A 144,179-nucleotide genomic window follows, 5' to 3' on the forward strand; every position below is an offset into this window, starting at 1 on the left:
TGTTACACTTGGTCTCGTAATTTTGCTATATCATGTTGCATTTATTCCTCTTCTTCATGAGTCATGCTAGAGCTTTCAGGTTGCTTACTAGGTGTTTGCATTTTTTTCCTTAGGGTATCAATTACCGATAATAATGCTTTACTATGCCCTTTGAATTCCTTCAAACTAATTTTTCAAACCAAGCTTATGCAAAAATTTAAAAAAAAACTACACACCTTTTTTCACTTTGTGGGAGCTTGATATTGAATCTGACGTATCTCTGTAATTTCAGATCATCCAGTTTTGAAATTGCGACTTGCGGTAGCCCTCTGCGTCCTCTTTCCAATTCCACCAGTCTGATCCAAATTGGATTCTCCAGGGAAGATGGCAGATCATCTAAGTATACAGATATGAAGATTTTTAGGCTTCGTTTGTCTTTAATACACAAAGATCCAAGGTTTTATGTGATGCAAAGTTTCTACGACATATATGATGCAAGTCTTTGTGATTATGACACAAGTTTCTATGACATATGATGTGAGTTTCAGTAATGATGACATAAGTTTATATGATATATATATGATGTGAGATTTTGTGATGATGATGCAAATTTATGTGGCGTACCTCTCTATGAAGATGTGAGTTGCTATGTATATATTTATCTATACTAATATGAGTTCTTGTGGCACCAATCCTGTATTGAAGCAAGCTTTCAATGGCACCTATATCTTTGTCATGTGGCAGGCATGTATAAGCAAATGGGTTGATTATCTTGTGGACAAAGCATGGAGGAGTTTGGAGGATTGACTTGGCACTTGGATTACTGGTTAATTTGACTTGGATTTCTCTTGCTGACGAAGAATATATAAGGAAATGATTGACGAGTTTTCCCCATGTGGGTTTCCCTAGCCTCTGGCCTAATATCTGGCATCTCTTATCTCTTCTGCATTTTCTTGTATTCGAATGGTAATTTCCTGATAAATAATAAATAAAAACTAATAAGAACACTAAACATCTGCACAAGTAATTATTATGACTAGAAATTCATTATTTCAATCGAATTTCAACAGTTACTGTGCAAATCTTAAACTTTTGACGCATTTTTTTGGCTCCTCCCATGTGCTTTTTTTGGTGTCTCAAACAATGGAGACCCTTCCAATCAAGAATGTTGAAAATAGAGTTTGTATGAAAATATTATGGCCCAAGTGGTTGACACTCCAACTGGGCTCCTCTCAACTACACTTTATTTCACCACCTCAACACCTAACGTTAACATTTTTTAGACCTTGGGGTTTATTCCTCTTATATTTGTTGGAATTATGATAACATGCAATTTCATATTCTTGTTGTGGAGCTTTTATGAATGATCACATCAAATGCATCTCTTTTTATAGATAGTTACCATGGTTCTAGCTATTGTATATGTATTGTTTTTTTGCGATATTTTTAATGATAGAATTTGAAGTCAATATAAATTTATTTTCAATATTGTGTCATTCATTTCATTCTCAAACCAATATGGATCAGTAACATCAAGAAATATCCTCTTTATGGTTTTTTGTGCATGCGTCGTACAAGGTCAAGGTACAAGAAGGTGGGCCTGAAGCTAACTAATTATTCATAAATTGTTCCTCACTAACCCAAACAACCTAAAATGATGGACAAAAATACAGGTAACAAAGAAAGAAATAAAATAAGTTCTTGCTCCAATAATTCCTCAAGCAAATAAAAAAAAAATGATATGTTGGACCATTTCACCCAAATCTTGTTGTGACTCCCTATAGCTATGAAATCACCTTAGGCAAGCGATCATTTCGAGGAAAGACACCTTTAAAGGCACAAGTTGGCATTTATATCTCTTTGCTTGATGGGATAATAGATGCAGAAACTTTGGAGAGTTGATTATACCGATTAGAAGGGTATTTCTTTGTTCATAACTTTCCAATAATGATAATATTATCTTCACATTCTTGCAACACCTTCCCCATCTGAAACATGGTTGGAATACATAATGTCCACAAAATATTGGATAAGATTTTAGAGTGTATGAGTTAGAGCCACTTGGGGGAAGGGATTTAACAATGTCTTGAAAAACACTACCACATAATTTAGAAACCATGATAACTAATACACAAGATGGACAACCTTGGGCTCGCAAGGTAAAGCCCATACTATGCAAGAGTTCACTAAAGCCTTCCATACCCTACATACAAAACTTGGTATCAAGGAATTTGAAGGGAACATGGTTCTCAGATACCACAATATCCTACACAAGTACATCCAAATAAAAATTTGGTCTTTGGGCATTTCTTTGTTGGGAGCAACTTTTGCTATATCATCAAGATTCAATAGATTTTTCTACAAAATAGTAAGAAAGAGTTTGATGTTGACAATCAACCATGGAAAAAGAATGGTAAATGCAAACTTAAATATAAAAACAAAGCATGGAAAAAAACAAGCAATCAAAGTTGTATGCAAAAAACAAGAATAAGAAATCAAAGCACAAAGGAAAGTGACACAACAATGATGAATGTGAGGCTAGATACTGTATATTGGAAAAAATGTAAGAATTAAACTCTAATTCAGCCCTAACGGCACTCAAGACCATGGATAAGGGAAAACGAATCAATGACACAGAACCAAGTGTTATCATTGCCACTACAAAGATCCATCCAAAGGAGCCTAATGAGGGATAACACCTCTTCTCTTTGCAGATGCAAGTGAAGGGGATTCCATTGCATTTCACTATTGATAATGATAGCAAAAACTAACCTAATATTAATAGACATGATCAATAATATGATGCCATAAATGACATTGCATTGTCATTTATACACCATCAATTTGTTGAGCTAGAGATGAGACATCCTTGTGACTCTGTAAATAATGCTTCCTAAATACAACATCAAGTTAGCCCCTTTAAATATGAGATAACATGTGATGTTTCCTCGCTTGAAGTTTCTTTTGTTCTTTTAACACTGATATATGTGGAAGTATCATGTTTATTACTCTTCATAGTATCGTTGGGACCCTAGGAGGCCAAATCTAAATTTTACCAAAGATTGCTCCAACTAATCTCATTTATCACAACTACATAGTGCAAGAAGTTAATCCTTTGGACAGACTTGTTCCCTTTATGCATTAGTCGGAAGGAGTAAAGAAAATCATTTTGACCATCAATACCTTTGTAAGGTGTCCCTCAATGTTGCTTCTTTGTTCAACAACCCCGTTTATAGACACTCCATTCTGGAGAATGATAAGAAAATACCAAATTCAAATTTAATACAAAAGGGTCGCACTAAACCTAGTGTCCCACTTTACAAGAGCCCTATTGTAATGGTTTATAAGGATGTGACATGGAAATTCCATCGTGAATTTGACTATGAAGCCTTTAACCAAATCACAATAAAGAACCAACAACCCATCCCCTTGATAAATAATTTTCTTAGTCAATTTAAAGGTTTGAAGTTCTTTAAGAAGATTGATCTCAAGTTTGGGTATCCCTAGGGGCCAATCAAGCTAGATAATGCGTGGAAGACAACCTTCAAGTCCAAAAAATGTCTCTTTGAATGGTTCGTCTTGTTGCTCAACTTAACTAATGTGCCAAAAACATTCATGAGTATCATGGATGGTGTTATGTGGTCATTCACAAACTCTCTTGTGATCATTACCTTAAACAACATCCTCATCTTCAATAGAACATAGGAAAGGGAAATTTAAGCACATACCACTAGTGTTGAATGCCATGAAATAATACATTTTATATGCCAACCTACAGAAGATCTCATTTAGCATAGAGGGGATTCAATATGTGGCACACCTTGAATGAGCATAGTGTGCATGCGGATCCAGTGAAGTTGTGAGCGATTTGCAATTAGTCAACACTAAATACACTAATAGAGCTCCAAAACATCTCAAACTCCACCACATGTTACCACATTTTAATATTAGCGTTATCTCATATTGCTTGGACCCTAAACTAAGCTACCAAGGGTGGATCCAAGGCCAAGTTTTTTCGATTCAAGGCACATTGATATAAAGCATTCAAGGAGTTGAATTATCACCTTTTCCCTATGTCAATGCTCATATCATTTGATCTACAACAATGGTTCAAAATCAAGAGATACACCTCAAATTATGCATCAATGTAATCCTCACTCAACATGGACATCTATTGACCTCTCACAGCAAGACACTTTTCAACACAATTCATACATATGTCACCTATCCCAAGGTGTTTTAATCCATTATCCTATGTTGTAAAAAATGGAATCATTATATTATAACAAAGGAAATATTCATCCACACTAACTACTAGCCTCTACAATATATGAAAACTCCAAGAAAGTTAGAAAATCACTACCATCAAAAGTGGTCCAAATACCATTTCCATAGTTCCTTTTGAACATCAAGTGTAAGTGCAACATGAATTGAGTTGGAAACAACCTCAATGGACCTTTGATTGTTGCATTCACCATATCTCTCAACTCTTGTGGACACAATACTTTGAAATGACCTTGGTTGTATCATAGTGATCTCAACTTCATTGTTACATAGCAAATACTAGTCGTACATAAAGAAGTTTCGTGATTTTCACCTCAATGATGAAATTTTATGTCATCTAAACCATATATACATTCCTTTAGGGAAGCGTGAGAAGGTTATTTAGGAGGCACACCACAATGGGGAGGCAAGGTACACTGGCATGGAGAAGACACGCAACACTACATTAGTACCTCTATAAGCCAAAGGTCCAACATGATGTTCGAAGATACATTAGATTGTGCATCCCATGTGCCTTTGTCAAATCCTCAATCAATAAGCAAATATTATGCACCCCTTTTTCCACTCTAAAAATGCATTGGGAGTTAATCTACAAGTGACTTTATATCGGGTTTACCATTTTTGGCACCTTACAAGAAGAGAACACGAGATAAGGCATTAAAGCTCTTCTTTAAGTATGTTTGGTTTCATTATGAGTTACCAAAGACACTTTTTTTATATGAACAATAAATTCCTAAATATCTTCTAGTTTAATATCAACTATCTTCCAACCCCAAACCAATAAACAAAGAAAGGTAGCCAACAAGGTGATTATGCATATCCTCTAGATTTACGTCTCCAAACATCCATATACATGGGATGAAAAATTTCCTTATGTTTAACACAACTACAATAAAGCTCTTCACAATTATATTATCCATGTCTTTTTTCAAGTGTCCTTGGGGTTCTATTCAGGGCCCCTAATTGACATAGCCCTACCTATTTCATCATCATATGAAAAGTCCTTGCATGCTCAAAAGGAGCTAAATAATGCTACCAAAATTGTTGAATGATTATAGCACCTCCAAAAGTATATGCTTCAAATTATATAGAAAATTGATGCGAACTGTAAGCAACACCAAGTTCCACATCAATACAAGGTCAATGATAAGTGTGATTACACTTGCAGGAGTGACTTGCAAACCCTAACAAGGAACTCAAACCATTCTGCTATGAGTCTTATACCATCATTATGGCAATGGATAATAAATCTTATGAACATAACCTACATCCTCTCTTTGGTTTACACGTGTTTAATGTGGTGTTGCTTCGGCAATACTTCACACCTTTGTTGGACATATTAGAGGTGGTTGAGTAGTTGATCACTACAAATTTGAACTATGTTCACATCAAACAAGCTACAACATGTAGGATCATAGACACCAAAATGAAGAGCATTCATCAACAACAACAACAAAAAAAACTCTATCAAGTCCTCAAGTAACACAGCTTCTTTACTGGGACAAGTGGTTAATAGGGAACCAAATCTAGAAAAAGTTGCCCCCACTAATACAAAAAACATGATGCAATGGAACCATTACTTTAAAAAGGAGAAACTTTGACCTAGGTGGTCATTCAAGCGTCTATGCAATCAATGTCTAGGATATACCACCTTCTGATAAATAGTCTTCAATTTTTCGATTTGGAAACAATGAAATTTCTAATGCATTTGTCAAGTCTTTTCCATGCATTTTTTGTTTTACAAATGATCAAGGCCCTTTCTTGGCTCAAGCCTACCACACTTGTAAAGCTCAAAAATAGCTTTCTATGAAACCAGTAAGGCCCCAAAATCTAGTTTGTATGTAAAAGTTATGGCCTCAAAAATTGGTGTTTCAACTAAGTTCCTTGGGTCGTATGTTTCTTTCTCCACCTTAACACCTAGGGTCAAGGTTTTTAGATCATATGGCTTTCTCCTTAAAAATTTTGGCATTGTGATCAAATGTAATTTCAACCTCTTATTATAGGCTTTTTCAAATGGATGAAATAGCATGTATGTCACTTCTTCGCACATTGTACTATAAATCAATAAATATGTTATTAAGTGTGACCCAAAATGTCAAGTCTATACCCCCATTATACTATATAAAATGGTTTTGTATCACATTTTTATATACCACAAATTTCTATTGAATATAATTTGCATATCATATATTTGTGTCTATAAATGTTTAATTATTATTTCTAATAAGGCGCAAATTTCAACCTAAGCTTGGTGGTGGTGTTCAACTCTCTCTAGTTTAATGGACAAAGGTCTCTCACCATGAGACAAAATATAGGGTAAAACAAAATACCCCTTTAAAGGACCCAAAATATAGGGTAAAACAAAATCCCTTTTCCCCACTAAGGGATTTTGGTTCTACCCTCTATTTTTTCTCATGGTGAGAAGTCTTTGTCATTTATGTTATTTCAAATGCACCCTATACCCTATATAGTTAGTATACCGAAATCATGAAGCATATTTCAAAAAACATATATAAATATAAGTGTTAGCCTATACGAACCCCAAGGGTTACTTGATTGATAGATGCTCTTATGCAAAAATTTCATGGAGGCCTCAGGATCAAAAATCATTAAGCCCCTTGGGATTAACAACAGGAATTCCCACTACCAGTTTGGATCCATCTTAACTATGGATATATCAAGCGCCAAGAGGGATCAAATTTCTTAAGTTTGCACTCAAAAAAGAGGTTTGCGCCTTAAGAGATTTGACGCCTCTAGGTGCTTGATAGATCCGAAGTTAAGATGGATCTAGGCTGATTATAATAATATTCTTATTAATGTCATTATAATATTATTTACCAATTATATTTCACTTTCAATATAATTAATATAAAGAATATAATTGATAAGATATTGACATTACCATATATAATTTTAATATTTTCAAAATTTTGTTACAATACTTTATTAATTAATTAAAAAATTAATAACAATAATATTATCAGTTAATAGATTATGATCAATCGGAAATTAGCGCCGAAGATGAACCCTACAGCCGCCGTCGCCTCAATGCCCTTGGCCGCCGCTTGGCCTCGGCTCTCTGCCGATGAAAGGGAAGTTCGATTCCAGAACAGAAGGCCGGAGCATACCCTAATACCTGATAAGCAGGCATTGAGCGGAGAATCGGAGCCGAAGCCGAACCCTAGCTGCGAAGCTGCCGCCGCCGTCGCCTCCTTGTCCTCGGCCGCCGCTTGGCCTCTGCGCGGCCATGCCGCTGAAAGGGAAGCTCGATTTAGGGTCTTTCCATTCGCTCCCCTGCTCCCTTTCCGACTCTCCTCAGCAGATCGACTCGGCTTTCCTGGGCAAAACAACGAGGAGAAGGGCGAACCCGAGATGAAGCTCCATGCGGATGTTGAGCCGAAGAAAGCTGCGAACCTCCATGCGGTGTGCACAGGCGCGCATAGCCATGGCAGCTCAGGCCCCTCCACTGATCAATGGCCTCTCTACAGATCTGTTGCCCTTCCCTTTGCAGCGGATCTGAGTTGGAGCGAAAGCTACCTAAGGCAGAAGATTTTCTCTCCCCTTCAGCCTCCCTTGCGTCAAGAGATGGGAGACCCAAAAGACTCAAGCCCTGTGCTGCTCCAGAAATCTCTTGAAAATTCCTCTGCCCCCTTTCAGGTTCAAATCGCACAGATCTCTGGCAAGACCATTCTGCAATGGGTATACCCATCAGATCTGGTGCAGAACCTCAAAGAAAATCTGGAACACCGACTTGGGATCCCCTCAGCCCTACAGAGACTTATTTTCCAAGGTAAACAACTCAATGATCCTCTTCCTCTCTCTTTTTACAGCATAAAAAACAATAGCTCTTTAGTGTTTTCCTTTCGCTTGAGAGGTGGAGCTGCAGGTCAATCATGTTCTGCTCCTCCATACTCCTACAAAGCTGCAGTCCGCTCTGAGATACCCATTTCCCCTGAACCTCCCAAACCCAAGCCTTTTTTGGTTGACAAGTTGGAAGAGGTTCCCTCTGTTGAGATCTCCCACTCTGACCTTGCAGACGACATTCAAAAATTCGCTGAAAGGGCCATCATCTGCAGATTCAATGGGCTCTGGCCTCGCTCAAAGGATCTTTATGACTGGATCAATGACAACTGGACTCACCACTGCAAGGTTTATTTCTGTGCAAAGGGATATTTTATAGTTCTGTTCGACAATCCCAAGCACTACGAAAAGGCCTTAGAAGAAGGCCCTTGGTTCATGGGTTCAGCAGGACTCTTCTTAACTCCATGGTTCCCAGATTTTGACCCAGCTTCTGCAGTCATCACTAAAGCCCCTGTCTGGATCAGACTTCCAAATTTTCCAGTACACCTGTGGCACACAGCAGTATACAGGCAAATAGGCAACACCTTGGGCAGCTTTTTAATGGGAGATTACTGGAGGGAACAACAAGGTCTTTATACATATGCTAGAATATGTGTGGAGCTAGATTTAAGCAAGGGACTGCCAGAGCAAATCAATCTCAAGATCAATGACACTGTTTGGACCCAGATCCTAGATTACGAAAACACTGCCTTCCGATGCCGTCACTGTCACCTAACAGGGCACCTGCAGAACTCCTGCCCATCGCTGACTGCAAGAACGAAAAAAGGCAACTTTGCAAAATCCAAACCCAAGCGTTGGACCCCCTGTTCTCCGCCGCCAGCAGGGAGCTCTGACTCCCCAAGCTCGGAGGATGAGGAAAGCGATTCAGAACCGGACCAGGCGCCTCAGCCGATGGATCCGTCCACAGATGCTCAGGGGCACACCTCTGTCACAGCAATCTCCCAGAAACGCGCCCATGAGACTTCCTCCTCTGAATCAGAAAAGGAGATCCCGAAGATAGAGAATTCCAGTCTTCAAGTTGTTTTAGCTCATACTCCCCATGATGGCTGGACAAAATTCAATAAAAAGAAAGGGAAAAAACATTGTGTTGAAGTTTCTGCCCCTGTGGGGTAAAAGTCAGTTAGTCAGTCTTTGCTCTCAAGTTATTTGATGTAGCTCCGAGATTGATTCTCTTTTTCTCCGGGACCGAGGTTGATGGTTTCATCATTTCCGGTCTGCCGGTCTCTTGTTTCTCTTGATTGTACTATATTTTACTCAATAGAATTAGTCTAAATTCAGAAAAAAAAAAAAAAAAAAAAACAAAAACAAAACAAAACAAAACAAAACAAAACAAAACAAAACAAAAAAAAGATTATGATCAATCACTCATGCCACAATGTCCTTTTCAACCTTTCATTATCAATTTTATTATAAGACTCATCTCTCTCTACTTTCTTGATATCCTTCTTTGATATTTAACGAAATGTGTCAACTCCAATCATTGTATTGATTTCGAAATTGAAGTTAATTTATAAATTCTTTTATTTCCAAATTGAGGTTAATTTATGATGTGAATCATAAATTCTTTTATTGCAGTTAATTTAACGTTTTTATAGGCTTCCTTCATCTAACCATTAACCTTTTTATTGTTTTTAAACCTTTTTGTGTTTTCATTTTTCATTTTTGCAATGTGTTATTGATGATGGGTTTGTAAAAACTACACAATTGATTTGAAGAAACTTTTCAACAACATGACTTTTGTTGGTGAAATTTTCATTTTCAGACTACTGCTATAAGACCACCTAATGTTTTTCATGTAACAAACTTTTCCATTTAGGTCTGTCACAACAGCTTCAGGCTTCAATGACAGATTTTGACCATTTTGTGGCTTGTCTGACGTTGTTCTAACCCTTGTGTTCCTGATCCTTAAGATCCTCATCCACGAATTCTACCCTAGATTTCGATCATCCGACCTTCCGTAACCACGAGGTATTCGGTACTACAAGTAGGTTATTTTCCCATCACATCATGCGTCGATGTACCAAGCTTCCCCTTGTATCTTGTCCTGCCTAGGAGCTAATTCTTCAATCCATCATTGTTAAAGTCTAATCTCGGTCCAAAAATATTTTTTTACTATTTGATCTGCCAATGGAAGGGAACTTTTGATCCTTCACACGCTCTAAATTTTAAAACAAAAAAATTTATTTAGGAAATTTTTATACACAATAAACATTCTCATTGTCTTACCAAATCATCTCAAAAACAACTCTGCCCTTTCAAAAGTTTTAACATATCATGAAAAATATTACAACTACAAAATCCAGAGTAGCGTTAAATTTCTATAAATAAAGAGTCTTGCTCCTTCTAAATAAACTATATTCCACATGAATACGATGGGTTCTAGTTTATTCCACATGAATACGATGGGTTCACATAAACCTAGAGCTCAAAAACTATCGGTAACTTGACCAGATCAAGTTTACATTAACTACCCAACAAAAATTAATAAGAACAATAATAATATGGAATTTTTGTTTTTATTATTTTAATTTGAAACTATTTTTATTTTAATGTAAGGTTATTTTTATTACTTTATTATTTTTGTTTACATAACATAACATCACACTGCCTCTTCTATATACATCACAATACCTCTTCTATATTAGATTAGAAGGTGTCTCTCTACACAACCAGTTTTACCATCATCCAAAAAACCAAAAAAGAAATAAAAAAATCAATCAATATACAAAACTTTAAAAGTATTCACATCCACAGATCTACAAAACTTTAAAAAGTATTCACATCCACACTCGAAACACAAGTGAGAAACTTTAAAACACACTGAAACTAAAAAGGAACACTAACCTTTATATTAGCGACTATAAATGTCTTGTAATACTATATTCATAAAATTAGTATTATGTTTAATACCTAGACCTGGATGTGTAGTAACGATGCAAACATGAGATACCTGGATGAAAGGCATTGATGCAAAACATGAGATATATGCATAGAGGGCATTAATAGCCAGACCGCCATTTAAAAACCATTTTGAAAATCAATCCATGAGAATCTAGATATAAAGATGTATGTACCATTGTCTTTTAATCGCTTTTTAATAATGATTGTCATTAAATGTATAAATGCTTTATTGTCTCGGACTGCAACTATAATTCTCTAACCACTCTTTTAAACTATTGATCATCCTGTGAAATAAATAATGTTAAATAATGTTTAAGAAAACATGAAATACACAACATCCATTGGAATATGATCCTTTGGATTAACGACCGCCCCCATTGCATATAAAGTATCTAAATGGGTCGCTTAAATATTTAAGAAACTTAGAAGTCCTATTGTGTAGTATGTCATTGCAAAATATGATTCTTCGTATGTCATTGCAATATATGATTCTTCGGATTGACAATTCCCCATTTAAGTATTTAAATGACTCGGTTAAATATGGAAGAAACTTAGAAGTTTTACAATGCAGTAAGACATTGAACTGCAAGTTAATATTTATGCGAAGTTAATATTTATTTATTAATTGGCGCCACATTAGAATGGTGGGAAAAGTGTCCACAAGATTTGCAACTTGGTCTCTTCATAGCAAGTGCACTCTATTTACCATTCAGCCATAAGCGAACAGACAAATGACACCTATTCAGAAGAATATATAAAATCCCATCAAATCTTGCCCAGTGAGGGCTCTTGGGCTTCATCAATAAAAGTAATCCATAAAACCTCTGAGCATGATGCTTTTGGATAGAGGTAGAATGCAAGATAGTAATCTCCAATTTTGACATGAATTTTTCCTGTTATAACGAATGGCATATTGTGTATTAAAGAATCAATAGCTCTGCATCATAGCAAACAGTATGTTTTCTCCAAAGAACTCTTCAACACCAGGTATAGGAACTTCACCTTCATGGTATCACCAATTGCAAGCAAAATATCGATGGCCTGACATGAGGGTCAACTCCCACATCTGTTCCTGGAACTTGAAAAGCTATAACTTATGGAAATAGTCGAACAAATTCAATACTTCACAAGACCTAAAAATGTAACAGCTGAGGAAATATGTACTTGTAAGTCTGCCATGTCAACGTCGTGACCTCCTTCAACGAGACCCCATTTTTCAACCTTTGCAAACAACAAAACATTATTATCATCACAAACAATTCTAAGGTTCGACAGTTTCTAATGTCACAGAATACAATCAAAATGCCTACATGAATTGATAATTCAATCCCTACTTTTCAATACTAACGACAAGGAGAAAGAAATCGGTAAAAAACCTGCAAATCCTCCTCTAATCGAACCAATTTGATAGCTTCTTCAACATCAGGCCTGCCGTGAAAAACAGCAAAGGCTATTGCTATAGAATTTGCAGCTGCTGTAAGTGCATCTATTGCAGTCAACTCCCAGTTGTCTGTTTTCTTAAGAAAACGTTCCATGGCATTCACCAGCTCTTGTGGCTACTTGCCTGCAAAAATGCTCGTATATAGCACAGGCCTGACTCCCAGTTCTGCTTCCATCCAATCAAATAAAGGATCCATGTACTCCACCTGCAGGTCTGAAAGGAAATGAGGCAAATAAAAACAAATATTTATTATTATTCATTCAATGGGAATTAAAAAGAGGAAACTCTTGATAGAAACTCCTCATTTCCCATATATTTAAATGCCATTACCACTACATACCATACCCACGAGCAATACCAGACCATAATACAGCAATATTTGTTGATTTTTGGGTAGGTGCAGGAGCTATTCCCCAGCTGCTCAAGTCGCTCTACAAAGAAAAACTAAATTAAATTTTAAATGGTCAGGTTGGCCCCAAAAGTTTAAGTCAGTCCAGCAGTAAACGCTCGCATAAATACTCAAATGAACTAGATGACTATGAAGTTGGATTTCATTCCAGAGGAATGTATCCACGATGGCCCTTATTGGGGCGAAACTTGGTGTAGGGACAGATTTTGTATAAGATATCCAGCTTGAAGAGATTGGTGCTAAATTACCTCATGAATGGAGTGGATATCTATAGATCTGACAACCTAAAAGGTTTTACAAAGTGTAACTCTACGCATGCTTGAATTTTTCCCAAGACCAGATACAAAGGAAAAAATCCATTGCACAAAAGGGTCAAACTCGGTGGGGCCCACAACCCTGGCTAAGGTGGTAGAGGCCACGTAGGCCTAACAAGGCTACGCGGATGTCACGTGGATGGTGACATGGATTTATTGTTGATGTGGAAGGTAGAACCGAATTTATTGGAGGACGAAAGAGTCAAATTTTTGGATGACATGTGACATTGTTAGAGGATGCCACATGGCAGGGTGACTTCACCCTAAGTCAACATGACATCAGCAAGAAGTGAAGGAGATAGGTGACGTGGATTTGGATAATGTGGCTAATACGTGGTGACATGGCTCATGCAATGTCGGAGGTGATAGAAGGTGCGACGTCATTCGTGCTTCTTATCACTGCACCCAATCTTGGACATGACACACACCGATATTGGCAAAATCTAATGGGTGAGATGGTAATATTCCCATTAATATTTTTCACTCGTTCCTCTCATCAATCATGCTAATACGATGAAAAATGAAACATGAACTTAGCAAGGACCCAAAGGGCATGATGAGTTCGCATTCCTACCATGTGGATGGATGACATGGATAAGATGATGACATGATTCCTATGTAGAAGTGAGACATGGAAACTATAAAAAATATTATTGAATGTTTATTTGGACAAAAATATGTCACATGTGGCAATGATCTATAACGCCATGTGGATTCGACATGGATTCTATTGGTTATGGGCTACATCATCATGGAGTTTGGTTCCTTAGCATGATGGTGCCATTAATATAAGGCGCTAGACAAGATTTCCTTCTGGTAGCTAACATAAAATTCCTTGTCACGTAATAGAAATTTTATGTAGAGCATCTCATAAGGTAAGCTCACAGTTAATAGATAATGCTAAAAAAAAAATTGTTAGCTAACATATATCACTAGATGGATTGCAACTCCCCGCCCCCTTGTTAACTACCAAGAAGGTGGGGAAGGGGGGGGCGGTTGGTGTAGGTTTTAACCCCGTACAGAAATTACCTACATACGAATTCTAAAACACAAAAAATAAACAATGCGAGAGCATAACACATCAAACACATATACACAGAGATTTTCCCCTGGATCCCAAAACCGGGACTACTAGCTTGATTTTTCATTATGTTCCTTTCAATGTTACAATACATATTTATACATGCCAAAGCATCCAATACCATGGACCGAAAACCATGCACAAAACCATAGGTAGGTCCGCCCAACCTAATATAGGGTCCAAAAAAAATTTCCAAGGGGCGCTGCCTCGGACCCTGTAGAGGGGGGCTACCCGCCCCCCTCAAACCCCCTGTGACCCCCTCGTTGTGCATTCGGTGCAACAAAGGGGGGCTCTGGCCCCCTCTAGCCCCCTAATTAACTAGGGTAGCTAGTTGTGGAAATAATATAACACAACCCAACAGAGGGGGGGGGGGTGGGCGGTGGTTGCACAATTAACATAGGCCAAAAATATAACAAGAAGTCTATGGAGTGGCTCTGGTGAAGGGAGATGCGGGGGTTTAGTCACATAACTGACAAATTTTGGAGCGCCCCTCGCTCTCCTCCCCCCCCTCCTTTGTTAATTGTTGGAAAGGAAGGGGGGGCGCAATGAATGAAGGTCATCAATCTATCCTAACCGACCATACCATTGAATTAAGCTATGACATATTTAACAATTGGCTATATGGGTGACACGTTGCGTTATTTAATTGGTTGATCTTTAAAGGAGTACAAATTTCAATCTAGGAATCAAATTGAGGTAAAGTTTATATTGTTGAAAATATCTCGATAAGGAAAACATGACAATGGCATATATTTGAGTTTCGATGAGGTCAAAAAAAGAGGATTTTTGTTTCCCCATCTTCATAATATACCTTGAAGATCATATTAATTTTGATGTAACACCTCCTATATCTTGAGAAATACCCAAGGGGGTGGGAGGGTGTGTTATAGGATCCCACTTGCTACGTCCTCGAAGACTTGGTAGAAAGGTTTTTTTTAGAATGACCATGCAACAAAACTGCGCCCACCTACTTAATACTTGATTACATCAACCAATAAAATATCAACCAAGGTAAAATAAGTACACTTACTATATTTTTCATACATTCATCCAGGCTTCGCCATAAATCATCCATGAAAATAAACAAATCCACATTAAAAAAATTCCCAATAAAGTCACACAACTAGTGCTCCATTGGATCTGCCACGAGTTTCCAGTTTCAGCGGTGTGGGGCTAGGGTTTGGTTTAAACGGTAGGGATGGGGCTCGATCGTGATTTTGTGGATTTAGATCCGGCACCGGAGGACCTTCTCACTGTATGGGGGCATGAAGTTTCAGCCCAGAACCTTGAACGCTTTTTCCCCAAAGCGACTGTGAAAGCTGGTTTTCCAAACAAAGAACAAGGTGCTCTCCCTGACTTGGCTAACGATCGGAAGGCTGATTTCGCTGTTTCATCCATAAGGGGTGGCTCTTCCAGAGGTGAAAGTTTTGGTAGGGATCGCATTGTTGTTCACAGGCCTCCTTCCCTATCCTTGGGGTCCGATCTCTCAGTTTTTCCCCCTCTCATAGGAGGACTAGAGGATGTGGTGGCAAGTCGTGGGCTGCATGTATCAAGAGGGCCTTTAGCTACAAATGATAAGGTCAGAAAAAGGCCCGTCACAGGAGAAGGGTTTCCCTGGGTGTCAGGAGGTGATTTTAGGGCCCCAGATCAAAGCAAACAGCGGGATTCAATCTCTAGGCGCTTGGCAGATCTCTCTGCTCAAGTGAGTCGGGCTCGGTCTCATAAAGATAATCAGGTCAGAGATACAGGCCATGGACCTGGAATTGGAATCCATCAGGAGATATTGGGAGTTGGAATAGAGGCGAGCTTTTAGGGGGCTCCTGAATCTGGGGTCGCCACAGCTGCTGAGAAGGGACAGAAAGCAAAGGAGCCCTTGCTTGAGGGTTCGGAGAATTGTGACATTAGTGCAAATAGTGATAAGGAGGACAGGAGCCAGGGGCTGCCCGGTGTAGAGGGTTCTGAAGCACGGCCATCAACGGAACCAAGGGTGGGTGATGTGCAGACGACGGTGGTGGGGGGGAAGCGCAAAAAGCAGAGTTCTATCAGAAAAAAGGAGCTTCGGCCTTGCTGCACCCTGGGAGTGGACATCCGGGTAGAAGAAGCTATGGCAGCCTCTGAGTCTAGACTAGTAGGCAGAGTGCGTGGGAGGAAATACACGGCTGATTATATCCGGGACTGGGTTCAATCGGAATGGACAAATGCACCAGGAAAACCAGTGGAGATTAAAGCCCTGGAAAGAGGTTGGTTTACTCTACTTTTTGCCCATAAAGATCATGTTAATTGGGTTCTTGACAGGAATTGGTGTTTTGGCAAACGTCCAGTCCTCCTTCGCAGATGGACTCCTTTGTTTGATGCCCAGACAGAAAAAATGAACGAATCTCCAGTCTGGGTTAAATTGCCAGGGCTTCCTCTTCAATTTTGGTTTGATTCGGTTTTCACTTCCATTGGGAACACTCTGGGTAAGTTTCTGGAGGTTGACAGGTCTTTTGAGCAAACTGATGATCTTAGTGTGGCACGGATTCTTGTGAGTCTACATCCCCGAGAAGGGCTTGCGAATGCCATGACGTTAAAATACAGAGAGATGGAGTTCCTTCAAAAGCTGGATTATGAGAATTTGCCTTTCCGATGCCACAGATGCCATAAATATTGGCATCTGGCCAAAGAGTGCCCTCTGGGACATCGCCGTAGAAGAAATCCTTTTAAAGTGACCAGAAAGCCGATGGTTTTTCCTGCTCCTGACCCAGGCTTGGATGCCCCACAAGAACCCTTGGAGGAAGACTTAGAGGCCGGCTTGGAGATCATGACATCAAGCGCCCCTATGCAGCAGCCTGTTCCCGATCTGCTCCCTGAGAACGCACCTGTGTTGACCGCCTCTCAGACTACTTCAGCAGCTGAGACAGCAGGGGCTTCACAGGCGGGTATGCCTCTATCTCCCCCTTTTTCCCTATGTTCTTCTGTTTTAGCTTCTGTCTCTGCTGGTTCTGAGCCTGGTCCCTCCAGGCAGCTTCAGATGGAGTTCTCCTCTTTGAACTTAAATTCCCACCCAGTTGACAGCCTAGTTGTCTCGGTGCCTTCGCCTTCTGGTGTCCCTTCTCCTTCCCCGATTGAACCCCTGGTCCCTTGCGAAACTTTGGAGTCGGTACCCTCCTCTGTTGTTCCCCCCTACAACCTGAGATCGCTGGCAAATCGTCATGGGAAAGACACAACTCTTGGTGGTCTAGAGCAGGACTTGGTGCCAATTGGGCCCAGAAAATCGAGAGGGAGGAAATCAAATATTTCAAAGGCTCAGCATAAGGCAATTATGGATATTGTTGATGGAAAACAAAAATCCCTGACTGGGGTGCTTAGAGCAGCAAAGCCACCCCCTGACATTTTGAAATGATCCTTCTTTCCTACAACTGTAGGGGGTTAGCTAGTCAGCCAAAAAACTAGCTTTGAGGGATTTGATCAGACAAAATAACCCAGACATTCTTATGCTTCAAGAAACTCTTGGTAAAGGGGAGGAAATTATAGCTCTTTTATCTAAATTGCTTCCTGTTTGGCTCTTTCAAGCCCTTGATGCAAATCGTCGCTCTAGGGGGGTGGTCACAGGCTATAAAGCAGGAAATCTCAGGGAAATCTCTGCTTGGGGGTATGATCACTCTCTGGCGTTGGAGCTTTACTCTAAGGAACTCTGTCTACCTCTTCTTCTCCTTAATGTTTATGGGCCTTGTCAGGAGAGGGAGTTGTTCTGGTCTTCATTTTTCCAAAAATCTTTTCTTGCCCACCCTAATCTGATCATTGGAGGGGACCTCAATTTCTCTCTGGGGGTCTCGAAATCTTGGGGAGCAAATGCTCGTGCAGACCCTCTTTCAGACTGTTTCCTTTCCAATATAGCCTCTTCCCATCTGATCGATCTTACGCTCCTCAAATCCAGACCTACTTGGCGAAATAAAAGAGTGGGTGATGACTGGGTGGGGAAGAAATTGGACCGTTTTCTCATACGTGAAGATTTATCTAAAAAATTGTCCATTTTTCGACATTGGGTGGGTGAAGGGGGTTTGTCCGACCACTTCCCAATTCTGATGGAGGCAAAAGGAACTCTCAAAAAACCTGGTTCCCCTTTCAAATTCAATGCCTCTTGGCTTGCCGATGACTCCTTTGAAACTCTCTTTCATACTACTTGGAGGAAGGAGGGGCCAGCTGATGAGGAGGGGCTGAGTCGGAGTAAGGCTTTCATGAATAACCTAAAACGTTTGAAGACTGCAACTAAAGCCTGGGTTCTTCAAAAGACATTGAAGGAAGATGAGGAGTTAAGGGTTATAAATGTCGAACTTGATCTTTTGGAAGGTCCGAAAGGTGGTGGCTATGCCACCTTGGACTCTCGAGACAGAATCCGAAAGCTTGAAGCAGCTAGAAGGAAAATTCTTCAGGTAAAGGAGGAAAGCTGGTGATTGAAGAGCAGGGCTATCTGGCTCCAAGCGGGGGATGAAAACACAAAATTCTTCCAGCAATATGCCAAAGGAAGGAAAAAATTAAATACCATTTGGGAAATGCCAAAAGAGAATGGGGAAAAAGGCTCAGTCCTTTGAAGAGCTTGCCTCTCTTGGGGTTGCCTACTTCAAAGATCTATTTAGAGCTCCAACAGAAGCTTCTATTGCTGAAGTTATAAGAGTAGCTCAATTCTTCCCAAGCTTCATTGATGAAGAAGGCAATGAACTTTTGATGTCTCCGGTCTCTAAAGATGAAGTGGAAGCTATTCTAAAGTCGATGCAAAAAGAGAAAAGCCCGGGACCGGATGGTTGGACGGTGGAATTATTCCTTCACTTTTTTGACGCCCTAGGCGAAGATCTGACCGCGGTGGTGGAAGAATCCAGGGTCTCAGGTTTGGTCTACCAGGCCCTTCAATGCTATCTTCCTGACCCCCATCCCTAAGTCTGACCACCCCTCTTCCTTTAATGATTTTTGCCCCATTTCACTGTGCACCTGCTTATACAAGGTTATTGCAAAAATTGTTGCCTCCAGGCTAAAACCTTTCCTCTCCAAAAACATTTCCTTGGAACAATTTGGCTTTCTGGATGGAAGACAAATTCATGAGGCTGTTGGAGTAGCTCAGGAAACCCTTCACAGCCTCAAAAAGAGTCGGAAAAAAGGGGCCATCATCAAAATATATCTTTCTAAGGCATATGACAGAATCAGCTGGATGTATCTAAGGCTTCTCCTAACGCACCTTGGGTTCAGGTATGACTTTGTGAGATGGATTATGGGGTGTGTTTCTTCGACCTCGATTGTTGTCCTAATCAACGGTGCTGCTTCGGATTTTTTCAATCCTCAAAGGGGTCTGCGCCAGGGATGTCCTCTCTCCCCACTGTTGTTCCTACTTGCAGCTGAAGGATTAAGCTTAATGATCAAAGCGGCAAAGAGACAGGGTGATCTGAAAGGGATTGAAGTTGGGCTTAATCTTTGGGTAACTCACCTCCTATTCGTAGATGATATTCTATTATTTTGTGATGGGAGCCGGGATGACTGCCGCTACATTAGAAGGATTCTAGACATTTTCCTAAAAGCCATGGGTCTGGTCATAAATGATTAGAAATCTTCCATCACTACTGCAGGGCTCTCACTTTCTGAAGTGAACAGAGAAAAAGAGCTACTCTCTTTTGAAGCAAAGTCCCTTCATGACCTCTTCAAATATCTCGGTTTTTTGCTTAAGCCTGACTCCTACAGGGTTCAAGACTGGTCTTGGCTTTTGGCGAAAATTGAGGACATAATGAAACATTGGAGCTTTAAATGGCTGTCAAGGGCTGGCAGGTTAGTTTTGATTAAATTTGTGGTTTTGGCCATCCCTGTATACTGGGCTAGTCTCACCTGGGTGCCGAAATGCATTCTGTTGAAAATAAATAAAATCTGCAGCAGGTTCTTATGGACTGGACAGAAGAAGGACCATGTTACTCCCTAGGTCGCATGGGATAAAATTGTCAGACCAAAATGCTGGGGTGGATGGGGGATAAAGGACTTGTTTCCTTTCTCTCAGTCATTAGCTGCTAAATTAGCCTGGAGGCTGGTAGTTTTGGACAATCTTTGGACTGCTGTAACCAAAAGAAAGTATATCGACCCAATCTCTCCTTTGGAATGGATCAGACAGCCCATCAAATCATCAAAAAACGCCTCTGTTATCTGGAAATCTTTGGTGGAAGTTGTACAGATTATTGAAAAAGGGTTGGCATGGAAAGTAGGTGATGGCAGCTCAGTAAGGCTTGGAAGAGATCCGTGGGTGGGCTTCCCAAACTCATACGCCCTCTCACGGGATCTGATCGAACATCTAAATAATAGAGGTTTTTTCTTTCTCTGTCAAACTGCTGATCCTGCAAACTCATCTATTTGGCGACAAGAGTGGTTATCAGGGGATTTCCTCGCCCTAGAAGGAAGATGGAAAGAGGAATGGAGGGCTTTCGGTGCTGATCTGCTGAACTCTCACATTCTTATTACCAATGAGCCAGACGAGCTGAGATGGGTGCATTCACAGACGGGCTTCTACTCTCCTAACAAGGGATATGACTGGCTTATGTCCCAAAAGGGGTGGGAGGAACCAAATTGGTGGGCCAAGTCACTGTGGAAATTGAAAGGGCCAACCAAGACTCGGCTGTTTTTCTGGTGTGTTCTACAAGGAAAAGTACCCACTTGGGATTTTCTCCAAAAAAGGGGGAAAAATGGCCACGGGTGGTGTTCTTTGTGTAAGGAGAGCGAGGAAACTCCCCAGCATATCTTCCTTGCCTGTCCCTTTTCTAAAACCCTCTGGAATGAAATGCTATGATTGACTAATATCCCCCTAAGTTGGGAGGGGGAGGAGATTTCTGAGGCCTGGAACAGCTGGTGGCAACACGCTCCCAATGATAAAGTTAGAACGCTGCCCTTATTGGTTGTGTGGGGAATCTGGCTTGCCAGAAACCGCCTGATTTTCACAGATACTTTCTTTCCCATTGCCCGATTAGTAGCAGAGGGAGTGGCCATCTATGAAAGCATACCCTCTCCCTCCTCTTCTCAGTGTACTAGGCCTGTTCAGATAGAAGAAATAAAGGGCTCCATCCCGTGGGCTTACTTCGATGTGGCCTCAGATACGAATACGAAATGCGGCGCTGGTCTGGTTATCCACTTTCCCTCGGGGATTCTCCTCAAAGCATCCATTGGATTTGGCACCGGAACAAATAATTTTGCTGAATTAAAAGCCTTACATTTGCTTCTTTGCTAGCTCTCTTTGCGCAATGAACGTGAGGCTTAGATATTTGGTGACTCTCTGAATACAATCAAGTGGGCCAATGGAATGCATCATTGCAAGAATTTTCTTTTAACTCCTTTGCTTAATGAGATTGTTCGACTTAAAAATTGTTTTTCTGAGCTTCAAATTTGTCACATTTTTAGGGAAAGAAACACAGAAGCAGACAACCTTTCTAAAAAAGGCACTGAGCAGGATTTGGGCACATGGTCAGTAGAATAAGTGGTGGACGAGGTGGCAAGGCGACTTGCTCCTCTCGTTTTTGCATAACTTGTGAGCTGCCCACAGCTCTCTTTCATTTTCCAGCTTTCTATTTCTTTGTATATACTGCTGCAAAAACTTTTTGTTATTATATAAACTGTAACAGGACTCAGTGTTGTTTCCCTCTCATTGGAGGCCTGAGTTCTTGTCTTTTTTTGATACTAAACTATCATACAGCCAGCACAATGCCTACTATCTGGTTTTTTGACATGGTGGTTTGTCCCTCACCCTGTTTCGACTGTTTTCCTACTAGGAAGCCGGGGGTTGGGGAAACCACAGCTTATCTAGTTGTCCTAAAGAATGGTTTTGATAGGGCTGTTTGGAGGAATATCTGGAAATCTCCACAAAAAGTTGTTTTTGGTTTCTCTGAAAGAAGGGAAACGAAAATGCTTTGCATTATGCTATGTAACCTTCTTATATCAATAGATGGTTCAATTTTTCTGCGGAAAAAACTAGCGCTCCATTGAAAACTATAGAAAAAGAGAAGTAATCCAAGAGATGTGTCTCCAAGTGCCCAATGATCTCAAGTGAGGAGAGTGTTCCCATACTTACACTATGGAAACCAAGTATGTTTCCTCACTTAGGCTAATAATTGACTAAAATTCCATAAAATGATAATAATCCATGATATAAGGTAGATAGATCATCAACCCAACCCCCAAAATAGCCTCAAATATGAAAATGTGATGCTAAAACATGAAACGTTCCCTCCAAATGTTGCACTTGTGAGTGTGGAGGTCTTAAAAGGGTGACATCATCTCTAAAAGGCATGTCTCTTCTTAAAAGGTGCAACAAACCACAAAAAGTATATGTCTCTTCATCCAATGGTCATGTCTCATAATCAAAAGGTACCACCTCAAGCCGAATTTTAGCTATGCAAGCCCCACATTATGCATAAGGTACCACATCATCTCCAATAGGAAATTTCCTAGATCAAGAAGGAAACGTTTAAAGTGGCAATGGTAGAGCGATCTCTCTAGAGGTGTGCCAAGTTACCATAAACCTCAATGCTCATCATCAAGTGCCCAACTCCCGTCATCAAGTGGGTAGCCTTATCAATGAAATGTGGGTTTCATCATCAATGTCCTCCAAAGGAAAATGTACAAGTACAACATCATCAAGAACAACTCAAGGAATCAAGTGAGATCAATCCATCATTTATACAGGAGTCAATATAACATAAGAAGTGAAAAATATTTAATGCATGATCCTTGTAATTAAATCACATTAGTATCTTCTTAGAGCTTCATGTTATCTTATGACCTTATACAATTTTCTGGATTTATTGTATGGGATGGATATTAACTATTCCTATTAGGTGCTTTGAAAGCCCCACAGGGAGGAGAAAAATTATAATTTGACCATTTAATAAAAAAATGAATTCAATAAATGAAATTTTAAAGGTGGAATTCATAAGTGGTGTCATAGTATTATACATGGGTTATGAAAATCCATCATCCATGAGCCCCTTTGTACGGGATTTATTGAATTAATTGAGTTTCCCTTTCCTCAACACTTCTTTTTCCACCCCTTACTTATACTTTTTATTTGCATTTATTAACTATTTGACATGCTTCATTAATTTCATTTAAAACCCCATTGTAGTATGGGATATTCATTTCTCGTACGGGTTGGGATGTTCTTGAAGTCCTGTTTATTTTCATAGATCATGATATGCATGGGACTATGGTGATGGCCACATCAGGTGGAAGAACTCAATTTATCTTGGATTTTAATCATAATTCATCCTTTTCCACTTTTTTGCATTTAAATATTTGGCACATGCACTTTATTTCTTTGTTTTTGCAATTACATCAACCTCTAGGAATTTCCAAGCCCCTCTTTCCATAAGATGAGACAAGTAGGGAAACAATATGGGACACTAACAATGACCAACTCAAAACATATAAGAATATAGAAGGGGATACATGGAAGGTGCTATGTATGGTAGTCCATGCTTACACTATCTCAATATAGTATTCATATGTGTGCAAAAGCCTTAGAGTGATTTTACTTGAGAGAAGGAGAATATGACCACCAAGGTGAAATAAGGTAATAAGTATAACTTCCAAGCATCATGATTAATTTTTTTATTTCAGCCTATGATCCTTATCTAAAATTATTAATGCATTAATTTAATTTAAACATTCCATATGAAGCAAATACTAGTGTACCTATGTGTGTGCTTGAATTTCCATACTTAAATGAGCACATTGACCAAGTGTATGAGCTAATAATGTGAGGCAATGGAAGCATTTATAAGGACATTGAGTGTGGAGGATGCTAGTCAGCATCTCTACAAATGTGGATCGTGGAAGAAGGACCCATGTTAGATGGTTGAGAATATGCATCATAGGAGAAACAAATTTTCTCTTAGGGTTACCAATGTATATGGATGAGAAACATCTGGCTCTGGCTCCAGGACATGTGGTCACCATAGTGTATGATATGTATACTCACTCTAGAGTGCATGAAAACCTCAACATATTTGGTACTCCAATACCTATAACCTATATCACTCTAAATTTTCTTGCTACGTTCTAACTTAAGGTTATTAGTAATAAAGGGCTATGGGATAGAATCCACCTTGGCATATGAGAAGTATAAAACAATGCGGGAAAAAGTGTAACTAGCCATCCTTTTTTCTTTTATTATTATTATTATAATAAATTAATCATAAGCGCATAGAAATCAACATCCTATGAAATCAAGGAAAGATGCTAAATCAATATGCATAACACAAAATTCATCTAGTCCCTGTCTAAACAATCATCAAATGCTCAAGTTCTAGTATACAATCTAAGAAGTTGGTAATTGACTAGCAATGGAATCTCACTTTGCTAATGTTTGAAAAATAGAAAGTATCAATTCCAACCTTTCCATGGATATTTTATGGATGGGGGTCATTTTCTACAAGAAGAGGGTCTCCTTTTTTCGCAATATTCCCCTTTGGTCTTGTGATTAGGTATTTCTTAGTTCTATAACTTCTTATTCTTTTCACATTTTGACCACAAGCACTTGGTTTAGATTGCATGGAATCATGTATATCATCATGAATGGAAAGTGGTAATCCCTCTAACGAAATTTCATCACTATTATTTCTTATATGACCTCAAAAATAATCATTGTTCCTTTCTTTGAGTCTCTCAGTATTCATAAACTTTCTAAGAAAAAATGTTGCCAAGAAATCTCAAGGTTTAAAGGTCCATTATCGCTTACTTTGGTAATATCCTTATTATTTTCCTTTTAATAATCAAGATTTATAAATAGGTAATGTGAATGGTCTTGTATTATTGTCATCGAATTAAATGCATGTTGACTTCTAGATTCTATATCAATATTATATGTCTGATTTATAGGTTTCCTGAGATCTTCTACATGATATTTCATAAGTCCCCTATACAAAACAAATGATATTCCATCATGGGTAGGGATAGTAGCATAGGACAATTTTATCTCCAAATTCCCCCCTAAAGTGGTAGACCATTTACTAGATAAATAAATGCCCCATACATCAAGAACATCTACGAAAACAATATCCATCAACATTGTAGCTATATCAGGACAAATAATGAGTTTCACCTTTAAATCCCTGATAAGGCCATGAACTTAAATTTCTCGAGTCAAAGCCACACATATTCCTATAAGGCCTAGTTGTTTGCAATTTCAGCTAGCCCATGACTTTTACGTGAATGTCATTTAGTGGAAGCACCAAAGTCAAGCATAAAATTATGAAGAAGTAAATTTCTCACAACTAATGTGAGGAAGAAAGGTGCATGCCCTACATTATTTCAGTTATCGGGCATATTTTGTAAGATAATAGAAGGGTCCTTATGCTATTTATTGAGGCTAAAGAATTTCTTTACATGGTTCATATGAGTAGGATACTTCACTCAAGAATAGGCATAGGAATATTAACCGTTTTATCTACAATATTACCCACATCAACATCTAAAGAAACATCATTATTATTTTGGTTGGATAAGGGACTAGGACCAATATTCAAGGGAAAAGGAACTTTAGTCCATTTCTTTTTATTATTATTTGGTTCAGAGCTCTCATCCTATTTACTCCTTCTAGTGTAATGTAAAATCTTATTAGTTTTATCCCCCTTTTTATCATCAACAACATTCATATTCACATTATTACATATATTAATGCATCCTTTGAAAAGTTCTTCATGTTTATGATTAGTGAGATGGTAATATTTTTGGGTAACATAGAATAAGAATATATTTTGTTAAGATAATTCAAATGTTCAGTATCATTAGAGCTACCATCATATCCTTGACTCAAGAGACATTCATGCTTCCCGTTCGATTTGCAATAATAGCAACACTAAGGGATACCTTCTTGATTAATCATCTCCATAGAGGTTAAGGTATTAGGAAAACTTTGTTGTGGAAGAGGTCTATTATTTGACTCTTGGTTCCTTCACAATGACCTATTATTATTTATTGAGGTTGAGGAGGAAAATGTGGGTGTTTTCCTTTTTCCTTTCTCTAAAATGGTTAGCCTATTCATCATAGTGAGTTGACCTTAGAGAATCACATTTCTTACCTTATCAAAATTTTGAGAAAGAGAGGATTTTGATAGGATCAACATCATTCATGGATCTAGGTTTAGTCTCAGTGTTAGCTCTAAGTATCTCAATTACCATAAATGAAATAAGTGAAGGATCCCACTTGTTAATTCATGAAAACTTGGTAAAAATGTTTTGTTTCAAAAGTACTATACCCACTTTCTTAATACTTTATTACACCCATCCATAAAATACTAACCAAGATAAAAGAAGTACAATTACGAGATTTATCATGCATTCTTCTAAGCTTCACCGTCAATCATCAATGAAATCCATGTCAGTGAAGTCACCAAGAAAGTTGCTCAACTAGTGCTCCATAGAGAACTATAGCAAAATAGGATTAATCCAATGGATATGTGTCCAAGTGCCCAATGATTTCAAGTGAGGAGAGCACTTCCTGTTTATACTAGATAAACCAAGTTATTTTCCTCACTTAGGCTAATATTTCATAAAAATCCCCTAAAATGGTAGTAATTTACGATATAAGATGGATAGGTCATAAATTTGACACCCAAAATAACCTCAAAGATGAAAATATAATTATAAAACATGAAAAATTCCCTCTAAAAGACCACACCTTTTAGGGTAGAGGCTTCAAAAGGGTGACATCATCTCCAAAATACATGTCTCTAATCAAAATATGTAAAAAATCATCAAAGTGATAAGCATGGAAAATTTTAGGGGTGAATGTTCGCCCTTAGGGGAAATTAAGGGGTTTTAAATTTTTAGTGGGCGAATATTTTGTATCATAGTATATTTTTACAAATCCCCTCAAATAGCCCACCTTAATTTAAGGGGAGGGTAAAAAAGGTAAATTTAGCCCTTGAAATTAGGAGTTACAACCTTCCATTTGCCCTAATTTTAAAGAATAGGTTTTATTTAAGTGAATCCTATGGGCCAAATACCATATTTATAAAAGAGATATGATAAATTAATAAAAATATAAATAAATGAGAGGTATGGTAAATAAATAAAACATTTTTTATATTTACTCCATAAGTCACCTTATATACATGCAAGGGTATAAACAAATAAAAATATAAATAAAGTGGAGGTATGGTAAATAAATAAAACCTCTTTTTATACTTACTCAAAAGGTATGGTAAATAAATAAAAATATAAATAAAATCTCTTTTTATATTTAGTCCATAACCCTCTTTCTATTTATGAAGGCTCAAAAAAGAGATTTTATTTAAGTGAATCCTATGGGCCAAATACCATATTTGTAAAAGAGTATGGTAAATTAATAAAAATATAAATAAACAAGAGGTATGGTAAACCAATAAAACATTTTTTTATATATACTATATAAGTCACGTTATTTACGAACACTCAAAAAATGCGTTATATAGGTGAAACCTATGGACAAAATACTATGGGCCAAATACCATGGGCTAGATTATTATTAATACCATGCAAACAAACATTATTTACCCTAATATTAGTATTAATAAAAATAAAAATGGCACATGGTATTGACCCATGGTATTGACATGGAATGTAGCCTAATTAAATGGGGGAATTAAAGTAGCATAGATCCATCTTTACTATAAATCTACTAAGCCCCAAGAGGGATCAAATATCATGATATGCAAATTAGCATAGAGTGAAAAAATATGGGATCAAATATCATGATATGCAAACTAGCATAGAGTGAAAAAATATTTGATCCCTCTAGGGGCTTGGTAGATCAAGAGTAAAAATGAATGTTGTAATTTAATGTATGTTAAACATTTTAACTTGGTTAAAATAAAAAATAAAATAAAAATCAATTATTAATTTTATTAATTTTTATAAATTACTAATAGTAATTTTTAAGCTCCAGGTTTATGATAGTAATTTTTAAGCTCCAGGTTTATGATAACCCATGGTAATACCATGGTATTCATGTGAGCATAGACTATTTAAAGGGGAAATTCTATCATCTTAGATCCATCATAATTCTGGGTCTACCAAGTGCTCAAAGGGATAAATAGATTTCATCTCCCTAAGAGTGGTAGATGTGGAGTTAAGATGGATATAGGTTGGTTTTTATGATAATGAAGATATTAAATAGACTGAGGAAATTATATTGTAAAAACATCTTAAGGTGAATGGTTAAAGCTACATTTAGTCACTTCACAAAATTTGGTAAAAAATACCAATATCTCCATTAATATTGGTTTTTAACTTTTTCCGATTTAACAAAAAAAATTCAAAACAATGAAACCTTATCATTCTTTCCGCATCACCCTCGGAGAAGATTTTTCACCATTTTTCAAACATTCTCAATATGATATCTTCATGAAAAAGTTTAGGTACTGATGTTGGATTAGTTGTTTGAAAAATAAGCTGGTTTGTACAACCGTTCATCTTCTGTGCTATTCTTAGTTTGTCCTAATGATTTGTAGGGGTCGGAGCCACTGCACCATATTTTCCTAAAAGGTGGAGATTGTTCACCAAAAAGGAAATTAATCTACATGTTACAACACTGTTAAAAAATGTGAGACCTATGAGGGTAGTGAATTATGCTAATAAGCAATTTAGATTGGGAGAGACGTAATTAAATTTTATTATTTAATTGAAGATTTCCAATTAAAATAATAATAAATCTACATTTATATATTCATATATTGATTGGAAGGATTCTCACAATGGTCACTTCTTTTAGTTAGATCCCCTTCAAGCCATTGGGATACCTAATACTTTCTTATATAATATAGTTGGGGCTTGCTACTTGTTGGTGTGCTGGGGTAAACAAACTTGATGTGTTTTTTTTATCTCACAGTGGGAGTCTATGGAATAAGAAAGAAATTTGATAACTTGAAAAAAGTGGGAGCTTGACAAAAGTTGTAGAGAAACGATTAATCTCTCCTACCTTGACAGAACTCATTATCAATATCAACACCTACAAGAACTTTGTTGTGGAATATTATCAAAACTAATAGAAGGATATGAAAGAGTGTATTGTAAGAACCTTGACAAACACAACCACTGAAACTTGGAACATTGTTTTTAGGAAGAGAAAATTATGTTTCTTTTTTCCAAACATGTATGTTAGTATATTACAGTTTAATGAATATGTTTTCTTATGATCATATATGTTTCATACTTTAACAAAACATTCGCCAAGACTTCACAATGTTTTATTATTCAGTAAAAGATTTGCCAAGATCTTACAAGATTTTATAATTCAGTGAAAGATTCTCCATCAAAGTACAAGATAATATAATCTGGTGAGAGATTTGCTAAAAAAATTATATATACATATTATATTATTGATAAAATCGCCTCCCATTTTTCCTATGTATCATGGGGATTAGCCCATTTATTATACATATAAATTTAGGGTCGGTCTTAAAATTTCCCTGGTGATAAGTCTCTTCATCCAAGGGGTTCCTCCTCGATCCCAACATCATATATCGAAGCTCCATGCCATACAAAAGATACCACACAATCTCCAAGAGGAAATGTCCTAGCTCAAGATGCAAATGTCCAAGGTGCCAAGGGTGGAGGAGGGTCTTTGAAGGTGTGATAGGTCAACATCAATCTCAATGTTCATTGTCAAGTGTCCAACATCCATCATTAAGTGGGTGGCCTAATCAATGAAATGTGGGCGTGTTATCAATGTCCTCTAAAGAACCATGTACAAGTACGGTGTCATTAACACAACTCAAGGAATCAAGTGAGATCAATCAATCATGCATATAGGATTCAATGAAACATAAGAAGTGAAAATTATTTAATGCATAAGCCATGTAGGTATCTCACAATAGGTATCTTCTTCAAACTTTCTACTAGATTATAATCTATACAAGTTTTCGATTTTAGGTATGTGGGGGTTATCAACTACCCTTATCAAGTTCTTCAAAAGCTCGCGGGGAAGGAATAGTTCCTAGTGTTAGAAAATCGACAATGAAAACTTATTATACTTGTTTTCTTTAAACTTGATACTTTCTTCTGAATCTTAGTTATCTTATTTAAGTTCTTTAGTTAGATCTTTTCATCAAACAATATCAAGAAACAACAACAACACAAGAGGACACAAATGTAGGTTGTTAGCCATGGGAAAACCTAGAAACTCTTCTCTTCTTAGAATCTTATTTGAATGAGATAGAAAGACCCAATCCCTAGACCAAATCCTTCTATTATTAAGTTGGCCCTTCCTTAAGCCCTTACTTTAATTTTCACCAAACTTCCCTTCCCTGCAACTTTAATCTACCAGCTACAACACTGTTATTTGATCTGCAACTTTGACCTAGCAACTTCATCCTTGAAACTTCTAGGAAACCCTAATATAGCATCCTTCTAAGACCTACTTAGATCAAGACAACTCTCCTAAGGTCAACGAGTTCCAGACAAGGGTTCTTCCTTCTTCCAGCTATAGATTCTACACCTCGTCCTCCTACAAGTTGGATTTGCAATTTCAGCCTGTTTCTGCAACCTACGAATGTTCGATTTTTGCACGCCTAAGAGAGATATAGCCTAGAAACAAAGTATTTCGTCCTCCCAAATTCTTCTTAGAACTTCGCTCTTCTTCTCCTAGCTTCCCAACTACATATCAAACTCTTTTTCTTGTAGATCGAAATTGTGAGTGTATATCTCCAAATGAAGTCGAACTTCTCTTTATATTTACTTCGCAAGTGGTCGAATTCCCTCCTTTAGGGAAACTCAAGGATCCCAAGGATGACTTGTACTCTTGGATATTCTAGGACTTTCTAGACTCGAAAATATTTCTTTTTACAATTACAATTTGCCCAGAAGGGTCTTATAAACATGATGCTGACTCTATTGACTCAAGACAATAAACCCTAAGACCTAACAAATCCTAGAAGAATGAAGAACATTCTTTTACCTAGAAGACCATCAATAATGAGCATTAAACCTATGCTTTAAAAATAGTAATTTTCTTTCTTATTTTTTTATTTGTTACATAGGATACAAATTGAAATGAGTACAACAATTATGAAGACCGAAACTAGTTACATTTCTCAACACCTAGGATCACCCTTCAATCAATAGGTGAATGTGATAAGTGATATGGTCAAGGGCGGATTTAATAAGTGGCAACATAGTCTTATACATGAGTTACGAAACACCATCATCTATGAACACCTTTGTGGAGGGAGTGCTTGTAGTTGAGTTTCCCTTCCCTCGGCAATACTTTTTCTCCCTTATTTAGCTTTTTTCTTTCCTTGGATTATATTATATGGCATGCTTCATTAATTTCATTTACAACCTATTTTTAGTATGGGTAATTCATTTCTCATAAGGATTGGGATATTGTTTAAGTCCTTTTTATTTTGTTAAATCATGATATTCATGGGACTAGCATAATGGTCACATGAGGGGGTAAAGCTTAATTAATTTGTATTTTAATTGTAATTCATCCCTTATCACTTTTTTTCATTTTAACATTTGGTGCATTATCTTAATTTCTTTCTTTCTTCTAATACATTAACCTCTAATAATTTGCAAGCCCCTCTTCTCATAAGATGAGATAAGAAAGGAACTAGTATAAGTGACTTACAAAACCCACCTCAAAAGAAAGGAGAATGGAGAAAGGGATTCATGGAAGGTGTTAAGAATGGTATGCCATGGTTGTGCTATCTCAATCTATGCCACCTATTCATCCCCTCTTATAAAATGAAAGAAAAATCCCATAGTGGTCACACTTGATGAGAAGGAGAATATAACCACAAAGGTGAAATGAGGAAACAAGTATAAATTCCAAGAATCATGATTCATTACGTGATTTTAACCCATGATACTTAATTAAATTCGTAAAAACTCAATATGGAACAATGGCTAATGTACCTTATGCGTGTTAAACCACCATCATTGGATTAGTGTGCTAATCAGGAGGATGAGCTAAGCATGTAGTCATGTGCGGAGGATGTTGGTCATCATCTAAGAAAATGTGGATTATCCAAGGAGGATTTTTATTGGATGGCTACGAATTTGCATCATTGGAAAAAAAACAATTCTAAGGTTACCCATGTATATGGATGGGTACCATATAATAAGATAAAAATATGTTGCTCGTACTTTTCTAGTTCTCAATGTTGATAATATGTATGAGGTTAGTGTCATAAAGCGCCATGTGAATGAATGCTATTTTAATAAACCCTTTTATTAGTTTTTTGGTAGGTGTGTAGTGTGACAAACTTTACTAGTTGATGTGAGATACTTGTCTCATACACATGTATCCTAATGGCATGATATCATGGAAAGCTTGAATCAATCACTCATTATTGTGTATTGCATCTGCAATCTTCTTCCTTAGATTTCCTTTTAAGGAACTAGTTAATTTAATTGATATTGTATGTTGCATTATATAAAAAACTCTTATGACAATAGCAATATTTTTTGCCTGTTCTTCATTAGATTTTTTTTAAGAATCTTGGTGCTTTAATTGATGTTGTATATTGCATGATACATAAAACACTAATTACATTAACAATAATTATTTTTTGTGTAAGGTATGCTTATTTCTTTTTAGATTATTGGTGCTCTTATCTTAAATTGAAATATTATTTTACTTATTTAAAAATTATGCTAAAGCAAGGTGATTTTACTTTAAATTGATAATTTCTATTAAATAACAAACACAAGCCGCTTTCATATAATTTCATAGTCTAATTTATAGACAAAATCACCATTTTCACCATATTTTTTATGGTTAATTGTAACCAATATCTGATAGAGATTTTTGAAAGCTTGAGTTTAAGTTATTCAATCTATAAAATTAGAGTGCAACAAAGATTTTTTAAAACTTAAGTTTAAGTTATTTAGGTGTTGAATCCATTTATACATTCAAAAACACATTTTAAATAACAAAAAATCACATTCTTGTTTGAAATTGTTTTTCCAAATTCTGATAAAAAATCAATTTCATCTATAAATTAAAATATACTTGTCAATTTACTCTAATTCAACTATAAAATAAAATAAATCTAACAATTATTCCTATGATCTATTTTTATCTTTTATCTTTTATTTTTATTTTTAAAGATGTTAATTGAAAATTTAAAAAAATAATACGTATAGAATTAGCTTAAAAACTAATGAAAGTCTTTCCTATTTAAATTCCACTTCCTTTATTTTGCTGCTTTCATAAAAATGGAAATTCCACTTAGCAAAAGCAACCCCACCGTTGTTTCTCTTAATTACATTCCCTCTTTGTTATTATGTTTATTCTGTACTCTATCCAACAAAATTCTTTTACTTTTAAGAAAGAAATCACATAAATTCGCCCCACAACCTCTTTTACAGTTAGAATTCACAGAACAATTTTCTTTTGAAAAAGAAATGGCATTTACTTTTCACTTTAAAGTTGGCATTCACATAAACTTTACCCATATGTGGTGCAGAATGGCCAATGCCCCTCGGCCTGTGCACCAATATTATGCTTATTATTTGCTTCCTCACAAAGGATGAATTCCCCTTAAAACTTAGAATTCACAGAGCAAAGGAATCACATACACTCTAAAGTTAGAATTCGCGTACTCTTCCTCTTAAGCATTAGAATTCACACAACATTTTTGTTTTTGAGAAAGGAATCGCATACACTTCCACTTTAAAGTTAGAATTCGCATAAACTTCAGCCATCTGTGGTGCAGAATTCGAAATGCCCTTCCTGTGCGGCAATGCAGATGCTGAATGCTATTTAACTCATGGCTCCTTGCATTTCCAACACTCCATTTCCCTGTTAGTCACACCTACTTTTTGGCCCTCCTTCTCACGCAGTGCCTGCATTTCTCCCTCTCTTCTGTGAGGCCACAAGAAAGTCAAGACAAGAAAGCCATAGATAGTATCACCGGAAGCAACATGTTCAATGTTGAGCCACTCATGCGACTGATGAAAGAAGTAATTGTGGAGGAGGAAAACCGTGAAATTCTGCAAACTAATTTGTTTCCTATGAATTTTCTTCTGCATCATATTAGCACAGTCCTCCAAGATCAACAGGCCCCTGAGGTGTTGCAGGACTGGCTGCAACTGCTACATAATTGCCTTACATAGGCCAAAAACATGCTCCATCGCTCCAATTCACAGCAAAGGTGTCTCGATTGTCTCAGCAACAACTCGGAGAGACCGTCGAAACAAATCAGAAATTGGAAAGTACATTTTAAATACCTTTTTCAAGGCCTTGAATGGGAGTACTCAGTATTTGTCAAAGGTCGAGAAGTTGTCATTGCTCCAGTCATGGCTCCAATCATCCCACTAATGAAGGATGTTATTGAGGAGGAGGAACCCGTTGCATTCTGCAAACTGAGTTGAGGCCTCTGGACAATCTTCTACTCGATATGAGCGTCGTCTTCCAAGATCCACACAAAGCGGCCCCAGAGGCCCTCAAGCTTTAGCTACAACAGCTGCATAATTGCCTTGCAAACACGAAGAGCATACTTCAACTCTACCCTCCATCACAACGACAACGTCGTCTGGATTGTCTCATTGGCAACGGCGGGAGATGCCCTCAAGAAGTCAACAAATGGAAGGTGCTTTTTAATTTCCTCTTTCAAGGCCGTCAGGAAGACTTTTCAATGTTTGTTACTTCTACTTCTCACCTGATTAGCAATGGAGATCCAATCCAATTGGAATTGAAGAGCACAGAAGAGACAGTGCAACCTCCCACTGCAAATAAAGCAGAAATCTCTACAGATAAAGTAGAAGAGTCTACATCTGAAGTACAAGATTCAGTGCAACTTCCCTCTAAAGATGATGAAACAGGGGAAGCAGAAGAATCCACCCTGTCTAAAGACGAAGCATGGATGTTGTTCAGAAAAATTGCTTTCAAGGACAACCGTGTTCCTACGGATATAGAGGAGTGTGCTACTAATATTGCAGATGAGCGTAAGGGTCTATGTTTGGCCACAATCTTAGTCGCTGCAGTAATGAGGGGAAAAAATAGAGTATATGAATGGGAGACTTCTTTATGTTCCATCAAATGCAAATTTTTCTTGTCCAGATATTATTGTGCATATGGAACTCTATAAAGCATTAAGATGGTGTTATTATGCATTGCCCAATTCAAACGTCAAGAATTGCTTCCTATATTGTGCTATGTATACCAAAGATAAAGATATTGATGTGCAGGAATTAGTGCAAATGTGGATTGCAGAGGGGTTCGTCAGGAGCAAACAACAAAAGCATTTAATGGACATGGCCATTGGCCACACCTGCGTAAATCTCCTTCTCCATCGTTGCTTCTTCCAAAATCCTGCCGATATGAAGGATATCATCTGGGGTTGGGTGCTTCCAGAGGAACAACGTATAAGGGTTCACCGTGTTGTTCGTGAGATGGCCATATATATTGGCGAGCAGGAGGAGAATGGCAATATATATTGGCGAGCAGGTCAAGAGTTGCAAAACTTTCCCACCATTGACAATGATTCAATTGAAGAGCTTCCACCACGATTTCTAGCGAGTCTCACGCCTCTGAAGGTTCTCCATATGCAAGGCAACGGGAGAATAATTTCAATCCCATCATTAGTGGGGCACCTAAAACAGCTTGAATTTCTCTATTTACGAGGACTCAAGAGTGTCCAGCATTTTCCGGAAGAGATGTGTCATCTTTCTTCCCTTCAATTTTTGGATCTTCAAGAATTTCAGTTTCTACAATCATTGCCATCCAAGATTGGCGACCTTAAAAACCTCAAATATCTTAGTTTAGACGGCTGCAACAGGATAGAGGTGATTCCACATGAAATCTCGCAGCTTACTTCATCATGGTTGGACATGAGGCACTTAAGGTTAGGGTTTGATTATAATGATTATGGTGCAATGCTCAATCTTCCTCACCACATGGAGAACATGAGGAGGCTTCAAGATTTTGTAATGGCCGGATATCACGGGTCAAGTCTGCCATAATACATTTGCAAGTTCCAACATCTTGAAGGCATATTCTTGGGTGAGTGTCACCTACGTAAGCTCTCTCCTTTGGAACGTGTGTCAAATCTAAAGGCTTTATTGTTGGGTGTGATGGTTTGAAAGAGTTGGATATAGGGAAATCTGGTGGATTTTTAATTTTAGAGAAATTAATTCTCTCAGAATTAAAGAATTTAGAAAGCATTGGGAGAGCATCAACATCAGATAATGATGTATGGAATGAAAGTACATTATCCAGACTGCGTATTCTATGTGTCACAGGAGAATGTCCAAAATTGGAGAGACTTCCTGTGGGGATAGACAGGTTACCCAATTTGAGTGCAATATTTGGCAAGGAAGAATGGTGGCAGCAAATAATTTGGGAAGATGGGGCTATGGAAACACGCCTTCAAAGTTTATATAAAAAACTGTAATTTTTATCATTTAAATTTTGTTGATGATTTTTCCATGCTATTTGTAATAACTTTTTTTAATCATTGTGATTCAAAAACTTTCATTTATGGAATTAATGACCTATTCCACGCTTACAGATTTTGCCTTGGCATTCTCTTTCTTCATCTTTCTTCTACTGTGGTCTTCCTCAGAACCTCTGCTATGACTATCAGTAGTCATCTTCTTCTCCATCTCTATGAGTTCCTCACTCATTCACTATGAGCTGCACTAAAGCCTTTACAACAGCAAGTCCTTTGTGCTACCACTTACCTCACCAATCTCTCCTTTGTACTTGGTCTTTTGGCAAGCAATTGGTTCTCTATCTCTGGAACCTCCTTTGAGCACTCTTCTCTGCTCCTTTAGGCTTCAACTCATCCGCACTTTCTAAGAACACAATTGTCCTCTTGTATTTAATCACCATGAAATACTTGGTTCTGACCACCTCTTCTTTCACTTAGAAAGTCTTACCAGCTTCCTTCATTACTTAGCAATTCTACCCACATTCTCTATGGAATTTCCTTTGCAACAATACCTCTGCAGTAACAAGTCTCCTCCTTGCTACATATGCCTCACTAAGCTTCTCTCCTCTGAGCTCAGTCTTTCAGCACCTCTCTGATTCTTTCCTCAAACCTCTTGCTGACTAAAATTTCTACCCAACACTTCTTTTGCTGGAATTGTTATCTCTAAGACAACTCTATCCTCAATCGCAAATGTGGAGCTGCCTCAACAACTTCTACCCAACCACAGTTGGAAGTTGTTCTCAATTTATCTTGAGCACTCCTTGCTCTAGATTGCTACAAATTTCTCACCTTCTTATGTTGTTACCTATGTATCAATATAAAAACCACACATTCTCCAATCTTCAAATCAATTTAAAACAAAACATGTCATCTCACCTTCAAGATCTCTGTATGATCTTGTTCCACCATTTACTATACTTCGAATGGATTGTCGACTGTCTCTTGCATCTACAAGTTCCAATATTCTGCTATACCTTACCTCTGTGTGCTTACTGTTTGTCAGATTAAAATCTGATCGCCCTTGCTTGCTTACACATCTTAACACATAAGTCTGTTCTAAATTCTTTTCAAAGAAATGTTCACACAGAATTTCTTTGTTCTATTTTAATATCAAATGTTTCAATTATAATTCTCCTTTGATACCAAAATGACACAAGGTTACCCACGTCACCCACAGTACGCATATTACAATGCATATATCTATTTGCCCAAGAATTTCAACTCAATTCCGAGTCTGAATCCTCATTACTTAATGGTTAAGTCCCCTTTTATTGAAACTCTATGGAATAATTTATGATGAACCATAGTCTAGCCCTTCATTCATTCCTTTCTATCGTGACTTTGTTTAACCCTCATAACCTTCACATATAACTTTAACTAACCCTTCGTTAAACCTTATGCCCGCACATAAAACCATCTATCGACACTTCATTTCTATTATGAATCTTTTATAATAGAAATCACGAAAAACACACATAACCATACATTTTTCCGCTTATTCCTTGTCTCTGCACAATTCTCGAGGCTTAGCTTTATTGCAATCACAATATTCCTTTCGCACCACACTAACACACGACCCTTTATCGCATCTGATATTTGATAACTCAATCGGATTCCGAATACAACACAACTACACCTATAGCCTTCTTGGGTCCGCTCTTATCGCTTTTCGTAATATTTATCAGCTCCCTCCATCGCATGTCGCATTGGTTAAGGACCGGTACATTACCATGAAATATTTGTGATGCGATCAAACCTTCAATCGCATCGGACATTGCAATCGCATATCGCAATCGCTTGTGGCCGGGGTTAAATCACTCACCATTGGACTATTGCGATGCGGGATTCCACAACGATGCTCCACCGTTGATCCAATCACTCAATCCAATGGTCAACGACGATCCCGCATATCATAATCGCAATTCTCTTAAGGCCAATTCATTCACTTAATTGCTAAGTTGCGATGCGATATTCATAACTCCATTCCATGCGACTTTATCTCATCCGTTGAACTGATAGATCCAACGGTGCCTGTGCATTAACACTTCATTCTTTCATTCTTCTTTCCAATTGGGTTTTATGCCATTTCTCCAATGTTCCTCTGTGGCTTCAGTTAGTTCATTGGTTCTTCGTCCTTCCACTGCGTGACTCCCTTCTGAGCTTAATTCTATGTGTTTCTTTAACACGATCACTTTAAACCATTACTTGCGTTCTTCGATCGGTTCACACTCCATTGCGATCTTCTATCTCATTCTTCTTCACTGTATATTCTGTCGAACTCTGCCTGCATCCTCTGTACATAGAATAATCAAGTTCCCACACATATTAAATTGAATTACTACACACACCCATGCAAACTCAGAATTGCATTGTTTGTATTAATAAACAAGTATTTACATAAGAGTCTCTCTTTGGCCTGATCTTCAATGTCAGTGGCCTCTGCTTCACAGTCTGCCCGTAGGCTTACAATCACACTCTAAATAGCTTTATTATCTAACCATCTAACATATCCAACCTATCTAACTTCTGATTATGCCTTTTAGGCTTACATTTATACAAAAGGAGTCTAAAACCAATTCCTGGTTTAGATCCATAAACTCTTCAACAGAATCCTAAAATCTCTTCCTCATCCCTAAGAATCCTCTCTAATCCCCAAAATCATGAATTAACTCCTAATCTGAGTTTTACAATTAATTATCAAATCCCTCAATCTCTCAACTATCCTAAATCTCTCATATTCTCCTACATTCGAGAATATTTACAAATATGCCTCACTATATTCAATTAAATCCTATTCTCATTAAAATCACTCAAAAGCCTAAATAATTACATTAATTCACACTTAAGAAACCAACTTCCTTGAAAAAACAATACCCCTATGTCTACTAAAATACAATGATATTATTGGCTGAATGCTCCTGCATCAGACTCCCAAAGTAGAAAATATTCATGATCTCCTGATCATGTGTGTTCATAAGTTGATAGAAAACCTCCAGGGTCCCAAACTTTAGTTTGTAACTGCCCAAATGTCTTTCACCTTTGTTGTTGTTGTATGTCTATTGTCTTTTGTTTCATCTTCCTCTCCTTGTCAATCAGGTTCAAATTCTGATTGATCAACCTTCTGGCTCCTATCAATTTCCTCCATATGGATTGTTTCATCATTAATTGCCATAATTCTTCAATCTCTATTTCCAGCTCATCCTTGGATTGGTCCATACTCTGCCACTTACTTCTACCTCTTCCTCTTTGTTTCAGGTTGTTGTTGTTGTCCACCAACTCTTCAATCTGTTGTTCTTCTTTTTGAAGTTGTCGAATGCTATCACTTACTCTTACTTGTTCTTCGCTTATTCTTATTGCTTTCCTTTCATCCTCATCCTCTTTCATGGTTATTTTTTTCTGCATTGAATCCTGACTTTCCAACATTCTCTCTAGCAACTGAACATTTATGTTCCATGGATTTAATACTTCCACAGAATCTTCTTCTTTCATTTTTATTTGGCTTCTCATCTGTACCAAATTTTCTCCAACATTTGCAACTAAACCTGCACTCATAAAACAATTGTTAAAATAAAAATCATAAGGCTTCTGCGCCTTTTCCTCCCTTGGAAACAATTCAGTCCGTTGCTCTTATTATTCCTCCTCTGTCAGCACATCAGTATGTTGTTTTGAATTCCCAACAGAATTCACGAGACTGTCTGCTAGTCTCTCTACCACATCATCTTCTCTAATGATGTCTTTCTGATTTTGTCCACTGTAATGAACTTCTTCCTCTGCAATCAAACTGTCATACTCTGAATTTCCCAGCAAATACTCCAGCGATTTAGTTTCTCTGTGACACTTCATAAGTACTTCATCATTACTTATGTTTCCTGCATTGATACGCAAATTATCAATCTGAAAATTACAAGGTTCAACGGTCTCAACTGTTGCTTCACATATCAGTTATTCAGACTGAATTTCATCCCCTTTCACAAGAAATTCTTCCTGTGTTGTCATAGCTTCAAACATCAATGTATCACTAAATTCTTTCTGCTGCAATAATTCACTGCTTTCTTCATTCACGAGACATTCTTTATCATTCTTTAATTCAGAGTTTTTGTCTTCTGAAAGATACTCTTCCATACTTTTGACAGCTTCAAAAGATTTCTCACCTTCTGCAAAACCTGTAATCACACACACCTTGTGAGTTGTAAAACCACAAGACCTCATGACCTCATTTGATGATTCAATCACCAATTCCTCCTGCTGTTCCAATCCCTTTACATAACATAGAAATACTTCGATGGTATTCTCCTCAATCTCATCAAGTCCTTTACTTGATTGCTTGATATCCTTCTCTACTTCTTCTTTTAAAACAGAATTTAGATTCTGCCTATCTTCTTCCTTCTTTATGTCAATATCAGCAAATTGTCGTCCTTCACATGTTTCACCTGCAAACATAAACAAATTGTCAAATTTAAAATCTTATGATCCTTTGGTCTCACTTGAAGTTTCAGTCTTCAAGTCTTCATCTTCACCCAGAAATTCACCTTGCTCTGGTTCACAAATGGACACTTCCATTTCCAACTCAGCTTCTCTGAGTTTTCCCATCAGCCACCTTACTTGCCTTTGTTGTAGCCTTCTCTGTAACTTATGCCACTTCACTGGCTTCTTCTTTAAAACCCAACCTTGTCTCTGACTTTCCTCTAGCAGCATTGTTAACACATTGAGTTGTTCTTTCATCTCTGCAATTTCCTTGTCAATTTCCTCTTGACTCATCCTCTTGCCATTTGCCTTGGCATTCTCTTTCTTCATCTTTCTTCTACTGTGGTCTTCCTCAGAACCTTTGCTATGACTATCAGTAGTCATCTTCTTCTCCATCTCTATGAGTTCCTCACTCATTCACTATGAGCTACACTAAAGCCTCTACAACAGAAAGTCCTCCCTGCTGCCACTTACCTCACCAAGCTCTCCTCTGTACTCAGTCTTTTGGGAAGCAATTAGTTCTCTATCTCTAGAAGCTCCTTTGAGCACTCTTCTTTGCTCCTTTAGGCTTCAACTTATTCGCACCTTCTAAGAACACAATTGTCCTCTTGTATTTCAATCACCATGAAATACTTGGTTCTGACCACCTCTTCTTTCACGTAGAAAGTCTTACGAGCTTCCTTCATTACTTAGCAATTCTACCCACATTCTTTGTGGAATTTCCTTTGCAACAATACCTCTGCAGTAACAAGTCTCCTCCTTGCTACATATGTCTCACTAAGATTCTCTCCTCTGAGCTCAGTATTTCAGCATCTCTCTGATTCTTTTGCTAGAATTGTTATCTCTAAGACAACTCTACCCACAATCGCAACTGTGGAGTTGCCTCAACAACTTCTACCCAACCGCAGTTAAAAGTTGTTCTCAATTTCTCTTGAGCACTCCTTGCTCTAGATTGCTGCAAACTTTTCACCTTCTTATGTTGTTACCTGTGTATCAATATAAAAACCACACATTCCCCAATCTTCAAATCAATTTAAAACAAAACATGTCATCTCACCTTCAAAATCTCTGTATGATCTTGTTCCACCATTTCCTATACTTCGAATGGATTGTTGATTGTCTCTTGCATCTGCAAGTTCCAATATTCTGCTATACCTTACCTCTGTATGCTTACTGTTTGTCAGATTAAAATCTGATCACCCTTGCCTGCTTACGCATCTTAACACATAAATCTGTTCTAAATTCTTTTCAAAGAAATGTTCACATAGAATTTCTTTGTTCTATTTTAATACCAAATGTTTCAATTATAACTCTGCTCTGATACCAAAATGACGCAAGGTTACCCACATCACCCACAGTACGCATAATACAATGCATATATCTATTTGCCCAGAATTTCAACTCAATTCCGAGTCTGAATCCTCATTACTTAATGGTTAAGTCCCCTTTTATTAAAACTCTGCGGAATAATTTATGATGAACCATAGTCTAGCCCTTCATTCATTCCTTTCTATCGGGACTTTGTTTAACCCTCATAACCTTCGCATATAACTTTAATTAACCCTTCGGTAAACCTTAATGCCCTCACATATATAACCTTCCCCACTCTTTATCCATTGATTATATTTGGACTTTCCACATAAAACCATCTATCGGCACTTCATTTCTATTATGAATCTTTTATAGTAGAAATCACGCAAAACACACTAACCATACCTTTTTCCACTTATTTGTCGTCTCTGCACATTTCTCGAGGCTTAGCTTTATTTCAATCACAATCCTCCTTTCGCACCACACTAACACACAACCCTTTATCGCATCCGATATGCGATAACGCAATCAGATTCCAAATACAACACAACTACACCTATAGCCTTCTTGGGTCCGCTCTTATCGCTTTTTGCAATATTTATCGGCTTGCTCCGTCACATATCGCATGTCGCATTGGTTAAGGACCGGTACATTACCATGGAATATTTGCGATGTGATCAAACCTCCAATCGCATCAGACATTGCAATCGCATATTGCAATTGCTTGTGGTTGAGGTTAAATCACTCACCATTGGACTATTGCGATGCGAGATTCCACAACGATCCTCCACCATTGATCCAATCACTCGATTCAACAGTCAGCAACGATCCCGCATATTGTAATCGCAATTCCCTTAAGACCGATTCATTCACTTACTTGATATGTTGCGATGTGATATTCATAACTCCATTCCATGCGACTTGATCTCATCCGTTGATCTGATAGATCCAACGGTGCTTGTGCATTAACACTTCATTCTTTCATTCTTCTTTCCAATTGTGTTTTATGCCATTTCTCCAATGTTCCTCTGTGGCTGCGATTAGTTCAGTGGTTCTTTGTCCTTCCACTGTTCCATTGCATGACTCCCTTCTAAGCTTAATTCTATGTTTTTCTTTAATCATTTTCGCTCTAAACCATTACTTGGGTTCTTCGATTGGTTCACACTCCATTGCTTTCTTCTGTCTCATTCTTCTTCACTGTGTATTCTGCTGAACTCTGCCTGCATTCTCTATACACAGAATAATCAAGTTCCCACACAGATTATAATTGAATTACTCCACACACCCACACAAACTCAAAATTGAGTTGTTTGTATTAATAAACAAGTATTTACATAAGAGTGTCTCTTTGGCGTGATCTTCAATGTCAGTGGCCTCTGCTTCATATTCTGCCCGTAGGCTTACAATCACACTCTAACTAGCTTTATTATCTAACCAGTTAACATATCCAACCTATATAAGCTTTGATTATGCCTTTTAGGCTTACATTTATACAAAGGGATTCTAAAACCAATTCCTGGTTTAGATCCATAAACTCTTCAACAGAATCCTAAAATCTCTTCCTCATCTATAAGGATTCTCTCTAATCCCCAAAATCATGAACTAACTCCTAATCTGAGTTTTACAATTAATTCTCAAATCCCTCAATCTCTCAACTATCCTAAATCTCTCATATTCTCCTACATTCGAGAATATTTACAAGTATGCCTCACTATATTCAATTAAATCATATTCTCATTAAAATCACTCAAAAGCCTAAATAATTACATTAATTCACACTTAGGAAACCAACTTCCTTGAAAACACAATACCCCTATGCTTACTAAAATAAAATGATATTATTGGTTGAATGCTCCTGCATCAGACTCCCAAAGTAGAAAATATTCATGATCTCCTGATCATGTGTGTTCATATGTTAATAAAAAAACCTCCTGCTGTATGTCTGCTATCTTTTGTTTCATCTTCCTCTCCTTGTCAATCAGGTTCAAATTCTGATTGATCATCCTTTCGGCTCCTATCAATTTCCTCCATATGGACTGTTTCGTCATTAATTGCTATAATTATTCAATCTCTATTTCCAGCTCATCCTTAGATTGGTCCATACTCTGCCACATACTTCTACCTCTTCCTCTTTGTTTCAGGTTGTTGTTGTTGTCCACCAACTCTTCAATCTGTTGTTCTTCTTCTTGAAGTTGTTGAATGTTATCACTTACTCTTACTTGTTCTTCGCTTATTCTTATTGCTTTCCTTTCATCCTCATCCTCTTTCATGGTTATTTCTTTTTGCATTGAATCCTGACTTTCCAGCGTTCTCTCGAGCAACTGAACATTTATGTTCCATGGATTTAATACTTCCACAGAATCTTCTTCTTTCATTTTCATTTGGCTTCTCATCTGTACCAAATTTTTTCCAGCATCTACAACTAAACCTACACTCATAAAACAACTGTTAAAATAAAAATCATAAGGCTTCTGTGCCTTTTCCTCCCTTGGCAAAAATTCAGTTTGTTGCTCTAATTCTTCCTCCTCTGTCAGCATATCAGTATGATGTTTTGAATTCCCAACAGAATTCATGATACTATCAGCTAGTCTCTCTTCCACATCATCTGCTCTAATGATGTCTTTCTAATTTTGTCCACTGTAATGAACTTCTTCCTGTGCAATAAAACTGTCATACTCTGAATTTCCCAACAAATACTCTAGCAATTCAATTTCTCTGTGACACTTCATAAGTACTTCATCATTACTTATGTTTCCTGCATTTATACGCAAATTATCAATCTGAAAATTACAAGGTTCAGCAATCTCAACTGTTGCTTCACATATCAGTTCTTCAGACTGAATTTCATCTCCTTTCACAAGAAATTCTTCATATGTTGTCATAGCTTCAAACATCAATGTATCACTAAATTCTTTCTGCTGCAATAATTCACTGCTTTCTTCATTCACGAGACATTCTTTATCATTCTTTAATTCAGAGTTTTTATCTTCTGAAAGATACTCTTCCATACTTTTGACAGCTTCAAAAGATTTCTCACCCTCTGCAAAACCTGTAATCACACACACCTTGTGAGTTGTAAAACCACAAGACCTCATGACCTCATTTGATGATTCAATCACCAATTCCTCCTGTTGTTCCAAGTCCTTTACATCACTTAGAAATACTTCGATGGTCTTCTCCTCAATCTCATCAAGTCCTTTACTTGATTGCTTGATACCCTTCTCTACTTCTTTTAAAACAGAGTTTAGATTCTGCCTATCTTCTTCCTTCTTTGTGTCAATATCAGCAAATTGTCGTCCTTCACATGTTTCACCTACAAACGTAAAAAAATTGTTAGATTTAAAATCTTGTGATCCTTTGGTCTCACTTGAAGTTTCAGTCTTCAAGTCTTCAGATTCACCCAGAACTTCGCCCTACTCTAGTTCACAAATGGACACTTCCATTTCCAACTCAACTTCTCTGAGTTTTCCCATCAGCCACATTACTTGCCTATGTTGTAGCCTTCTCTGTAACTTATGCCACTTCACTGGCTTCTTCTTTAAAACCCAACCTTGTCTCTGACTTTCCTCTAGCAACATTGTTGACACATTGAGTTGTTCTTTCATATCTGCAATTTCCTTGTCAATTTCCTCTTGACTCATCCTCTTACCATTTGCCTTGGCATTCTCTTTCCTCATCTTTCTTCTGCTATGGTCTTCCTCAGAACCTCTGCTATGACTATCAGTAGTCATCTTCTTCTCCATCTCTATAAGTTCCTCACTCATTCACTATGAGTTGCACTAAAGCCTCTACAATAGCAAGTCATCCCTGCTGCCACTTACCTCACCAAGCTCTCCTCTGTACTCGGTCTTTTGGCAAGAAATTGGTTATTTATCTCTGGAACCTCCTTTGAGCACTCTTCTCTGCTCCTTTAGGCTTCAACTCATCTGCACCTTCTAAGAACACAACTATCCTCTTGTATTTCAATCACGATGAAACACTTGGTTCTGACCACCTCATCTTTCACTTAGAAAGTCTTACCAGCTTCCTTCATTACTTAGAAATTCTACCCACATTCTCTGTGGAATTTCCTTTGCAACAATACCTCTGCAGTAACAAGTCTCCTCCTTGCTACATATGCCTCACTAAGCTTATCTCCTCTGAGCTCATTCTTTCAGCACCTCTCTGATTCTTTCCTCGAACCTCTTGCTGACTAAAATTTCTACCCAACACCTCTTTTGCTGGAATTGTTATCTCTAAGACAACTCTACCCACGATCGCAACTGTGGAGCTGCCTCAACAACTTCTACCCAACCGCAGTTGGAATTTGTTTTCAGTTTCTCTTGAGCACTCCTTGCTCTAGATTGCTGCAACCTTCTCACCTTCTTATGTTGTTACCTGTGTATCAATATAAAAACCACACATTCTCCAATCTTCAAATAAATTCAAAACAAAACATGTCATCTCACCTTCAAGATCTCTGTATGATCTTGTTCCATCATTTCCTGTACTTCGAATGGATTTTCGATTGTCTCTTGCATCTGCAAGTTCCAATATTCTGCTATACCTTACCTCTATGTGCTTACTATTTGTCAAATTGAAATCTGATTGCCCTTGCCTGCTTACACATCTTAACACATAACTCTGTTCTAAATTCTTTTCAAAGAAATGTTCACACAGAATTTCAATTATAATTCTTCTTTGATACCAAAATGATGCAAGGTTACCCACGTCACCCACAGTACGCATAATACAATGCATATATCTATTTGCCCAGGAATTTCAACTCAATTCTGAGTCTGAATCCTCATTACTTAATGGTTAAGGCCCCTTTTATTAAAACTCTGCGGAATAATTTATGATGAACCATAGTCTAGCCCTTCATTCATTCCTTTATAGCGGGACTTTGTTTAACCCTCATAACTTTCGCATATAACTTTATTAACCCTTCGTTAAACCTTAATGCCCGCACATATATAACCTTCCCCACTCTTTATCCATTGGTTATATTTGGACTTTCCACATAAAACCATCTATCGGCACTTCATTTCTATTATGAATCTTTTATAATAGAAATCATGCAAAACACACATAACCATACCTTTTTCCGCTTATTCTTCGGCTCTGCACATTTCTCGAGGCTTAACTTTATCACAATCGCAATCCTCCTTTCACACCACACTAACACATGACCCTTTATCGCATCCAATATGTGATAACGCAATCAAATTTCAAATACAACGAAACTACACCTATAGCCTTCTTGGGTCCGCTCTTATCGCTTTTCGCAATATTTATCGGCTCGCTCTGTCGCATGTCGCATTGGTTAAGGACCGGTACATTACCATGGAATATTTGCGATGCGATCAAACCTCCGATCGCATCTGACATTGCAATCGCATATCGCAATCGCTTGTGGCTGAGGTTAAATCACTCACCATTGGACTATTGCGATGTGGGATTCGAAAGCGATCCTCCACCATTGAGCCACTCACTCGATCCAACAATCAGCGACGATTCCGCATATCGTAATCGCAATTCCCTTAAGGCCGATTCATTCACTTAATTGATAAGTTGCGATGCGATATTCATAACTCCATTCCATGTGACTTGATCTCATCCGTTGATCTGATAGATCCAACGGTGCCTATGAATTAACACTTCATTCTTTCATTCTTCTTTCCAATTGGTTTTTATGCCATTTCTCTAATGTTCCTCTGTGGCTTCGGTTAGTTGAGTGGTTCTTCATCCTTCCACTGTTCCACTGTGTGACTCCCTTTTGAGCTTAATTCTATGTGTTTCTTTAATCACGATCGCTCTAAACCATTACTTGGGTTCTTCGAACGGTTCACACTCCATTGTGATCTTCTGTGTTATTCTTCTTCACTGTGTATTCTGCCGAACTCTGCTTGCATCCTCTATACACAGAATAATCAAGTTCTCGAACAGATTATAATTGAATTACTCCACACACCCACGCAAACTCAGAATTGAGTTGTTTGTATTAATAAACAAGTATTTACATAAGAGTCTCTCTTTGGCCTAATCTTCAATGTCAGTGGCCTCTGCTTCACAGTCTGCCCGTAGGCTTACATTCACACTCTAACTAGCTTTTTTATCTAACCATCTAACCTATCCAACCTATCTAACCTCTGAAAATCCCTTTTAGGTTTACATTTATACAAAGGGATTCTAAAACCAATTCCTGGTTTAGATCCATAAACACTTCAACGGAATCCTAAAATCTCTTCCTCATCCCTAAGGATCCTCTCTAGTCCCAAAAATCATGAACTAACTCCTAATTTGAGTTTTACAATTAATTCTCAAATCCCTCAATCTCTCAACTATCCTAAATCTCATATTCTCCTACATTCAAGAATATTTACAAATATTCCTCACTATATTCAATTAAATCCTATTCTCATTAAAATCACTCAAAAGCATAAATACTTACATTAATTCACATTTAGGAAACCAACTTCCTTGAAAACATAATACCCCTATGTCTACTAAAATACAATGATATTATTGGCTGAATGCTCCTGCGTCAATATTCTTCTTATATAGTATAGGTGATTTAAATTTTACATGATTCTCATTCTCAACTTCCTAAATCTCTTAAGGCACATGCATATTATTTATGGTCTATGCACTCCCACCTTCATATTTGGTCTTCTAAATGGTTTCTACTTTGAGTTATTCGATTCAATTTAATTTTAATTAAAATAATAAATATTGTCTTAGATGAGACTTTTCTGATCCATATTGTAGATAAACATCTTTCAGAATAATCACATCATTAAGATTTGGTCGACGTTTCAATCCAACCAATGTAGTTCATCCTCGTGACAAGGATGAACCACATTGGTTGGTTCGAAACGTCGACCAAATATTATGATGTGATTATTCCCAAAGACATTTATCTATAAATATTATCTTCTAAGTTTTCATGTTCTATGTAGTAAAGCATTCAATTATTCTCACATTAATATAATTTCACTTTTTAGTGAAGTGAAAGATTCTCTAGTATTTTTATACAATATATGTCTCATAAAACTATCAAAATGTGATAATACAAATGCTTGCAACATTTAATATGTATTGAAAAGGAATCTCATTCAAGGGTCAATATTTATTGAATACTTTATTATTATTTTGTGGGGTCTTTTAAAAAACTATAAACTAAATCCTTTACTATATAAATTGGTGTAGTAATCTCATTATATGAGGAGAATAGCGTGTGTATTATTATGAGCTAATTGAAATATATTTTCAAAGTGGATATTCATTTACATGTCATAGAGGTTTTATCGCCATAAAGCTTCATGTCATCTTCATTCTAGCTTTTGGCCTTTTATATTTCAATTTTTGTGTACGGTCTTGGCACATATTGTTTAAAGTATTTCATGATATCTCTTATGCATGGGCATCCGTAAAAATCTAATTGATCAATATTCTCTCATGCAGGGCATCTGTAAAAACCTAGTTGACTAAGAGGTCGAAATCATTTACCAAAGGAGTTCGTTCCTCAATTAATGGATTGTTACAATATAGTTTGGTTTGAATTTCCATGTAACTCGTTAAAATTAGCTAATTGTTGTAATTAGTTTAATAATGCCATCTTATTTCCATGGATCTAAGTACCCTAAAGCAATGTATTTATCTATTGATTAATTTTATAATGAGAAGTAGAGAGCGTGTGCGGGAGTGATTTTTCCAATCAAATATTATAATTGGTCCTTCTACAACCTATCGTTTTAATTCTTAATCGGTTCTTCTACAGTCATTGTATTACCATATGGCCACACATATATACACATATAACATTGCAGGGAATTTTGTTGACAGAGAAACTAAGCATTACTTTTATATTTCGTGAGTGGGAGATTGTAGGAGTGACAAAGGGGAAGCAAAAGCATTATAAGTGGGAACATAGTACACACGCAGGGAAATCAACACTTAGTTTTGTTTTTAAGTCTTTATGGGGGTCCATCAGTTAACAAAGGCAGGGAGACAAAGTCGATTTCCTGTTAATAAAAAACCATCACTTGATAGCATCAGGATGACGTGTCCTGGAGGTTCTATCCCAAAATATCGAGATGGGAGCACATAAGGGAACAACTGGGTTGACTAGGCGTCGGGTTGATGTTTAAGGAGTAGACAATAATAAGGAGGTTTGGATAATGTGGAGTGCGAGTGGGACCACTACTACTATTGACTCCACCTATAGGTTAGTGCGGTGCACTTTGGGAACAAGCCCGGAAATGAAAACTAATGAAAGTTCGGGTCGACACTTGATAGGAAAATACTAAAGTCTATCTCTTGTCACATTTATTGTGTGTGCTTTGTGAATGGGTTGGGGTGAAGTAAACTTGGGCTGACTCATACAAGATGACAAACCGAAGGAGCGGGACCTTGGCCATGAGAGCTGGTCGTATTATGGGGAATTTTAAAGCGTCGTGAGGTTATAAAGTGCGGCCACTTGTGACTATTAAAATAAAAAGGTTTGAGCCTACAATTTTATAAAATGGTAAGTCCCTCCTCCTTTTGATTATATATATGTATATTAGCTTCAGTGATTATTGCCAAAGGATTTCGGTTGTGATGGTTCTAGTTTGGCTTTGGGAATTGAAGGGACATTTTAGGGTCTCGCCTGCCATATAAAATTTTAGAAAGTAAGGCATGTACCAATTGGTATCAAAGCAAATCTTACATCTACTTTAGGAACAATTAGTTGACCACGGTTTACAAAGTTAGACGTGGTGCCAGAGGAGGTCGGAGAGTGACAAAGGCTTGTAGCTAACGCTGAAGTGATGAGAGATATGCAACGATTGGAAGAAAGAAAGACATCCATGGAAATCAGTAAACAGAGAGAACATGAAGCTGGAGATGTAAGTGAAGAATGAGAAGAATCTTCAGAGGAAGAAGTAGCTAAAAATCTTATAGAATCCAAAATATTAAAGGTAATTTTAGGATCTATCACAAAGGTGAAACTAGATATATCTTCTTACAATGGAAACATGAATCCAGAGGAGCTTATAGAATGGATTACAAAGATCGATAAATTATTTGAATATGAAGAGATGGATGAGGAGAAGAAAGTCAAGTTTGGTTCCACCGAATTGAAGGGACATGCAACCTTATGGTGGGATGGTGTATAGGCTGAAAGGAGAAGGAAGAATAAGCAGAATATTAAGAGCTAGGACAAGATGGTAGTGAAGCTCAGAGGTAAGTTTTTTCCAAAGGATTATCAGCTCACTTTATTCAGACAAATATTCATGACTATGAGGGAGTATGCTGAGGAGTTCTATAAGGTGAATATATGGGTTGTATATGTAGAGGAGTCTAAATAGAAGAAAACAAGATATATTAATTCTCTTAGACTTGACATTCTAGATGAAATTAGTGTGTTATCACCCATAATAGTAGAGGCATATCGACTAGCATTGAAGGTCGAGGAGAAGCTTGCAAGGAAAAATTCTGGTAGAGGAAAAGGTATCACTAGAGGATGAGGACAACAGTTAAGTAGAGGGAGATCTACATCACAAAAAGGAGGAGTTATTAGATCAAGTTCACAACAATAGAAAGAGGGAAACTTCAAAGGCTGAAGATTCTTTTCCATAGGATGAGGAAGAGATATTTGTTACTAAAAGTGTGGCAATCTTGGACACATGGCATATGAATGTAAAGAAAACAGAGATGTGGGCCAGAGAAACATTGTAGTTTCCCCAACAGAAGAAGGGGAACCAAATTTACAGGAGGCATAGAATGTACCAAAGACATGAGAGTATCTATGGCTTAAAAAAGTGTTGTTGAAACTAGGAAAGGAAGTTATTGAACCAGCTTAGAGGAAGGTGTTGTTCAAGGGTGTTTGAAAAGTCCAAGGGAAATGTTGCAAGGTGGTGATTGATAGTGGAAACACAGACAACTTGGTGTCTACAGAAGTGGCGGAGAATTTGAAATGGAAGAAGGAAAAACAATCAACACCTTATAAGGTGCCATGGCTTCAAAAGGGTCATCAATTGTTAGTGAATGAAAAAAGTGAAGTGGAGTTGTATATAGGTAGGTACAAGGATCAAATCTTGTGTGATATCATGCCCATGGATGTGTACCATATTATATTAGGTAGATTGTGGAAATTTGACAAATGTGTTGTGTGTGATGAGAAGAATAACATCTGCAAATTCTATAAGGATGGAATCAATCATACCTTGTTTCCATTGCAAGAAGAGGGGACATCAAAGAATAATAATTCTAAGGAATTGTTGTTGAGCATGAAAGAATTTTTGCACAGATGGAAGACAATAAGGTGAGTTTTGCCTTGGTGTGTAAACCTAAGGTAATTCTTACTTCCACTATTGTAAATGATTTTCCTTTTGAAATTCAAGATATGTTAAATAAGTACATTGATATCATAGAAAATGACTTTCCTAATGAGTTGACACTTGTGAGGAGTATAAGTCACCATATTAACCTAATACCGGGAGCAAGTCTACCAAACAAGGCTACATTCAAAATGACCCCTCGGGAGAATGAATAAATCAAAAGGCAAGTGTAGGAACTGTTAGATAAAGGAATGATCAGAGAGAGCCTTAGTCCATGTGCAGTGCCGACAATTTTGATTCCTAAGAAAGATGGAGGTTGGTGTATGTGTACAGAATCTAGAGCATTGTACAATATCATAATCAGGTGCATATTTACTTTACCTTGAATAGATTATTTATTGGAATGTTTGAGTGGTGTTACTTGTTTCTCTAAGATTTATCTAAAGAGTGGGTACCATCAAATCAGGATCAAAGAGGGAGATGAGTGGAAGACATCTTTTAAAACCAATGATACGTTGTATGAATGGTTGATCATGCCATTTGGGTTTTCTAATGCACCCAACACCTTTATGAGATTGATGAAGATATATTAAAGGAATTTATAGAGAAATTTGTGATTGTGTATTTAGATGATATCTTTGTTTATAGTCATTCCAAAGAAGAGCACTTGAGACTTTTGAGATATGTGTTAGACAAGCTATAGCAAGAGAAATTGCGTATCAATTTGAAAAAAATGTTCATTCCTGAAGATTGAGATTGTACGTTTTGGATTTGTTACATCCAAGGATGGTTTGAAGATGGATCTTGAGATGCTAAGAGTTATTTTTGATTAGCCCTCACCTAAAATCATTTTTAAGGTTAGAATTTTTCATGGTTTGGCTAGTTTTTACAGGAAGTTCATCAGTACTTTCAACAAGATGAGTGATCCAATTGGAGAGACTATCAAGAAAGACAAAGAACCATTCCAGTGGACTATTGAAGTAGAAAAAGGCTTTCAATTGTTGAAAAATAAGATCACAAAACAACCTGTGCTGATCTTGGCATATTTTAGCAAGCCTTTCCAAGTGAAGTGTGATGATAATGGACAAGTGATTAGCAATGTATTAATTCAAGAGGATAATCCCATAGTCTATTTAAGTGAGAAGTTGGACGAGTCAAGGAGGAAGTATACTTCTTATGACAAGGAGTTTTATGTTGTGGTACAATATCTAAAGAAATGGAGGCATTATTTAATGTCTAAACAATATTTTTTTATACAGATAATCATGCCTTACAGACTGAGTACATTATGCAACAACATAAATTGAGTCAAAATCTTGTCAAGTGGATTCAATATCTCTAAAATTTCACTTTTGTTTTGAAGTATATTAGTGGCCAAGCTAATAGAATTGTTGATGCTCTGAGAAGGATGAATTTGATTCTGCATGGAAGTTAAGTCCATATCATGGGTTTCGACTTCATGAAAAAGCTATATGGGGATGATGCGGTTATTGAGGAAGCCTATAAAGCTTGTAAAAAACTAGCAATGCAAGATAGGAGTATGTGGCTTTATTACATGCTTCAAGAAGGATTATATTTGTTCAAGAATAATCATCTCTGTGTACCAAAATGCTCTATGAGGGATAATTTAATAAAAGAGAAGTGTAGTGGAGGCCTTGCAGGACACTTTGGACATGATAAGACATATGACCAGCTGAAGAATTTTTACTATTGGAAAAATATGAGGACTGACGTGTAGAAGTTTGTGTGCATTTGTAGGATTTTCCAACATGCTAAAGGGAAGAGCCAAGATATAGGATTGTATACACCATTACCAATTCTAGATGGACCATGGGATTCAATAAGCATGGAATTTGCATTGGGTTTGCCAAAAACTCAAAAGGGTAATGATGTAATTTTGTTGTAGTGGATAAATTTTCAAAAGCATTTTATCCCTTATTTTAAAACCAGTGATGCTATGCTAACTTGTTCTTCAAAGAAATGGCAAGATTGCATGGAGTGCCCAAGAGAATTGTCCCAGATTGGGATACCAAATTCTTAGGGAATTTATCGAGGACCTTATGGAAGAAATTTGGAAAAAAATTAAGCTTTATTTCATCCTATCACCTTTAGATTTATGGGAAGACTGAAGTAGTTAATAAGAGTTTGGGGAATATATTGAGAAACTTGGTTGGAGACCATCCCAAGTAGTGGGATCAGGTGCTTTCCTAGGCTGATGCATCTGAGAGGAGTGCATGAACTCAGAAAATTAGGAAGTGCAAAACAAATGATTGCAACAAGAGAATAACTTGTTACAACTATGCGGGAGAGCCATGAACAAGTGAAACAAATATTGCAAGAGAGAAACCTCAAATATAAAACCAAGGGATCAATTTAGTGCTCAAAAGAATTTCAGTTATGGTTGATCCAAGGGATCAGTTTAGTGCTCAAAATTCAGAGTGCTAAAAAATGCTTGAAACTTGTACAATTAGATAGATCTCGGAAATTTGAATCCAAAGCAACTTCTTTCACTCAAAACCGATATCGAATGCTCCGAATATCGTGTTCTGATCGATTTGCTAAACAACTAAAATTTTAAAAATGAGTTTGCAGGGATGCCCAGACAGTAGTCTGTATGTTGACCGGGCAATGATTGGATAAGGTGACTGTGCATCCCATTAGCCAATGGGATGTGGATAAGTGGAAGGTTTTTATTGGTTTGATTTGGTGGCATATTATTGGTTTAAGTGTGATTGGATGGACCAATCAGGAGATGCCACATGGGTCAATCCTCGGCTGCCACGTGGCCTCCTATTGGCCGTGTAAAATTTGTTTGAGGTTGAACTGCCTCTGCAAGATTCGAACACACAACATACCACATGCCAGCCAAGCCCTCCACTAGCCTGCTTACGTTAGTTCTTGTTAAACTATGGGTGAAGACATTATTTAAAGTTTCAATTATGCAAATTTGGGGGAAGGCTAAACCCTATCCCCTGTCCATCTTAGCACCACGTGATCGTAGGTGGGGGGCCAAGGGGTTAGGCCTTAACCCAGCCCACGACCATGGCCCAAGCCACAACACACAGTCAGAGCCAGCGCTATGACCGAGCGGGAGTTAAGGGGGCCAGCCCCAAGGCAGATGGTGCCACATGACCACAAACTTTGGAATTGTGGGCTTAATGGTAGAGTTAACCATCCTACAATTTCACCCGCTGAGCGGGAATGTAGGCCAGGTTTGTGCGTTTTTTCCATGTTTGGGGCACTCAAGCCAAGTTTGGGGCAAATTGTAGAATCACTAGTCAGAAAATGGGAAGAAATGAAGAAGCAATGATAACTTACTCAATTTTTGGCCAAATGAGGTGTAGAAAGAACCAAAATGGGGGGTTTTGATAGTGTTAGATCCATTGGAGACATGAGTTCTGTTGTTTGATATTTTAAAGTATGTAAACACAATTTTGAGCATTTTTAATGAAATATGCCCTACATTGGAAGCTGGACCAGGAGATGTAGCCCAGGAGAGGGGTGAACTCCTTTATCATTCTTTGCGTTATGTGTTTCAGATATGATTCCTTTGTCTTTGTTTGGCTGTAAATTATGGTTAAAAGTTACTTATCTATGTGTTTAGTAAAATGAACCTCTACCTAAAACACATATAAATTTAACTTGGAAATTGTAAAAAATCTTCAAGTTACACATATAAATCATTTTGGTATCAGAGCAACAGGTTATTGTGAAGATTTGATTTGTTTGCAAGTGTTTTTCTTATGCTTACAGGGTTGAAGCTAAAAAGAGGAGAAGTATAATTTTTGGAGCCAAGATCTCAAAGTGTTTCAAGGATAACAAACACACTTCAAGCTTCAATAATCATGGCACATGAAGAAGGTACTGAAGGGATTTATGGAGATAAGAAAAATTTCATAAAAGAATTCTTTGAGATGTATGAGATGGTTAAGGTTATGTATGAGGAGAGGAATTCCAAATTGTATGGAGAGAGCTCAAAGCCTCCAAAAGGAGATGGAGGAAAAGGAGACAAGCCTTCAAAATCGAATGGAGGGAATGGTGACAAACCACCACCTTCACGTCCATCCTCCTCCTCATATTCATCCTCATCTTCAACTTCTTATACCCTTTCACAAACACCTCCAAATTCCCCAAGGGGTCATCATAAAAATCCTTTTCTTAAGCTTGTTATTAAATTTGAATTTCCTATGTACAATGGAGAGGTAAATGCGGAAAGATTGGATAATTGGGTTCATCAGATTGAAGTGTATTGCAGGATACAAAGAATCAAATATGATGAAACCAAGATTCAACTTGCTTCTCTTAGATTGGAAGGTGCAACACTAATTTGGTGGGAAGCCAAAACTCAAGAGGACATGAAGAAACACAGTAAGGTTTTATCCTCTTGGAATGATTTTATTGTTGCAATAAGAAGTCATTTTATCAATTATCATACATGCATAAAACTATTATGGATTGGAAAAACTTTAGACAATCTAAGGGGCAAAATGTGCAATCTTATACTCAATAATTCAGGAAAGGGGCTTTTATTTTGGGTTTATCTTTTTCCTCACAAGATACTTTGCTCAAATACATTGGAGGATTGCATGGTTATTTGAGACACACAATTCTCATGTTTAACCCTAAAAAACTAGATGAATTTTGTGTACAGGCAACTCATTTAGAAGCAAGAGGGAAGAATGTTCCTCAAGAGTGCAGCAAAAATCCATTTAAGAATGGTGACAAAGGAAAGGGGGAATTCAAAGGCAAGGGCAAAAAAAATGCTTCAGTCAAAAAAGAGGGAGAAAAGCTCACATGTAAACATTGTTCAAAAGAAGGACATGATGAAGACCACTATTGGAAACTTCATCCTGAAATGAGACCCAAAAAGTTTAACAACAAAGGGAAACAAAAGACTGCTACAACTACACAACATGATTTAGGATCTAACTCTGGGGATGAAGCAAAGATCACAACCATGGAATTCAAAGGTAAGGACTCTATTGCCACTACTAGTCCTTCAATTAGTAGCCTTAGTGAAATTCAACATGAAAAGGAAAGAATAGAGCTTTTCCACATTAGAGCCATTTCAAAACATACCAATATAGACACATTGTTTGATAGTGGTTCATAAGAAAACCTCATTTCTGAAGACACTGTCAAGAAATCGAATTTGGAAACAACTCCTCATCCTAAACCATATCCTTTAGGTTGGATATGTGACAATGCAAAATTGCATGTGACAAAAAGAAGTAAATTAAGATTTGTCATTCCACTTGATATTTGTGGTATTGTTTTGGGAAGCCCGTATCTATATAATAGGAGAGACATATTTCACTGCCATGAGAACAAATATCACTTGTTTAAAAATGGAGTTGAGTACATTGTTAGAGCACATAAAAAGAATTTGAATTTGTCACTTGTAAATGGTGGACAAATGAAGAGGCTAGTCTATGCTAGTAAGAACTTAGTGCTTTAGTTATTCTTATGCATAATTCTATCATGCATGAGAGCTATGTTGAAAAATGTGCTTTAGATGAAGACTTTAAACATGCATATGCTACTTTGTGCCAAGGTAACCAATTAGAGGAATTGCTTTACCATGTGGATGATAAACTTTTGTATCATATTGGAAATCTATGCATTGCATAGGGTGAAAGAGTCAACATCATAAGGGAAGCACGTACGTCTCTTATTTGGCCATTTCGGTGTAGGCAAGACAGTGGCACAATTACAAAGGTATGGTTATTGGCCTAGAATGAATGAAAGTGTATCACGATATGTAAGAAGATGTTCTTTATGTGCTACAAGTAATCCTAGCAATAGAAAGTTAGGATTGTATACTCCACTTCCAGTTCCTTCCCATCCTTGGGAAAGTGTTTCTATGGACTTTGTAGGAGGACTGCCTATGTCTAAAAGAAATCACGATTATCTTTATGTTGTGGTGGATCATTTCAGCGAGATGTGTATTTTGATTCCTTGTAAGAAGCATGTTACAGTTGAACATACTGCACAAATGTTCTTTTAACATGTCTGTGTATATTTTGGATTTCCCAAGTCCATTATTTATGATCGATATTCTTGATTTGTCAAGAATGTTTGGTCAAGCTTATGGGAACTCATGGGCACCAAGTTTAAAAAGAGCATAGCATTCCATCCACTGATCGATGGTCAGATAGAAGTGGTGAACAAAACTGTAGTACATATTCTTTGTGGTTATTGCAACAAACATCCCAAGGTTTGGGATGAACACTTACACTACATTCAACATGCTTATAATCGGGCGAAGCATTCATCGACTCAAACATCTCCATTTGAGGCATGCTTTAGTTACTTACCAAAATCTCCTTTAGATTTTATCTTTGGGAAGGATGTTGCTATTGATGGCCATAGTGACATTGATAAGGCCAAGTGGTTCATTAAGAAAGTTCACTTGGTGCAAATGGTTCAAGAACAGTTGGAAAAGAGCCAAGCCAAGTACAAGACAAGGCATGATAAGCACCATGTTAACCACAATTTCCAGGGTGGAGATGAAGTTTGGATTTACATTATAAAAGAGAGGCTTAAAGGAGAAGGTAAAAAGCTGAAACCGATAAGTGATGGTCCTTCCAAGGTTGTTGAAAATATTTGTAATAGTACCTTCCATTTGGATTTGCCTCCTTATATGAAAATCTATGCAATTGTTAATGTTGATAATTTGAGACTATATGAGCCTCCTTTGATAAATGATCAAGGAGAGCATGTTTATATTCCTTCAATAGAAGATTTCTCGATAGAATTTCTTGAAGAATTGCAACAGGATACCATCCTTGACAAAAGGACAAGAATTTTAAAACAAGGGAATGTGGAGTACCTTCGTGTTGGTCTCAAAGGCACAAATACAAGCAAAGATAAGTGGATTGAGAAGGGAAGAGTGAGGGAACTATATCATCATCTATTTTTTGACTGAAAGTAGTATTTTGGAGGTCCAAAATCTTCCAATGGGGAGGAGTGATCCAAGGGATTAGTTTAGAGCTCAAAATTCAAAATGCCAAAAAATGCTCAAAACCTGTATGATTGGATAGATCTCAGTGATTTGAATCCAACGCAACTCATTTCACTTAAAACTGATATCGGATTCTCCTGATATCGCGTTCTGATAGATTTGCTAAACATCTAAAAATTGAAAAATGAGTTTGCAGGGATGCCCAGTGAACAGTTCATACGTTGAGTAGGCAATGATTGGATAGGGTGACTGTGCATCCCATTATCCAATGGGATGATTACAAGTGGTAGGTTGTTATTGGTTCGATTTGGTGGCATATTATTGGTTTGTGTGATTGGGTGGACCAATCAGGAGATGCCACATGAGCCAATCCCTGGCTTCCCTCTGGCCCCATATTAGCCGTGTAAAATGTGTTTGAGGCCAAACAGACTCCACTAGGTTCGAACGTGCGACCTACCACATGCCAACCAAGCCCTCGACCAGCCCGCCTACATTGGTTCTTGTTAAACTATGGGTGAAGACATTATTTAAAGTTTTCGTTATGCGTCATTGGGGGAAGGGGGTCGGGCTATGCCCTAGCCCCTCGCCACCCCAATGCCACGTGACGACGGGCGAGGGGCTAGGCCTTAGCCCAACCCATGACCATGGCCCAATCCACAACACACATTCGGAGCTAGAGCTACGACCAAGCGAGAGTTAAGGGGGCCAGCCCCAAGGCACATGGTGCCATATAACCACAATTGTGGTGGAGGAAATGGGGGGCTTGCCCCGTGTCGTATGACCCATGATAGGACCATTAGTGGAAGAAAAGGGGCACGAAGAGCATAAAATTCGGAACTAGGGGCTTAATGGTGGAGTTAACCGTCCTACAATTTCACCCATTGAGCAGGAAAGTAGGCCAGGTTTGCACATTGTTTCCACATTTGGGGTGCTCAACCAGGTTTGGGGTGAATTGTAAGATCACTAGTTAGAAAATGCAAAGAAATGAAGAAACAATGATAACGTACTCAATTTTTGGCCAAATGAGGTGTAGAAAGAACCCAAATGGGGGTTTTTGACAATGTTGGATCCATTGGAGACATCAGTTCTACTGTTTGAGTTTTTTAAACCATGTAAACACACTTTTTAGCATTTTTAATGAAAGAGGCCCTGCATTGGAAGCTAGACCAGGAGATGTAGCCCAGGAGAGGGGTGAACTCCTTTATCATGCTTTGTGTTATGTGTTTCAGATATGCATGTTTTGTCTATGTTTGGCTATAAATTATGGTTAAAATTTACTTTTTTATGTCTTTAGTAAATTGATCCTCTACCCAAAACACATATAAATTTAACTTGCAAATTGTTAAAAACATTCAAGTTTACACATACAAATCAATGGTGGTTCTAATTTAGATTTGGAAATTAAAGGGTCATTTTAGGGTCTAGCCCGCCATATAAAATTTTAGAAAGTAAGGTCTGTACCAATTGGTATCAAAGAAGATCTTACATCTACTTCAGGAACAATTAATTTACCATGGCTGACAGAGTTAGACTAGGTGCCAGAGGAGGTCGAAGAGTGACAAAGGCATGTAGCCAATGCTGAAATGATGAGCGTTATGCAACAATTGGAGGAAAGAATGGAAGTCATGGAAATCAGTAAACAGAGAGAACATGAAGTTGGAGATGTAAGTGGAGAATAAGAAGGATCTCAAGAGGAAGTAGCTAAAAATCTTGTAGAAGCCAGAATATTGAAGGCGGTTTTAGGTTCTATCATAAAGGCGAAACCAGATATATCTTCTTACATTGGAAACATGAATCCAGAGGAGCTTATAGATTAGATTACATAGATGGATAAATTATTTAATTATGAAGACATGGATGAGGAGAAGAAATTCAAGTTTGTTGTCACCAAATTGAAGGGACATGCAACCTTATGGTGGTGTTGACGGTGTTGGACTCGCCAACATTCATGGAATCAACCTAGTATGAAGTCCCAACTAGACCTCACACCATTTGGTCTGGGAGTCCCATCCGGTATGATGACCTGGTTGCCATTGTCTTAAGTATTTTCCTCAACCCTTGCTTGTCAGCATAGGAGAGTGGTTCGCTTTGCCTTCGAGAAGTGAGGTTCGCATGCCTGGTGAGTGTAAGTGTACTTATGTCAATGGTTCTTTCACTATGAGGGGAAAAAGGTGAAGGTGAGTTCCAGGTTGAAAGGGATCAATCCCAACTCAGCTAGGAACACACAACACAAAGGACATACACAGCTTCCGGTAGAGCAGTCCACTCGGATGCGGCAGTCACATCATACAAGGTAAGATAACACGTATAACACTCGTGGATAAGTCTGAGACGAGTGCAACAGTTGTTACAACAAGGTTCATGTGAAAGTTTTGTCTGATGTCCAGTAGAGCAGTCGACACGGACGGGACAACGTTAACAGCATATACAACACATTTCCATTAATAGATTGTGCATTACAACACATGAATCAGTTCAGATGTAGAACACATGGTTAAAGCAACATGCATTACAAGTGTTAAAGATCAGTCTCACAACAAATATAATACATGTGAGAAAACGTGTTGGCCTGTTGACAAGATTCTGAATTAAGCAAAAGTTCCAAGACACATCGTTACACCATACATCACTAACCCCGTCGGCGGGGCGTTGGAGCCAGTACTTACTCCTCAAAGAAAAGATTATAGACTCTCTTGGCTATGTGGGACGAGCTGAGGTGAAAAGTCATTTCATGTACAAATGAGGGGGGTATTTATAGCCAAGGGTGAAACTAACCCTTGTGGCTATTCGACTACCCTCACGACCATTCGAATTCCATGGCTTTCTAACTTACATGACTCTATGTTCAACAAGTGGGTCTCTTGGACTTCCACATTACATCACATTGATTGACAACAAGCCCATAGTGGAGATGTGGGCAACATGACTCATGACTTGACATGACAATGCTGGTACATTTGTGTTGTTGTTGGAGTGTATGTCGAGCTACAGTGATGCTGAGTGATGGATGTCTTCATAGTGTATCACAACTTCACCTCCGCATGGCGAAGTGCACAGAATCCTTGATGGTCCTTGGTTCACATGATGAATCTTTAGCATGTTGTTCCTTGCTTTCATGCTGGAAGGCTTGACAGGCTCACTTGTTCGCGAAGGTGCATGTTCATCGCGTTCGTCCGCTTCACATGCTTCGTTCGTTCATTCGTTGGTGAACCTGTCCATCTACATGTGCTCCCTTCATTCATCCCATTCGTCATCTTGACATGTTTGTTGGTGTACCTGTACCTGTATTCACTCATGATGAGATGACATAAAATCCAAAACCTCCTAGTCTACCATGACACGTGATCATTCGAATGAAATTGACCAAGAGAGGTAGCAGGGCTATGATGTAGGATGATGGCTCTGGGCAATTGCTGATGAAAACTATGCAAGAGTCACTGAGAGATGGAGATAGGCGATTTGAGTCGACAGTGACTGCAAGGTCTAGCTCTGCTGGGAGGAAAATTTGTGCAAATTTTGGGAGGAACAGTTTGGGTCGCTGGAAGGTAAGGCAGGCATGCTCTGTGCATTTTCTGGAACGAATAGTCATCAGGGGCTAGATAGCCAAATTTGCACAATTTTCTAGAGGAACGGGTCGGTTAGCATGCAGGGATTGCGCAATTTTTTTGGGGAACTGCCCAGGAGACTGGCAGCCAAATTTGCGCAATTCCCAGAGGGAATTGCCAGTTCGCTGCTGGGCTCACTGTCAGCTGTTAGAAAATTATATATTACTAAGCAATGGAACACAAAAAATATTTTAGAAATATAAACACAGAAAATGCATAAAATAAGAGAGACACAGATATACGTGGTTCACCCAGTTTGGGCTACATCCACGGAGAAACAACCAATCCTTCATTTTTGTATTATCTAGTAAACTAAGGAGATACAACCTACAGCAAATCCGTCGTAATTCCCTCTTCGCTCTCAATATCCTCTCTCTTCATCACTCAGAATCTAGATCTACATAGATGTAATACGATTCCCTCATATATAGCGAGGGGTTGCCTTCTACAGCAAAAAACCCTAAATTAAACATAACTTATACCGTCAGATCTCTGCCTAATGAACGGCCCAGATTGATTACGAAATTACAACATTTTACAAGGCAATTTTACATCTATTTTTAGCTTCAGGGGCGCTGCCCCTGATACCCCCGCTTGGGGGGGGCTCCCAAAGGTCGCAGCCGCCCCCCCTTGAACCCCCCCTGCAGTGAATATATTATGGGCGGCGTTGCCACCCCATTACGAACTAGGGTCCAATGCAACGATACCTTTGAATACAGAAGATAATCAGGCTCCACACCCAACAATCTCCCACTTGGAGATTGATTATAGCAACTCCACCGCTGCTTCATTTGCTGGACAATGACTCCACTTTGGACCTGGTTGTTTCTCATCTTCTTCATCATACTTGAAGACCAATTGAAACTAAGCAGATTCTCAGTTTCTCCCTAGTTACAACTTTTGTTAACATATCTGCAGGATTCTGGCTAGTGTGTATCTTTTCCAGCTTCAACTGTCCATCTTCCAACACTAACCATATGAAATGGTACTTGAGCTGTATATGTTTAGTCTTGGAATGAAATGCAGAGTTCTTTGCAAGATGTATGGCACTTTTGATGTCACTGTATAACCTACCCAACTCTTGCTTCTTACCCAATTCTTCCAGAAACCTTTGTAACCAAATCATTTCTTTACTAGCCTTTGTAGCAGCAACATACTCTGCTTCTATTGTTGAGAGTGCAACAACACTTTGCAATTTTGAGACCCAACTGACAGTTGTTCCACCTATAGTAACCACATACCTTATTGTGCTCCTCCTGTTATCTCTATCACCCGCCATATCTGCATCAACATATCCATGTAGAGCAATGTTTGAACCACCAAAGCATAATGCTTGATTTGTGGTACCTCTCAAATACCCTAGAATCCACTTCACCACCATCCAATGTTCTTTTCCTGGATTGTTCATGTACCTACTTACAACTCCCACTGCATGTGCAATATCAAGCCTTGTGCAGACCATTGCATACATTAAGCTTCCAACTGCTTATGCATATGGAACTTTAGACATATGAGCCATTTCTTCCTGAGTCTTGGGACACTCCTCCTTACTTAATCTGAAATGGCTAGCCAAAGGTATACTAATTGGTTTTGCATTCTGCATATTAAACCTTTTCAACACCTTTTCTATGTACTCACTTTGAGACAATGTTAATTTGTGATTATTCTTATCTCAAGTTATTCTCATACCAAGGATTTGTTTTGCAGCGCCCAAATCCTTCATTGCAAATGACTTCGCCAATTTTCTTTTGAGCACATTTATTTCCTACATGTTAGAACCTGTTACAAGCATGTCATCTACATACAATAACAATATAATATAGCTGCCATCATTTTTCCTTCTGGGATAAACACAATGATCAGAGTGACACTTAGTATAACCTTGTTCAAACATAAACCTGTCAAATTTTAGATACCACTACCTTGGAGCCTGTTTTAAGCCATACAAGCTCTTCTTCAACCTGCACACCAGTTTCTCCTTCCCTTTTACCTCATATCCTTGTGGTTGCTGCATATATATCTCTTCTTCCAAATCCCCATGGAGAAAGGATGTCTTTACATATAACTGCTCACGATGCAAATCTTCAGCTGCTACTAGACATAAAATAGTTCTAATTGAAGTCATTTTAACAACAAGAGAAAATATCTCATCAAAGTCTATACCCTTTTTCTATGCAAACCCTTTCACCACAAGTCTAGCTTTATACCTTTTTCTACCTCCATCTTCTTCCTTCAACCTGTAAACTCATTTATTCTGCAATGTTGTTTTATGTGCAGGCAACCTGACTAAGTCCCAAGTCTAGTTATGTGCTAAGGAGTCCATCTCTTCTTTCATGGCTTGCTCCCACTTCTTCCTGGTTTCTACATGTACTGCTTCTTCATAACATTCTGGTTCACCAGAATCAGTCAACAATACATAATATAATGAAGGAGAGTATCGTTCAAGGGGTCTACTTATCCTGGTAGATCTTCTAACACCACTTTCAAGTGTTTGAGGTGCTTGTTGCTATTGTGGTTGTTGTTCTGGATGTTGATCATTATGATTTTCGAACACCATCACTTTTTTGTGATCTCATCAAGCACTGTGTATTCTTTGTTTTCATTTCCTTGTTTCTTTTCCTGCCACTGATCCTTATACAAAACCTTTTCATTGAATATGACATCTCTGCTCCTATCGATTTTGTATTTTTTATAATCATAAAAAGTGATAACCAAAATTATTAACACCATATCCAATAAAGGTACATTTCTTTGATTTTGCCTCAAGCTTTGTTCTATTTTCTTTATTAATGTGGACAAAGGCTTCACAACCAAAAGTCTTTAAAAAAGAGTAGTTTACCTTTTTACCTGTCCATGCCTCCTCTGGAATACCACCATCCAAGGAACTTAAAGGCCCTCTGTTTATTAGATAAATAGCAGTATCTACAACATCTACCCAAAATTGTAAAGGCAATCCTGCATGCAATCTCATGCACCTTGCACGCTCCATGATTACCCTGTTCATCCTTTCTGACACACCATTTTCTTGTGGTGTTCCTGGAACTGTCTTCTCTCTGCGAATTCCATTCTCTGAACAATACCTATCAAACTCTTTGCTGCAATATTCACCTCCATTGTCTGATCTGAGACACTTCAACCTTTTTCATGTCTCATTTTCAACCAAAGCTTTCCATTTCTTGAAAGTTTCAAATACATCAGATTTATTTCGAATACAATAAATCCATGTTTTTCTGGTTGCATCATCAATAAAAGTAACATAATAACGAGAGCCACCAAGAGAATACCTGAGTAGGTCCCCATACATCTGTATGCACAAGCTCTAATTTTTCTCTCTTCTTTTCTTTCCCAACAATGAAGAATCTGACTCTCTTCTGTTTTTCATAAACACAATTCTCACAGAATTTTAAATCAACATGCTTCAAACCTGGCAACAAATTTCTTGAGTGAAGAATCTGCATCCCCTTCTCACTCATATTCCCGACCCTATGATGCCACAATGTCGTATCCTCTTCTGTAGAGGTTAAAGCATTAACAGAATTAGAAATACCATTGCATAAATACAATGTACCAACCTTTTCTCCCTTTGCTATTACTAGATATCCTTTAGTGACCTTCCAGGTTTTATCTGTAAAAGTAGTCACACAGCCTTCATCTCTCAACTGCCCTATTGAAATCAGATTTTTCTTCAGATCTGGAGCATGCCTTACCTCCTTCAATAGCCATTGATTTCCATTCTGCTGTTTTATGAAAACTGCACCCATTCCAATGATTTTACAGGGTTTATCATCACCCAATTGAACCTATCCAAAATCTCCTTGAACATAATCATGAAAATGTTTCCTATCAGGTGTGGCATGGAATGAAGCCCATAAATCTACCACCCAGACATCAATAATATTTTCTAAAGAAAGAATCAAAGCATCTTGCAACACATCACCTGTTACATTCGCTTCATGATTATTTTCTTGTTGCCCGTCTCCTTCTTTTCCCTTCCGAGACTTGCAGTTTTTCTTCAGGTGTCCTTTCTTCTCGCATTTCCAACACACTATCCCCGATCTGGATTTGGATCTGCCTTTTCTTTACTTACTGCGATATCCAGGGCTCTTTCCTCTTTCCATTTTTCTTCCCCTAGTCTCTGCAGTCAAAGCATTACCTAATGTCTCATCAGAGCTTTTCCATCGCATTTCCTCGCTAAGGATTGCTCCGACAACATCATCAAACTTTAAAGTACTAGATCTAAAGACAGAGTTACTAATGGCCATAACTAAACCATTCCAACTTTCTGGCAATGCGCATAGAAATAACAAAGCCCTAGCTTTATCATCAAAATTTACCCCTACATAACTTAATTGACTGGTAACTGTATTAAATTCATTTAAATAATCAACAACAGATCCACCTTCTAACATTTTCATATTAAATAAATGCTTCATAAGAAATACCTTATTTGAGGCCGAGGGTTTTCATATAGTTTGGCCAATGTCAACATTAACCCTCTGTTTTTGTTTCCTTTGAAATATTAAACGCTACCAACGTCGCTAGGCACCGCAGTATTTTTCCAAGTGCTTTTCTATCGAGAATATCCCATTCTGTGTCTGTCATACTCGTCGGCTTCTTTGCCTTTCCGCTCAATGGTTGGTACAGATCTCTCTGATACAGATAATCTTCCATTTGCATCTTCCACAACTAGTAGTTTGGTCGTTAAATTTTTCGATCCTAAACCTACCATCTTCCGTCATTGCTCTCACTCGAACCAAGAACCCTTTTCTCCTGCGAGTTTATCAGCAAAATAGACCTTCGGCTCTGATACCAGTGGTTAGAAAATTATATATTACAGAGCAATGGAACACATAAAATATTGCAGAAATATAAACACAGAAAACGCATAAAACAAGAGAGACACAGATATACATGGTTCACCCAGTTTTCGCTATGTCCACGAAGAAACAGCCAGTCTTTCCTTTTTATATTATCCATCAAACTGAAGAGATACAACCTACAACAGATCCAATGTAATTGCCTCTTCGCTCTCAATCTCCTCTCTCTTCCTCACTCAGAATCCAGATCTACATAAACGCAATACAATATATAGCGAGGGGTTGCCTTGTAGGGAAAAAAACCCTAAATTCAACATAACTTCTACCGTCAGATCTCCGCCTAATGAATGGCCCAGATTGACTACGAAATTATAACATTTTACAAGACAATTTTACATCTATTTTTAGCTTCGGGAGCGTTGCCCCCGATCCTCGCGCCGGGGGGGGCTCCCAAAGGTCGCAGCCACCCCCCTTGGACCCCCCTGCAGCGAATATATTACGGGCGGTGTTGCCGCCCCATTACGAACTGGGATCCAATGCGGCGATACCTTTAAATACAGAAGATAATCAGGATCCACACCCAACATCAGCTAGATCAGCGCAATTCTCAGAGGGAACTCCCAGTTGGCTGCTGGGGTCACTGGCAACCATATCAAAGCAATTCCCAGAGGGAACTGCCAGTTGGCTGCTGGGGTCACTGGCAGCTAGACTTGCGCAATTCCCAAAGGGAACTGCTAGTTGGCTGCTCAGTCACTGGTAGCAAAAACTGTGCAATTCCTGGAGGGAACAAGCAATCTGCTGTTGGGAGCTACTGGCTGGGAAAACTGCATTAAGGGCGGGAGGTCGGCCTGCTGATCATCTTTGCACAATTTCTGAGCTGAGCTGACTGATGGGTAGCAGGAGGCTTGCTCATGAGCACTACGCAATTTCTGAGATGAATAGTCGGTCAACTGTCCAGGTGGCTAGCATGAGTGCTGATTAAAATGCTTGCAGGCAGCACAGCTTGAAAGAACTAGCTTGGTGCTTCTGCATTGTTATGGTTGATAGTCGATCGAGTCGAAAGCAAGGTGATGGTCTGGTTTTCACTGAAGAGTTTGGTAGTCATAACTTCAACAAAAATGACTAAGTGTGTGAATAGTCGAAATATGCATAGGTGATCATACAGACACACACTCGCACGACTTGACGACAAAAAGAACAAACCATCTAGATACATATGTTAAACATCACTGACTGACAATGTAGGCGACAAGCGCGACACTCGTGATTGATCATTCATAATCGAGGCGATGCTTGTGCGACAGTGAATGTGACTCTGTGTGTGAGTGCGACAGATACTTTCATGGCAAACGCCTCAAACACATAAAAGGCAAAGACTTTGAGAATAACTAAAAAACGATCGCAAGCATGACTTAGACATCAACATGCAGAGACTTGAGTGCAATAAACAAGAAAAGCGAATGTAAAGACTCACATGAGCTCACAAAGTGAATCGAGTGTGTGCAGTCATCAAGTGAAACTCTCCAAGGGAGGCTCCCAAATTGGTGCAAGCCAAAATTTTGGAGCGTGTTTGTAGCACCTACAACACTTGGCGACACACTGATAAAACTCTAGCTTCTATGTTTCGGTTCATCGCTAGCATAGGGCCTTGGTCTTTCAGGAAGTATTGAATCGTTGTGCAAGTTACTTCAGTTTCCCCACTTACGCCATGGACATACATGGTTCACCCTTTTCCAACTCAACCAAACACAATCAAAAGTTCAGCTTAGATCTCAGTGTTTCGAACCCGGGAAAGGTAGTTTAGTTTGCGAGTTGAAGATTTTCAGAATATAAGTTTTCATCTCTGGTGTTGCTCAGCTGCCAGTAGACCTGGACAGTACTCCAACGGAGTCACGAAGGAACAGACACATTGCTCCATTGCCAGCGAGCCTGGTCAGTGCCTCGATGGAGTTGCATGCTTCACCTCTCTGCGCAAAAAGCCTTTCTCTTCTTTCACCTTTGTATTTTTTAAGAGAACTGTGCATAAGCACTTATTTATTTTTCGAACGGAAGAGGGATCCCGACTTATTGAGAGTAGAAGTGCTTGTTCCTTCAGAGAAGCATGTAAGACCTCTCACATAGGTTTGCTCGTTTAGATTTTCCCCCTTCTCCATTTCTACTAATTGGATTAGCTTCAACACACAGGGCATAAGGTTGAGTACAAGCATGGGGCTTTCCTAATGTGGACACAGGTTCACAGTTGGACCAAAGATTCCCTTACAAACGGTTCGTATTTTCCATCAGGACTTCATTGGCCGAAGGTTGTAACCAAGCATAGAGAAAATGGACACAAGACTAGCCAAGTGTTGTAGTGTCACAAGTCTCTTCAAATTTCAGCCACATACTCTATTCAAAAGCCAGAACATAGTAGTTGGCAACACTTATTTCCAGAAACAAAAATAGTAATATATCAAACAAACAAAATGCATGTGAACAAAAATAGTAATCAGAATAAAACAAAGCAAAAGCAAAGATAATAAGCAAAACAAACCAAATGAAACAACAAGCAGCAAGAAGACTATGTACAAGGCACGGGCGCAGCCCGACCTACTGAACTAATGTTTGAGGACTTGGCCATTTGACAGGAAGATCATCAATCCTCCCATCGAGTGATTGCAAATGATAGGTGTGTGAGCCAAGTTTCTCGTGGACCAGTGTTGGTCCACCGGGCTCCGCTACCAGAACCTAGTGGCATTCCAGAAAACCTTCAAGTGAAGACAACACTACTGTCTCAGGTACTGTGTGCAACATGGGCTCGGATGATGGCATGGGGTAATTGTTTTTACTCTGGGAAGGGTTCAAGTTTCTGAAGTCAATGTGTAAGAGGATCTTCCTAGATTTCTTATGTGGAGGATTTAAATCAGAAAACCAAGTGTGATGACGAACTTTGCAAGTAATCCAAACACTTAAAATGTTAATCAATCTATTCAGTGAAAGGAGTACACAACATGCATGTGTTACCTATTCTTTGTTGTAATGTCTTGTCTTTTCCTTTACCTGGGATCTAATTTTGTATTGTTCATATGTGGTGGCTACTCAGGTCATCATCTACTCGTGCAGGCCCATCCTGGAATTGTTTGATTAAGTAGTCGACGATTGGTTGCTACTGCAGTGTGTAAATTGCATCGAGATTAGCCATCTTCGGATCATGGTGGATCCCCAAGTTTCTCGGTTTTCTCATAGTGTTGGTCTTTCATGTGTTCAGCATGAGTGCTTTAGCATCATTGTTTGTGACTCTGAACTTCAAACAGCTCGAAATCGTGCATAGTTCATTGTTTTGGATGACTGAGATGCACTCAATCCTTGAGTCATCATGTGTTCCTGATTTATCAAGATTTGTGGTCTACAACTCTTCTGTACATGGATTGTTTGGCGTGTTGGTGCCGCTACTACCACTGTTGTTGCTACTACTACTACTAACAGAAAAACAAGTTGTACAAGTTTCATTATCATCAGTTGGGTGAGGAAGGAGTCCCAACTGCTTGTCTGATGAGGTTGGGGTTGGCCGTGTGAGATAACACTCCAATGTCTTTTCCAGGAAGCAGTTGCCAAACATGAGTTCTATGAAGGCTAATGGTTTGTTCTCGCTGTCAAGGGGAGTGACATTTTGTTTCATATACCTCTTGGATAACACCCGGATTTGGTTGCATTTTCCCTTGTACAGAAGCCACAGGTGAGACCAGTCTGTAGCAAAGTATCCATCTAGCTTGCTAGACCAGTCTCTGCTGAGCAACAGACCATATGCTTCCGGTATGTCCACAACAATTATGTTGATGCACTGGTGGACTTGACTGTCATGGGATAGTCGGATGATCACATCTCGTAGTTCACCAATGGCTGGTACTGATGTTCTATCAAGTTGGATGATTCTTGGGATGTTTCGCTCCATCGCGCATTGATCTTCTTAGAAATGGAGAGCGCATGACATTGGCTGTCACGCCAGAATCAACCAAACAATTGTGGACATTGTAGTTGAAAACTTCAAATGAAAGTAGGAATGGAGGGAAACCTGAGTTCTTCCATCCGGAGTGTATTGAGCACAGTGGATAGTGATTCGGGAGGTGTGCATGCTCCCTTGCTGGTAGAGGCCGCGCTGTCTGTTTCTGTTTGTCCCAATGCACGCAACAGGATATCTCGCTGGCTCTAGACTTTGGCTAACTCGAACAAACTAATGTTCGCTCGAGTTTTCTTCATGTCATCGACTATGTTGTAATCCAGAGGTGGTAGACTCACCGAGGTGTCCGGGGTGGAACGAATGCTCGTGCTGTCTGGCGGACTGTTCTGCAACTTGCTGCTCACAGATGTGTTCTTATCTGTCGCTGTCTTCCCGGACTTGCTTTGTGTTTGTTTCTTTGAGGCAGCTGGTGGATCGACCTTCTTTATCAGCCGTCTCACTTTCTCTTGCATCTCCTCAAGTGTCAAGGGAGCCCCTTTACTCCTAATATTGTAGCGATCATTTTTCTTTTGGGGCTGCTTCTCGGTGTTCGTCTTCGAGACTACTTGCGAGCACTAATATGTGTTCACCACATGCCCAGAACTTGGTGCTTCATCTGGTGCAACCTCTTCGTTATCATCAATGTCTTCCGGTTGCTCCTGTATGTCGCCATCTGCATCGAGTGTATGGGTACAGACAAAGGTAACAACTCGCTTCCAATCTGAACAAGAGTTCTCGGGATGAAATTCTTCATGGAAGGAACAATACTTAGGATCAACGCATTGATTGAGTTGGAACATAGGCTTCTGCGCAGATTTGAACCGATCAACTGTTGCTTGATGAGTCGGTTGATGAATTTCTTGCCTGTCTCTGTCTAAGAGGATGACTGTTCGTGAATGTGTCTGTCTTCCATTGCTTGAGTTCGAACATTTCGGTGGTCAAGTTATTGACAAGGCGAGTGAGGGTCTCAATGTCAGTTGCTTCCTTGTCTTTGCCTTTGCTCGTCATTGCTTGGGGCTTTCTACTCGCATCCTTGGAGTCCTTCGTTGATTCTTCATCCTTGATGACTCCAATGGCGTGCAAGTCTTTCTCAACAACAATAGCCTCTTCGCAGCTTTCTAATAGTGTTGGCTTCGCAGCTCACTTGACGAACTGCACAATGGTGGTTGGCAGTGTAGATGTGTAATAGTCGACAGTGATGGAGTCATGAGGTTTGGTGTCTGCTGCAAACTTTTTCAAGATACACGTAAACCTCTAATTGAAATCTTTTACTTTCTCTTTTCCCTCCATCTTGAGGCTTCCCAATTCTTTGAGTAGCATGGTTGGGGTCTTGTCATCAGCAAACTTTTCAAGGAACATACGTTTGAAAGAACCCCAGTTCTGTATAGAGTTGGGTGGAAGGTTGTGATACCAAGCAGCTGCCTGGTCGTCCAAGGTACATGGAAACAATCTACATGCTACGTCATCATAACGTACCTCAAGGGTCTACAGCTATAGGTAGAAGTTGTCTAAGTGGTCTTCTGCCTTCACCGCGCTATCAAGGTTAAACTTGATGTTCATTCTCTCTGCTCACTTCGGCATCTTGTGCAGAACATCCGGGAGAGCCAATGGTCCCTGAGTCATCCATTCAAGATTTGGGTCAGCCATCTCTTTGTCCTCTTCGTCCTCTTCATCTTCTTCCTCTCCTTCAGAATCTGATGGTTCTAGATCTGAGTCTGTCAGTTCGTCTCCGCCTCCACTTCCTTCGCTGCCTTCCCCTCCACCTCCTATACCGGAGTTTGATCCCAAGACCACAAGAGTTCCTTGTTCGTCTTCAAAGAAGATTGGAGGTTCCTCTCCATCTTCAATAGCTTCTTCCAAACCTTCAAGAGTAGTAAGGACTGCTTCTTCCACCGATGATACAACCACTCCTGTGGGAGTGGCCTTTGGATTCTTAGATGCGTGTGGAAGGTACTGTACGCCTGGGATCAGTCTGACTGCTTTCACGAACTAGCGAGTGATGGGATGGACGAAGCAAAGGTGTTGATATGAAATTTCGTGTTCAATTCTGGGAGGTGAGGAGTAACCAATTGCAGAGTCGTGAGAAGGGTTGCGAGTTACTGCCTTGACCAGATGGTTGATGAGTGAGTGTGAGGGGAATTTCAACCATGTACAACTGGCTGCCCTCCTTCTAGCGCTAGAAATGTTGACTTGCTGGACCCACCAATATTCAGGGGATCACCACGGTATGAATTCCCAACTAGCCCTCACACCATTTGGTGTGGGAGTCCCATCTGGTATGATGGCCCAGTTGCCATTGTCTTAAGGATTTGCCTCAAATCTTGCTTGTCAGCACAGGAGAGTGGTTACTTTGTCTTCGAGAAGTGAGGTTCGCATGCCTGGTGAGTGTAAGTGTAATTGTGTCAATGGTTCTTTCACTATGAGGGGAAAAAGGTGAAGGTGAGTTCTAGGTTGAAAGGGATCAGTGCCAACTCAGCTAGGAACACACAAGACAAAGGACATACACAACTTTCGGTGGAGCAGTCCACTCGGATGTGATAGTCACATCATACAAGGTAAGATAACACATACAACACTCATGGATTAGTCCAAGACGAGTGCAACCACTACAAGAAAAAAGTACATTGGTGGGGCGAAAAATGTCACCATAAGCTCATTGGTGACTGCCAAAAGAGCCTTCGTCACCAAAAACTAAACGTCACAAAAGGTGGCATCGCCAAAAGTATAGGTGGTGTAGTGACATTCAAAGTCTGTCACCAATAATGATTTATAATGACGGATAACGACCATCACCATTTCATATGAGCAATGGTGACGAACCATAGCCTTCGTCGCCAAAAACTAAATGTCACCAAAGGTGGTGTCGCCAAAAGTATAGGTGTTGTAGTGACATTCAAAGTCTGTCACCAATAATGATTTATAATTACGGATAGCTACCGTCACCATTTCATATAAGCAATGGTGACAGACCATAGCCTCCGTCACCAAAATATGAACATCACCAAAGGTGGCATCACTAAAAGTATAGGTGTTATGGTGACATTCAAAGTCTGTCACGAATATTGATTATAATGATAGATAGTGACTATCACAATTTCATATGAACAACAACGATTTATTGTGATGGACTTGTCATGGCCATCACTATTGGTGCATATATATAGTGACGTTTGTTGACCGTCACCAAAAACTGCATTGCCTGAAATATAGGTGTTGTGGTGACATTCAAGGTCCGTCACGAATAATGACTATAATGACGGACAACGACCGTCACCATTTCATATCAACAAAAATGATTTATGGTTAGGGACCTTTAAGGGTCGTCACTATTGATGCGTATATATAGTGGCGTTCGTTGACCGTCACCATTTCATATTTTGGTGAGGGTCAAAAAATGTCACCAAAACTCGTTGGTGATGGTCAAAGAGCCTCCGTCACCAAAAATTTATCGTCGCCATTCCATATGGATGTCAAGGCACGATAGAATCGAACCACCAACCTCATGCTTGTAACGCAGATGCTCTTCCATTGAGCTAGCACCCTTTAAATAATTAGACTTTTAAAAATTAGACCTTGAAATTTCATAGATTGTAAATTCTACAACTTTCAATAAATTAAAAGCTCAGCAATATTTTACTAAACAAGCAAAGCAACGTCGAAGTTGCAAGTCCCAACCTAATGGTGATGGAAGTTATGAAAAGTGGTTGGAAGGAAAAATAGTTATGTATAAGAGAATCAATATGTTCAGTTGAATACTCAATTAAAAGTGAAACTATGAAGACATTTATAGTCTATAAATGACCTATAACTAGCAAACGCACCAAATATTGCAAAGGAAATGGCATAAGTGGATAGAATATGGAAGAAGAACATTGATGAAGACAGATGCAATATGTTATAGGTTAGGTGAAAGAAAAATCTCACTGTTGTTGTTGTTTGGTGTTTAGATATCTGAATGATATATAAACTTCTGTGCAAATGTAACACGGATCTCCAAAAACCATGAACGACATATGATAAAAAAATTATATATATATATATATATATATCCCCTTTACATAAACCAACATGCAATTTGGAATTTCACAAGTCCGCACTCAAAACATGACTGCAACTAACAAATAAAAGAAATTGACTTTGACAGAAAGCAATAGCTTCACCTTCATTCTTGAGTTGCTTCTATTTATTTGAATTTGACTTGTGACATTCTTTATCTGACAAGGAATCAAAATCATCACTAGTATTAAATTCATCCAACATGGACTTTGGATATCCCACTGACATCTGCATTTTTGTTGCCATGCCTGAAAACCATGGAGTTTCCTGTCGATAGTAGAATAAGATGTGTTCTTGATGCTCAAGAACACATTCCTTATTAACCATTGTTACCTAACAGAAAACAAAGAGACAACACAATATCAGCATACACAAAATCCCCTACCGAAATATAATCATAACTTAGCAAAGAAGTCTAAAAGATGTTCTTAATTAATAAATTTTGTATTTGGAAATATTGTTTCTTTAGATATAAAAAGGACTATGTTGTACAACACTTCTGTCTATTTATCGAGGAAATTATATCATATCATATGTCACACAGTAGCAATCTACAATACCTAAAGTAAAACAGACAAATTTGCTCAAGAAAATAGATTTAGAAAAGATCTTTGAAAACTATAAGTTTTTCATCAAAGCTTTAATTAATTAACAACAAAATAGTTGGAGTTTGAAAATCAAAATCATTCATAGGAAACAAATAGGACAATGGCCAAAGTCGTTATTCATACAAATAAAGCTAGAGTCACTATTGGCATTGCACATAACTAAAACTTGGGCAGTGGTCTAACAGTTAGAGCTTATTTCCCAGGAAGACTCATCAATACCATCATTCTTTTTCCACGGTGTGTTGTATCTCTAGATAAAGATCAGATAGCTTGTCATTCTTAAGCTCTACCTTTCAAGTACTAATTTTGGTTTGTTTTGTTTTGTTTTGTTTTGTCAAGAGAATTAGGTGTTTTGTTGCAAAGATTCCTGTAATAAGGTTTTCCTACGTAAAAAGATGGTTCAATAAAATGAAGAACTAGATAGTGTAACTAAAGAGATCATTTCAGACTAAAGAAAATTTAAGTGAGAATTCATACCACTCCATGTTGGAAGAAAATAAGAGAATGTGTGACACGTGGATGTATGGGAATACTGACACCTCTAGTCATGTTAAATCGGGGCCCTCTTATTTAAGGCAAGAGGCCTACTTTCCTCCACCAACCAAAATAAATTGCATAGGAAGCACAATTATCATTGTTTTGGGTGGAGGAAAAATATTGTTGCCTACCTCTATCTCCTAGCCTATTTTGAAAATAACAGCAAAAGACATCTAAAATATGTATATTGTAGTCATTGATCTAGTTTGAAACATAGTGTGTAGAGGAAACCACTTTCAGGAGTTTTTGAGACTCTTGCTAGATGTTAGTTCCAGTCTTTGCAGCGTGTCACCAGGGATCAAAATGGGCTCTTACTATGTCTGGTTTTCAGAGATGTTTTGCACATGAGTTTCAGTGCAAATCATATCCTAAGCATGTTCATCAGAAGCATCTCGGAAAAATCTTTCCAACGGTATATCACACTCCCAAAACCGGCTCCCAAATTAGAAGATATGATCGAAATGAATGATTGATTCTTGGTTATGCATGTTTTGAGGTCAGTTGCTGCACACAGGGACAAGTTTACTACAAAATCAGTTTGGACAGGAATTTTACAAAAGTGAAAGAGGCTTTTGTCCATCACATACCAAATAACAAAAACCTCCTTCAATTTATGCACAAGTGTTACTATGTGGGAGATATGCAGTGATATTTGAAGCCTACATTAAAACAAAACAAATTTTGCAGTTATTTTACTGTTTTAGTCATTTTAGTGCGGTGCCATTTTACAACAGATGGAAAGTAATTTTGAGAAACCCAAAGAATTTTTTGCTAACCACGAGCCATATAACAAAAATCTCTTTCATTTTATTCACAGGTGTCGTGAATTGGAATATTTGACTAGATCTTTACAGCTCATTTTTACAGATTTAAATTTTTAATGATTTTCTGTTTTAGAGATGATTTTGTGGCACAGATTCCGAGCAACTGGAAACGAATTTCCAAAATTTGAGAGAGGTTTTTCTCCAACATGACCTTATCTACAAAAACCTCTTTCATTTTTGTAACAGGTGTTATGGTTCAAGAGATACGAGTTCATCTTTGACACCTAATTTCAGAAATTTGGTCCAAATTTAATGTAACTGATTCTATTTTGAAGAAGATGGTTGAGCTCAATTCCCTTAGTACAGGGATGAGCAAATTGTATATATTTTATGAATTTCAAAGTGTAAGGGTTGGATTTTGGTAGCAGAGAGGGGCTGCTTGGGATTGTGTAAAGTTTTTCTTGAATATTATTTTAATGAAGCAGATTCTGCCCTTTAGATCTAGGATCCATTATGGTGTTTAATGTGCAGCTTGTTTTTCTTGTAAATTCATTTCCATGCTCTGTTTTCTCTGTTAATTTCGTTACAGCATTATCTAAGAGATGTGTTAGGAATTCATCTATAATGATGCTCCTTTCATGATGATTTTGCTGTTAGATGTAATGGTTGTCTTTGCAGAATTCATCCTGTGCTAGATGCTCTGTTGAGCAACCTCGTGTTTCTCTTTCGTCTAAAGTTGTTGCTGCAGATCCATCCCTTGTTTGATGCCTGCAAGGCAGCGGGCTTTCTCCCCTATTCTTCTTACATTCGCAATATTTATCTGGCTGAACATGGCACTTACTTTGCCCCAAGTTTGCCGGTAGAAACTGGCATCGACTCCATAGCCCAATCGTCCTTTCTCTTCTTGTTTCGACCCAAAACCTTTCAAACAAATCCTACACTCCATAGCTAGCCTAAAATTTCATTTATTGCAGCCACATCTTGTTGGAAAAGAGAGAGCCCTCTCTGGTCTGGCAGGGCTAGATGCCAGACCTAAAGCTTGGTCTGTGGTTACCTCAGAATTGCTTTTTCTCAGCCTTGAGGCTAATATGTTAGCACTCAGAATGAACCTCAAGGCTGAAAAGAGGCAATTCTGAGGTAACCATAGACCAAGCTTTCGATCTGGCATCTAGCCCTGCCAGACCAGAGAGGGCTCTCTCTTTGCCAACAAAATGTGGCTGCAATAAGTGAATCTTAGGCTAGCTATGAAGTGTGAGGATTTGATTTAAAAGTTGTGGGTCGAAAACAACAAGAGAAGGGACCATTGGGCTATGGATTCGAAACTAGTTTCCACTGGCAAACTGGGAGCAAAGTAAATCCAATGTTCAGCCAAATAAAAGATTGCAAATGAGAGAAGAAAAGAGGAGAAAGCCCGTTGCCCTGCAGGCATCAATCAAGGGATGGATCTACAGTGGCAACTTTAGGAGAAAGAGAAACACAGGATTACTCAACAGAGCATCTAATAGATGATGGATTCTGAAAAGATAACCATTACATTAAACAACATAATCATTGTGAAAGGAGCATCATGCATGGATGAATTCCTAACACTTCCCTTAAAGAATGTTGTAACGAAATTAACAGAAAAAAAAAAAAAGCATGGGAATGAATTTACAAGAAAAACATGCTGCACATTAAACACCATAATGGATCCCAGATCTAAAGGGCAGAAACTGCTTCATTAAAATAATATTCAAGAAAAACGTTACACAATCCTAAGAAGCCCCTCTCTGCTGCCAAAATCCAACCGTTACATCTTAAAACGAATCCTATTTATAATATTACAAAATCATTTTAAATTTCCTCAATATAGGAAATAAAAAATAGAAATTAAAATTAATCCTAAAATCCTATCATAAAACAGTATTATAAACTAAACAATCCTATATTAAAAAAATACTATAAATTAGACAAATTAATTTGCCACTAAAACCCCAAACTATCTCGAGAACCATGAGAAATAGTTTTTAAAAACCCAAATTAAATGAAGGTTTTCCAAGTGGATTAATATCACCGTATCAGCTTCTTTAAGTGTGGAACCATATTCCACAAAATCTGCCTTTTTACTGCTTTTTCACCCTTTCGATGCTGATATTAAGCCCTAAACTCTGAGATTTTCCTCAACCATTGCTGGATTTGTGCCTGGCAACTCTAACACTTCAGTTTTCACCTTTGATTTTCCTCTTTTACTCCATTCCCTCGAATCTGGAACAATTTGCTTGAGATGATTTTTCCAATTGCATAAGTGGCACAAAGTTCTCCATTTCATGTTTGATGATTTTCTTAGAAACATCAGGTGGCTCTCCCCCAAGGTACTTCTGGATAACTCATCAATCATACATTTGAAAACTAAGTGTTAAAACCTAGTGTTCTTCTCATTTGCTCCTGATCTGATTTAATAACAGACATACAAGGATCACTGTCACCCTTAACTTCATAGCCCGCTTTTCCAATTCACTCATTCAACGCAGAGCTTTGCTTTCTGATATGGACGACAGATCTTACAATAAAATAGGAGGTGGATCCATTTCCTCTAGAGGACAACTCTCTGATGCACCAACAATTTTGTCCAATTCTGAATCGAACAAATCCTCTTCTCCTTCATTCTCCTGCTCATTTGAACCTGTAGTAGATTTATGACGTTTCAGGGAAGGCAAAGGTGGCATTGACCAAGCGTAAGTCCATTTTTGACAGACAGGTTCTAGACGCAGCGTCAAGAGCGCCACATTTCCAGAAGCGCAGCGCCACAGCCAGAAGCGCAGCGCCACACTTAGGATTAGCTTGACTTTCAATTTTTTTGTCTTGACTTCAAATTTTGACTTGTGTGTGTTGTTGATGCAGGGAAACTGAGCTGGGCCTTCGGCTCTCATCCTTGGATTCCATCTCCTTCCTTGGCTTCGGCTTCCCCTGTTGCTACCACCTCCAAAAACAGAATTTAGCAAGGGCTTCCAAGCCTTCAGTCAAAATTTAGACATGTTTATATATGCCATCTGTTACTGCCAAATTGATAGATGATTCTCCAGGCCAATAGTTCACATTTTGAAGGCACTGATTGTAAATTCAAATGGCTTTAAGATATCTAGAAGAACTGTTTTAGTCAAGAATTGTTCACAGCTTCTTTCTCCAAGCCAGACTTCAATTTATTCACTGCTTGAAAAGCTTGTTCATAATCCATTTGATCAAGAGATAATGAGGAAAAATCCTGCAAAAAATTCCTTGCTAGGGCTGCACCTCTAGACATATCATCAGGTCCACACACTCGTTTCTGTTTCACTCCCACCTCTTCCATTGTTTGATCTACATTTCTAGAGACAGAAGAAAAGTTTTCTAGTTCAGCTACTTTCTCCTTAGCAAGAGCAATCACATTTTCAGAAAACTGGGCAAATTCAGCCACATGAATTCCAAAACTCTGGTCACATGGCCCTTCTGCAACCTTGTACAACATAGTCAACTTTTGAGTATTTGTATCAATATGTGCACTGACATGATAATTTGCAATACCACTGACAAATACACCTTGCTTTGCTTTAGTACTCCTCAAATTTGTCAAGAGGGTTTCTCACTTCTTTCTAGTCAAATTGGTCTACATAGTCTTTAGTAGAACACAGAGGACACCCTCTGCACACTGGCATATAAAGAATCCCCAAGATATCACAGACATAAAGATTTTGATGAGACATGAAGAGTCTCTGTCCAACAATGACATATCTATCAAATCCCTCTTTGCAATCTCAGATGCATGGAAAGGAAACAGCAGGAGCAATATGAGGGGATTATGGGCATTCTAGGAGAATGCGGAGAAAAAAAAATTGGAAATAGAAATGGATTGCTATAAGACAATGCTCTGTTTAGTATGAAATCCAAGCATCAACTTCAGGCACTACATCCTCAGGACAGCCTACAGGCTCGACATAGGAGAAACCCTAGGAAAAGGAACCTGGACAGCAGCATAAGGAATCAATGGAACTGAATCAACGCTCTGCCCCTTTGTACAAGTATCCACCATCTGTACTCTGAGATCGCCAATGTTTTGATCATCTGCTAACATCTTTAGAAGGCCATCCCTAAACCTTGTTGCTTCCTAATAAATGAGCAACACAGAAATCAGTATGCTGGCATTACTCACTGTGCATTTCCTTAACAGACACATAGGGTCCATGGACAGGTGTTTCCTCTGAATGAGCTAGTGCTGTAAGTTCATGGAAGTGAGTTGCAAAGAGTGTAGGCGCCCTCGTAACTTTCACAAGGTATTCACAGATCGCCCAAGCCAATCCAAATCCATCATACGTCGATGTGTCGCGTCCTAGTTCATCAATTATTATTAGAGATTTATGGGTTAATCCCTTCAAGATGGTTGCAGTCTCCAACATTTCTGACATAAACGTGGACACTCCTCGAAGTTGGTAATCTCCTGCCTAATGAAGGTTGATTTGCCATCCATGTTTGGTCCAGTGATAATTTGGAACCAACTTTTACCCCTAACAAGGCGGCAATCATTTAGTATGAAATTTACACCATCCTGAGCCTCAACACAAGGATGTCTGCTTCCTTCAAGTATGATATCCCCATCCTCCGATGGAGTGATATCTGGTCTCACATATGGAGTGGGACAACAGATTGCTAGATCAGCAAAACTCAGCAGAACATCCAATTTAGAAAGTACACTGGCAAGAACTTCAAAAACTGCAGTAAATGTTGCTGCCGTTTGTACTAACCGGCTAACGAGTTCTCTTTGAGTACTATTATATGCCTCTACCAACTTCATGTACTGCTCCCCAAGCTGTTTGAGTTTTGCATTTGTGAATTTGACACCATCCTTTCTTGTTTCTAAAACAATATACTGTGTATTCAACTTCTTCCGTACTTTTGGTTCCTCTTTCTTTGTAATCCTGAATACATGTCCAAATTGTGCGCCCTTGTAACTTTTGAGCCTGTTCTTTTGTAAATGAAGGTAACCGAGAACTCACTATATTCCTCATGTTCCCTGGATAGTCTCCAGAAACAAATGAATCTAAAAGCCAGCTCACCATAAAATCATTTGCTCTTTGAGTAGCAGCCACATCTGTGGATTTATTAGTAAGAGGTATCATCTAATTTACTAAAATTATTAATCCAATCCATCCCTTCTACTTTGCCTGATAGGTTTTCCTGTACAGCTCCACAGCAGCTATATGTGATAGCAAAACATGGTGACCAACAATATAAGGCTCAACAGTTGAGTTTCCAGCAATACAATTTCCAAATGGTTGGGAGCATCATTGAGGTAGGAAAAAGTCTTGATCATATCCTGCAGTGGCAAATATATTGGGCTCATTGAAAGTGGACCAATATTTTACTCGATCACCAAACTCTCTGAAACACACATCTGCATAACCTTTAAAATCCTCCACAATCTGTGGATTTAAGAAACCTCCATAGGAATCTTGCAGAGCTTGGGGCAGATCAAAGGGGTACAATGTAACATGTGTTTATGAGGTTATTATAGTACTCAACACCCTTTGTATTGATGGGTCCTTCACCACCAGGAATAAGCCTCGGCCATGAGATTGAAAATCTATAAGCATCTACTCCCATCGCAGACATTAAATCAATATCCCCCTTGTAACAATGGTATTGATCAACAGCTACATCTCCATTACTTCCATCCGGAGAAGTCCCTTCCCTGTGAGTGAAAGTGTCAAAGATGCTTGGCTTCCGACCATCTTCTACTGCAGCTCCTTCATACGGTTGTTATGTTTGTTTCCCAGGTGTAAGTGTTGCACGTAGGGCCACACTCCAGATCATGTTGCTCAAATAAACGTTGTTTTGCTAAAGCATTTTAGGTAGGCAAATAGACACAGGCCGATGAATTGAAAAGCTTGGAAGAGATGTAAGTAAGGATGACAGCAACCACTGAATGAACATCTATAAATCTTCAAGTATTTCCTCTCTAGAACCATGAGACCAACAACTGTAAAGTAATCTTTCACCAGCAATATCACTGTCAGCAATGTACAGTGCCCTTTGCACAGAATATCTCTTTCAATCAAAGTAGAGAAACGAGCTCACCATATGTTGAGATGAGGATTAGCAGCACAGCAATAGACCTCAAATGCTATGTTCTCTCCTTCTCTATCACAATCTAGCCACAAAACCAGCCACTGACATCTCCTAGCTTCCTCTGGATCATTCAATACCTGAACTGCTGCACGGGAGGCTGGCCTTGGAGTCAACCATTCATTCGGTCATATCTTTTGATCCGAGAGCCGGTTTTGGAGCATGATATACCGTTGGAAAGCTCTTTCCGAGCTGCTTCTAATGGACACACTTGTGACATGTTTTGCGTTGAAGATCATGTGCAAAACATCTAACCAAACCAAACATAGTAAGAGGCCCATTTTGATCACTGAAGGAAGGTCAAAGGACTGACTCTAACAGTGGCGCCATCGGGGATGGCAGCTCCTTGGAGGTGCCAAGAACCTCAGATCTCTAGCAACTTGTAGATTAGTGCCTCATCCATTGGGAAATACGGTCAAACAGCTGCAAACTCAAAACAACTCATACCAATCCAAAAATATAAATACACTGTAGCCTATACATAAACAAACACTGGAAGCAAAGTGCTACCCTGGGCAGCTTATTTATGCACAAACCTACCCTACTCTGATGCAAAATCAATAGATCAAGTGATTTTGTAATGCCAAATCAACCAATCAAGTAACTGTGACAAGGATGCTGCTTAGAAGTACTCGAACCAGGACACAATTGGAAATGTTGACAACCATATATGCACAAAATGAGTCTGGTTGTGTAAAAGACAATCTGGTTTGTCATTCAAACTAAAAAAATACTCCATATATGCAACAACAGGATCATAGAAACCAGACCATGTCTGATGCCCTAACTCCTCAACATATGCTTCCAGCTGCAAAATGTCAATGCAAACATCCATAGGCAGCCTTACCTTTCCTTCCTTCTGCTGGAAAAGGTCCCCAAAGAATAGGACTCGACAGTCCAAATCTTGGGACTGCATTTGGGTTTCCAATTCAGTTAGATCTCCTTCAATTTTGATGGCAAACTCTTGCAAAAAATTGAGCTTAACTTCATGGCTACATCGACAAGATTTCCGATAAGAAGAAAGAGATGAAGCAAAGTTCTCATCAACCTCATCGTCTGTGCACATATCTTCCCATTCTCTAAAGCCTTGAATAGAGGGCACCTCTATTTTGAATTCTACCTCTTTCTCCATCCATGTTTCAAGAAAGATATGCCAAAAATCTGTGAATGACTTAATAGATCTGATAGGAAAACCTTCAATCCATCTTCTACATTTGCCTTGAAACGAATCAAAGAACAATCTGATGAAGACATCTTTCTTTTTAACTCTAAGAATTTCCACAAATGTTTTAAAATTTTCTATATGTTCTAGAGTCAAAGTCAGATCTTCCCCATTGAATTTAGGGCCATTACTCAAAATGTATGCATCCTTTGGTAATTGATTAGGAAAACCAGGAAGATTAGAAAAATCAATACATTAATACCTTGCACAAATAGAAGCAACAACTGAGTCCTTCATTTAGCCAGTGTAGCCACCATCAGCACTTTGAAACTCGGGATTTTGAACAATGGAGTCGCCAGTTAGATGATTTTAGCCTTCGTATGTGTCTGACTGTTGTCCACCATCAACAACCAGATCTGCAACTTGAACGATCTTTTCCAGAGAAGATCTATCACCTCGTCCCCGGCAACGGCGCCAATATGTTATCACTCAGAATTAGCCTCAAGGCTGAGAAAAGGCAATTCCGAGGTAACCACAGACCAAGCTTTAGGTTTCGCATCTAGCCCTGCCAGACCAGAGAGGGCTCTCTCTTTGCCAACAAGATATGGCTACAATAAATGAAATTTTAGGCTAGCTATGGAGTGCGGGATTTGTTTGAAAGGTTTTGGGTCGAAACAGGAACAATTGGGCTATGGGGTCGATGCCAGTTTCTGCCGGCATACTTGGGGCAAAGTAAGTGCCATGTTCAGCCAGATAAAGATTGTGAATGTAAGAAGAATAAGGGAGAAAGCCCGCTACCCTGCAAGCATCAAACAAGGGATGGATCTGCAGCAACAACTTTAGACGAAAGAGAAACACGAGGTTGCTAAACAGAGCATCTAGCACAGGATGAATTCTGCAAAGAGAACCATTACATCTAACAGCAAAATCATCATGAAATAAGCATCATTACAGATGAATTCCTAACACATCTCTTAGATAATGCTGTAACAAAATTAGCAGAAAAAACAAAGCATGGAAATGAATTTACAAGAAAAACATGCTGCACATTAAACACCATAATGGATCCCAGATCTAAAGGGCAGAAACTGCTTCATTAAAATAATATTCAAGAAAAACTTTACACAATCCCAAGCAACCCCTCTCTGCTGCCAAAATCCAAACCTTACACTCTGAAATTCATAAAATATATACAATTTGCTCATCCCTGTACTAAGGGATTTGAGCTCAACCATCTTCTTCAAAATATAATCAGTGACATTAAATTTGGGCCAAATTTCTGAAATTAGGTGTCAAAGATGAACTCGTATCCTCTGAACCATAGCACTTGTTACAAAACTGAACGAGATTTTTGTATATAAGGTCATGTTGGAGAAAAACCTCTCTCAGATTTTGGAAATTCGTTTCCAGTTTCTCGAAATCCGTGCCGCTAAATCATCTCTAAAACAGAAAATCATTAAAAATTTAAATCTGTAAAAATGAGCTGTAAAAATCTAGTCAAATATTCCAATTCACGACACATGTGAATAAACTGAAAGAGGTTTTTGTTATATGGCTCGTGGTTAGCAAAAACCTCTTTGGGTTTCTCAAAATTACTTTCCATCTCTTGTAAAATGGCACCGCACTAAAATGACTAAAACAATAAAATAACTGCAAAATTTGTTTTGTTTTAATGTAGACTTCAAATATCATTGTATATCTCCCACATAGTAACACTTGTGCATAAAATGAAGGAGGTTTTTGTTATTTGGTATGTGATGGACAAAAACCTCTTTCACTTTTGTAAAATTCCTGTCCAAACTGATTTTGTAGTAAACTTGTCCCTATGTGCAGCAACTGACCTCAAAACATGCATAACCAAGAATCAATCATTCATTTCGATCATATCTTCTGATTCGGGAGTCGGTCTTGGGAGTGTGATATACTGTTGGAAAGCTTTTCCCGCGCTGCTTCTGATGAACATGCTTATGTGATTTGCACTAAAACTCATGTGCAAAACAGGCTGCGAAAATTGGAACTAACACTAGACACAAAAGGGCTTGTAGTTCAACATGTCCACCAACGATACCCCAAGAAATTAAACAAGATGAAGCTTTGAATAGAAATTTGGTGCTAACACATTGGTCAAGGTGATGGTAGTTGAAGAAAGGGCCATTTGAAAGGAATATATACATTTCATCTAGGAATTCTTGAAGCAAAGGCACCTAAGGATCAGATCTTGGCATGGATAGTAAAAGATAAATGCATTTTTTTTATCATGGCCCTTGCCAGCAAGCCAGAGCCACCTTATGGGGATGCACCCACCCTACTCCCTTGGGTTTTGACCTCGTGGCATAGCTCATGTGTCTAACTAGACTTTGCCAATCCATCTACACCCTCAAGGAACTAATGGTTTGTGTTCAAATGGTTAGAATCTTTTAGGCAGTGGTCTTTGATAGGTAAACCAATGATAATACAGAATAAAGGTCTTGGTAGAACCCTCTGCTAGGCACCAATGTAATTATGTGTAATTGTGATACAATTTTTTTCGCCCACTAAAAATGAACATGCTACAACATGCAATGAGTAGAAAAAGATAAAGAGGAAGATTACCCATTGAGAAGCTTGCAATTGCTGGGAGTTAAAATGTTGACATACTTTGTAGCCATGACGAACCAAAGGAAACACATCACAAATACCTTTGCAATGGGTAAGACTGCAAACGTTAGCATTTTAAAGATGGATTCCGAGTCGTTCCAAATTTTTTAGAATCATTGCTGGAAGAAATCCTTACAATATAAAAATAAAATTTATTTGTTTTCATATCAGCTTTGCTCGTAACTCCTTACTTCATGTTAATATCCTTCAGTCCAATCTAAACACTCCTTGTCTAAATTCCACTAAAAGCTTAGACAGATCCACATAATGGTTTCAGCTTCCAGCAGTCGCGATTACAAACAATCATCAACCGCGCCAAAATGAAAATAAAACATATTTTCTCAACAACAGACCAAAGCGGAGCCTGTAATCACCAAACTTATATAGAAGGATATTCATTTATTTAAAAGAAAAAATAGTAAGCAAAAAGTAGTGTAACTCATGTAGGACACAATCCAGTCCAAGTTGATATAGTTGAAAAGTTATCAAACTCATGCAACAACTATATCTTGAAATAGGTGCTAGAATTACAAGGGATCTAGGTATCTTGAAAATTCAATGCCTCAATAATCACAATTTTATCAATAAATTTGCATGCAAACTGTTGATGCACAAAAATATATCCAAATGAAATTTGCTCCAAAAACCATTCAGTGTTAATAAATTTTACTATCCTTCAACTATCTACCGAATATCTGAAATGAATGAAGAACATAGCACTCTGTTTGATACAAATAGAAGCACAATTATGAATATTCTATAGGCAACCAATCTAATATGCTCTAGATTCTGATGTAGTCTCTAAACAATTTTTATACATTTTGAGAAGATATTGTCAAAGACAGTGACTAGAAAACTTGGTCAGGGGCCCAATAATGTCTACTCATAATGCAACTAAGAGTTAAACTGCAAATGAAACCTGTCACGCAATGTAGCATTATTTTACAAAGTTGTTCATGATGGGCTACTCAAGAAGGCTAAATCACGAGATTACTTGTCTGAAGAGCAACCATCTATTTGTAGATTTTGCATAATGCATGGAACTATGAAACAATGATATAAGTACACACATAATGGCTACAATTTTTATTCACTTTCTACACTTTTTATTTTCCTCTTCAATTACATAGATTATCAATTCCATAAGTTTAGAGACTTAGCATATGCAGATTAGAACCTTGCCTCTTCAAAGGCACAAGCAAAAAATTCTTACCAAATGTTAGAATATGCATACAAAAAGATAAGTAATAATCCACATGTGAAGCAGATTATCTTACCATTCAATCATGCTTTGTAGTGTCACAGATCTTCCCAATTTTGTGAAAATCAGACATAGTAGAAATAAACTAAAAACAAAGTACACAAAAAACAACAAAGTTTGTCAAGAAAGAAAAGAAAATTAAAAATAGTCAAAACAAGAGCACATATAGACATGCATCCACAACTTGATACAATTTGCCACCAAACTAAACCCTTTCCTAGAGAGGTACCTCCTGAGAGTTGGTTCATACTAAATCTTGATGGGGCAGTTAAGGTCCAAGCAGGAAGATCTGGGAATAATGAGGTAATAATGCATCACAATGATAGTATCATTTTTTCTTTCTCCATTGGCATATCAAACAAAAGCTGAATTTGAGGCTCCAATTCAAAGACTAACATAAGTACTGAATAAGGAAATGATACACTCAATATTGAAAGAGACTTTACCCTCCAGTAGTTAGGTTTTAGAAAAATGGGGTATCAGAGATTGGAGTATTCAAGATCCCTCAAAGGAAATTAGGTGTATTGTTGCAAAGATTATTTTAATAAGGTTTTGCTATGTAACAAGATGGTACAATAAAATGAGGAACCAGATATGTAACTACTGAGATCATTTGGGACTAAAGAAAATTTAAGTGAGAATTCATACTACTCCATGTTGAAAGAAAATAAGGGAATGTGCGACACATGTGGATGTATGTGAATACCGGCACCTCTAGTCATGTTAAGTTAGGGCTCTCTTATTTAAGGCAAAAGGCCTACTTTCCTCCACCAACCATAATAAATTGCATAGGAAGCACAGTTATCATTGTTTTAGGCGGAGGAAAAATATTGTTGCCTATCTCTATTTTCCTAGCCTATCTTGAAAAGAACAGCAAAAGAAATCTAAAATATGTATAGTGCAGTCATTGATCTAGTTTGAAACATAGTGTATAGAGGAAACCACTTTTAGTGGTTTTTTAGACTGTTTCTAGACACAAAGGGGCTTGTAGTTCTACATGTCTGTCAATGATACCCCAAGAAATTAAACAAGATGAAGCTTTGAATAGAAATTTGGTGCTAACACATTGGTCAAGGTGATGGTAGTTGAAGAAAGGGCCATTTGAAAGGAAACTATACATTTCATCTAGGAATTCTTGAAGCAAAGGCACCTAGGAATCAGATCTTGGCATGGATAGTCAAAGATAAATGCAATTTTTTTATCATGGCCCTTTCCAGCAAGCCAGAGCCACCTTATGGGGATGCACCCACCCTAATCCCTTGGGCTTTGACCTCGTGGCATAGCTCATGTGTCTAACTAGACTTTGCCTATCCATCTACACCCTCAAGGAACTAATGGTTTGTGTTCAAATGGTTAGAATCTTTTAAGCAGTGATATTTGATAGGTAAACCAGTGATAATATGGAATAAAGGTCTTGGTAGAACCCTCCGTTGGGCACCAATGTAATTATGTGTAATTGTGATACAAATTTTTTATTTCCCCCACTAAAAATGAACATGCTACAACATGCAATGAGTAGAAAATGATAAAGAGGAAGAGTACCCATTGAGAAGCGGATTTAAAATGTTGACATACTTTGTAGCCATGACGAACCAAAGGAAACACATCACAAATACCTTTGCAATGGGTAAGACTGCAAACGTTAGCGTTTTAAAGATGGATTCTGAGTCATTCCAAATTTTTTAGAATCATTGCTAGAAGAAATCCTTACAATATAAAAATAAAATTTATTTGTTTTCATATCATCTTTGCTCGTAACTCCTTACTTCATGTTAATCTCCTTCAATCCAATCCAAACACTCCTTGTCTAATTTCCACTCAAAGCTGAGATAGATCCACAAAATGGTCTCAGCGTCCAGCAGTCGCGATTACAAACATTCATCAACCGCGCCAAAATAAAAATAAAATATATTTTCTCAACAACAGACTAGAGCGGAACCTATAATCACCAAACTTATATAGAAGGATATTCATTTATTTAAGAGAAGAAATAGTAAGCAAAAAGTAGTGTAACTCATGTAGGACACAATCCAGTCCAAGTTAATATAGTTGAAACGTTATCAAACTCATGCAACAACTATATCTTGAAATAGGTGCTAGAATTACAAGGGATCTACGTATCTTGAAAATTCAGTGCTTCAATAATCACAATTTTATCAATAAATTTGCATGCAAACTGTTGATGCACAAAAATATATCCAAATGAAATTTGCTCCAAAAACCATTCAATGTTAATAAATTTTACTATGCTTCAACTATCTGCCGAATATCTAAAATGAATGAAGAACATAGCACTTTGTTTGATACAAATAGAAGCACAATTATGAATATTCTATAGGCAACCAATCTAATATGCTCTAGATTCTGATGTAGTCTCTAAACAATTTTTATACATTTTGAGAAGATACTGTCAAACACAATAACTAGAAAACTTGGCTAGGGGCCCAACAATGTCTACTCATAATGCAACTAAGAGTTAAACTTCAAATGAAGCCTGTCACGCAACATAGAATTATTTTACAAAGTTGTTCATGATGGGCTACTCAAGAAGGCAAAATCACGAGATTGCTTGTCTGAAGAGCAACCATCTATTTGTAGATTTTGCATAATGCATGGAACTCTGAAACAATGATATATAAGTACACACAATGGCTACAATTTTTATTCACATTCTACACTTTTTATTTTCCTCTTCAATTACAAAGATTATCAATTCCATAAGTTTAAAGACTTAGCATATGCAGATCAGAACTTTGCCTCTTCAAAGGGACAAGCAAAAAATTCTCACCAAATGTTAGAATAGGCATACAAAAAGATAAGTAATAATCCACATGTGAAAATCAGACATAGTAGAAATAAACTAAAAACAAAGTACACAAAAAAACAACAAAGTTTGTCAAGAAAAAAAAGAAAATTAAAAATAGTCAAAACAAGAGCACATATAGACATGCATCCACAACTTGATACAATTTGCCACCAAACTAAACCCCTTACCTAGAGAGGTACCTCCTAAGAGTTGGTTCATACTAAATCTTGATGGGGCAGTTAGGGTCCAAGCAGGAAGATCTGGGAATAATGAGGTAATAATGCATCACAATGATAGTATCATTTTTGCTTTCTCCATTGGCATATCAAACAAACGCTGAATTTGAGGCTCCAATTCAGGGACTAACTTAAGTACTGAATAAGGAAATGATACACTCAATATTGAAAGAGACTTTACCCTCGAGTAGTTGGGTTTTAGATAAATGGGGTATCAAAGATTGGAGTATTCAATATCTCTCAAAGGAAATTAGGTGTCTTGTTGCAAAGATTATTTTAATAATTTTTTCCTATGTAACAACATGGTACAATAAAATGAGGAACCAGATTTGTAAATACTAAGATCATTTGGGACTAAAGCAAATTTAAGTGAGAATTCATACCACTCCATGTTGAAAGAAAATAAGGGAATGTATGACACATGTGGATGTATGGGAATACTGGCACCTCTAGTCATGTTAAATATACAATTCCTTCAAACTTGTTAGCTCACCAAGCCATGGTGGCATCACATCCATGATACAGCTGCCAGGAAGAGATTGTATCATGTGAGGTGGCCTAAGGTTATAAAAGGTGGAGAAAACAACAAGATAATGTAGGGGATTGACAATGAATGGAGTTGAACAAAGAGGATTGGCATAATGAAGCTAAGGTTTTTAAGAACATTGAGTTTAAATGGAAAATTCTACTGAAGCTCATAAAGGATAATGATGCAAAATTCACAAATGGAAAAATCATAGACCTGGAGGACAACATAACAGATGACAACCTGAATATTAATAATAGACTGAACCATTTCAATGTTCACCAAGGTATTGGCAATTCAACTATCTAAGAGAGTCGAGGGGGTATAGCAAACATCAGAGCTAGAATCTTCAGTAATGATAGATGAGAGCCAAGGTTTCAGGCCATTGTATTCGCAACCAAAATATGAAGAGGTTTCTTCATTTTTAAATTTAATTACAGGATTATTGTTCTTTGAACTTTGATGAGTTTTGCCTCATATGTTTTAGAAATTACAATAGAACCTAACTTCATACAAGGTGTTTTGCTTTTTCAAAATGGAACTGGATCCTTTATCTCCTTTTCATTTTTATTTTGGTTATTGGGTGCAATTTGACACTATGGTTTTCTGCGAATTATTAAGTGTTATAGTTAATTTTTAGGATTATCCATGAGTCTAGTCTAATGGACCATGTTTGGCACTACCCAAAATAATTCCACAAAATTACTAAAAAGGAGGGGAGTGAAAGGAAAAATTGATTCTCTGCGTGCCCTAAAGTCTAGGCAGCCCACAACATCCAAAAGCTCACCATTGTTGGAGACTCCAACAACACAATTCAACACATCCAAGTGCGCTCTTCTCCCTCAAATGCCAATTTGAATTCAGTGTTCCAGCGAATTCATGTAGCTCTTCCATCATTTCCTCGATTCTCATTTTTTCATAACCTTTAGATAAACAATAATCAAGTTGATTTCCAAGCCAATTTGGCTCTACAAGCAAAAGAAGGTGATTTAACTGTCAATGGATGTTGCTCCACCCTCTTGAACCCTTCATGGCTCTCTCCTCATTCTTTGCCTCTTCCCATGGCTCACACATGGATACCCTTCATAACCCTTGCTCCATGTGCTTCTATTATCTCCTATCAAGTGTGATTACCTTGTCCCATTATAGTCTCCCCCCTATACCTTTCTCATGCATTCCTTTGGCTCTTCATTGGATTTTCTCAATAATGGAGGATCCCTTAGTTTGAATGTGCCATCATTTTAGAATGAGGCCCCCCTAGTTTAGATGTGCCGTCATTTTAGAATGAGAGCTTCTAACCTAATGGGAAAGACAATTATGGCACCCTTCAAAAGTTAGTGTCTTGTTGTTTCCCCACGACATCCTCTATTTTGGCTCTTGCCCCCTCCAGGAAATCAAAGCTTCTCCCTTGTCATTGATCTCCCTACATTTTCTGAAGGCCTCCTCTCTGCCACCTTAGGTCTCATGGCTCACCAAGCTAAGATAGTCTGAGTCAGCCCAACAACATTAGGCTGGTGACTTCAAAGACCTCAAGTCCTCCCATTGCCTTCTTCAAATCTGGATTTCAAGCTTGGAGTCCTAGATCGAGACGCTGTTAGACATTCCCATTCAACACCTACATCTTATCCACCACGTTCATGACAAATTTTAGGCTCTCAACTCAAAGGCCTCTAGGTTGTGTGACTAGCAGAAATTCAAAAACATTCTCCTCTAGCTCACTCCAAAACAACTTCTTCAACCTCTGCAACTTCGTTCCTCCCTGACTTAAAACACTCCCGCTAAAAGGGAATTCCAGGATGACAATACAGCTCAACGGTTTTCTCCAATCTCAGGTCCTAAATGAAGTGCATTGTAATTTTTAATCTACGCATATACTACAAGGATTATACTGTAAATCTTTTTTTGATAACTTGTACTAGCATAGAAGAGTGGAAAATTAACAGGGGCTCCCAAGTTTACTGCAACATATGTTAAGGCTGACCTAGTCAATCTAAGGTGGCTCCATAAGCCCCCATGGGGAGGGCATGCTATTTCTTGAGATGTTTATAAATACACACTTAAGTGTCATTTGTAAATAATCAATGTGAGCCGTTTTTCTCTCTAAAAGTGTATCCTGCAGGCACCATATACTATTGCACCCTCTCGCTATCTTGGTGTGACATTTGTGATCAGTTATCTCTATATAGCACTCTTATGGTATTTTACTCTAGTGCATCTATGGTTCACAACTAGTGCACTTGCTCACTCTTTATCAAGTGTTGTTTTCTCCTTTCTTATTGCAAGTTTTAGGGTTTGTTAGTGGTTCCTCTCAATCCTTGCTTTCTCTTGTGATGTCACAATTTTCATGGTCAAAATATGTCTTCCATCTTCCCCACATTTTTGCCATTGCAATGATTCCAACTGAAGTTGTGCAAACTGTTGATCCCCAACCATCTATAGGCATTTAATTTTCAATCGGGTTAACATAAAACAGAATGCAATTATAAAGTATCATACAACCAGCACATTTTGCACATACTATAATAATAATAAACATACATGTCAAACTATTTATATGCTAGCATGGAGTAAATTACCTCAATAGTTTGGGAACAAGGGGCCGCTTGCCTTTGAGCACAATTACAAGAAATTCTAGCTTCTTTTGCCAGATTCCTGATCCACCAAAATTTGATAAATCTGACAGTCGATTGTTCAAATTATGAAGTTTAACATTTGAACCATACTTATGATAAATACCTGGCGCAGATCAAGTTTCATCGATATCATTCCGAATGTTGAAACCCGCCGAATAAGGTCAACCACCGTCCATCAGCGAGGATATCTAACCCACATGATTGCTGCAGAAAACGAACTAAATTAATGATGCACATTTCACCGCGGCAGGAAAAGCAGATGCTCACTCCAAACAGAGAATTTTAGAAATACCATTGATTCATAGCAAAGCATCAGAGGTTCTAAAAGTTGTGCTGAATTTTCATAGTACTGATTAGGGTCATAATCACAGGGAATGCTCTCCAAGATCTCTTCAATCCGCCTACGTGTAATGATAAGCTATAAGCACAAGTGTATAAACAGACGCACATTAGATATGAAACATTTGAAAGGAGAACAAGGTACGATTCAAATTTTAACGTTAATCCTAACTACGATAAATTCAATTCAAAACATTAGCTGATCTAAACAAACATAAAAACATCCAAACATAGATGCCCCAAGATATTGGACAAAATGAACATATTCTTTGCAAACAAGAAACAGAACCAATGGAGTAACAAACCTTTTCCCTTACATCACCAAGGACAATTCTATAAGGAGCAAAATCTGGGCGTTGTGTAATGCTTGGATTAAGAATTTTATCAAAGATGGATTTACCCACATTAAATTCTGATGTTTTCTTTCGAGGACTGGAAAAACCAAAATCTGCTGTGTACTACTGGCAGAAGGAGTTCCAGTCCCTGACCCAGTTGAAGATGCATTTGTAGAAACATTAATTGTTCTGACATTTACATCCAGCTTTCCATCTTCATACTTCTCTGAATTTCTTGAAAGGGAACTCTTCAGCAGTGTCACTGAGCTCTCAGCATTGTGACCAGACAAAATGGCAACAAAAGATCATTCTCTTAAGTTACAAATTGCAATATTCAGTATTTGAAAATTCAGCATTTGCATCTTGACGCATGAAAAAAAGTCTTCAACTTTTTGAGAAAACATTATGGAGAACAACATACTATATTTGTTTTTACTATTAATATCTGAAAAATTAATGATGAATTATTTTGAATTCTGTCTAATTTACCTCAAAGAAATCACTGTGATCTGTCACTGGGAACTCTAAGATGGGTGGCTGGGATTCTCCGTCATTGCATTCTATACAAGAAAGTAGAGGAAAAGAATGAACATGAGGCATGTCACATGACATTTGCACAGAAAAATTGTGTTGAACAAGGTATCAGCGGCAACTCTCTAATAGATGGCTCTTTACCTGAAATAAGTTTTCAGGCCAACATTACAAGCAATAGCAAAAAATTTCCAAGCAAATTCACTGTAAAGAAAATAAATGATCTATACTGCACAAAAACAGAGAATATAGCAGATTCCAGAATAAACCCAAAGATAATGGAAAATAAGGAAATATTCATCGTGTCCACAAAAATTATATGAAAATAGTAAATACACAATGATAGAGAGAAACACACTGCTTACATGGGCTTCACACCATCTGCCCCAGAAAGATAAATGGGGGCACTCTGCCACCCAACAAGGAAGACATAATGCCTTCTGGAATACCCATCAATATCAAACATATGATAGTCAAATGGTCTGCCCTTTCATAATTTTAAAAAGATATATTTCCAGCAAATTCCTTGTTTTATTTTCAATTTAATTTGCAGAATGTTTACGAGAAAAGATCTTGAAGGAATTTGTCAGAAATAGTATTGAATATTGAAAAAGGGATATTACAGTGGTGTCAGAGCTGCTTTCCTACCAGCCTGAGGTGATTGATTAGCAGTGGAAGATTTATCTTTTGTTTCCGGAATGTGAAATTTCAACAGGATTGAAACACTAGCTCCCAATTTATTGTGTATTTCCAGAGGCTGAGTTCATTATCTATCTGCCAAATTTGTTGTATTTGCACAAGCCAAGTTCGAGGGTCCAGAAGAGCCAAATTTGTGAGGGACTAGAAAGGCTATGAGCGATTAGCAGGTCACGGAACATATGAATGGGACAGTCCAAATTTTCCAGCACCACTCTTTTATAATATGTGATGCTTTGTGTTTCTCCTCTGTGTCAATCTACAGAATATATTTCTCTACCCTTTTTTTAACAGTTTGTAAGATAGTTGGTTTTTTGATGTAAATATTTCGGTTACAAAGGTCAGCCGTTGATTTTTATTCACTGCTAGATAGGACTTATTATGAACAGATCAGTATATATCAGTTCTGCTCCCACGTTGTGTGGACATAACAATTTTGATGTTTGATCTTAGGGTGGTTTTTATCACACACAAATTATTTGGAGGTCATACTACTCACGGCTTTGGCCATTGACAGATGGTTTTTTTTGCTGCATGTATTGTAACTTTTTGTCCCGATTTTTTCTTTGGAAAAAAATAAAAAAGATTGTTTTCCTTGATCTGCAATTTAGGCACATAACTCTTAATATAACTATTCTAATAAATTGAAGTATACAACCCTAGCATCAACATAAACGAGGGTAACAACTCTTTTGCTAAGTCAATCCTGGCATTTAACAAATTTCAAACCATATCATTAATGAATTTCAAAACCTAGCAATAAAACATTTAAAGACTTCAAAGCCTTTCCATTAAGCCAACTAATTACTCAAAAGGCCAAAACTGTTACACTAAACATAAAATCAAAAAAACAATACAGATGTTCTACTAAACTAGCAATGGACCTAAAACGTCTAGATTCGCTATTCATAACCCCGATTAACATAAATAAGATGGAATTTTGATGCGAACGAATAACTTATGATATAAGTGATCGCCAAAGAAGAAACCCTGGCCACCGCAAAGGAGACCTTGACGCTCCTCACTCTGTGTTTGTGACAGGACCCTTCACGCTCACAATGCCCGGTGACTCGACGATGACATCGTAGATGAAGCTGAAGACCACCCAGAAATAGGTGGCCAAGATGAGGGAGAAGACAATCATCGTTGAGGGCAGCGAAAAGGATGGCACCTTCAGGCGCATGCGGGGTACTCTGAGAGCACTATAAGGAAGCTTTAGGATGAGAAGCAAGGGATCCATTGAATATGGCGAAGATAAGTCTATGCTTGATGATGTCGACCTCTGGTGATGAACAGGAACCCCTGTCGACATTTTTCCAGCGACGGCATTTTGCTCAGAGATGAAATTAGTGACCAAATTGAGGATGAATATTTAAGCTATGAATATTTAAGCTTTTGTTTTCCCTCCGTCACTTGGGTTTTTGGTGTGACCCTAAGGTATCAGTTACCCAACCTTTAGTTAGCCCGAAACAATGTTGCAAGAATAATGAATCCGCTACTATAACACACAAACAAAATTCATCACTCCAATAATGTAAGACTGAATTAAATTTTGATTAAAACTTATCGACAAAGATACATTTCGATAGCTTTTTATAAATGGGTTAATATAATAGTCTGAAATAAACATTATCCCATAAAAAATTGAAAAAGTGCATCCTCGTCGAAGCATGAGATACTTTCGATTTACTTCTAAATTTTATTGGAACTTTGATCATACTATGATTTCTACTAGAATTTTGGAGAAATCAATTGTTACTATGACTTCAACTTAATTTAAATCAATATTATTTTTATTTTTTTTTAATTCTAGAAACTAATTATTGGCCACTGTTCATTTTAAATAAATGTTATTATGTACTTAAACTAGCATCTAAGGGTTTAGTTTTGATAGTGGTGGTTCAAGCTTACATACATGTTAGCTAACCCTAATAATATTATTTTGGAACAAGTTTATAAATTGATTCAATTGGTCTCATTTTTATGTTAATAATTCAATCACCTAAATATTGGTAGTGAGATTGAAAATGGGGTTGTTCTTTAATGTTCATGAAACATGAGCCTAATATGTATTGCATGTGGCTTTATTTTAACCTTATCCTTGATCGTTATTTGAAAAAATTATTTTGTCAAAAGAAAAACCTAGGTCTCCTTGTGGTGAACCCTATGAAAATCGATGGTAAGGCCATAGAGAGTCTTTTTTGTATAATCACTAATGATGGGGGACATACTTGTAAATAGAATATTAATATACTTGAGAGTTTAGAACTCATGGTGCTCCCATTGTAGATGAATTAAAACCCTAAAACATGTGTTCTAGTTTTGTCCCTTGGCCAAATCTACATGGGCTTTGGCAAAGTCTTTGGGTTGCTAGTGACCCTTGCTAATATTAGATGGAATGCAATCTTGTTAGGAAAACATCTTCCTGAGGCCACAAAGTTTCATTCTTCTTGGATTGTTGTTCATGTTGTAGTGTTTTTCTTTTTGTGAAAGAAATGCAACGAAACCTTATTTTATGATAAAGAGCCTTCGTAAACTTTCTCGTGGTATGATGGCACACTAATTTGTATGAAACTACACTTGTAGATTATAATGCAAGTGCAAAGGATTTAGATAAAAGGGGTGTCTTTTTAGCAACTACTAGAATTATAGGGTGTTGCCCCTTGCAACATGAGTAAGGAGCCCCTTGGCCCTTTCGCCACCTAGTCAAACTATTCTTAATGTGGTGATAATAGGTCGTGTCACATGGTTAGTGGACATATTTGTTAAAGGAAGAGACACAAACACAACTAGCCTCATTCTTTAGTGAATAAAAACAAATTCTTGAGTATTGTGTCGAGCACTTTTTTAGGCATTGAAGACTCATAAGACATGATCCTTTGGTTATTATTGGAGTCTAATCGAAGGGGTAAGGCACAAAATTGAGTTTCCATGTTAGTGTAAGACATACATCCAATAGTTAGGTGCCAGGGTGTTCCAACGCGTGCTAGGAAGTGTTAGGGAGTGTCAGGGAAACAAAAGGGAGAACTAGGTCAAATTAATGCATGGAAATGAATGAATAACAGTTTGTGACAAGAAGTGTCACTGAGTTCCAAGTGTGCTAAGGAGGGAGTGACAAGGTATGCTAGGCGGTGCTAAGGCTTGCTAGAGGCCAGGGCAACATGCCAAGATGTGCCAGGTGCCAAGGTGTGACAAAGCATGCTAGGGAGTGTCAGGGAAACACGAGGGATCACTAGTTTCAAATGCATGGAAATGAATGAATAAGAGTGTGTAACAGGGAGTGTCATCGAGTTCAAGGTGTGCTAATGAGGGAGTGACAAGGAATGCTAGAGTGTCAAGGCGGCATGCCAAGATGTGCCAAGTGCTAGGGTGTTTCAATGTGTACCAAGGAGTGTTAGGGAGTGTCATGGAAACACAACGGAGAACTAGTTCAAAATGCATGGAAATTAGTGAAAAAGAGTGTGTGATAGGGAGTGTCAGTGAGTTTCACGTGTGCTAAGGAGGGAGTGACAAGGTTATATGCTACGCAGTGCTAAGGCATGATAGAGTGCCAGGGCATATCAAGGAGTGGTAGTGTGTGCTAGGGAGTGCAAAATCATGCCAAGGAATGTAGGGGATTCTAACATGTGCCACATGGTGCCAAGACATTCTACGACGTGTCAAGTGATATGGCATGTCAAGATGTAAATTGTGTTGCTTAGTTGTTTCACTGCCACGGTTGGATGTGAGCCTTGTCTTGGTAACTTGTTAAGTGGGATGAGTTGATATTGGACATGAGTAGCCTTAGATGAGTTACATGTAGTTCTTAGGTGAACAAGGCATGTGTTGAATTTCCACGACAAATGATAATTTGGGTTTGGTCTTAGAATCTTTGATGCAAACACGCTCGAGTACCAGAACGCATCTACTTTAATGCACGATGAAATATACACACATTAAGGAATCAACTAATGCACATGAAAATTTTTAACTTTTTCAAACCATTCTTCATTATATTACAAAATATAATACAACAGGCTAGAGATCCCATACCAGGGATCGTGACCCTTTACAATCACATTGATATAAGGAATACAACTCGGGCTCGGTGTTAGTCCTTTAACAACCAATCTATCTGAACATGACAACACTTGACCTACTTGCTGATGGTGGCCTGATCCAGGTGGATGTTGGTGGTCACCTGCCTATTCCACCTAGACCTCCAACCAGTTTCACTAGTTTCATTGTTTCTAGTAGCATTTACTATTTTTAGCAGTTTTTTGGGTCTTGAACTTCCTGAGCAATTTTGACCCCCTAAACAGAGTTTTTTTTAGGTCTACAGCAAGCTCGTCTTCATAGGCCGTAAATCCTTTAGTACTCAGAGAGATATTTCTAACGAGGTATCGTACGCACCAAACGAAGATAATATGACCAAATTATAATGACCCTAGGAAGTTGGCTGCCCAACTAACCCCAACGGGGCCCACAAACTCTTGGTGTTCCATCTCCTGGGGTTAGGGTTTTGGTTGTTTAGGGCTTTCTCTTGTTGTTTAATAATAAAAAGGCCCTTGAGCCTCATTGTAACACAGTTCAGAGGCATGTATCCACCACATCTCTTCTCAAATATAAGATACCATCGCCCGAGCTATTTTATTTCTATTCTATCTGTAAGCATATTTCAATTCTTTGATATTAATGAAGTGAAGCTTTATTTCTACTGCATCTTTGTGTTTATGTTTTTATCTATATTTTGTCGCATTCCTGCATAAGTCTAGATTAGTGGTATCAGAGCAGTTTTCTCTTTCTCTATTTTTTCTCTTTGCATGTCCCCAATGAAGTCAAGGTATAAGGAGTTAGGGCTTGAACTGGTTGAACCTTTGCAAGACCAACCTCACAAACCCCGACAAGCTCCCATGGCAGAAGAAAAGAAAGATGAGGGAGCAAGAGATCCTTTCAAAATATTGTTGGAGGAAGCCCTCGAGCGACATAGGAATGCGATGATATATGAACAATGAACAATTCTGGAGGTCAAGCTACTGTTTGGCTATTGTTTGTATGTTGGATATACAAACAATAGCCAAACAGTAGCTTGACCTCCAGAATTGTTCATTATACCTTGTAGCTTTTACATGGAAAATGAAATAAATATTCTCTATGCCAATACAAGATGTAGGAAGAAAAAATCTTACTGAAGCTAGTAAACAAACCTTCTTATAGAATTATCTACAATAGGCATGTTTCACATTTTGGATAATCTCTCAATAACTATTATCTTATCTTCTCTTATAGCTGATTATAGACTAGTACAATGGCTTAACTTTATGTATTCTAAGGCAGCCAGTGTTGCATGTTTATCAGAATTTGAATCATGGGATTCATCCTACAACTAAATTAACATAAATTATTTCCAAAACCAAAATCAAGAAAATTCTTTTTAGAAGCAGTAGTTATATTGTATATGTATGTTACAACCCACACTAAGGTAAATAAAAGAAAATTAATTGTGGATCCATAAGTAGCTAATATGGTGTTTAAAATAATTAATGAAAGTTTTGATAATGGAAAAGAGACCATATTAGTCTTAGAAGGCACCCCACACATGGATCATTGACCTCCAAGTCATTCCAATGTGATTGAAGGTTGTTAGTATTATGACAAGGAAAGTTGCAAGGACTCGTTCCCTTGCTTTTGAGTAAAGGATTTTTCAGAATGGTAATAAAATTACAGATTTGGAAAGAGGTTTTTTAGCTACTTTAACAACCTCTATTTCAGCCTAAAGGCTTGCTGCAAATTAATTCATACTTGGGTTGTGGCTAGTCTGGAAAATACTGCAAACCTATTCACTGAAGACATGCTGGTATGGTGTTGCCATGCTACTGCCTTTTACACCAGCAACTAGAAAAGAGATATGCCCAGAACATGTGATGAATGGTCAACATTTTGAGGTCTTGACTTCTAAGTCCTAACCGGGCATGTTTCTTCTTTTTGAAGCTTAAGGAGCCAGGAGTAAACAATCCCATTGATGCCAAGTTATAAAGCAATGATCCAAGTTCCTTGACAAGCAAATTCGTGCATATCCATGGGAGATGGTAACAACCACCATTTTTCCCTTTTAAAGGATCCTTATTTATGTTTCATATCACTGTAGCAGTGACAAGGACGTTGCCTTGTTTGCAACAAGCTGAATTTCTCACTGATGATACATTGACAAAGATTTTTTACCTCAAAGATGTCCTCTTGCAGGCATGGCATGTTATAGAAATAGTCTTCTAGCAGGAAAGGATCACAAGGATCCTTGATGAGAAGGTTCTTCAATATATGGAAGAATCTTGGAAAGAGTATATTCCACTAGAAGTTTGTGGATGCAGTCTGGAATATTATGGAAGCAAGCATCAAATAAGTTTACTAGTTTAGTTGCAGCATGAAGGCATAATTGAAGTATTTTATCATCTTGAGAAAGGAGCCTCATCATAGACATTTTCTTCAAAGAAAGAGGCAGTTCATGAAAGAAGTTGACTAGATGACAAAATGAAGGAAAGAGGTATGCACATCTTTAGATAAGAGCTCTTCTTTAGAAAGTAGAATTCATGTATTCAGAGATATGGTAGGAAGAGTTAGATGCAGAAATATATTTGAAATCATGTGCATGGTATGTCTTGGTTAAATACTAGATGAAATAAGGACTCTTCCATATGGGTACTTGATGTATAGAAGCATGACGATTGTGCATAAAACTTGGTGATATTGATCAACATCTGATATGGTCTTTGTTAGGGTCCTATGTTCCATAGTAATCAGGATTTGTTAATCTTTCAAGTCAATCAAGGTCAAAAGCCAAATTTTGGTCTATACTAGAAAAATTTGCCAAGTTATAAAGCAAAGAGTATGAGTCACTGTATAGGTGTCATTTCTACTCCCACTCCAAAAATGAAGATATCATTTCATCATGGTAGGTCATCTCCATATTTCATGAGTCTTTTGATTAATCATGGTCAGTCAAACCCTATCAATCATACTTGCACCTTCTTTCCTCAGAGATTGAGTCAAAATTCTGCTACTAGGGTTTTTGTTGCGCTTTCCCTTTTCCATGGTTCATAGCTTCATTCAGGAGTCAAAGGCCTTAGTTTTAAGCTTATACCTCCTTCATCATCCTTCACTGACCATTCTCCATCATTCCCCTCATCAAAATCCTTTCATTTCCTTATTTTACCAAAAACCGTAGAAATCTATTGCGCTTTTACCCTAGCTTTGTGTTTTGACCTTTCCCCCCCTTTTACTCACTATTTTTGAGAAATTCCACATCTAGTATTTTCCTAACACCCATACCTATCCCCCATATTTTTCCCATAATTTTTCCTACCTCCCTTCCCTCTCATTCCCTTCCCCTAAGTTGCTGCTCTTTTGCGCTGCGCTTTTACCTAGTCACCATGTTCGCATCATATCTCTTAAACCTCACACTCGTTTGCCACGAAATTGTTATAGGAGATGACTAGGGATGAAATGAAAACACCCTCTCAATTTCAGCGCAAAAGGATGCACGGTTTTCGAGAAATGAGTCATCATCATCTACAACCATTTTGGGATTTCCTCGAGATTTGTGATTCTAATTGGGCTGAATTTTTTTTTGGAGATGAATTATGATGATATTAACTTTCTGTAAACATTTCAGACCATTTGGATTTACCATTTGGGAGATATGCCCAAAATACAATTGCTATAGGAGAGTTGTTGCGCTTTTGACTCTGTTTTTATCATCATTTTCAAAAGATATTTATGACCAAATGGAGATGAATTTTGGAAAACCAAAGGAGGTTTTGGTTAACCATGGAACCAAGCACAATAACCTCCTTCAGGTTTTGCACAGGTGTTATTGTTAAAGAGATATGAGTTTGTCTTCCTTGCTACACTTCTGGACAATCAGTTTTGGAATCAAGTTTGAAGAGGCTAAAATGATGTTTTTGCATGGTTTAAAGGCTCCAGGGTGTAGTGGACATCTCCAAGTTTCTTCATAGGTCTTCAGCAACACTCAAAACCTCATTCAAGTCATCAAAATTTCAAGTCAACTATTTGTTGCGCTTCTGCCAGGATTTGTTGTGTTTCTGTGTGACCAACTTCAAGCTTGGATTCTGAACAAATGGGAAAGTATTTTTGAAAATGGGAGGAGGTTTTTGTTCATAACATACCCAAAAAAAAAGTTCTCTCTAATTTTTTACATATAAGTTACTATCTTGGAGTTACAGGTGGAACTTTGAGACCCATTTTTCACAATTTCGCTAAGCCATAATTGCTGACGGGGTTCTAGAACTTTTTGAAATTCGACTTGGTGGACCTCCAACTTGGCATGGTTGACCTAAAATCTATTTGGATAATGAAGTTTGAGGATTTTTCTATCATATACCATGATTAGATCTTCATTTATCACATTTTTAGTTAGTCAAAAACCAAACCCTAGATAGTAGGATATGGGCAAATTTTGTAAATATTTTATCCATGCATTCTAGGGAGTGTGAGGGCCAAGTGCCAGGGAAACACAAGGGAGCACTCATTTCAAATGCATGGAAATGAATTTTCAGCAAGTTCCAGGTGTTCTAAGGAGGCAGTGAAAAGGTATACTAGCCAGTGCCAAGGCATCACAAGGGAGAACTAGGTCAAAATGCTTGGAAATGAACAAATAAGAATGCAGTGTGCCAAGGAATGTTAGCGAATTCCAGGTGCCCCAAGGACAAAGTGTGTCAGGATAAGTTTAGAATAGGACTTGCAAGAGGCAAGCCTATGGTTGTGATAAGGCGTGTACAAAGTAGTTTCAGGCAAAGGGATAATTTGGGTTGGGCACAACATTGTTTTGTCAATGACTTGGTTGGGTTCCCAAGTCGCAAAAAAAGTAAGGCTATCTATGAGGGCATGACAACTAGGGAGTGCCAAGGTGTTCCAGGGAATGCCAGGAAGTACTAACACATGCTAGACAGTTCCAAGGCATTTTAGGCATGCCAAGACATTCCAAGTGCTAAGGCATGCCAAGAAGTTCCAAGTGCCAGGGTGTGGCGCCAACACATGCTAGGGAGTGTTAGGGCCAAGTTCCAGGGAAACACAAGGGAGAAATAGTTTCAAATGCATGGAAATGAATGAATAAGAGTGTGACAAAGAGTGTTAGCTAGCGAGTACGAGGTGTGCTAAGTGTCAGGGAGTGCTAGGGAGTGCCAAATCATGCCAAGAAATGTAGGGGATGCTAACACGTGCTACATAGTGCCAAGGGATTATTAGGTGTGCCAGATGTTATGGCATGTCAAGATGTAAAATTTGTTGCTTAGTTGTTTAATTTTATGACCACAGTTGGATGTGAGCCTTGTCTTCGTAACTTGTTAAGTTGGATAAGTTGAAATTATACATGAGTAGCCTAAGATGAGTTATAGGAAGTTCTTAGGTGAACAAGGCATAGTCTAGTTGTAGTAATTGTAACTTGGTCAAGCTGTTGTTATAGTTAAGTTGTTGTTATAGTTGAGGTAGGATTTTGTTGGGTTCCCATGTTGCAAAAAATGTAAGGGTAGTTGTGAGGGCATGATAGCTAAGGAGTGCCAGGGCGTGCTAAGGAATGAAAAGGCGTGCTAACACATGCAAGACAATTTTGTGGTATGATGGTTTGATTTAATTTTATGGTGTTATTTTTATTGTCCGCTTTTCATAGCACTACTTTTCCTAGTTCGAAACATTACAATCAGCGAGTTCCAGGTGTGCTAAGGAGGGAGTGACAAGGTATGCTATGCATTGTTTCCAAGGCATGCTAGAGTGCTAGGGAAGCATACCAAGATGTGCCAAGCACCAAGGTGTGCCAATGCATGCTAAGGAGTGTTAGGGAGTGCTAGAGAAACATAAGGGAGCACTAGGTCAAAATGCATGGAAATGAATGAATAAGAGTGTGTGACAGGGAGTGTCAGCGAGTTCCAAGTGTGCTAAGGAGAGAGTGACATGGTATGCTAGGTTGCTAATTCATGCTAGATTGCTAGGGAAACATGCAACCAAGATGTGCCATGTGCTAGGGTGTGTCAACATGTGTTAGGACGTGTTAGGGAGTGCCAGGGAAACACAAGGGAGAACTAGGTAAAATTAGTGCATGCAAATGAACAAATAAGAGTTTGTGACAGGAAGTGTCAGTGAGATACAGGTGTGCTGAGGGAGTAACAAGGTATGGTAGGCAGTGTTAAGGCATGTTAGAGGTTAGTGCAACATCCCAAGATGTGTCAGGTGCTAGGGTGTGCCAATGCATTCCAGGGAGTGTTATGGAGTGGCAAGGTAACAAAAGGGATCGCTAGTTTCAAATACATGGAAATGAATGAATAAGAGTGTGTGATAGGGAGTGTTAGTGAGTTATAGGTGTGGTAAGGAGGGAGTGACAAGATATGTTAGGTAGTGCCAAGGAATGCTAGAGTGCCAAGGAAACATACCAATATGTGCCATGTGCCAGGATGTTTCAATGTGTGCCAGCGAATGTTAGGGAGTGCCACAAAAACATAAGGGAGAACTAGTTCAAAATGCATGGAAATGAAGAGATAAGAGTGTGTGATAGGGAGCGTCAACGAGTTCCAAGTTTTCTAAGGAGGGAGTGACAAGGTTATATGTTAGGCAGTGCTAAGGCATGCTAGAGTGCCAGGGCATGTCAGAGAGTGCTAGGGTGTATTAGGGAGTGCAAGCATGCCAAGAAATGTAGGGGATGCTAACACATGCCACATAGGGCTAAGGGATTGTTAGACGTGCCATGTGCTATGGCATGTCAAGATGTAAATTGTGTTTCTTTGTTGTTTTATGGCCATGGTTGGATGTGAGCCTTGAATTGGTAACTTGTTAAGTGGGATGAGTTGATATTAGACATGAGTAGCCTAAGATGTGTTATAGGCAGTTCTTAGGTGAACAAGGCATAGTCTAGTTGTAGTAACTATAACTTGGTTAAGTTGTTGTAGTCGAGGCAGGACTTGGTTGGGTTCCGGCCAAGTCTAAAAAAAGTAAGGGTAGTTGTGAGGGCATGATAGCTAAGGAGTGCCAGGGAATGCCAAGGAATGAAAAGGTGTGCTAACACATGGCAAACAGTTTCAATGGATGGTGAGGAGTGTTAGGGAGAGTCAAGGGAACACAAGGGAGAACTAGGTCAAAATGCCTGGAAATGAACAAATAAGAGTGTGTGCTAAGGAGTGTTAGCGAATTCCAGGTATCCCAAGGATGAAGTGTTTTAGAAGAATTTCAGAATAGGCCTTGCAGGAGGCAAGCTTATGGTTGTGATAAGGCGTGGACAAAGAAATTTCAAAGAAAGGGAGACTTTAGGTTGGGCACAATATTGTTTTGCTAATGAATTGGTTGGTTTCCCAAGTCGCAAAAAAGTAAGGTTATCTATGAGGGTGTTAGTGTCAGTTAGTTCAGTCTGTCACCTGTGTTGTTAGGGTTTCAAGTCAAATTTTTGTCATTTCAGTGAGTCTTCAAATAAAAATTTGGTCACTGGCTAGTGTGTCTAAGGCTATTTACACTCTCAAGAATTTCATATGTCGGTCACTTTCATCACTTAGTTGAGTCTACCATAATGACAACATCATTAATATCACTTCAGTCACATCATCATGGTATCCATTTAGTTCAGTGTCACCATTAGGTCATTAAGGGTTAAGGTCACAAAATCAGTCATTTCGTGTATAAATCCGGCAAATGACGAGTAGCAATAGGTAAATTTGTTTAATAAAACTTGAATTCAAATGTAATTTTTGTTTTTAGATGTAATGATGTTCCTAAGGTTCTAAAGTTACAAGAAGAGGTCCTAAGGCTACAAAACTAAAAAAGAAAGTGAATTGGTGAGGTGGGCCATCCTACCTCATTAATCACTTAGACACCAAAATCAAATTATAAAATCACATGGAGGAGCTCATTCACACTCATTTGCACTTGTCTACCATCCTAGCATCGAGCTCCTCCCTCTCCTTTGCAAAAAATTGTGATTCCATAGCCCTCACCGACAAAAATTGACTCTCGCTGCGCACCTGGATAGCACGCTACGCACAGGAAGCCTTCACTGAGCACGGGGCAGAGTTGTCCAAAATTGTTGTTTGACGACCAAAATTCATTTTTCAAAGTGCCTCTTCATTCATTTCATCCTTAGGCTCTATAACAAGTAAGTTTAATCATTTTCATGCCCTCCTTTGCCTCATATGTCAAGAAAATGATCAAATACTTCTTCTTCTAGGGTTTACATGATTTTCATGGTTTTGATCCTCAAATGATGAGTTGTTGCCCTAAAACCTATATTCCTTATCCCTACGCCTCTGTTTGCAGCTAATACGCCATTTCCATCCATCAGAAAGCCTTATCTCCTCATTTTCTATCATTTTCCTCTAAACCCTAATCTACCCTATCTCTTTCTAGGATAGGCCTATGTTTTGGCCTTTTCTACCCCCTCCCCTCACTCATTTCCCAAAATTCATTTTTCCCCTACTAACTGACATCATCCCCTACCCTCCTGAATTTCCTTACAAATTTAGGCAACTCCTAAGTCCATCATACCACCTCATTCCCTCACAACAATGAATTTCACTGTTTTTGCTTGCCTTTCACCTAGGGTTTGAAGTATGGAGCCTGACTCATCACCATCAGAGAAGAGGAAGTACAAAAAGGGGGGAAATATACTAAGGTTTGAGCCCTATAATTGAAATGAAATCACCTCCTCCCCATTTGTCATGAAATGCTTTGAAGATGTCAATTGTTTAGGGTTTTGTCAAAGAGTGCGAGAAGTAGGTTACCATGAGCATCTCATAGGTATATTTTCCCTCACCTTGAAGGAAGACAATGTCACCATTGCATGGACTGATTTCATGTTTTCAGTGGATGCCATCTCTCAAGCTACAGGCATACCAAACCATGGTGAAAACTGGTTCAAAGGCATGAACCTAGACCTAGAAGAGTACAAACCCTAATTGAAATCACAATACAAAGGAGCTTACTCACATGTTTTCCCATTCAGATACTTTTTGGAGAGATGCGCACCATTGATGAAGGCTGTCATGAAGTTCTTCACATGTGAGGGCAGAATTTCTAGGCTATATCAATACCACATAAGATTGCTCATGCACTTTAGAGCTGCCAAGTCTCTAAACTTGTCCAGCTACTTGTATAAGAGCCTAACCAAAATGTCTGAAAGGATGAAATTGAAAGGCAAAGTGCATTATCCCAGCCTCTTTCACCATATCCTGATAAAGGTTATATTACTCCATTAGTTGAAAGATAAGAACATGACATGGGACACCTTCATTGAGGCAGCCTTGAAAATGCATATAACCACTTCACCAAGCCAACACCAAACCATGTTAGTACAACCCATGGAGGTGGGGTCATCAAGCAAACATGATGAGGTTTCCAAGGCACCTAGGCCTGAGGTGACCAAGAAATATCAGAGAGACAGAAGCCTTGTGTTTTCTCCTCAAATTGAGGAAGGGGCCAAGCCTACTACATCAGTAGAACAAGGATCACCATCACATCATGAGGCTTCTTTGCATGATGAGGAGCCCATTGAGCATGACTTTGACCTAGTTGACTTGGAGGCACATGATGAGCATCAAACCCTGCAACAAGTCATCAAAGAGAAGGATTCTTAGATCATGGAGCTCAAGGACAATTTGGAAAGGGCCAAATTCATCATTTCATTCCTTGAGCAAGAAAACAGTCAACTTAAGGCAAAATAGCTAGTCATGGAGAAAGAGCAATTCAAAGCCAAGAAACAAGAGATGAAAGGCAAGGAAGTGGTGGACCATGAGGACACTGAGCAACATGAAGGACATGTGGCAAGGAAGAGACCAAGGACAATGGGTCTTAGGAAGGCACTTCAGAGGGAAAGAGAACAAAAGCCACCAATGGAAGAATTGACCTTTGAAGAGAGGATTGCCATGGAAATAAATGAGGACAGGGAGTTTTGGCTTGAAAAAAGACAATTTCCACCTTGATAAGTTCCTTGACAAGGCCAACATGGATAAGAAGTTGCAAAAGGAAATGGACATCCATTATTACACAAGGAATCAGGTTGCCAAGGTCAAAATCAAGCAGTCGAAGGAAAAACTCAAGGAAACCCTAATCAGCCAAGAGGAGAAGGGTAAGTTATATTTTCTTGTTGATGCATCCATGATTGCATAACATACCTCATCAGACATCTCTGGACAAATTTTGGGAGGATTTGGAGAAAATTTTGTGTTTTGGTGCAAACTGGTGCAGACTTGCAATTTTTTTGGCAATTTTTTGTCTAGGAGTGCAGCGAGCTCATGCTGCGCTTCTTCCTCAGGGCTCCAAATGATGGAAAATCAGCATTTTTGGAAATATTATGACCCCCTCTCAAAACCCATTTTCCCACTTTCCTATTCTAGGGCTCAGTTTTTGAGAAATTTGCAAAAAAGAGGCCAAAATCACCTTTTTGCCCCTCTTTTTCCATTTCGCTGCGCACAATTTGGAGGATAACATAAGGCATGACAACTAGGGAGTGCCAAGGTGTTCTAGTGAATGTAAGGTTCCAAAGTCATGGAAAAATGTAATTCTAGTTGTGAGGTCATGACTTCTAAGGTGTGTTAGGGAATGCTAGGGCATGCTAAGATGTGCCAGATAGTACGAAGACATGTCAAACAAGCTAAGATGTGCCAAGTGCTAAGGCATGCCAAGATGTACAAGGGTGTGACAATGCATGCCAGGGACTATCAAGGCAACAAAAGGAACAAGTTAAACTACAAGGAAATGACCACATAATAGGGTTAATAAGTCATAAATTTACCTTTTCCACAAGGGGCATGCTAGGCACACCAACATTAGGTGCCAATAGGTGCCAAGTGCCAAGTGCCAAGTTTCAATGCATTCTAAGTGCCAAATATTCCTTTGTTTCTTCTCATCTAGTTTCCAATAATTGATCTCAAATAACATTAATATTAAACCATGCCAAAGCATACCAAGTCATCTCAACGCATGCCAAACATGCTAAGGCTTGTCAAGTGCCAACACGTGCGAAGTGCCAATGTGCGTCAGGGAGTGTGATGCATGCTATGAAGTGGCAGAGCATATCTAAGAGTGCTAAGGTGTTCTAGAGAGTGCCAATGCATGCTGAGGAGTGCTAGGGAGTACTAGGACAACACAAGGGAGCACTAGGTCAAAATGCATTGAAGTGAACGAATATGAGGGTGTGTCGGGGAGTGTCAATGAGTGCTAGTTGTCATGCCAAGGAGGGAGTGACAAGGTATGCTAAGCATGTGTAAGGCATGCCAGGGAATATCAGGGAATGTCAAGAAGTTCTAGAGTGCTCTAGGTAGTTCCGGGGTGTGTTAAAATGTGCCAAATAGTGCCAAGGCATGCCAGGTGCTAAGACATGCTAGGATGTGCATGGTGCCAGAGTATGCCAATATGCGTCAAGGATTTTGAAGGCAACAAAAGGAATAACCAAGCTAAAATGCAAGGAAATGAACACATAAGAGGGTTAATAAGTCGAGACTTTATCGTTTTCAAAAGGGGCATGCTAGGCACACTAATAATATGTTCCAGTACATGCCAAGTGCTAATGTTTGTCAATGCAATATTATGCCAAGGTGTTCTAGGGCATACTAGGGACTACAGGGCATGCCAACACATGATAGGGGAGTGCTATGTTATGCTAGGGCGTGCCAACATGTGCTTGGGTGTCCTACTCATGGCAAGATGTTCTAGGTACAAAGATGTTCCAAGACATGCGAGGTGCCAAGGAATGTTAGTGTATTGTTCCAAAGCATGTTAAGGCGTGCCATGAGTGTTGAGGAGTGCTAGGTCTCTCTCATTAATAGAATTAATAGAGCTTGATTACGTATTAAATAATATAGTTCCTACACACACTAGTGGAACTTTATTTAAAGGAAATTTGCTAGATAATAAACCTAATAGAGATGAATCATGTGTTGACTCATAAGAAAACTATATTCTTATGACTTGAGGGAAATGATACACACTAATTACTTCTTAACAAATTAACTGACTATTATAACCACTATGACCTTGGACACATAATGAAAACGACTCCACAACAATGGTCTTAAATCGTTATCTTTTGACAAAAAATATAGTAACAGGTACATAGCCTCATCAAAAACTCACTGGAATGATCAATGACGACAAACATTTTTTGACCGTCACCAAAAGTAACCAAAAATAGCATTTGTGAGGGTCAATAAAAGATTGTCACTAGAAGTGTCACCAAAGAGAGAATTAGTGATGGGCCTTTGATGACCCTCACCAAAACTGTCATTAAAAATGGCTTTGGTGACAAACCTTAAAGGACCATCACTATATACACTTACAACAACGATTTTTTAAAGATCGTCACCATATGCGACATTGGTGACGGACCTTAAAGGTCCGTCACAGGCATGAAGCGTCATCAAAAACTCATTGGAATGATCAATGATGACAAACATTTATTGACTGTCACCAAAAGTAACCAAAAATATCATTGGTGACGGTCAATAAAAGATCATCACTAGAAGTGTCACCAAAGAGAGAATTAGTGATGGGCCTTTAATGACCCTCACCAAAAGTGTCACCAAAGAGAGAATTAGTGACGGGTCTTTAACGACCCTCACCAAAAGTGTCATTGAAAATGGCTTTGGTGACAAACCTTAAAGGACCATCACTATATACACTTATAACAACGCCTTTTTAAAGACCGTCACCATATGCGACATTGGTGATGGACCTTAAAGGTCCGTCATAGGCATGACCCTCACCAATGACATTTTTTCTTGTAGTGAATGGTTGTTACAGTAAGGTTCATGTGAAAGATCTGTCTGATGTTCAGCAGAGCAGTCGACACGAACGGGACAACGTTAACAACATATACAACACATTTCCATTAATAGATTATGCATTATAACACATGAATCAGTTCACATGTAGAACACATGGTTAAAGAAACATGCATTACAAGTGTTGAAGATAAGGCTTACAACAAATACAATACATGTGAGAAAACGTGATGGCCTGTTGGCAGGCTTCTAAATTAAGCAAAAGTTCCAAGACACATCGTTACACCATACATCACTAACCCCGTCAGCGGGGCGTTGGAGCCACTACTTACTCCTCAAAGAAAATATTACAGACTCTCTTGGCTATGTGGGAGGAGCTTAGGTTAAAAGTCATTTCACGTACAAATGAGAGGGGTAATTATAGCCAAGGGTGAAACTAACCCTTGTGCCTGTTTGACTACCCTCATGACCATTCGACTTCCATGACTTTCTGACTTACATGACTCTATGTTCAACAAGTGGATCTCTTGGACTTCCATGTTACATCACATTGATTGACAACAAGACCATAGTGGAGATGTGGGCAACATGACTCATGACTTGACTCGACATGACTTGACATGACAATGTTGGTACATTCATGCTGCTGCTGGAGTGCATGTCGAGCTACAGTGCTGCTGAGTGATGGATTTCTTCATGGTGTATCATAGCTTCACCACCGCATGGTGAAGTGCGTGGTGTCCTTGACAGTCCTTGGTTCACTTGATGAATCTTTAGCATGTTGTTCCTTGCTTTCATGCTGGAAGGCTTGGCAGGATCACTTGTTTGCGATGGTGCATGTTTGTCGCATTCGTCCGCTTCACATGCTTCATTCATTCATCCATTGGTGAACCTGTCCATCTGCATGTGCTCCTTTCGTTCATCTCATTCGTTCATCCATTGGTGTACCTATACCTGCAATCACTCATGACGAGATGACATCAAATCCAAAACCTCCTAGTCTACCATGACACATGATCATTTGAATGCAAGTGACCGAGAGAGGCAACAGGGTTGTGATGCGGGATGATGGCTCTGGGAAACTGCTGATGAAGGCTATGCAAGAGTCACTGAGAGATGGAGATAGGAGATCTAAGTTGACAGTGACTGACTACAAGGTCTAGCTCAGCTAAGAGGCAAAATTGCGCAAATTTTGGGAGGAACAGTCCAGGCTGCTGGAAGGCATGCTCTGCGCATTTTCTGGAATGAACAGTTAGTAGGGGCTAGACAACCAAATTTGCGCAATTTTCTAGAGGAACGGGCCAGGCTGCAAGAGGGGTCAGCAGGTAGGGATTATGCAATTTTGCTGGGGAACTGCCCGGGAGACTGGCAGCCAGATCTGTGCAATTCCTAGAGGGAACTGCCAGTTGGCTACTAAGGTCACTAGCAGCCAGATCTATGCAATTCCCAAAGGGAACTGCCAGTTGGCTGCTAGGGTAACTAGTAGCCAGATCTGTGCAATTCCCAGAGGGAACTACCAGTTGGCTGTTGGGGTCACTAGTAGCGAGACTTACGCAATTCCTAGAGTGAACTGCCAATTAGCTGCTAAGTCACTGGCAATAGAAACTGTGTAATTCCTGGAGGGAACAGGCAGTCTGCTGCTGGGAGTTGTTGGTTGGGAAAACTGCATTAAGGCTGGGAGGTCGGCCTGCTGATCATCTTTGCGCAATTTCTGAGCTGAGCTGACTGATGGGCAGTGGGAGGCCTGCTCATGAGCACTGCGCAATTTCTAAGATGAATAGTCGGTCGACTGTCTGGGTGGCCAGCATGAGTGCTGATTAAAATGCTTGTGGGAAGCATAGCTTGAAAGAACTAGCTTGGTGCTTCTGCACTATTCTGGTTGACAGTCGATCGAGTCGAAAGCAGGGTGATGGTCTGGCTATCAGTGAAGAGTCTGGTCGTCAGAACTTCAGCAAAAATGACTAAGTGTGTGAACAATTGAAATATGCATAGGTGATCATATAGACACACACTCACGAATTGATGACGAAATGACCAAACCATCCGGATACATATGTTAAACATGACTAACCGATGGTGCAAGCGACAAGCGAGACACTCATGATTGATCGTTCATGATCGAGACGACGCTTGCACGATAGTGAATGTGACTCCGTGTGTGAGTGTGACAGATGCTTTCATGGCGAACACATCAAACACATATGAAGCAAAGACTTTGAGCATAACCAAAAAATGGTTGCAAGCATGACTTAGACATCAACATGTAGAGACTTGAGTGCAATAAAAAAGCAAGGCGAATGTAAAGACTCACACGAGCTCATGGAGTGAACCGTAGTGTGTGCAATCATCAAGTGAAACTCTCCAAGGGAGGCTCCGAAATTGGTGCAGGCCAAAATTTTGGAGGGTAGTTATAACCGCTACAACAGGTGGGATGGTGTATGGGTTGAAAGGAGAAGGAAGAATAAATAGAAGATTAAGAGCTAGGACAAAATGGTAGTGAAGCTCAGAGGTAAGTTCTTACCAAAGGATTATTAGCTCATTTTATTCAGACAAAGATTGATGACTATGAGGGAGTATGTAGAAGAGTTCTATAAGGTGAGTATCATGGTTGTATATGTAGAGGAGTCTACATAGAAGGAAACCATATATATTAATGCTATCATATTAGACATTCTAGATGAAATCAGTGTGCTATCACCCAGAATAGTAGAGGAGGCATAGAAAATAGCATTAAAGGTTAAGGAGAAGCTTGCAACGAAGCAATCTAGTAGAGGAAAAGGTATCACTAGAGAATGAGGACAATAGTCAAGTACAGGGAGATCTACATTACAAAAAGAAGGAGTTATTAGCTCAAGTCTGCAACAACGGCAAGAAGGAGAATTCAGAGGCTGAAGATCCTTTTCCATAGGAAGAGGAAGAGATATAGGAAGAGATATTTGTTGCTACAAGTGTGGAAAGATTGGACAAATGGCATATGAATGTCCAAAAAACAGAGATGCAGGCATGAGAAGTGTTGTTGTTTCCCAAACAGAAGAAGGGGAACCAAAGTTACAGGAGGCAAAGAATGTACCAAAGACAAGAGAGTATCTATTGCTTAAAAAAGTGTTGTTGAAACTAGAGAAGGAAGTTATTGAACCATCTCAGAGGAAGGTGTTGTTCAGGACTATTTTCAAAGTCCAAGGGAAATTTTGCAAGGTGGTGATTGATAGTGGCAACACAAAAAACTTGGTGTCTACAAAAGTGGCGAAGAAGTTGAAATTGAAGAGGAAAAATCATCCAACACCTTATAAGGTGTCATGGCTTCAAAAGGGTCATCAATTGTTAGTGAATGAGAAAAATGAAGTGGAGTTGTAGATATCATGCCCATGGATGCGTGCCATATTTTATTGGGTAGACTGTGGCATTTTGATAGAGGTGTTGTGCATGATGGGAAGAATAATATATACAAATTCTATAAGGATGGCATCAACCATACCTTGTTTCCATTGCAAGAAGAGGGGACATCAAAGAATAATGGTTTTGAGGTATTTTTGTTGAGCAAGAAAGAATGTTTACAACAGATGGAAGACAATATGGTGAGTTTTGCCTTGGTGTATAAAACTAAGGTAATTCTTACTTCCACTATTGTAAATGATTTTCCTTTTTAAATTCAAGATATGTTGAATAAGTATAGTGATATCGTAGTGGATGACTTGCCTAATGAGTTGACACATGTGAGGAGTTTAAGTCACTATATTGACCTAATACTAGGAGGAAGTCTACCAAATAAGGCTACATACAAAATGACCCCTCAGGAGAAGGAAGAAATCAAAAATTAAGTGTAGGAAATGTTAGATAAAGGACTGATCAGAGAGATCCTTAGTCCATGTGCAATGTCAACAATGTTGATTCCTAAGAAAGATGGAGGTTGGCATATGTGTATAGAATCTAGACAATATCAAGTACAAATTTCCTTTACCTTGCATAGATGATTTATTTGAATTTTTGAGTGGTGTTACTTGTTTATCTAAGATTGATCTAAATAGTGGGTACCATAAAATTAGGATTAGAGAGGGATATGGGTGGAAGACAACTTTTAAAAACAATGATAGGTTGTATGAATGGTTGATCATGCCATTTCAGTTTTCCGATGCACCCAACACCTTTATGATATTGATGAATGAGGTACTAAAGGAATTTATAGGGAAATTTGTGTTTCTATATTTAGATGATATTTTGGTTTACAATCATTCTAAAGAAGAGCACTTGAGACATTTGAGATATGTGTTAGAGAAGTTTCAACAAGAGAAATTGATTATCAATTTGAAAAAATGTTTATTCCTGAAGAATGAGCTTGTCAATTTTGGATTTGTTATATCCAAGGATGGTTTGAATATGGATCTTGAGAAGGTAAGAGTTATTGTTGATTGTCCCTCTTCTAAAATCTTTTTTAAGGCTAGAAGTTTTCATGGTTTGGCTAGTTTTTATAGGAAGTTCATCAGGAATTTCAGCAGGATGAGTGCTCCAATTGTAGAGACCATAAAGAAAGAAAAACAACCATTTCAGTGGACTATTGAAGCAGAAAAAAGCTTTCAATTGTTGAAGAAGAAGATCATAGAACCTATGTTGATATTTCCATATTTCAGCAAGCCTTTCCAAGTGAACTATGATGCTAGTGGACAAGTGATTAGCGATGTATTAATTCAAGAGGATAATCCCATAGCCTATTTCAGTGAGAAGTTGGACAAGTCAAGGAGGAAGTATACTTCTTATGACAAGGAGTTTTATGATGTGGTACAAGATCTAAAGAAACAGAGGCATTATTTAATGTCTAGAGAATATTTTTTTATACAGATAATCATGCCTTACAAACTGAGTACATTATGCAACAACATATATTGAGTCAAAAGCATGTCAAGTGGACTGAATATCTCCAAAATTTCACTTTTGTTTTTAAGCATATTAGTGGCCATGCTAATAGAATTTTTGATGCATTAATCAAGGGGAATTTGATTATACATGAAAGTCAAGTCCATATCATGGGTTTCGACTTCATGAAAGAGCTATATGCAGATGATGAAGATATTAAGGAAGCCTATAAAGCTTGTAAAAACCTAGCAATCCAAGATAGGATTTTGTGGCTTGATTACATTTTTCAAGAAGGATTATTGTTCAAGAATAATCAGCTTTGTGTACCAAAATGCTCGATCAAAGAGAAGTGTAGTGGAGGCCTTGCATGACACTTTTGACATGATAATACATCTGACCAGTTGAACAATTTTTACTATTGGCAAAAGATGAGGACTGATGTGCAGAAGTTTGTCAACAATTGTAGGATTTTCCAGCATGCTAAAGGAAAGAGCCAAAATATAGGATTATATACACCATTACCAATTCCATACAAGCAATGTGATTCAATAAGCATGGAATTTGGATTGGGTTTGCAAAAAAATCAAAAGGGTCATGATGCAACTTTGTTGTAGTGGATATATTTTCAAAAGTGGCCCATTTCGTCCCTTTTTTTAAAACCAGTGATGCTACCCATGTTGCTAACTTATTCTCCAGAGAGGTTGTGATATTGCATGGAGTGCCCAAGAGCATTGTCTCAGATAGGGATAGAAAATTCTCAAGGAATTTATGGAGGATATTATGGAAGAAACTTGGAAAAAAATTAAGCTTTAGTTCATCCTATCACCCTTAGATTCATGGGCATACTGAAGTAGTTAATAGGATTTTGGGGAATATATTGAGAAACTTGGTTAGAGACCATCTCAAGTAGTGGGATTAGGTTCTTGCCTAGGTTCATGCATCTGAGAGGAGAGCATAAAATTAGAAACTTGGGAAGAGAAAAACAAATGAGTGTAGTAAGAGAATACTTTGGTACAACTACGCAGAAGAGCCATGAACAAGTGAAACAAATATTGCAAGAGAGCAGCCTCAAATATAAAACCAAAGCAGATCTTAGGAGGAGAAAATAGAACTTTGAAGTGGGAGATTTGGTATTGGCACATTTGAGAAAGGAAATATTTCCTAAAGGAGAATATGATAAACTAAAATTAAAGAAAATTTGTCCTTATAAGATCCTTAGGAAATTTTCAGCCAATGCTTATGAGATAGAGTTACCACCAGGGATTGGCATTTCTCCCATCTTCAATGATGCATATCTATACAAGTATCAACTAGGAAAAGACTTATGGACAACATATGAGAGTGGAAAACAACAAATTCAGTGGAAGAAGCAGTTACCAACAATAGAGCCTTTACAACCAAAAAGGATCTTAGACAAGATATTGATTAAGAAGACCATGGGAAAGGATTCAACTTGGAGGATTGCACATTATTACAGGAAAGTGGAAAAACTATTGAAGACCTCATGGGCAATATCCCATGAATTATTTGTTCCTTTAGAGTATGATATAGGGGCATCCATAAAATCCTGATTGACCGAAAGGTAAAAATAATTTACTACAGGATTCAATTCCTCAATCAGTGGATTGTTAGGATAGAGTTTGGTTTGATTTTGCATGTAATTCATTAAAATTAGCTAATTGTTGTAATTAGTTTAATAATTCCAAAATTGGTCCATTTGATCCTATTTCCATGGATCTAAAGTTACCTAAAGCGATAAATTTATCTATAGTTTAATTTAATAATGAGAAGCAGAGAGTGTGTGGGGTAGTGATTTTTCCAACCAAATATTATAACTAGTCTTTCTGTGACCTATAATTTTAATTCTTAACCAATCCTTCTCCAATCAATATATTACCCTTTGGTCGCACATATATACACATATATAATTGCAAAGAATTTTTTTGACAAAGAAACTAAGATGGGAAAGTGACGGTTTTTGTTGCTCCTCCATCATTCCTGCAACCTCCCACTCATGCAATATAAAATCATTGCAGGGAATTTTGTTGACCAAAAACTAAGAATTGTTCTTATATTGTGTGGGTGGGAGGTTGCAGGAGTGCCAGAGGAGCAACAAAAGTCGTCACTTCCCTGGCTTAGTTTCTTTATCAACAAAATTTCGTGCAATGTCGGATTTCCTATTTATAAAAAGTCATCTCTTGACAATGTCGGGCTCATGTGTCCGAGAGGTTATATACCAGAAGGTTGAGAGGGGACCACATAAGGGAACAGTCGGGGTGATGTGTAAAGGCTAGCTAAGGAGGTTGGGATAACATGGAGCGCAAGAAGGATCACCAGTACTGCTAAATTTTCCTAGAGGTTAGTGTAGTGCGCTTTGGGAACATTCCTGGGAATGACAATTGACATAAGCCATGGTCAACACTTGATGTGGAAATCCTAAAGTTTGTCTTCTAGGACATTTATTGTGTGTGCTTTGTGAAAGGTCCAGGTAGATGTAAGCCTGGGCTGATGCGTACAAGCCGACAAACCAAAGGAGCATAGCCTTGGCCATGATTGTTAGTCGTATTGTGTGGAAGTTTAAAGCATTAGGAGCTTATAAAGTGGGGCCACTTGTGACTATTAGAATAAAAGGTTTGAGCCTTCAGTTTTATAAAATGGTAAGCCCCTCCTCCTTTTGATTATCTATATGTATATTGGCTTTGGTGACTATTTCCAAAGGATTTCAACTGCAGTGGTTCTAGTTTGACTTTGAAAATTAAAGGGACATTTTAGGGCCTAACCTTCCATATAAAATTTTAGAAAGTAAGGCCTACACCATTCTCCAACATCCTCAATTCCTAATTTGTATACTCATCATTTTACTTCAAATCTACAACTTCCTTCTTGGAATTTTCATTTTTCAAATAGCAATTCTCAATGTCTATAACTTTCTACTTTAGGTCCACAAATTTCAACTTCTAATCTACAATATTCATCAACCGGGTTTCTGGAGATTTAACTTTTAGTAAACTGTTCAACATTTCAAAGTAAGTACACTTCCATTTTTAACATCATTTAGGGGTTTTTTGGTTAAATTTTAGGGTCAATGTCTAAATATAAGTCACTCATTTTGGTAAGGGGATTGAGTTACACAAACCTTGATTGAGGCTTTAATAGACCCTAGAATTAGGCTTTTCAACTCACAAAAAAAAACCAATAAATTATTCAAGTTTTTAAAAATTCTCAATTAAGGATTTATAAACACTCGGTCAAGCATTTGTAAACCCTTAGTTGAGAGTTTAAGCTTAAGTGAGGATCTATAAGTAAATGCTCTTTGCAAAAGTTTTAGGTAGATGGAACCTCCAAAAGGTCAAAACCTTTCAATCTTCCATATTTGGTGGAGGAATTGATACCAATGGATTCATCATTCAATCCTCATTCCAATGCCATGGAATTTCCCTATTTTCATTTTTATAACATATTTTTCAAGAAATTTTTCTAAAACTCATATTTCCTATGGAAAAAACCCATTAAATAAACAATGATAAGGTCCCATGCTATTAACACTAAGGGGAGGCCAAGTTTTGCATAATTGCGCCAAAGGACACTATGTTAGGAAAGTGAATTACTAATCAAGGACATTGTTCCATGTAGGTGAAATGTTGAACAAAGGCACTATGAAAAGAAAATAATGTGATGGAACCAAGAGCATTGTGTAAGAACTTGAGAATTTGTAATTGTTGAGTGTATAGTTTTGTAATTGACCTATGGTCAAATTAGTGTGGTCCCCAAAAGGAGAAACTTGTAAAAGTATAGAGAGATTGAAGAGAGGTTAGAAATAATAATAGAGAAGAGTATAAACTCTTTGAGGTGTCCTTGTAAAGCTCTAATATTCTATAATGGAGAGTGTATATGACAATTTTCCATGTAAAGATATGGTTTCTATGATGAATGGATGAAAGATATATCTATATTTGGTTTCTACAACTCTTTTGCTTTATGATGAATGTGTTCTTTAAGTATTTACTATAATCCTTATGGATATTTAAGGATTATTTATATGAATGTTTGAGATGTGAATAACATGTTGTTGCGGTGAAATGACTCAAAACTAAATAAGATCTTTCGCTAAAGGTTCTACAATTATTATAAGAATCCCTTGTGGGACCTTCTCCAACCATTGGAGATTAAAAACGTTGATGCTTGTTGGTTATTTGTTGACCAAGGAGTTCAAGGCTTGGGACTAAAATTCATGCCAACACATTTATTGATGAATTACCCTATGAATTTTCAAAGGAAACATGGGATTTTCTCAAACCAAACATACTTTAAGTTTATCAAAGAGCTCTCAGGATAAGTTTCTCGGGATTAGAGATTAACAAGGGGTTGATAAATTTCATTCTCATGTTTGTGGACTCTAAATTTTTCCCAAGTTAGAGGCCCATCACCTCACTCAACACATCCTATAAAAACTTATCCAAAGCTATAGCCTTGCATATCAAGCACCTTCTTTGCAAATTCATTTGTCTAGAATAAGCATTGTTTACTCAATAATGATACACCCTTCATAATTTCATTGTTGCATGGGAAGGCATGGAATGTTCTTGGTCATTTGGTTTGGAAACTTTGTTTATCAATATTGAATTTGAGAAATCATGTGACTAAGTGGAATGGATCTTCATTCTAGTGATTCTCAAAGTCATAGGACTTGTCTCAAATTCATAATTGGTGTGGAAACCTTCTTTACCATTTCATTGGCTTGTTTTTTCATTTACAAAAGAAAATATGAACAAATGGGCTTATTTCAATAAATTAGATAAACATTCCCTTTGACGTCATCCTGTATGTTGTAGAGGGATCTTTTCTATCTACTTTTCTCTAAAAATCAAACATGAGATACTTCATAGGATTTAACTCTCAAAACTAATGGTAAATACCTTAGGCTTAGATATTAACAAGGGGTTGATCAAGTTCATTATCAAGGTTCATGAACATGAATTATTCCCAAGCTAGATGCCCATCACTCTACTGAACACATCTTATAAAATATTATCCACAACTCTATCCTTTCATATCAAACATATTCTTTGCAAAATCATTTTTTTAGAATTAGAATTATTTATTCAACAAATATATATCCTTGATAATGAAATTGTTGCATTGGAAGGCATGGAATGGGTTATTTCATTTGATTTGGAAACTATGTTTATCAAGAGTGACTTTAAGAAAGCATATGACTATGTGGAATGTTTCTTCATTTAATTGATTCTCAAAGTGATACGACTTAGTCTCATATTCATGATTAGTCTAGAAGCATTCTTTAACATTACATTGACTTGTATGTTGATCCAGATCTTGGGGGGAGGCCCCCAAGATCTAAAAAATTTGAAATGCCAGAAGAAAAAGAGGAGAATACACAATAATAAAACCACAAAGAAACTTTGTATTAAAACAAATAATAATTGTAAAGACTACATTGTGGTGGACAATCTGTGCTTTTACAAAATGTGACTTGTTACTTATAGTTTTTTTTGTCACAATACCACGGGTACATTCCATGGGTCGGTAAATACCATGGGTGGATTTCACTTACAATACCACGGGTAAATTCCATGAGTGGATAAATATGATGGGAGGATGAATACTAAGGGTCGATGCCACTTACAATACAATGGGTAAATTCCATGGGTGAATGAATACTATTGGTGGATGAATACCATGGGTGGATGCCATTTTCCATTCGGATCATTCCTCCCTCCTTAAGAAGCAATGGTCCCCATTGTGTGAAGTTCCTTTATGAGAATCCTTTATTGAATATGAAGAGCCACCGAAGAGAAGGATTTTATGTGGTTAATCCATAACCGTGATGAATGAAGATTCGAGGATAGAGATACCCTGTAATGTTTGTGACCAACTATGATACTGATAGTGTGTGTCCTAGCAAATGGACTTCGATGAAGTGTGAGTTTGTGGATGACCCATAACCATGAAAAACAAAGTTATGAGGATAGAGATACCCTATAATGCTTGTGACCAACTGTGATAGTATCAATGTGCGGCCTAGCAAATGGACTTCGATGAAGTGTGGGTTTTGGGATGACCCATAACCATGAAAAATGAAGATCCGAGGATAGAGATGTCCTGTAATGCTTGTGACCAATTGTGATACTAACAGTGTGCGGCCTAGCAAATTGACTTCGATGACAAGGATTTTGTGTGGTTGACCGATAACTATGATGCTGACTGTTGATGAAGTAGTATATGCCTACATAGCTTGGGGTGGGAGGACACATCTCCAAAGAACCCGAGCCGAATGTTGCTATGTTGAAACTAAATAATTTCAACTAGGTTCCTACTAAAGCAGGGTGGGAGGGCACATCTCGAAAGGAAACCCACTCTGAATGTTGCTCTGTATTTACAATGGGTATAACTTGGCCAATATAGCTCAGAATATTTATTATAACCTATTTTTGGAAATATAATGATCATTTTGCATCTTCCCATGTGATTGAAATCCCTATCTGGATACTCTGGAAACTCAGAGTCGCACTGCAACTATATCGCTATAGAAAAAATCTGAAAAAAAATCGTTGATTTTAAATCAGCGATATCTTCTCCATCGGAACTCCGATTTGACCAATTTTTTTTTTGAAATTGGATAATTTTCGAGAGGAGCTCAGATCTACAATAATTTTTCTAAAATTGTGCACAAAAACTGCAAAAAATTATAGGAGAGCCACCGTCCAAAAATTGTCATAAGAAAAAAAGTTTTGCAACATCGCTGATTTTAAATTAGAAATATCTCCCTCATCTAGACTCCAATGCGGCCGATTTTGTTTTTAAATTTGGGTATTTTTTGACAAGGAATCTAGATATGTTATTTAGTTTTATAAATTTTGCACCAAGAGTTTCATATCTGATCTACAAACTCACCGCCTAAGAAAATTCCTGCAAAAAAATGAAAAAAAGAAAAATTCATCCCGCTTGGCCCAAGAAAGTGCTCCATGGAGGACGTATCACGTGTCTGAAGTTTTTTTAATATTGCTGCAAAAATTTGAAACTGAAATATGCATCAAACCCTCATTCCCATGGAATCGTAACTTGAATCTGATACCACTGATCTGGATCTTGGGGGGAGGCCCCCAAGGTCTAAAATTTTTGAAATGCCAGAAGAAAAAGAGGAGAATACACAATAACAAACCACAAAGAAACTTTTTATTAAAATAGATAATAACTGTAAAGACTACATTGTGGTGGACAACATGTCCTTTTACAAAATGTGATTTGTTACCTATAACTTTTTTTGTCACAATACCACAGGTAAATTCCATGTGTGGATGTCACTTACAATACCATAGATAAATTCCATGAGTGGATAAATATGATGGGAGGATGAATACTAAGGGTCGATGCCACTTACAATACCATGGGTAAATTCCATGGGTAAATGAATACTATTGGTGGATGAATACCATGGGTGGATGCCATTTTCCATTCGGATCATATGTCCATTAACAAAAGAAACTATCAAAAGATGGGCCTACATTAGTAAATTAGATAATGGTTCCCTTCGGTGTCATCCCTATATGTTTTGGGTTTAGAGGACCTTCACTATCTACTTTTCTCTAAATCCAAGCATGAGGTACTTCATGGGATTCACCTCTCAAAACTAGAGTATGAGAAGTCAACAAGTTAATATTTCCTAGATGGCATTTCCTTAAGAAGTCTCAAGAAGAAACCCTTGTGGTTCCATATGTTCAATTGTTTGGTAACCTTTTGCATGGACTTGAGTTATAATATTTAATGGACCAAGAGATAATTCTACAAACATAACCAATGACCTATGCCTAAATTATTAGGCTTGTAAAATTGGACTTGGATACAGTTGAGCCAATGTACTCATATACATCATCTAACGAATCAAATTGTGAAATAAATTACACTATGTTAATATTTTTTCTTGGTGCATTTCAATTTATTGCAAGCACTAGAACTTATAGTCATGAGAAGTGTAATTCCTTTGCATTGTAGTTTCACCTTTCTTCAGTAGTGTGTTGATATAGTTGAAATGCACTACTAATGAATGCATCTAATCCATATCCACATTTTTCTAATTCAAATTTGTGATATACATAAATCATTTTTTATATCTACATATCTCAACTAGTTATCCATCATTTCCAAATAAGTAGATTTCCATTATAGCACCTTTTAGGGTAATTTTGCCTATATTTGGGGCTTGGGCTATGAATGATATTAACCTATTTTAATATCTTTCAATGGAAATTTATCTAATGAAAATCTTACACACTACCAACCTTTAGTGAATGAATCTACTACATTATCAAATTTTGTAACCAATACAATTTTTTAATAAATTACTTGTAATTAATTGGTTTGGCATTGCATTATGAATTTTTGTAGTGAATCATTTTAGTTTCATATATGGTTGATGAGTATGTTTTAGTATATTCTTGAGGATGAACCATGAATCATTGTATTTTTCTTGTTATGAGATTTATATCTACTGCAAAATGGTTAGTCATTTATTTAATCATGTACAAAGAAAGATATGTATGAACATTATTAATTTTTCTTATTTCAATAAACAAATAAGTCATAGAATCTTAGAATCCATGATTCTTGTATGATCAAAAAAAATATTAAATTTCATAAGCTAAGTGGTATCCATTTCCTAGGTAATAAGGATGACTTAACACATCAATAGCTCAACCAAGAAGGAATTAAATGAGATTGAGAATTCATGTCTCTAGTAGGACACTAGTTCTACCAAATAAAAAGAATGATGTTCCTAAGAATTCATTCCTTTAGCAATTTACTTGCATGATAATTAATTACCATGAAGAAACTAAGAATTGATGGTAGGCAGGAGTTGTGGGGGGGAGGGGGGTGTAATAGTGGGCGTGTTGGTAGGGGTGTGATTGTGATGAATAATTTGGAAGTAGTCTTGGAGTTCCCTAGAAATTTTGTTGTGGAATCCAAGAAATCCCTATTATATATGTACTATTTTCATCTCAATTTTGGTAGTATTCTCTTGATTTAGGTTAAGAATTTTTGCTTGAAGAGTATTGTTGTAATCTTCATAATACTTCTATTAAAAAAATAATTACTATTGCAAAGTTGGGTTAGATATAATTATAGGAGTTCATTAGCTCTCTTTCAGTAAGGGTCCTTTGGAATAGTTTACTAGCGAATACATTTGTTTTTTGTAAGCTTTTTTTGTTCCATTTAAATTCATTAGTTGTGTATCTTTTGTAATTCCTCATTATAGCATGTTGATACGGACCAATATCCATTGTCAAACTAAGGGATACTTCTCAAACCTAAGACCTAATTTGTGTTCTCTTTGTTAAGGTAGAAAGCTCCTCCAACATGTTAGTTTTACTACAAATATATGGATTTAGCATCAAGTTAATCAAACTATAAATCCTAAATCCAATCCTAATTCTAAAAAAATATATATATAATATAAAACTAAACAACTAGCTAGGATTTAAGAACAAATAGTGAATTGTTGGAAACATTGATTGTTTGGTTGGCATTGATGTAAAACTTAGGATTTGTTTGTTTTTGTTGTTGTTGAAGGACTAGTGTGCCTTTGTTTACAAGTAACCTTATGCATGTGTGTGCCATGTGTGTTTAGATTATTTTGGTAGTGAATCATGGTTGTGGGCAATTGGTTGATGTTGAAAATGTTTATAATCTGAAATCTACACTATGAGGGCTATTTTCCTTGGACTTATGGATTTATTAAGTTTTTATTTTCATGCATACAATATGTAAAAATTGGAAAATAAAGGACATGAAACAAACATAATCACTCACAACCATAAAAACATAATATATGATATATGAAACCATTGCAGGAGAAAACCCAATTGGAAAGTGAGGCTCCTCTACTCTCTCTTTCTTTGAATGGAAATAGATGCAAGTAAGAGTAATGAAACTATGGCCCGTGGAATCCATAGTACACAAACCCTCTCTATTTACTCCTAACTATACCACTCATCTATGGAACAAAATGCACTCGAATATAATGTAACCCCCTTTCATCCTAGTGGCATGGTTATAACACATTTTGATAGCCCATTAGTGGTTGATTTTGACTCCTTGAACTCTTAATATGAGTTAAAAATTGAACCTTATAGATTATTATTCATAGTTACCATATGGCTAGCCTATTTTCCATGAGGATAGGGGTTGACATGACATCCTCTTGAATTATGGTGTTCAATTTTGATAGGTAAAATTTCAAGAGGTGTAACTTTCTCATACACGATCTAATTGAGGAAATCCTTGTGTTGTTGGAAAGTATTAATGTGTAGATTATGGAATCTATGTCCATAGTAAGGTTGTTACCATAAAAAAATCCCATTTAATGCCTTAAAATGGATCCTAATTTTTTTAACTGTGGGACCACAGGTAAAAATGATCCTACAAGCTAATTCCTACAAATTTTCCATTCATAAAGGCATCAATATGTATGAAAAATAAGATATTGATCCAATCCATCTTAGGTGGGTGCCATTTCTTGATTAGCGATAAATTTTCGATGTTTATGAGTTTGTCTTACCACCTACTTCATTTTCCTACAAAATGTAAGCATTTCTATTTTGTCCATTTCATGAATTGGTGTACAAATTGGTCCTCTCTTGTGATGACCATTTGGAGCAAAGCAACTAAAAGATGTCTAGAGAGTGTAGACTTCCACCATAAGTTGTTGGTATTGTATTTCAATATTTCCTTCATTCATCTTAATATTTTATTTCTTTTCTTCTTTTCCTTGTGTTTTCTTATTTTCCTCAACCTCATCTTGAGATTTCTCTATTCTTATTTACTTTTATGCTTTGGCTTTATATTCCTTTGTAGATTACCCCCCTTTTCTTGTTTTTTGGCTTCAATTTTATCTTGTGTTCTTACTTCAAATTTTTCCTTTTATATATTAATATATGTGTCGTGATTATCCTTATCATCTAATTATTAATTCCATTGTGCTTCTACTTCCTCTTTGTCCTTGATATCAAATTATTTCTTACTCTTGACTTTATCATCATCTTTAGATTTAAATTCAATGTTTATGTCTTTTCTTTTTTAGCTTATTTTTTTTACTCTTTCCTTGGAATCAACAAGTTATTTGTCCCTTTTGAGTTCTTCTAACATATTCCTTTTTTGTTCCTTTCTCTTCTCTTGTAGAGTGTTGTAGTCTAGTAGATAGTGTGCATTAATTACAAATAACAAGGATAGTAAGAACTCACATAATCATATGGAACATAAGAATAGCATACGAGACACAAAGTAGAATAGAACTAGCGAAGCAACACTTTATATTATAGTCTCTTAATGAGCAATTCAAACTATTACATTGATGTGCATAAATTCATACATATTTTTGTGTGTGTGCGTGTGTGTGTTTGTATATCATGTGTCTATAGTTACAGCGGTTTAACTATTGGAACCGACTATTTATAATCGACTTAGGGAGTTGAACTGACTAGAAAGTCCACCAACTTTACAATACATATTTCTTATCTTGACTCGACTGGGCTAATCGATTGAGTCAACTAGCCCCTCCAACATCTCTCCTGTCCTCAATGCCTTTTTTGTCTCAAAGAAGGGGGATATTTGGAGACTTACATTTTTTTATTATAAAATTTGATACAATAGATAGAAAAGAAGAGAGTATATTCTCATGGAACCACTGAGGGAGTTGGCTACAACAGTGTCATTTATTGAGATATCTACCTTGTAGTTGTGGTCAACTAATCCATTGATGCTTCCAGACCTACATCTAATGGCTTTAATATTTAAATTCCTCTTCTTCTCTTTCTGCTGGCAACCAATATCCTTTGACCTCTATTTCTTGTATATTTGATATATGTTCGGAGATCTAGCCACATCCTGATCTTGGCCAATGATGAAACCTTTAGAATTATTTGTTGTCATCCCACCTATAAATTTTCTAATCCACATAGTCAGATTGATTGTCTTTGGGATTTTATGTCCTCTATGTGGTAGACTAGTGAGGTTATAGATTGTACTCACCAAAATAGATAGTGGTTTTTCTAACCACGGAACACCATTGTGGTCCTGAATAATAATATACTAGGAAACTCCTTCCTTCAACCCATGCAAATATGCAACTAATGTCTTGTTGAGAATGTCTTGGATTCCCGCTACATGTAACATCTGTGTCTACTCAATCCATTTGTTATTAACTTTAGCCCACTTCATGAATGATTCAGTGTGCTTCTCCCAAGAGGGTTTATCGACTTTTGTCTATCTAATATTATTAATTTGGACCTACAACTCTATTGTAGTCACTTGGTCAAACTGATATATTTTCATCTGTTCTACTATGACATCTGGTTCCTTAAAATGCACTCTCTTCCTACCCATTTTGAAATATTCTTGAAACTCTTTGATTCTTAGACACTCAAGCAATTCAGGATCAGAAATAACCAGGATTGATAGATCTGGGATTTCTGAAATCTTAACCACTCTATCTAGTGAAAACTTAAGAAAACTATTGGGCAGTGCCAAATGCTCGAATTTTGCATATATATAAATTTGTGCGAGGCATGTGGCTCAATTACTTTTTTATATTTGGCATTCAATTCATATTTAGGCTTTAATGAGACACCACATGATTTTAAATGTCACTTAATTGTCCCGTTAAACAAGGAATGATGGTTGAATTTATTCATTTGATTCTTTTTACTTTTAATTTTTTTGTCTTTCTTATTTTCCATTGGTCGAGTCGAGTGACTTCCTATGGTCGATATTGTCAACTTTATCTATAATCCTTTTAGTCGAGTCGGTCGGTTGGTCGATCCAACTTATGATTTGAGTTTTATTTCATCTAATCGATTCGGTTTCTCTGTGATGATGTTTGAATTCCATTTGTGGTCATTCTCTCCTTTCATGATGATGTTAGTTCCTTTGTCGTGTCTTGTTGTTTGGATATTTCCTCACTTGTGATCCATGCTCCATTTTTTCATATGCTTGTTTCTTTATTCTAATGATATGTTTCCTTATTAACCTATCTCTTTGTTGGTACATCTATTCTTTTCTCAAGATTTTATAACTAATTCTAGTAACTTTCTAAATTAGAAATTTTAATTACACAATTGTTATGAGGAATTTGGTATCTATGGATAAATACTAATTCCCTAGGTAGGTAGCTATACCTAGAACAACATATTTAAAGCACTTATCCTTTTTCTATAAATGATAAATAAGACAAAGGAATCAAAGGACCTACTTGTTCTTTCGCTTTCCTTTTGTCTCCTTTGTTTGACTCCCGTCGCTCCTTCTCGAACTTAACTCACTCAAAAAGTACCTGCAAGCATAAACAAAAGACAGAGAACCAATCAAAGCAAGATATCTATCGAATACAAGTAAATGGAATCAGATACATTCACACATATAAACATCATATATCAAGATAAGGATATGGAAAAAGGGTGTAAACAACTTATTAAGTAGAAGGAAGAATTACAACCATGAAGTCCGATCCATTATCACTCTTCTAGCTTGGGTTCCAACCAACATCACATCAATAGCACAACACTTCGGCAGAATAACACTACTCACTTACAATCTCAATTCTCTCACCAACATTATCTCCTTACAAATTTTGAAAGTCCAGCCACTGATCACTTAGATGAGAGGTCAATTTATAGGCAAATGGAGGAATTTTTGTCATAAATGAGGGTATTGAATGGCCTTCCAAACTTAGAGTTAGTTTCCATGAAGGAAAGGCTGAGAGGATAGGAGGTTACTTAACCCATTCCCTATCCAATTTCGAGCTCGTAGGAGATGATAAGTGTGGGAATTATTCTAGATGGATCCAAAAGATAAGAATATTCCCAGAACCCTATGTGAATTTCACTCAATCTTGCCCAGCGCAGGTCAAAGTGGGCCTAGGTGCTTTGCAAAGTACCCTGACATGGGCCTACTTGCACTGAAGCGCACTTTCCCTTGTCCAAGGTTGCGCTGGTCCATTAAGGAGGCATTTCCGGAGGGCTTCAGGCCAAAAAACTCTTAGGGAAGGAGGCATTCAAAATGATGACTTGTGTAGGGCATGTAGCGACTGAATTAGGGTTTGATGAGCCCTAATGGTACTGATCTGAATGATGGGAGGGAAATTATTCGCTTACGGATAATTTCACATTGTATCGGCAAGATTGCCTCCAAACCATACACCAATTGAAAGGGTGTGAATCCAGTTGTATTTCTCACCGAGGTCCGATATGCCCACAAGGCAGAGTACAAGATTAAATGCTAGTTTCATTTATGAACCACTATCATTCTTTGAAGCATTCTCTTCAGGACTTTGTTGATAGCCTCAACTTTTCCATTCACTTGCGGATAATAAGGAGTAGAACTATCATGTGAAAGTCCTAACTTGGTAGTCAACTCAGCCATCATGTGATTGCGAAAATGTGACCCATGATCTGTAACTATAGCCTGTGGTACACCAAACCAGGCAACCACGTGGTTGAAAAAGAAAAGAGCAGCCATCTCGCCATTGTTGTTTAATGTTGGCATCACCTCGGCCCATTTGGTAAAATAGTCAACAATGACTATAATGTACCCATGCCCCCGGCCGAGGTGGGGTTACATTTCATGAAGTCAATGCCCCATTTGGTGAATGGTCCAACAGCAATGATGGGATGCAATGGTGTAGGTGGTAATCTAGCTTTAAGGTCATAGATCTGGCATGCGTGACAACTTCTAATCGTAATTATGTAATCTTTGAATATAGTAGGCCAGAGGTAACCAACACGAAGAATTCTCTGCGTGGTAGCATAACCAGATAAGTGCCCACGACAAGCATCTGAATGGCAATCATTCAAAACTTTCTTGGCTTCCTCATGAGTGAGGCATCTTCATAAAATCATATTGATACCACGACGGTAAAGAGTGTCGCCAACAATTAGATAATATTTGGCTTGGTATCGGATACGTCGTTGTTGCGAGCAAGAGGTATCTGGTTGGAAAGTTTGGGTCTGGAGATAAATCAATATATCTCCATACTACGCGTCAAATGACGAAATCAGGAATAGAGACTCGTCCAGATTTGATGGTTCTGATGTTGAATCAATGGTATTCGAGGGAAGGTCACAAAGAAGCTCGACGAATACTAGATATTTCTTTGATTTGGATTTAATGAATTCCAAATAAAACTCTTGCAAAATTACGAACCATTTTGAGTATTTGCCCCCCAGCAATTGACGTGACAAAATATATGTCATATGGTTGCAATCCGAAATGACAATGGTCTTTCAAAGCAGGATGTAGTGGCGAAATCTCTGTAAAACTTGAACAACAACCAAAGCTAGCTTTTCGACATAAGAGTACTTAACTTCTGTATCATTGAGATTGCGGCTCAAATAATATATCGAATGTTCAATCCCATATTCTTCTTGGACTAAAACCATTCTAATGGTTGTATCTGCAGCGACGAGATACAAGAAGTAGTCGTTTTGATAATTTGGCGAATACATTAATGAGGCTCTAATCAAGGTATCTTTAAGAGCATCAAAGGAAGCTTGCGAAACCTAGTCCCAATGGAAGGGTATCCCCTTTTTCAATAAACGAGTAAATCCTTTAGCCATTTCAACGTAATTGGGAATGAACCTCCTCATAAAGTTAGCCTTCCCTTGGAGTCTCTGTAACTGTAGTAGATTGGAAGGTGGAGGAAAATCAAGGATTGCCTGAACCTTAAGTGGATCGAGTTGAATTCCCTCATTAGACACTACGAATCCAAGAAAATGACCACACATTTGTGTGGATTTGTTGGCTTGATGGGGCATGACCTAGGTTTAATCGTGAGTTAGCCAAACAAATCCCTAGACTACCAGCCCTTTCGGCAATAGTCTGCGGAGCGCGGACTGAGGTCTCACCCAAGGTAGTATGGGAGGGTGTTGGAACCAGGGTTCCGCACCCTTGGGATGTCTTGATGGGTCTTGGAAGGCTCGCGATCCAACTCTGCGCACTGCGCTACTTCCGCGCAGCTGTTTGTCTAGTGAAACTACCTTCACGCGGCTTAAATGAAGAGCGCAAATGTTCTTTACCTCTTTCCTATGCTTATTATTATAGATCTTGAATTAACTTAAGTGGGACCAATACTTTCAATTACCATTCAACATAAAAAGATATGCGTGCAACCATAAATTGTAACAGATGCATAAACAAAAATATAGAAACAGATACGCGATATTCCGAAACCAACTTATCTTTATTAATATCCTTTCTTCTTGCTTACAATCCAACTCCTACCCTGCGCACACAGCTGCAGGGGTCTGCGCACACAGCTGCGGACTCTACTAGGCCTCCGCGCACACAGCTGCAGAGCCTCTATCTACTCTCTTACCTCAGACTCAGACTCACAGATGCTTTCTTGCTTAATAATTCATAAAGGCTCTTCATCTCTAAAAGCTTACTTTTCATCTTAGACCTTTTGCTCTATTTATACATTCCCATGGTCCGCGGACCATGGGCAGGCCGACTCACTTTATATTACATTACATTATTTTAGGGCGGACAACCCTTTGACTCGACTCCTTACAATTCGCACTCTGCGCACTTTGCGGAGCCTTTACAATACAATTTACCCAAAATTGTGGGCCTTAAGCCCCAAAATCGTTACGCGGGGGATCCGCTGCCCAACAAGCCCCCAACACAAACATCGTGACTCACCCTTGAGTCACCACATGGCATGACGTTCGTTGCACGAGGTCCCTCTGGCAAACCCTGTGTAGCTCGCACATCTGCATCACGTTGTACCTTTGTTCCCCTTCGTCTGATTTTCAAAACATCTTCGTACATTAGCTCCGGCCTACATTTACAGTCCCGCGCTATCGACTGGTTCCCAGGAGTGCGAGGACTGGGGCTACTGTCGTGGAGTAAGGTAGCACAACTACCCGTATAGAGATTTAAGCAGCTGCCATTTACTCTTCCAGGGAATGGTTCTCCATTTAATTTGCCAAGCTGGATTGCCCCTCCATCTGTGATTTCGCGAACCACATATGGTCCAAGCCAATGCATTTTGAGTTTCCCCAGAAATTTTTCCACCTTACTGTCATAGAGAAACACCAAATCATTGACTTTGAAAGTGGGCAACTTGATGTGACGATTGTGTCAGGCTTTTTCCCGTTGCTTCTGTACCTGCTGATGAAATCCATCCAAGAATCGTTCTTCCTCCAGTTCTTCTAATTGTGCTAACCTTTCTTCCAATGCTTCGCGGTCCACCATACCTGTGAGTGACGCAATACAATATGTTGCTCTGTCATTGCCTCTCCATTGCCCCTACTAATTCGCTTAACTTATGATGCTCATTCTGCTCTACTAGGTTAACAAAAAGTGACAAATCATAGGATTTTAGCTCTAGCTGAGATGTCAAATGCATAGACTAGCAAGCTTGCAATCTCTGGTTCAATATATTCAATTTCTGTTGAAGCTTGTGTTGCAGTTTTTCAAGAGAGTTGTTACTGTCCTTGAGGTCCCAATCTTCAAGTTCCGTTGTGGGCATGCGGCCCAGAGACGAACCTTTAAACATAATTCCGTCTTCTACCTCAAGATTCACCGTCGTGCCCTTATCTTCCATAGATAGCTTACCAGACCATGGGTTTCGTAGCGACATCTGGACTGGTCCTGCTACCTGAGGGTCCTTTTTGGGCCTCGACGTCTGGGGCGATCACGGAATCTCTGGTGCCTCTCCTACTGGTGACATCGGGTTCTGCGTGACTTCCTCAACTGTTGACATTATGCGGTTCAGAAGGTCCTGTGTTTCTTTCGATAAGGTTTCAAATACTGCACTCTCTTTTAAAGCTCGGAAATTCGCAATATCCATATACAACTGCAACAATTGAATTCTCAAGATATCAAGGGTTGTTCGGTGGATGCCCGTCACTGATTTATGGGCCTGGTGGAATTCAAATTTAACCATCCCCTCCTTATGCGACTCATTAATGTGATTTTTATAGTAGATTGTTCCGAATTTGGCTCTTAATTCGTATCTTAAATGCTCGCCGCCCTCTCCTTTTCACCTTAACTTGGACATCTTGTCATGAACAGTGACACTAATGGTCACTTCGTTACCTACTCGCGCAGCAGCGCAGCACCCTCTGTGCCACCGCGACCCTTGTGCCATGCTAACTCTGCGCGCACCCCTGGCGTTGCGTAGCTCCCAGACAGACTGTTTTAGAGTCCCGCGCTCTCTTTCAACTGTCTGGAGTGGTGAGACTGCCTCTTCCTCGGCTATTCAGGTGGTCACACCCCCCTGGTGCACCCCTATCACGTGTTGCTACATGCAGCGGACTCCCTTGATTTCCATCGAGAGTGAGGTGTGGCCTTAACCACGACATTCGACCAACTAGCTCGCGACGATACTCTTCCAATCCATCCCTACGTTGGCGCGCATCCGGCTGCAACTTTCCAGGTTTTTCGTTTAGAAAGTCTTTCTTTAGCTCCCTTTCCACCTGCTTGACCTCTGCGTCCAGCGCCATGCTTTTTTTCCTCAACAGTACCCTGTTTCCCTCAAGTTCGCGAAGTTGTGCATTCCCTTGCCAAATGGCTTCCTGAATCCATTCATACTCCTCTTCGCGCAGTCTTGTGATCTCTTCAGTTCAGACTTCGCGCGCTGTTCTCTTCACCGACATTATTACATCCACAGCCTCCTGTGGAGGTTCTTTAGGCACATTATTTCGTATACTATTCTGCAACCTCGGACTTGACTTCGCGGCCAGGTTCTTGCATAATGTCGTATACACCCATCTGACCGCTAGGATGCACAGGTCCCATTTTGTACATTGTGTCCTCTGTCCCCTATTCATGACTTCACATACCTTGGCGAACACTTCCTTTCTCACCCTTGGTAGTGCGATCATTTTTTCCGCCAATGCGCCCTGTTCTGGCCTTCTATTTTGATACTGCTACGTGTTGGAACAATTTGTTCGGTATACGTCTGTACCCATCGGCACAAGTATGCTTGCAAGTTGTTCTGTCTTTTCCCCTCAATCCACCTTAGTTGGGGTCTTCCAAAATGTACGCGTAGCATCCTACGACATTCGCTCCAACTTCCCAAAGTTCCTTGATACGTCTTCCACCATTCCATGGGTACAGCGCGCAGCACCCAATTCAATGCATCGAACCTCTGTTGCTCGGGCACCGCATTCTCAAATTCTTCCAGGAATCCTTCTACTGCGGATACCCCATCATATATTGGCAAGTCGTGCACCTCAGTAGTCACACAACGCAGTGATCTTATCAACGTATTGCAATTAAGTGTCGTTACTTCGTGCAAACGATTCTGCCATCTTTCGATTTCTTCATCCGAATCTAAGGTACAGGAAATGTCGCACTCCCATGAAATTCGTCCATCCGCCATTGGATTCACCGAATCTTGCTCGCGCGCAGTGATCTGGTAAATGCAATCTAGCTCGTCATCACTGTCGTCGTTGCGTACCGGCTCAGTATATCACTTACCTTCAGCAGGATCTAGGGGTACGACCACACGTAATGCTTTCTTTTCGAAAATCATCTCGCACTTCTTTAAATTAATAATCACATTCATATCCGTAGCCCAATTGATGCCCAACAATGCAGGATAGGGATTTCTATCATCCACAATCTCTATTACCTCAAAGTTAGCCAATGCGCTTGCGCCTTCAATATCAACAACGACCCCTTGCATTCTTCCCATCGGTATAATTTTCTACTGGTTTGCCATCCGTAACTGAATGGGAGAACACTGTAGTGTGGGCTTCCCCATTCGCTCCCAGGTCTATTTCGGCAGTACATTGGCATCTGACCCCAAGTTCAAAATGACCTGATCCATCGTGTATTCTCCTATCTGCGTAATCAACCTCATCTCTCTTCCTATACGTGAGGCATGTTTCCGTACTTTCTGGACCATCCGTGGTTCTCCAGATCCCGCGCACCTAGTAATAAGTTCCTGTAGCCCCTTTACCTCTCTACTGTTGCGTAGCAACTTCATACAGGTCTCCAAAAAGGTAGTAAGCATAGAAGGATCCATTCCTGCCTCTGTTTGATCCTGACTACTTGACGTGGAGGCTTCCGCGAAGCTCTTCTTAGCTTCCATAAAGGTTCTTTTTGCGCTCTCCAAATCGAATTCGGGCTCTTTCGCAGGAGCCTTTCGCACCCAGTGATCTTCTTCAGGTTGTTTCCCCTTATCTTCTCCGATCGCGTTGCCACTTCTAAGCATCATATTCACGGTCAGTCCTTCTTCCTGTGGTTCCGATCTCATCATTTTCACATTCTGAGTGGGTGGTGTCTGAAGGACCCCTTTATCATGCATCTGTGCAATCAGTATAGGACAATCTACCGCTTCATGATCAAATTGAGAGCAGTACGTACAACATATTCTTGTCGGATTCGTACAGTCACGCACGTAGTGCCCAGGTCCTCCGCAGTTATAACAGATCACTTGTCCGCGCCATCTTCCAGGTCCCATTCCTCCTCTCCCTCATCCATGTCCTTGGAATCCTCTACGCATTATTGCTTCAGCTGGATCCTGACCTCGCGTCTCGGTCTGCATTCTGTAGGCAAGTGTTCGATCCATCATTAATTCATAACTTAGATAGTACGCTCATCATGCCTTATCGATCTACAAAAGTTACAAAAAAGTTGTTGCGACATCTGTGTGTACTTCTACAATAAATGACAGTTGTTGGTATTGTGCTTTCCTCCTATTTGGCATATCACGCACCACAAGGTAGGAGCCGCGCTGGGCCCTAACTGTGCCTCTAGCCTCAGCGGCATCGGTCCTCCCGCTGCCAAGTAATTCGCGAACATAGGACAATGATCCTTGTCATGGCCTTCTCCCTTACACTTAATGCACCATACCTCTTCGTGTACTCCAGGTCGTGCAATTCTTTCTTGCTTCAGGCTCTTCATTTCCAGACATAGATTCTGCAACTATGCGTGAATCTATTGAACCCCCAACACCGAATCTTGAATTGGTGTCTCATGCAGCCTCATTGCCATCTCCAACGCTTCGCCCTGCGTGGTCAACTTTTGTTGTGTCAGCGTTGTTCTCAAATATGGTGATAACGAGGCTATGAACCAAGCGTGATGTTGTGCATCAGACAATGTCATATTCATCTCGCGAATCATGCTCTTCAATCTCTGATCCAAGTCCCAGGGAGTCTTTCCCGGGAGCATTGCGCTTTCCTTGAGTCCGATAATCAGCTGAGTTTCTGACTTTGGTCTGCTAAACTCCCTATTCAGTGCAGCATACACTTCTGCGATCCCAGCGTTCAGGTGATCATTAGAATATTTAATGTACCATGTCAACGCGTGGTCTTGCAGCGTGCTCACCAGGGTCGCCTTCTTAATGTTATCATCTGTTACACCATGCGCTTCCCATATTGCGCGTACAACAAACAGAATTGATCGAGATCTTCGTTTCCTACACCCTTGAACACTGGTAGCTTAATTTCACTTGCCATACTGAACGGTGATGGTCGCAGAGGTGGAGTGGGTGGAGATGTTGGGGAGAACGGTGAGGCGGGTGGCGGTGTGGGTGGTGATGGCAATCGCGGGATTCCCACTCTTATCAAATTTACCACGCTCCTCGGCAAAACTGTCGCGAGCTCCTTCGCGCTTTCCTTTCGCGATGAAATCAAAGGACTATCCCATAGCTCTTCACTTCTAAATGGTTTTCCACTTCGCGTAGTCCCCAACATCAATTTACTCGCATGACCCGTTTCTCACACAACAACATTTTAATCCAAGTACTTAGAGATCTGATATACTTACCTCGCGGACCCTTAAGAAATCTTCACTCTGCCTCGCTGTAACTGACAGTTGTATCGATCGCGAACTCAGTAATGAATCTTCCTATAATTTGATCCAGCCAATGATCTATAGCACGCGTGATCTTATCCTTTGATGCTTCTAGTCTGCACACTAACTCTGGAGTCCACACTATTGGATTATCCAATCTACACCTTCCTTGGTTGTCTACTAACTTCGCGATCCACTCGTACAGCTCGACCAGGAAAGACGTGAAGAAAATTTCATGCACTTCTGTATACAGGTAACGATCTAACCACTGTTCCCTAGATATTCAGGAGTCCCTGTTCTCCTGTGTCGCGAACTCGTGGATCTTGTTAATCAACTAGTCTTCAACTTCTTTCTTCATTGGATTCCAACGTTCTGACATCAGACATCCCTTAGGCAGATCCCGGTCCCGGCAACAGAACCATTTGTTGGCTTGATGGGGCCTGACCCAGGTTTAGTCGTGAGTTAGCCAAACAAATCCCTAGACTATCGGCCCTTTTGGCAACAGTCCGCGGAGCGCGGACTGAGGTCTCACCCGAGGTAGTATGGGAGGGTGATGGAACCAAGTTTTTGCACCCTTGGGTTGTCTTGATGGGTCTTGGAAGGCTCACAATCCAACTCTGCGCGCTGCGCTACTTCCGCGCAGCTGTCTGTCTAGTGAAAATACCTTCGTGCGGCTTAAATGAAGAGTGCGAATGTTCTTTACCTCTTTCATATGTTTATTATTATAGATCTTGAATTAATTAAGTGGGCCCAATACTTTCAATTACCATTCAACATAAAAAGATATGCGCGCAACCATAAACTGTAACAGATGCATAAACAGAAATACAGAAACAGATACACGATATTTCGAAACCAACTTATCTTTATTTATATCCTTTCTTCTTGCTTACAATCCAACTCCTACCCTGTGCACACAGCTGCAAGGGTCCGCGCACATAGCTGCGGACTCTACTAGGCCTCCGCGCACATAGCTATGAAGCCTCTGTCTACTCTCCTACCTCAGACATGGACTTACAGACACTTTCTTGCTTAATCATTCATAAAGACTCTTCATCGCTAAAAGCCTACTTTTCATCTTAGAGCTTTTTCTCTATTTATACATTCCCATGGTCCACAGACCATGGGCAGGCTGACTCACTTTACATTACATTACATTATTTTAGGGTGGACAACCCTTTGACTCGACACCTTACAATTAACGCTCCGTGCACTTTGCGGAGCCTTTACAATACAATTTACTCAAAATTGTGGGCTTTAAGCCCCAAAACCGTTATGTGGGGGATCCGCTGCCCAACAGGATTGAATCGTATTTTGTAGTGTCGGCACGGTAAAAATATAGCTCTCAAATGCTGCGGGTGATCAGACCGCTTTTGTGAATGAGTAGGTAAATGGTCAAGGTATGGTTGAACAATATGCTTGATGTCATAGAAGGCATAGTTCATTGCCCTCTGAAATGTTGCCCCTGCATTCTTCAAACCAAAAGGGAGTTTCCTATAAGCGAATGTGCCCCATGGACAAATAAAAGTAGTTTTAGATTGGTCCTCTGGGCAGATATTGATATGATTATAGCCAGAAAAACCATCCATAAATGAGAATATTTCACATCTGACACATTCATCAATAATCTGGTCGATAAAGGGAGTAGGATAATTGTCTTTTGGAAAATCCTGATTAACATCCCTATAATCGACGCACACTCGTATTGCCCCTTATTTCTTCATGACAAGAACAATATTGGAAACCCAATCAGTAAGAGGAATAGGGTAAATGAAACCAGCATGCAAAAGTTTTTCAACTTCTATTTTAATAGTAGCAGCCTTCTTCGGATGAACAGGACGGAGGTGTTGTCGCACTGGTTTGACGTCAGGATATATTTTGATTTCATTTTCAGCTATACTAGAGTCAACTCCTGGCATCTACTCGTATGACCAGGCAAATATATCTCGAAACTCATGAAAAAGAGCACGGTAAATATCAAGTTCTGATGGAGAACAATATTTTCCAACATGAATGTTTTCTACAATGTTAGGTTTGGTCGAAATATTGATAGAAATAGTTTCTTCGATATTTGACAGGTTTCGCTCAGAGTCTACTGTATCTATGAAAATAGAGTTCGAAAGGAAATCGACAACTGAAGGGTGATTTAGCTCATTTGAATAATCTTCTTTGTGATATGGAATATGGGAACGATGATGATAATATTCCCATGGTTCTCCTTCCATCATCATTGATTGGATGATTTCTTCATTAGTAGAAAATATACGTGAAAAAGGATTGGAGGAAGTACCATATTCTAATGAACGATCTACCCATACAATTGACGAAAATGGATTTGGGTTCACCGCACAAGCCAGAAATATTGATTGTTATGCTAGCTCAAAAGGGCTTAGCGGCATGATTTCATTACTACTATCAACTTCAAAACTATTGGTAATTGTTGAGCCTCAAAATTACTCTTTCCCTAGCAACTCTTCTCATTCCTTTTCTTTGTTTTTCCATAAGAAAGATGCATTCTCATCACTAATAATTGGTATATACTGTCTTGAGGAGGACATTTAGTGATTTACATGTTATGCTTTTTATGTTTTGCTGTTTGAATAAATTTTTGTATATTAGCTATAGAACGCAACCTATTTTGCAACTAACTGCTGTTCTGCAGCTACCTCCATGCTCTAACAGGTTCCAGGTGTCAGAAGGAGAAACTAGCCACATGGGCAGCTTTGAAATCATCATGACATGGACCCTGTCCTATTCATTCAGCCTAGGTCGACAAAGAAGATGGCATAAGACTACGGTCAATGGATAAGTCAAACACAAAGAGACCGAGGGTAACAAGACTCTGTTTCGTGGTTAATTAATGCGTTTCACAGTGATGGGAAGCGTTATCCAGAGAAACTACCTGTACCTACGGACTCCAACAGCCACTTGTACAAACAAATCAAACAGCTAACATGTCTTGGATTTATTTCTCCAGCAGCCGAGGAAGAAATTCTGCATATCTGTCTTTTATGTGTTTGGCTGTAGCATGCTTTTCTCCACAAATAGTTTATGATTTTTTATATAAATACCTGTGTAAGGGACCGAAGAAGTTAGTAATAGTTTTAATGTGAAATCGAAGTTCTAGACTCTATAATTTTTGGGCGTTTTGTGTCCTTGTTTTAATATGAAAAGACTGCATGTTTTTATGAACATCTAAAGGAGTTTTCTTGGAGTTGATTGAGCAAGCGTAGCCTAATCAGTTGCAGAGGGCCCCTGCACTGAAGAAGGTTTCATTTTATTTATTTTTCTTCTTCTTGTTAACTGTAAATTCATCATCTTCTTTCTAAAACAATGTTTATAATCATTTTCTTACTGACAATGTTTATAATTTAGAGCAGTTTCCATTA

General features: G+C 38.4%; 1 protein-coding gene across 2 annotated transcripts; it reads right to left on the minus strand.

Annotated features, from left to right (window-relative positions):
• Nucleotides 1-12,078: 12,078 nt before the first annotated feature.
• On the minus strand, nt 12,079-98,743 carry LOC149143555 (uncharacterized). Of its 2 annotated transcripts, none has more exons than XR_016264817.1 (7): nt 96,647-98,743; nt 96,227-96,419; nt 95,776-95,901; nt 95,587-95,687; nt 95,427-95,502; nt 12,402-12,679; nt 12,079-12,246 (listed from the first exon to the last, which is right to left on the minus strand). XR_016264817.1 is itself a non-coding variant. In XM_089449588.1 (7 exons), the coding sequence occupies exons 6-7, from the start codon at nt 12,558-12,560 to the stop codon at nt 12,142-12,144; spliced, it is 264 nt and encodes an 87-aa protein (XP_089305714.1). In that variant the 5' UTR covers nt 12,561-12,679; nt 95,427-95,502; nt 95,587-95,687; nt 95,776-95,901; nt 96,128-96,419; nt 96,647-98,743; the 3' UTR covers nt 12,079-12,141. The 2 variants fall into 2 exon arrangements, 1 of the variants encoding a protein (XP_089305714.1); XM_089449588.1 differs by having other exon boundaries at nt 96,128-96,419.
• Nucleotides 98,744-144,179: the final 45,436 nt, after the last annotated feature.

This window comes from Pinus tabuliformis, chromosome X (genome assembly GCF_031772625.1).
Source record: "Pinus tabuliformis cultivar Carrire ecotype Pingquan chromosome X, CPIR1, whole genome shotgun sequence".
NCBI classification, from domain to species: Eukaryota; Viridiplantae; Streptophyta; class Pinopsida; order Pinales; family Pinaceae; genus Pinus; species Pinus tabuliformis.

Excerpts from the sequence above, each read along its gene's own strand:
- LOC149143555 (XM_089449588.1), bottom strand. The coding sequence starts at position 12,560 with ATGGAACGTTTTCTTAAGAAAACAGACAACTGGGAGTTGACTGCAATA. Across the intron at positions 12,247-12,401 it reads GATTAGAGGAGGATTTGCAG|GTTGAAAAATGGGGTCTCGT; the intron begins GTTTTTTACCGA and ends TTGTTTGCAAAG.